Genomic DNA, 144,179 nt, shown 5'->3' on the forward strand with positions numbered 1-144,179 from the left:
TCCCTTCTGTCCTAGTGACAGTCGCTGCTGTGATAAAACGTACTGACAAGAAGCAAGTCGGGGAGCAAAAGGTTCCTGTGGATCACACTCATCCCCATTGTAAATATTCATTAGACACACAAGACCATTATCTCCCAACCCTCCTCCTTGTCCTAACTACAGACCAGCATGCAAACATTTCCCATCCAGTGTCTTTTTAAACAAACTTTATATACGTTTATGGAGAATCTGTGGTGTTCGATACATGTGCTCATTATAAATGTCCAAATCCATCTGCACGAATCTTCCCGTCCACATGTTTATCTTTCCCTTGTGGTGCAAACACTCAGAGTCCATTTTAAAGTACTCCACAGAGCATAATTAACTACAGTGCACACCATAGCATCTATTGCTCTTGTCTGCCTCTGACTTAGTACCATGGAGCAGCCTTGTTCATGCCTAGCTCTGCCCTACTCTCAAAGCCTCTGTCCTCACCCTCTATCATAATCAACTTTTAATCCCACACATGAAATAAGAGAGATCATATGGAGCAATACTTCCTATATCAACTCATATCCGCGGCAGGCAGGACAAACATGTTTAACTGTCCACAATATGAGTCCCTCAGGTTGTTTCGTGTGGTGTACAATGGGTGGAAGGGGACCTTCCATGTCCTTTATAATGCAGAGCTGTTTGCATCCAACTTATTTCTGATATAGATCAATATAGTAAGTACATTTGCCTAGGTATGAGAGCCTCAAACACCCTTAGATGTTGCCTTTGTGTCTCTGTTAGAGGAATAACAGTCTCCAAACAGACATCTGGAGGAGACAATCAGGAAGAGAAATAACAATGCATGGGTACCCCGAGCCAGAATGAGCCTTGAGAGGAGCTCAGACAGGGAGCTGTGGCAAGAGCCCATGACTTCTGGGAAGTGTGACTTGGTGATGTCCAGCCACATGTCCACGGCTGCAGCTGCTGTTTTCTCACAGGAGGAAGATAAGCCTGTGGGACATGCTCTGAGGAAACACTGACGGTGTCTGTCTGGCGGCTCATTGTTCTTTTCTCTAGTCTTTCAATTGCTATCATGTGCCTAATTGTGTTTAATAGTGCAGATGGCGCATTAGGTGTTCACGTGCTTCCCTCTAGTGGTGGCACATGTGTACAACAGGGCAGAGGACGGAGCTCCTCTGCCTATGTCTGTTTGGGTTTGTCCCTAAGTGTAACTTGGATACAGTTTCATGTCTAGAAAAAAAAATTATAGGAAACCCTGGAACTAAAAGTCTTTTCATGGGACTAGCTAACTGTGCCCATCCAGATGACTTTTCTTGACTTGTTGTGATGAAAAGGGCACTGGACTATGACACAGCCACACCTTAACCAGAAACGTAATTTCCCAACTCTCCCACTCAGCAAAACAACCGACCACGATGCCTTACAACTGTCAAAATACGGCAGAGGTGAGCACTAGATGCTCATCTCGGTTTCTATTTCCTTCTGCTCACCCTCTCTGGGATCTCCAGGCCTGTGGACTGCAGCCAGCCCAACTTCCTCCCAGTAGGACTGAGCTACCAGGAGCCTGCTGAGACAGGTCTACTCCTGCCCCCACTCAGGGCAGAGGGCAAAGCTCCCACATACTGGCAGAAGGAGTGCCTCAGACCTGTCTTCATCCTCCTTGAGAACCGTCAGTGTACTGGACCTGCTTGCACCCACCAGAACAGAACCTTGGACCCGTACCCACCAGGAAAGAAAGAGATCCCACCTGAACCCTCTGAAAGAAAGGATGGGAAGGTGACAATATAAGAACAAATTCAACGACAGAAAAACCACTATGATGCCATCAGAATCTAATGACTGTGCACCAGCAAGATCTGAACATTACAACACAGACAAAGCACAAGAGAATGAGCTATAACTTCATGAAGATGATAGAGACTCTTAAAAAAGAAATTAGAATATCCTTTAAAGAAATGGAAGAAAAAACAAACAAAAAATTTAAGAGATGGAGGAAAAGACAAACTAAAAATGGCAAGAAACAGTTCAAAGAGTGCAAGGTTTGAAAGTAGAAATAGAAACAATTTAAAAAAAAACACAGTCTGAGGGAATGCTGGAAATAGAAAAGCTGGGTAAGCAACCAGGAACTACAGATGCAACCATAACCAACAGAATACAGGACTTAGAAGAGAGAATCTCAGGCATTAAAGATTCACTGGGAGAAATAGATTCATTGGCCAAAGAAAATCTTAAATCCAAGAAATCCCTAACACAAAATATGGAGGAAATATGGGACACCGTGAAAAGGCCAAACCTAAGAATAATAGGGATAGAAGGTGAAGAAACCCAGCTCAAAGGTGCAGAAAATATATTCAACAAAATCATAGAATAAACCTTTCCCAACCTAAAGAAAGACATGCCACTGAAAGTAGAAGAAGCCTACAGAACACCAAATAGAGTGGACCACAAAAAAGTTCTCTCACCACATAATAATAAAAACCCCAAACATGGGCAGAGCTGATTGGCGATCCTCCAGGGCGGCCATGGCAGAGCCACAACCGGCACCCAGCATCCTCACGGATGAGGCCACCATCAGCTGCTGCTCCGACCTGGACCCCAGCATCAAGGACTTCCTAATGCAGCAAACGATGCTGAGAATTAAGGAATCTAAGAAGTCCCTGGATTTTTATACTAGGGTCCTTGGACTGACACTAATCCAAAAGTTTGATTTTCCTTCGACGAAATTTTCCCTCTATTTCTTGGCTTATGAGGATGAGAATGACATCCCTAAAGATAAGAGTGAAAGAACAGCATGGACGTTTTCCAGAAAGGTTGCACTTGAGTTGACACAGCTGGGGCTCTGAAGATGATGAGACCCAGAGTTACCACAACAGCAACTCAGACCGTCAGGGATTTGGTCACATTGGGATCACAGTCCCTGATGTCTACAGTGCCTGGAAACGATCTGAAGAGCTGGGAGTCAAGTTTGTGAAGACACCTGACGATGGTAAAAAGAAAGGCCTGGCATCCATTCAAGATCCTGGCGGCTACGGGATTGAGATCTGAGTCCTAACAAGACAGCAGAGGTTATTTGGCTCTGCGAGAATGCTCTTTGGGGTGTCGGTGACGGTGGGGACAAGAAACGGGATACAAGATGCGAAAGCACCGGAGGCATCGAGAATGAGGGTCCTCTGCTGCAGCTCCAGGCACTCTGAAATCCTTTCCATTATCCTGTTTCTGGTTTTTTTCTTTGTCTTTTTTTTTAAGTCTCCCCTCCTGTTTAATTAACTTAATTTTCAAGTACCAGTTTGTCTTATGACCTTGATAAAGTTGTGTGACTTGACTTCTTAGATAATAATTAGGACAATTCCCTCCGGAGACCACATCTGCTACCGCCTATCTCTCAAATACTTCTCCAGTGTGCTTTTTGTTGTTGTTGTTGTTGGTTTTGGTTTTTTGTTTTTATGAGACAGGGTTTCTCTGTATTGTTTTGGAGGCTGTTGGTCCAGCCCAGCCTCGAACTCACAGAGATCCACCTGCCTCTGCCTCCCGCGTGCTGGGATTAAAGGCGTGCGCCACCACCACCCGGCTCCAGTGTGCTTTTGATTCATCATTTAAAATTTTGTTTTAAACATTTCTTTTTCTTCTTGGGGGTTGTTACCTTCTGAGGCTTCAATTCCTCAGAAATAACTTTTCATAATGGAAAGTAAAGAAGACAGAACAGAAATGAAACTTCATATGTACTTCCAACAGCATAGTGTTTGTTTTACAAAAGAAAAGACACCCTTGAGAGCCGTTCAGGATCATGCTAACAAGGATACAGATAGAAATACTAATTTTTTGTATATATAAAGTGTACTTTATATACAAAGTTCAAAGACTAAGTTTACTTTTCTGGGAATGTGGAGAAGGAGGGGATTAGTATTACTGGGCACTTAGACAATGGGCTAGGCTGCAGCATGCTTCCTGTGAATGAACACTACAGCTACCATAAGAAAGCAAGCGTCTAGATGTACAGACAGACCTGGTTGTGTCGTCATTTTTAGCATCTGGATTATGCCTCTTCTTACATCCTGTGTTAGACTTCTACTGTGAAGCTTGCAGTGAGTGAGTGGCCGTGTGCCCTTTGCTCTTGGGCTGGACCACCACAGTGAATGAAGTGTGGGCGTCTATGACACAGGCTGTTGTAGGTGACACTGTGTGAGTGAGGCTCACATGAGCCTTCCCCGTTCCAGGGTCTTCATGTGCTCACTTAGGATAAATTATTTCAAGTGATAACTCAGCTGTCGGGAGTTAGCTCAGTGGGCTACCCTGCCGACTGACTGATGATAGATATCTAAGAGGCAATTTGAAAACTTACAGTCTAGAGGATAAGTCTATTTGAGGTCAAGCTCCATTGAAGTTTTCTGCGGGCTGTAGTGGGAGATGTCTGCATGGGTGATGTCAAGCGAGTGTTACACCGTTAAAAGCATTTTGCTTCTTTTTGGGATGAAATGGATTTATGTGAGCAGTTCAAACAAATCATTGACTGAAATAAAACTTTAACACTGTTTAAAAAAACAAACCCCAAACATACAAAATAAAGAAAGAATATTAAGAGCAGCAAAGGAAAAAGACCAAGTAACATACAAAGGCAAACCTATCAGAATCACACCTGACTTCTCCATGGAAACTTTGAAAGCCAGAAGTTCCTGGATAGATATTCTATAAACACTAAAAGACCACAGATGTCAGCCCAGACTACTATACCTAGCAAAGCTTTCAATTACTATAGGTGGAGAAAACAAGATATTCCACTACAAAACCAGATTTAAACAATACTTATCCACTAATCCAGCCCTACAGAAAGTACTAGAAGGAAAATTTCAACATAAGGAAGGTAACTATGCTCACAAAAACATAGGCAATAGATAGTCCAACTTTACCAAAGTCAAAAGAGAAAGCAGGGTAAATCCACAAACAATAACACCACCACCAACAAATCAAAAACAAAGAAGAATTAACACTGAATGGTCCTTAATCTCCCTCAATATTAATGGTCTTAATTTGCCTATAAAAAGACACAGGCTAGCAGAATGGATACAAAGACAGAATCCATCCTTCTGCTGCATACAAGAAACACACCTCAACTTCAAAGACAGACATTACCTCGGAGTAAAAGGTTGGGATAAGATTTTCCCATCAAAAGGTCCCAAGAAACAAGCTGGTGTAGCTATCCTAGTATGGAACAAATTAGATTTTAAACTAAAAGCAATCAAAAGAGATGAAGAAGGTCATTTCATATTCATCACAGGAAAAATCCATCAGGATGAAGTCACAATTCTGAGCATCTATGCCCAAATACAAAGGTGTCCATGTTCGTAAAAGAAACATTACTAAAACTCAAATCACCCATAAGACATCACACAATTATAGTGGGATACTTCAACACCCCACTCTCACCACTAGACAGGACCACCAGACAGAAACTTAACGAAGAAATAAAGGAATTAACAGAAGTTATGACCCAATTAGGTTTAACAGACGTCTATAGAACATTTCATCCAAACACAAAAGAATATACCTTCTCAGTGCCACATGGGACCTTCTCTAAAAACGACCATATACTTGGCAACATATCAAACTTCAACAGGTACAAAAAATTGGAATAATCCCCTGTATCTAATCAGACCACCATGCTTTAAAGTTAGAATTCAACAACAACACAAACTACAGAAAGCCTTGTGGAAATTGAACAATGCACAATTGCACCATTCCTGGATAAAGGAAGAAATAAAGAAAGAAATTAAAGACTTCCTGGAATTCAATGAAAATGAAGGCACAACATACCCAAACTTATGGGACACTTTGAAAGCAGTGCTAAGAGGAAAGTTCATAGCACTAAGTGCTCATATGAAGAAACTGGAGAATAGTCACATTAGAGAGTTAACAGCACAACTGAAAGCTCTAGAACAAATGGAGGGACACTCACCCACAAGGAGTAGACGCCAGGAAACAATAAAATTGAGGGCTGAAATCAACAATATAGAAACAAAGAAAACAATACAAAGAATCAATATAACAAAGAGCTGATTCTTCAAGAAAATCAACAAGATAGACAAACCTTTATCCAAACTAACCAAAAGGCACAGGGAGAAGATGCAAATTAACAAAATCAGGAATGAAAAGTGGGACATAACAATGGACACTGAGGAAATCCAGAGAATCTTCAGGTCATACTCTGAAAATCTGTGCTCCAAAAAATTGAAAAATGTAAAGGAAATGGACAATTTTCTGGATAGATATCACTTACTAAAATAAATCAAGAACAGATAAGCAATCTAAACAGACCTATAACCCCTACTGAATAGAAGCAGTCATCAAAAGTCTCCAACCAAAAAAAAAGCCCAGGTCCAGATAGCTTCAGTGCAGAATTCTACCAGAAATTCAAAGAAGAGCTAACTCCAATACACCTCAAAGTGTTCTGCACAATAGATGCAGGAGGTTCATTGCCAAACTATTTTAATGAGGCTACTATTACCTTGGTACTCAAGCCACACAAAGACAAAACTAAGAAAGAGCTACAGACCAATATCCTTCATGAACATTGATGCAAAAATCCTCAATAAAATACTAACAAATCGAACCCAAGAACACATCAGAAAAATCATCCACCATGATCAAGTAGACTTCATCCCAGGGATGCAGGGATGGTTCAACATATGAAAATCTATCAATATAATCCACCATATAAACAAAACTGCAAAAAAATCATATGATCATCTCACTTGATGTTGAAAAATCCTTTGACAAAATACAACACCCCTTCATGATGAAGGTTTTGGAGAGATCAGGGATAACAGGAACATACCTGAACATAATAAAAGCTATATAGAGTAAACCAACAGCTAACCTCAAACTAAACGGAGAGAAACTCAAAGCAATTCCACTCCCTCCATATCTCTTCAATACTGTACTTGAAGATATAGCTAGAGCAATAAAACAACAAAAGGAGATCAAGGGGATACAAATTAGAAAGGAAGAAGTCAAACTTTCTCTATTTGCAGATGATATGATAGTTTACATAACTGATAAACACCTTCAGCAAAGTGGCAGGACACAAGGTTAACTCAAAAGAATCAGTAGCCCTACTATATACAGATGAAAAATGGGCTAAGAAAGAAATCAGAGAATCATCACCCTTTACAATAACCCCAAGCAACATAAAATATCTGGGGATAATACTAACCAAACCCATGAAGACCTGTATAGCAAGAACTTTGAGTCCTTAAAGAAAGAAATTAAAGAAGATACCAGAAAATGGAAAGATCTCCCATGCTCTTGGATAGGTAGGATCAACATAGTAAAAATGGCAATCTTGCCAAAAGTAATCTACAGATTCAACACAATTCCCATGAAAATACCAACACAATTCTTCACAGACCTTAAAAGAACAATAATCAACTTTATATGGAAAAACAAAAGACCCAGGATAGCCAAAACAACCCTGTACCATAAAGGAATTTCCGGATACATCACCATCCCTGACTGCAATGGAATCGAATTGAAAACCCTGATATAAACCCACACACGTAGGAACACTTGATTTTTGACAAAGAAGCTAAAATTATACAATGGAAAAAAGAATGCATCTTCAACAAATGGTGCTGGCATAACTGGATGCAGACATGTAGAAGACTGCAGATAGATCCATGTCTATCATCATGCACAAAACTTAAGTCCAAATGGATCAAAGACCTCAATATAAATCCAGCCACACTGAACCTCATAGAAGAGAAAGTGGGAGGTACCCTTAAACGAATTGGTACAGGAGACAGCTTCCTGAACATAACACCAGTAGCACAGACACTATGATGGACAATTAATAAATGGGACCTCCTAAATCTGAGAAGCTTCTGTAAGGCAAAGGACACAGTCAGCAAGACAAAAAGGCAGCCTACAGAATGGGAAAAATATTCACTCCAAAATTTACAAAGAACTCAAGAAGCAAGTGTTCAAAACACCAAATGATCCAATTAAAAAGTGGGGTACAAAACTATATAGAGAATTCTCAATAGAGGAGTCCAAAATGGCTGAGAGACACTTGAGAAAGTGATCAACATCCTTAGCTATCAGAGAAATGCAAATCAAAATAACTCTGAGATACCATCTTACTCCTGTCAGAATGGCTAAACTCAGAAACACTAATGACAGTTTACGCTGGAGAGGATGTGGAGAAAGAGGCACACTCCTCCACTGCTGGTGGAATTGCCAATTCATACACCCACTTTGGAAATCCTTATGGAGATTCCTCAGGAAAATGAGAATCATTCTACCACAAGATCCAGCAATTCCACTCTTAGGCATATACCCAAAAGATGTATATTCATAAAACAAGGACATCTGTTCCACTATGTTCATAGCAGCATTATTTGTAATAGCCACAACCTGAAAGCAATTTAGATGTTCCTCAACTGAAGAGTAGATAGAGAAAATGTGGTACATTTACAAAAAGTAGTACCACTCATTGGAAAAAAAACAATGGAATCTTGAAATTTGCAGGCAAATGGATGTCACTAGAAGAAACCATCCTAAGTGAGATAACCCAGTCACAAAAAGACAAACATGGTATGTACTCACTCATATATAGATTTTAGATATGAAGCAGGGGAGTGCCAGCCTTCAGTCCCACTGCCAGAGAGTCTGGGAAACAGGGGGACCCTAAGAGAAATATGCATGATACCCCAGAGAAGAGGAATGGGACAGGATTTCCTGAGAGGATTGGAAGCATTGTGGGAGGTGAGAAGGAGCTGGGAGGAAGACAGGGGTTGAAGAGGAGGGGAAAGGAGGACACGGGGGAGCAAGAAGGTTGAGTTGGGGAAGGATAGAGGAGAGAAGGGTGAGAGATACAATAATAGAGGGAGACACTATGGGTTTGAGGAGAGATTTGGCACTAGTGAGATTTCCAGAAATCTACAAGGATGACACCACCTGGCAATCTAAGCAATAGTGGAGAGACTACCTTAAATGCCCTTCCCTGATAATGAGATTGATGACTACCTTATATGCCATCCTAGAACTTTCATCCTGTGGCTAATGGAAGCAGAAGCAGACACCCACAGCTAAACACTGAACTGAGCTCCTGGAAACCAGTTGCAGAGAGGGAGGAGCGATGAGCAATGGGGTCAAGACTAGGTTGGTTTAACCCACAGGAACAGCTGACCTGAACAATGGGGAGCACATGGAACCCAGATTGATAGTTGAGAGGCCAGCACGGGTCTGATCCAGACTCCCTGAATGTGGGTGTCAGTGAGGAGGTCTCGGCATTCTTTGCAGCCTCGGGCAATGTATCAGTAGTTATCCTTGGCATCCAAATGGACTTCGGAGGCCATTCCACATGGAGGGATGCTCTCTCAGCCTGGACACATGGGACAATATGACAGACTTTGGAGATCCCCCATGAAGGGCCTTACCTCCCTGGAGAGTGGAATTGGGATTGGGTGGGAAGTTGGGGAAGGATTAGGGGGTGGGGCAGGAGGGGAGTGAGAGGGAGCTGGGATTGACATGTGAAGCAAGCTTGTTTCTACTTTAAATAAAAAAACAGGTTAAAAAAACTGTCAAGGTACAAAACCTGAGGGAAGACAGAAGTTTTGTTAATTGTGTCCTCTATATTCCTACCTGCCCTGTCCTCTGAGCTCAAGTTCTGGATACTTTAAATCAAATACATACCAACATGCACAGCACTGAACAAATATTTAAATTAAATTTAATATTAAAGTGTTTTAAAATGTGATGGGGTTTCAAGCAGGAACAGCACCGTGTTGGAGACTGGACTATAGACCATGCCATGTCACATTTGTGAAAAAGAACCAAACTAGGTTTTGTACTGTGTCCTCAAAGCTGAGTGAGAATGAACTCAGAAGTAGAGAAGTAATTGATTTTGTAGAGGAGCTAGCAGTCAGAGAGAATAAATAGGAGGAGAAATCCAGGCTCCAGAAGAGAAGAAGGAAGAATGAGACAAGGCGGGAACAAGGGAGATACCCAAGGCCAGAAGCCAATCAGCCCAGCACATATCCTTTTTTCTGTTTCACTATTGGCTGTTCATCTTTTTGATAGCCCAATCAGGTGCCTTATGTAGCCAATGTGAAACAAATGCGACACATCTTCTCATAATTAAACAAATGCAGCATAAGCAAAAGTAACACATCTTTGCCTAGTTAAAATAATTTCTACAACAGGATACAATACAAGAAAAGTAAAGGCTCCGAGAATTTAAGTTAAAAGAGCAAATTGGCAATGAATGGGCTGGCAAAACCAGCAGAGACAGCTGATCCAAACAGGGGAGAGCTCTTGGACCCCAGACCAACAGCTGGGAGGCCAGCATGGGACTGATCCAGACTCCCTGAATGTGAGAGTCAGTGAGGAGGCCTGGGCAACCTATGGGGTCCTGAGCAGTGGATAAGTGTTTATCCCTCGAATACTAACAGGCATCTTGTGTCCATAACACAAAGAGGGTTGCTCTCTCTGCCTGGACTCTTAGGGGAGTGCCTGGACCCCACCCTGAGTGAAATGACAGACTCTAGATATCCCCTATGTGGAAGGAATTGGCAATAGGGTGGGAGGATGCGGGGGATGGTGGGGGTTGCAGGAGGAGGGGAGGGAGAGGGAACTGGATTTGACATGTAAAACAAGCTATTTTAAATTAAAATAATAAAAAATATATTAAAAAAGATTTAGTCAGAAGAGAGCTAAACTGAGGCCAGCATTCAAAACGAGCTAAGTCTCCACGTCATGATTTGGGAACTGGTTGGTGACCCAAAAGAAAAAGCCTGATACAGTATCCCAAGAAATATTCTGAAAAAAAAACATCTGGAATATTCTGAAAAAAAAATGCTAGTGTCATTCAATTCTGTTTCACTCTTCAAATGCTGAAAATGCGTTTCCTTCCTCCCTTCCGCTCTCCTTCCCGTCTTCCCTTTTGGTTTCTGTTTGGGCATCGTAGCAAGATGGTAAAGTGCCTTCAGTCTCATGTTTTCAATGCTGTCCACAGCTTGGGATACTATATTGAAAGTCGTGAGGACTTTAGGAATGCATGACTGGCAGAGGTAGGTCACTAGGGCGGGGTCTTTACAGGCCATGTGCCATGGTTGTGGCCAGTGTCGTGTGAGCACCAGTCAGCTCCCCCAGGCTCTCCCTGCTATACCTTTAGCATGAAGAACTGAAGTCTCTCTTCCTTCAACCAGGAGCCAAAATAGACTATTCCACTCTGAAATACTTTCCGCCATGTATTTCGACTGCCCACTATGATAAATGTAAATCCCCCTGAAACCAGGAACCCAAGCCAGTTAGGATCTCTGCTTGTATATGAAGGAATGTTCCTGCCACCATGCCGTCCCTGCCACAGTGGGATGAAAGTTCTCCGGGGCTGTCCCCAGAACAAACCTGTCTTGTCTTGATTTTGTCCAGTGCTTGCTTCACAGCAACACAGAAGCAATGGTGAGCACAAGGGATGCCGCAAACGTCCTTTCTCTTCACACACTGGCTTCCGGTGACTCCGTGATGGGGCAGTTTCCATGTCCTTCACTATCATGTTGTCATCTCTTAGACACTTCTGAGCACTTGAAGAAACTCTGTGTCCCAGAGCCGAAGTCCTTCACTTTCTAGTAGAGAGAAGGAAGTCACTGTTGCCTCTTGATAGGGAATGCCAGAAATGGAAATATAATAGAGTGGGTTGACCTTGAACCTTGGACACAAAATCCAAACATCTACTTGTTACAAGATTTCAGGATGTTTAGCAGCTACATCAAATTCATTTCAGTATGGCTAGCATCTGGGGCTGGGGCTGTTCAGTGGTGGAACACTCCCTTAGCATAGAGGAGGGCCTGGATTAGACCCCAGCAGCCTCCTCCATCACTGCTATGTTGCCTCTCACCCCCAGTTGCCTCAGCTTTGACCCCAGTGTCACTGTCTTCTGGCTGGACCACACACCTTCCCAGAGGGAGTGTATGCCTCATCTTGTTAATCATCAAGACAAGGGTTACACATATTGAGATTTCTCGGTAAAACATGCCCTATCCTAAGTGTAAGGATTTCTGTGACTTCCACTGTACACACACATACACACAAACACATACCACACAGTGCACACACACCACTCACACTGCACACACATACATACACACACAAGTCACCCACAGTGAACATACACACACCATACACACAGTGCACACACACACCTTATACACAGTGTGCACACGCCACACACACAACCATATACACAGTGCTCATACGCCACACACTCAGTGCACACACACACCTTATACCCAGTGCACACACACACACCTTATAAACAGTGCACACACACAACCATATACACAGTGCACAACACTCACCTCACACACAGTGCACACACATACATCACACACACACACACATGCACACATTGTATAATTAGTAAGGAACATATGAAGAAACAGCAGAACCTGGGACCCGAGATGTGGTGCGATGAAACCCCAAAGATGCTGCCATGTCCCTGTTCCCTGAGGAGATGCTGGTTTCAACACCCTGCACCAACAGACTGACCTCTGCAGGCCTCCGCTGCAGCCCTTGATGGCAGCCTTCTGTGGCTGGCCAAGGGGATTCCTTGCTTGATGGTACATGGTTTTAGAAATGCTTTGTTTATTTTTACTGTGACATTTGGAAGAGGGTCTGGAAGCCCTTTTAGTTTCATGGCTTTTACTTGGGAAAACACAGACTACTTCTCTTTAATTTCCAGGAGTCATGCTGAACATATTGTGCAATAACTTTATTGGAAATGAGAATGTAATGCAGATAAGCCTACTTTCCCACCCTCCCTGCTGTGCTGTTCACACGGAGTGTGTTCCCCTACTCCACTGGTGATCTGGACCCCAACACGCACTCCCTCCCTAGGGGAGTCTACATGGAGACTTGGGGGACTCCTCTTATCTGGGGAGGGTCATGTTGGGGGTGAGCTCAGGCCTGAGACCGGTCCATATTGCATGTCCTGGCCCTACACCACAGGGTGGTCCAATATAGAAGTCTCTAGTCACCAAAGACCCTTTGCCTGGGTGTCCCGTCCTCATCTGGTTCCCATTTGTTGTTCTCTGGCTGCTGTCATGTCACGCCAAAATCCTGGTTCTCTTTCTCTTATATTAGATCAAATGCCAAGCAGCCTTTGACCTACACACTGACGTCCTTGCCACATGTGACCCATCACAAGCACGGGGGCCCTCGGGTGATTCTAATCATGAGTGACAATCCTCTGGTATTTGCACTTCTGTGGAGATGGAGGCATCTATTTGTGGCAATGAAACCAACCTAGCTAGTAAATAAACAGTCTACAGAATAGGAAAGTCACTAGCTGTGTATCTGACAGAAGTTCGGTACGTGGAATATACAAGAACTCAGGTATCAAAATCCCAAGTAATTACAGACTCCAGACTCAGGATGCAATATAAGAACTGAAACAAAATTAATAAGTACTAATGAACCAATCAATTGAATAAATAAATGGGCTAATGAAATGAGCAGGAGGTTCTCAAAAGATGAAGCAGGTGCATCCAATAAATATATGAATCAATATTCAACGTTAGTGGTCCCGGGGAAACGAAAATAAAAACCACAGCCAGATTCTGTTTCACCCAAGTCAAATAACAATGAGTGCAGGCGGGGTGTGGACAAAGGGGAACTCACCACTGGGGGGATGTAAACTAGTCTAGAAACTATGGAAATCAGTGTGCAGGCTACGGAGAAAACTGAAAACAGGTCATCTTATGACAGACCTGGGAGCTTCCCTAAAACACCCCTATCCAAATCATCCAGTGTTTTTGTTGAACTCTATTCTCTTAGAAACAATGATAATATGTAGTTGCAAATTAGTGGTTTCTGTGCACACATCAGATATGTGTGCAATAACGTTTTATAAAGCAATTGAAAGTTATTACAACATGCATATGTGAGCAGAAATGTGGGATTTCTTCCCTCCCATGAAAGATACTAGAAACAATAACACACTTGACCTAAAGCCAGGAAAATTTCAAAGTTGGTTTTTTTCTATCCAATGAATTGATGCTTAAACATTTTAAATTAAGTTTATTTGAAAGTGGCAAAAGTTGAACCTCTAAGTATTTTTGTCTATGACTAGTTCAAGATGGATAGATTTTTAAAAAAACAAAGACAAAAACAAAAACAAACAAAACATCCCCTAGTATTAACTGGACAAGAGAAAAGTAACGTGAGAAGAGAAGATAAATCCTGAGACTTTGCCAGAATGTTTCAAAGGCCTTCAGATACAGACCCTCTTCTCACCTCGAATCCCCAAAGCCCACTTCTGAGGCAGCCTCCTTACTTTGTGAACGTGTGTTTCCCATGATGAGAAGTAAGGGCATGGTGAGTGTTGGCATAGACTGCAGAGAACAGACTTTAAAGTTCTGTCTTTACAAATACGGGAAAACTGACTCCATTTCTCGTAATTCACATGACACATTTTGGTTGTGGTTGTCTGTTAAATTTCCTGTTTTGGACCAGATTCAGCCAACCAAAATAAACAGCTCACAAGGAAGGTTTAGGTGGTGACTTCCCCCTCTTTTGATATTTCCAGTTGTCCATCTTTCCCTTGGAGGTACAGAAGAAAGGAGAGAAGGGGACCACACAGTCCAGTAAGTGGGTCACAGCAGTTTTAGGGCACCAAAGAAGGTGCCATCTCCGTCCAGTGAAATCTGTGCATTCTCTCGAGGTATGGCAAGCTGAATCTCGTCTCCTTCTTCCAGTCTCGCAATGCCTGGGAGGAGTGACAGCATTTTCAGTAGTTGCTAATTAGTAGGGCGCATTAAAGGAAGCTATTGTGTAATGTCAACACAAGTATTCACGCGTCACTCACAGTGATGATCCTCTAACCTGATCATAATTCTGTTAGTTTTAAAACTAAATAAAATGCAGAAACTAAGAGAAGAAATAGCAGTTGATTCCAGCAGATGTGTGTCCACTCTGCATAGACAGAGACTCCGGGGCAGATGTAAATGTCAGCTGGATCAAACCTTCTTTGAGAGACTGTCCTATCGCTGGCGGGTGTGGCTTAACTTTGCAACTAAAGGAAACTTCTATTAATATCAAAGATGTAAAATTACACATGTATATGAGACAGATAGATAGACGGACAGACAGTCCTAATTATACCCTATGGTAGCTTGAGAGAAGCCTAGCATGACGGTAGCCCATTTTTATTAGTTTCTGTTAGTTACTATTGAGTGGGAATGGATGGTATGGATGGACACATGTCTCAGCATGTGTATGAAGGTCAGAGGTCAACTTTGTGGAGCTGGTTTTCCCTTCCCATCTTTACACAGATTGTGAGACCAAACTCAGATTGCCATGTGACCTCAGTGCCTCTGCTCATTGGGCCATCTCACTAACCACTGGTTATAAGTCTAAACCAGCTACACACTGAATTAAAATGCAGCCTGGGCTACAGACTGAGACTCTGTCTCAACTAGCCAAAGACAAACAAACACCTAAAAATAAAAACCTTCTTTAATATCAACCTAACTGCGGAACAGTTTTGCTCTGAGTCAGGGCTTTTGCTTTGGACATCCTTAGAGTTTCTTCTCACAGCCTTCTACACTTTGGGTTTCCTTAAATGACTGTGGTTATCTTCATGATCAAAAGAAACAAAGTAATAAGCTCCTAGAAATGTTATCTATATCTGTTTGTGCCTAATTTATAACAATGTACTCTGTGACTTGGAATGTCTCAGCATTTTCTCTATCAGGCAACCATCACGGACAAACAGTGCCACACAGACATGCTGTACAAGATGCCTGTGTGTTTCAAAATTGACAAAGCATTAATGGACTAGTACCTTATGAGTTAAAGAAAAGAGTATGAAAAGAGATCCGAGCACATGTGTTGCATGGGTTTGTGGCTGTCCTGGATACTGAGCATAATGTAATACTGTGGCCAGGGCTATGGCAAACAGGGCAAGTTCTAGTCATGGGTGTTAACGCCGATCAGCTCCTATTTCAGAACCCAGCACGGAGTTATTGGCCACGTTAATCCCTTCCAGGCTGTAGAAATAACCTGTAACATTTTTCCCCTGTGAGAACCCTATCTGACTCACCAATTATTCATCTTCATACAAGCAAGTGTTCCTCAGTACCATGCTGGGTGTCTCAAGACCACCACTTGAGTTTGAGCGGGTTGGTGTAGGGTCATAAAACAAACTCAAAATTGAAGTAACAAGCCTGAAACTTCTTGGAGCTGGTTTTCACTTACAGAGTTGACCTATTGATACTGAGACATATCTTGTGCATGAAAAGGGTTATCCTTTAAAGAGTAAGGGACCTGTCAGAGTCCATCTGTCAGAGTCCACCCACAGGAAGGAACTTCAAGGAAACCAAATGATCTGGAATGTTTAGGGAGTGTTAGCTGATTATAACAAGTGTGAGCAACACAGTGAAGAGGATTTTCCACTGATAAATATTTGCAATATCAAAATACTGCCCAGCACTGGGTAGAGAGGCAGATTCCTTCATGAAAATTAGGGACTTCCAACAATGACAGACTTCCTCCTGGTCACTGAAGTCATTAGGGGCTGCAGATCTGGTGTGGCATAACTTCTGCAATGGAATTGTGTTCTCCTTTACTTGCAGCTGATTTATTGGGTGTTTGTTTGTAAAGGCCTTTAAGACACGTTAGAGGTATTTCACAATCCTGGGTTTCACATTGCTGTTTGCTGTAACTGTCTGATACTAAAGACATTCTTCAGGTTCTGAATAGGTTTGTGAAGACCAGTAGACATACATACACATGCGAAAGGAGGAAAACAGTTTTCTGGTAACAGTGTCTATTCATTTGAAACAAAAATAAGTAAAATGTTGCCAGTTGCAGCATGGAGAGGCTGGAACTGATACAGTCTGCCTTTCCCCTGAGCATCCGTGTCCCCGAGCTAGATGCTTCTGCTGCAATTTTGAGTTCACAACTAGTCGTGTGTACAGGCCACCTGCTTTATCGTGAGAGCTGATGCAGCCAATCTACAGTATTCTCTTCCTTGCGCTCAGAGATGACTGGGGTCATTGTTTCCATCACACGTGCACACTGCAGGGATGGCAGTGTTGTCACCTGAAGCTGAGGGACTTAGGAGCAGTCGTGGTGCTCCTGTAGCTCTCATTCTCACTGACATGGGGATGTTACAAGAGTAGAGAGAAGCAGAACTGGCAGATGGTGAAGCAGACAGATTAACTGAGCAGCCAAAGAAAGCCCAGAAGCTTCCCAGGTTTCTATATCTGACAGTGAGTAGACATCGCTCCTGCAGCTGTTCTTATAAATGATGGAAGAAAAGCCATCGTTAGAATCATCCCTCTTGTGAACTCTCTGCAGCTGCGGTTTCCTGCACAGGACCAGAACAAGAGTAGGCTCCTCAGCTCGGCTTCAGGGATTAGGGAGGGGCTTGTGAAGCCACACCTCTCCCCTAGAGACTATTGACAGTTCATGGCTTCTGGGGAAGGGGTGTTGTTGTCTTCAGTGGTGTAAGTACTAAAAACCTGCCCAAGCTCCATAACCTCCCCCCCATGCTAACTAATTCATTAATTAACCATAATTAAGCTAAGTGGGGCTAACACAGAAGACAGGAAAGCCGGAGGGGCTTGTTTAGAAGAGGAATGGACACGACAGAAGAGAAAGGTAGTTAAAGAGTGTAACAGTGGGGCCGGGCGGTGGTGGCGCACGCCTTTAATCCCAGCACTCGGGAGGCAGAGGCAGGCGGATCTCTGTGAGTTTGAGGCCTGGCTGGACCGACAGCCTCCGAAACAATACAGAGAAACCCTGTCTCGTAAAACCAAAAAAAAAAAAAAAAAAAAGAGTGTAACAGTGACATGAGAAGGACTAAAAATCATTATAGACTTTGTCACAGAATAGAAGAAAAATAAGTATCACTCCAACGTTAAACACTGTGTGACACTCATTCTTAATTTTTAAAACACTATTATTTCATTTAACTATTTTTCATGTGTTTTGGTATTTACCCTGCATGGATATCTATGCACTATGCATGTACAGTGCCCAAGGTGACCAGAAAAGGGTGTCGGGTCCCCTAGTACTAGAGATCCATACAGTTGTGAGCTGCCATGTAGGTGCTGGGAATCAAGCCTGGGTCCTCTGAAAAGTAGCAAGTGCTCTTGTCTGCTGAGTTGTCTCTTCAGCACCAGCTCCTTCTTAATTTTTATAAAGATGGCTTGACCATTAGTGACAGTATTGGTTTTCTCAATTAACACAAGCTATTGCAAAATAAACAGCATGGGCTACAGCAGAAGGTCTTTCCATTAAGACCACAAAGAACCACTTTGGGAGGGATCAGATTTCCCCCAGCACAGTCTACATTACCTTGCTAAGCAAGTCTCGGGACAGCTACATACCAGCTGAGTAGCAGGAATTGTTGGGCAGTGTTCTTGGCATGTTCTGAATGCATCGGAACAGGGTCACCAGGCTGAGCTCGTCCCCAAAGACGTGTACTTTCTTCCTCTGGATGAGATGCCCCATGGCAAAGATGGTATCTGTGTATAGAACCTGAGGAACAAGCCAAGATGCTGTCAGAGATGCAAGACTGTGAGAGCACTGGACCAGGGAGGATGGGGAAAGGTCTGACACTACCTGGCTGTAGATGAAGAAGTAACCCGTTTGCTTCACCACGATTTTATTCTCTTTTTCCTCCAAGGCGCTTCCTCTTTTGAAGCTGAGAAGCCATGGAACAAACGTATAAGATCCTGTAGTAGAGAGAATACCTCATAAGAAAGCAAACCGAGAAGAGCAGTTTCCCCTTCCACTAAATTTGAAGCAGTATTCTAAAAAATGGAAGAAGAGGAAGAAGGAGGAGGAGGAGGAGGAGGAGGAGGAGGAGGAGGAGAGAAGAAGAAGAAGAAGAAGAAGAAGAAGAAGAAGAAGAAGAAGAAGAAGAAGAAGAAGAAGAAGAAGATCTTCATTGGGCTATCCGTCATTACATATTTTAGCAAGAGCGACCTTAGTGCCTAACAGACTTTACTCCACAAGAATGTCTGGGTTTCTTTCCTTGCTTTGTATACTGGCTATTTCCTTATAAAGGTTGGTTTGGGTGGGGAGGCCTGAAAGAGGGAACTGGATGTTCCCCTGCACAGCACACTGAGAGTCTTCTTCCATTGTCTGAGTAATCAGGTGAAGAAATCAACAAAATGCGTCTGGAGGAAGTAAATCTGGCAGCAGAACACAGCTAGCAAATGGGAACGGCTACGGAGACATACCCTGTACTGGGAAGTGCTCAGAACCCGTGTACCAGGAGTGCAACGTTGACACCAAAGGGTTCTGAGTGTCTCCCTCACTGTCTGCACTTCCTATCCAGAGCGACACAAAGACACTGTGCTCCAGGCTATACTAAAGGAAGGCAGGGAGGGCAGACCGAGAAGCAGACCAGGGAACCAAGCCACAGGGCCAGAATGCAGCAGATGCTTCCTAGATCTCACACCCAGGGAGAGGGTGCAAGCACACATTTCCTAGGAAAAGCTTACTCACGCCCGAGTGTGCACAGCTGTGGTGTGCCAACATTGGCCTGAGGACAACCCTCAAAGCTAGACAATGAGAGGAGATACAATGTACACTGAAGCAAAGCAGATCAAGGCCACAGCACAGTGAGGACACAAGAGTAAGCGGCGCTGCGGTGCGAGTGTAAAGATGCCAGAGCATCCTTGTGCAGTGGGAAATACTGTCTTAGAGCATCACCTCTGTCTACCAAAAAAAGGGGGGAGGTGGCAGAGGAGGGTTCAATCAAGTGAGTCCTAAAGAGGTGAAGAGATACCGCATTCACGTTTACATCACCGTCTGTCTCACAGCTTCACCCACACTGTGAAAAAGGACGGGGTACCCCTCCTTTCTATGGCCACATGATATCCATCGCTTCATGCCCCACATCACCATTGCCCATCCCCCTGTTGATGGGCGTACAGTTGTCTTCTTGGCTGCTGTGATAGGGACTGCAGTGAACTTGGGGGAGTAGGTGTCTCTTTGATTTAGTTTTCTTTATCTATAAACCCAGAAAGGGGGATTGCTAAAACACACTGCAATTCTGCTTTTAATTTGGGGGGACTCTTTATATTTTTGTGCAATGATTGCTCTAATTTATATTTCTGACTCAAATAAAGCCTGAAGAAGACTAAAGAAGAACCACACATTTTCCGAACATGTTAAAGGAGTTACGGAACATCAAAGCAGACGCCACTGTGAATTCACACAGTGAGTGAAAGTCATTGAATTACCTCCTCAGGTAAAGCATTACCACGCATATTTGGGGCTGGGGAAGATGCTGGGGTGGCTAAGAGAAAGTGGGTAGTGAGGTGGCGGTGCTGGACATGGGCAGATAGGCACAGAGGCATCATGGGTCCTCTCCTCAGCCTATGTCTGATGTGCACTCACTCCCTGGAGTTACTTCCCAAGAGTGGTGCGGCCTCTGAGGTGGAGCGGGACAGACCAACAAACTTTTCTTCTCAAGAAAGCATTTCAAGGGTTTCCTTAAATGAAAATCCCTCCATGCTAATTAAGATAACAGGCTCAAGGAGACTGGGGGCCACAGCAATTGCAAGGAGTAAAGGCAAGCCCTCTTTACTGTTTGTATGCAACATAATCCCAGAGGAAAGTCTGTAATAAATCAGTTTTTATCTTCTTTAAATGGCATGGTGTCCCACAGTGTTTTAAAACACTGAGAACAATGTGAGGTGCACTCTCACCCTGAACTCTTAGGGAAGGGTCTAGGCCCTGCCCTATATGAAATGACAGACTATGGACACCCCCATGGAGGGCCTCACCCTCCCTGGGGGAATAAGGGGATAATGGGGGGGGTTGGGGGGAGGGCACGGGAGGAGGGGAGGGAATGGGAGAGGGACCTGGAACTGACTTGTGAAGCAACCTCGTTTCTTATCTAAATTTAAACTGGAAAAAAAAAGAAAAAAAGAATAAAGCAATCTCAATAACCCCCCCAAAAAAAACACTGAGTACTGAACAACCCGAGGAGGAGATAAATGAGGATTGTTGCTAGATGGGCATGGTGGCAAACACCTCTTAGTTCCCAAACTGAGAGTTCAAGGCCAGCCTGGTCTGCCATAGCAAGTTCCAGGACAGTGGGGCTACATAGAGAGACCCTGTCTCAAACAAACAGAAATTGCTGCTATAAAATACCAAAACTGACTGTTGAAGTTGGTTACTTTCATGGATCATTTGAAGTTCCAGGTTATAGTCCATCACTGGAGAAAAGTCACAATGGCAGGAGCTTGAAGCAACAAGTCACACTATACCCCTAGTCAAGAGAAGAGGACAATAAAGGCATACATGGTTTTTGCTTCCTTGACTGAATGTTTAAATTTCTTCATTCTTATTCAGTTCAAAGCCGCTTGTTAAGGGAGCATTACTGCTCACGCGGAGCTGTGTCTCTCCACATCATGTAGACAATCCTTCCCTGAGACACCTCCCAGGTGATTACAGGTGTTTCAAGTTGGCGATTAAAGCTAATCATCCCACACCTCTAGTGGACCTTTGGGCTCTGTGCCAGCAGGAGATGACGGTAAAAGCCAAATGATTAGGGGAGAGGAATTCTCAAGCACAAAGCTAGTTTGTAAAGATCAGGGGGAATGGTTTCATTTGACTCCAGGCTTCTAGTGTTTGTGATAAATAACTATGAAGACTAGGATTACAGAGAGGGAGGCACTCTCCAGACTGACTGCCGAGACAACAAAACAAACTTCATCAATGTGGCCAGTGTATAGATGGATAGATAGGTATATAGATATAGATAGATAAATAGACAGACAGACAGATATATAGAAAACAGATGGATAAATGGATGGATTAGATAAATAGATACATGGATAGATGGATGGTGGGTGGGTGTATGGATGGGTGAATGGGTGTGTGTTTGGATAAATATTTGGGTGGATGGATGGGTGGGTGGATGGATGAATGTGTGCATAGATGAATGGATAAATGGGTGGATAGATGGATGGATGCATAGATGGATGCATGGATGGATTGATAGGAGGATGGATTGGTGGGTGAGTAGGTGCATTGATAGATAGGTGGGTGGGTGGATGGGTGGATGGATGGATGGGTGGATGGATGGATGGATGGATGGATGGATAGGTAGATGGATGGATGGGTAGAGGGTGGGTGGATGGATGGATGGATGGATGGGTGGGTGGATGGGTTGGGGGTGGGTGGATGGATAGATGGGTAGGGGGTGGATGGGTGGGTGGACAGACAGAAAGACAGATGGAGAGATGGATGAAAAGCAACTGAACAATAAACAACTGTGTTGCCAATGCCACCACAAACAACAGAAGACTCTGGGTTGGGTGGGGCACCTTACTTTCATAAACAACAAATTATGACTTACAAACTGTCTAATTTTCATTGGGTCAAAGGACACACAAAGATATAAGGAAATCCTGAACCAACCACAAGAGGAAATAAACCTTAACAGAAACTATTGCTGAAAAAGGCCAGGCACAGAACTATTAAATGTTTATGCAACTGAAGGGAACCAGGATGGTGACATATAAGCAAACAGACACTTCCAATAACTTCCCCAAATTCTTCTTAAGAAATGAAATAGAACAGAATAGTCACCAGCTCGAGGTGTGGAACCAGAGTCACGCTGGCACCCCAGTCACAAAGCACAAGTACCTCCATGTCAAACATTAAGTGCAACACTCCTTGGCACGATGCTAAGAACACGGGCAGGACTCTTATTACTGCTGCCCAACACTGCTCTGGAATTCTAGCTCAAGCAGCTAGGAGACAAAGTGGACAGAAGAAAAGGTATCCAACTGGAAGGAGTAAAGTAGAACCGTTTATAGTCACACAAAACAGTGATCTATGGAACAGAGATCAAATCCACCAGAACTAACAAACGAACTTAACTAACTTGCTTCACACAGGGTCAGCTCCCCAAAGTCACATTTAATGTCAACCAAGGAGGAAAAACATGGAATTGAAGAACACAATTCCATCTTTAAGATCATTTGTTATACACTGAGTTTGTGTTGTTTCCCAAACCCATGTGCTAAGTCCTATGTCCCAGTGATGCTGTTGGAAGGGAGGCAGAACCTTGGAGAGTTATATGTTACAAAGGTTTAGTCCTAGGGTCTAATAGAAGTAATGACCCAACTGGGATTAACAGACATCTATAAAACATTTCATCCACATAAAAAAAAATATACCTTCTTCTCACAACCACATGGAACCTTCTCAAAAATCCACCATACTTGGCAACATATCAAACATCAGCAGCTACAAAAAAATTGGAATAACTCCATGCATCTTATCAGACCACCATGCTTTAAAATTAGAATTCAACAACAACACAAAATGCAGAAAACCTACAAAGTCATGGAAATTAAATAATGCTCAACTGCACCATTCCTGGGTCAAAGAAGAAATAAAAAAATAAATTAAAGACTTCCTCGAATTCAATGAGAATGAAGACACAACATACCCAAACCTATGGGACACTTTGAAAGCAGTGTTACGGGGGAAGTTCATAGCACTAAGTGCCCACATGAAGAAACTGGAGAATAGTTATACTAGAATTAACAGCACAGCTGAAAGCTCTAGAACACAAAGAAGCAAACTCCCCCAGGAGGAGTAGATGCCAGGAAATAATCAAATTGAGGGCTGAAATCAATAAAGTAGAAACTAGGAAAACAATACAAAGAATCAATGCAACGAAGAGTTGGTTCTTTGAGAAAACCAACAAGATAGACAAACCTTTGTCCAAACTTACCAAACAGCAGAGAGTGAACATGCAAATTAACAAAATCAGAAATGAAAAGGGGGACATAACAACAGACTCTGAGGAAATCCAGAGAATCATCAGGTCATACTTTGAAAACCTGTACTCCACAAAATTCGAAAATTTAAAGGAAATGGATGACTTCCTGGATAGCTATCACTTGCCAAAACTAAACAAGAACAGATAAGCAATTTAAATAGACCTATAACCCCTATGGAAATAGAAGCAGTCATCAAAAGTCTCCCAACCAAAAAAAGTCCAGGTCCAGATGGCTTCAGTGCAGAATTCGACTAGAAATTCAAAGAACAGCTTGTACCAATTCTTCTCAAAGTATTCCACACAATAGAAGCAGAAGGGTCTTTGCAAAACTCTTTCTATGAGGCTTCAATAACCTTAATACCCAAGCCACACAAAGACACAACTAAGAAAGAGAACTTCAGACCAATATCCCTCATGAACACTGATGCAAAAATACTCAATAAAATACTGGCAAATCGGATCCAAGAACACATCAAAACAATCATTCACCACGATCAAGTAGGTTTCATCCCAGGGATGCAGTAATGGTTCAACATACGAAATCCATCAACGTAATCCACCATATAAACAAGCTGAAAAACAAAAATCACATGATCATCTCACTAGATGCTGAAAAAGCCTTTGACAAAATCCAACACCCCTTCATGATAAAGGTCTTGGAGAGATATGGGATAACAGGGACATACTTAAACATAATAAAAGCTATATACAGTAAACCAACAGCCAACATCAAACTAAATGGACAGAAACTCAATGCAATTCCTCTGAAATCAGGAACAAAACAAGGCTTTCCACTCTCTCCATACCTTTTCAACATGGTACTTGAAGTTCTAGCCATTGCCATACGACAACAAAGGGAGATCAAGGGGATACAAATTGGGAAGGAAGAGGTCAAACTTTCACTGTTTGCAGACGATATGATAATTTACATCAATGACCCAAAGAACTCTACCAGGGAACTCTTACAGCTGATTAACACCTTCAGCAAAGTGGCAGGCTACAAGATCAACTCAAGAAAATCAGTAGCCCTACTATATACAGATGATAAAAGGGCTGAAAGAGAAATCAGAGAAACATCGCCCTTTACAATTGCCACAAACAACATAAAATACCTTGGGGTAACGCTAACCAAACAAGTGAAAGACCTGTATCATAAGAACTTTGAATCTTTAAAGAAAGAAATTAAAGAAGCCCTCAGACAATGGAAAGATCTCCCATGATCTTGGATAGGTAGACTCAATGCAGTAAAAATGGCAATCCTGCCAAAAGCAATCTACAGATTCAATGCAATCCCCATTAAAATCCCAGCACAATTCTTCACAGACCTTGAAAGAACAATAATCAATTTTGTATGGAAAAACAAAAGACCCAGGATAGCCAAAACAACCCTGTTCAACAAGGCAACATCCAGAGGCATCACCATCCCTGACCTCAAGCTCTATTATAGAGCTATAATCCTGAAAACAGCTTGGTATTGGCACAAAAATAGACAGGTAGACCAATGGAATCGAATTGAAAACCCGGATATTAACCCACACACGTATGAACATCTGATCTTTGACAAAGAAGCTAAAAATATATAATGGAATAAAGAAAGCATCTTCAACAAATGGTGCTGGCATAACTGGAGGCTGGCATGTAGAAGAATGCGGATCGATCCATGTTTATCGCCATTTAAGTCCAAATGGATCAAAGACCTCAACATAAATCCAGCCACACTGAACCTCTTAGAAGAGAAAGTGGGAGGTACCCTTGAACTAATTGGTACAGGAGACAGCTTCCTGAACATAACACCACTAGCACAGACAGTGAGATCAACAATTAATAAATGGGACCTCCTGAAACTGAGAAGCTTCTGTAAGGCAAATGACACAGTCAGCAATACAAAAAGACAACCCACAGAATGGGAAAAAATATTCACTAAACCCACATCCGAGAGAGGGTTGATCTCCAAAATTTACAAAGAACTCAAGAAGCAAGTCTCCAAAACACCAAGGGATCCAATTAAGAAGTGGGCTGCAGAACTAAATAGAGAATTTTCAATAGAGGAGTCTAAAATGGCTGAGAGGCACTTGAGAAAGTGCTCAACATCCTTAGCCATCCGGGAAATGCAAATCGAAACAACTCTGAGATACCATCTCACTCCTGTCAGAATGGCTAAAATCAAAAACACCAACGACAATTTATGATGGAGAGGATGTGGTGAAAGGGGAACACTCCTCCATTGCTGGTGGGAGTGCCAACTGGTTCAGCCACTTTGGAAATCCGTATGGAGATGCCTCAGAAAAAATGGGAATAAACCTACCACAAGACCCAGCAACTCCACTCTTAGGCATATATCCAAAAGATGCCCAGTCATACAACAAGGATGTCTGTTCCACTATGTTCATAGCAGCATTATTTGTAATAGCCAGAACTTGGAAGCAACCTAGATGTCCCTCAACCGAAGAGTGGATAGAGAAAATGTGGTACATTAACACAATGGAGTACTATTCAGCAGAAAAAAACAATGGAATCCTGAGATTTGCAGGCAAATGGATGACACTAGAAGAAACCATCCTGAGTGAGGTAACGCAGTCACAGAAAGAGAAACATGGCATGTACTCTCTCATATATGGATTTTAGACATAGATCTGGGGAGTGCCAGCCTACAATCCCATGGCCAGAGAGTCTGGGAAACAGAAACTTCATTCAGTGGCTGATGGAAGAAGAGGCACACTCCCATGACTAAGCACTGAGCTGAACTCAAGAAAACCAGTAACAGAGAGGGAGGACTGATGACCAAAGGGATTAAGACTGGGCTGGTTTAACCCCCAGAAACAGCTGACCTGACAAAGGTTAACTCTTGAATCCCAGGCATCAGCCTGGGAATCCAGCATGGGATTGATCAAGACCCCTTGAATGTGGGTATCAGTGAGGAGGCCTAGGTAATCTATTGAGCCTTGGGAAGTAGATCAGTGTACTCATGGACTTTGGACTCCCATCCAACAATGTGAGATGCACTCTCACCCTGAACTCTTGGGGGAGGGTCTAGGCCCTGCCCTGTATGAAATGACAGACTATGGACACCCCCATGGAGAGCCTCACCCTCCCTGGGCGAATGAGGGGGTAAGGGGGGGGTTGGGGGGAGGGCACGGGAGGAGGGCAGGGAAAGGGAGAGGGACCTGGAACTGACTTGTGAAGCAACTTTGTTTCTAATCTAAATTTAAACTGAAAAATAAATTTAAAAAAAGCAAAAAAAAAAAAACAAAGGTTCAGTCCTCATGAATGGTAATGGTTTAAGTTACTCTTGGCTTTCTTATCCTTTGTCCAAGGTCACAATAAAAGGGAGTGGATCGGGAGAGAGGGGAGGAGGTGGTGATGGGGGGCTGGGAGGCATAGAGCAGGGGAAACCAGTTATGTAATGTACAAGAGAAATTTTTTAAAAGAAAGAAAAAGAAAATCACAGAAAAACACAAATGCATGTTTACCCGATCACCTGGCAACTTGCCTTATACTTTTCCAGCCCCCAGTATTGTAAGAAAAGAATTCATTGTTTAAATAACCCCATCTGTGGTACCTGAACTAATATTGAATTCAAATAAATAAAATTCCTAAGAATAAGTTCATTCAGTGTACTAATATACATATATATATGAAAGGTTATAAAATATTGCTAAACACAGGAGACATAATAAATGAGAAACACATTATGTCATTAACATGGCATATTACTTGATGCTCTCTAGACAGTCAGTACAGCTTCTCTACAAATGCAATGGCTCTTTTTCTCTATGTGGAAAAGACAACCTCAAGTTCATTTATTATTGACAAGGATACTTGAGTCTCTAAAAACAGTCTTTAAAATGACACAGAATATCGAAGAGTTAACTCTTGAAATTTTTGAATTTACCAAAAAGCTACAGGAGGCAAAAATACTATTGTGCTCTGTCATGAATGTAGGCCTGCAAACCAATATAGATGTACAGAAATGAAGCCACGCTTCCAGTCCCAGCTGGGCCTTTACAAGTGTCCAAACTTGTGCAACAAATGGCGTTAGAGTAACTGAATACCTCCATGGTATGGGTGGCATTGTGCCATGGTTCACAACACACACAAACCTGGCAAAAGCAGCCCAGTGACTTAAGTGTAGATACAAATGACTTGAAAGCAACAACAATAAATAAATCATGTTTTCGTTAGCCCCCTTCTATCCATTCATTTCCCACTTCCGTGTTTAAGCCACATCCTTGCGGTTGTCAGGAAAAACCCATTGAGTGTATGTTAGCAGATGACCCTTTGCACCAACCCATAGGTCAATGTCAGCAGATAATTCTCCCCTCTTTGTCACCACCCACCTGATACTTGCACCCATGCATTTGAATAATGCTCTGACTGTGACTTCCTTTTGTTCTGTAGCTATAAAAATGTCATAGAGCTTCCTGCATTGGAACACTTTTCAGGGCAGCCTGAATCTGCTCCTGGTCCATCATCACCCATATTTGGAATATGAATTAATGTGAATTCCTTTTGAGGTGTTTTGGATCAGCAGAACATGAACACCACTGATGGTGAGCATATCGAATGCAAATCATCTCTCTCTTTGGGCTCTCTGGCATGAACAAGACTTCGTGTTTAAGACCCTAGGTGATACACTAAGCAATGAGATAAAAATACGTTATCTGTTTGGGAAAGACTCACTTGCCTCTTGCAAGGGGCAGTGGTTCCTGGCATGCAAAGTTTCTTCAAACACGGATCTGCCTGACTCCTCACTAAGATGCCAGTGCACACCACAGTTAGATAATCTTCTTGTGTGTTTATTCTTGTCCTCAGATGACCAGCCAAGACCGGCCCATGCAGGCAAAAGATCATAGAGTGCTTGCAGTATGCCAGGCCTGCATACCTGTGTCCGTAGCATAAAAGCCCAGGAAATGTAATGTTTTATGTAGATTTGGGTTTTTATTTTCTCCCTGTGACTAATGTATACAGCAAAGCTTTCCCAAGCATTGTTTTAAATGTTGTCTTTAGTTCTGAGGCTGTTCTGGCTTGAGTTCTATTGCTAGGGAATCTGTGGCTGATTTCTGAATTCTGCAAACATGAAACAGAAGGCTATAAACAATCATAGCTTTTCAGATGGTCTGGCATTTGTTTGACATTCATCACCAAGAAATGTATAGATGAAAAATAGCACAGAGACTCACTGCAAAGGCTGACCTGCACCCTCATCTGCCCTCATTTGTTTCTCCATTCCTGGTGATCAAGGGTGGTCTCAAGCTCGCAACTGCGGGCCAAGGGTTCAGAAATAGGCCCCAACAAACTCTCCCCTCTACTTCCCAGCTGTCCTTTCCCATTCTTTACCTATTAACGTATGGCGTTTTCTTCTGTTTTCTTTTCTCCTCATCAGTAGTCAAACATCAGCAAAATTAAACACGCGTATATTTTCTTCAATACAGACACTGCAGTATCCTCAGAGATTCAGTCATTGTGCTTTCTTAGTCAGTGTATGTAAAATGGATAAACAGGCAGATGAGTGGACAGTGAGGTACATATCATGGGATTTTCTTCAAGTGTGAGATGAATCAAATTACTACATTCACAGGAAAGTGGATGGAACTGAAGGTCATTGTCTGAAGTAAAAAGAAGAGCCAGAAAGACAAACCACGGCATGATTCTGGTGTGTGTGTGCGTGCGTGCGTGCGTGTGTGTTGTACGTGCAGCCATGTGTGCATGTGTGTTCATGCATGTCAAATGCAGGGGACTATGAACAAGGAGGAGGTCTATAGGAAGGGAGAGGAAACCAAGTAGGGACAGGTGTCAAGAACGCTGAAGGGAGGAGGCAGGTCAAGCAGGACAGGGAGAGCAGGGAAGGCAGTGTGAGTGTGACAGCAGAGTATCATGACAGGTGTATGAGAGTCACTGTGAAACCCATCTCTCCATTCCCTGATGAAAGTTTAACTGAAGACCCAGCATGCAGACCAGATGGTCCCTTCCTTTCTTGAACATTCTGCTCACCGATTATTTGACATTCTCAAGAGCTGCAAGATATCAATGTCCCCCCAGAATTTCACTTTTTGGGGGGCTGCTGCTGCATGCAAGAGTGGCCTGGTCACATGACTGTGAGAAACCAGACTAGACTAGGGAGGGAAAAGGTTTTGCTGGAGCAGGGAGTAGGGTTCAGTGACGCCATACAGAGCCCCGTGAGTCCCCAGATACTGGAAGGAGCAGCAAGCTGCTTCCAAAAGGTTTATCAACAGAGCCCTGGTGTCACAGACCTTCCTCTGGCTCAAACTTGTGGGTGGTGACATTTGGGAAATGGGGTGAAAAGTGGATTCTTGTGTCTGACCACTATTAGAGAAAATACTGTTTTTCTTTCTAAAATTAAAACTAGCAAAACTTCAAGGAAGCAAATATCAGATTGAAAGCATTCCAACTCTTAGGAGTAAATAATTCATCATCGAGTACTCACTGGACATTAAAAATGTGGGTAAAATTTCAGCTTGGTTTCCATCTCTTTCAGAGACCTCCAGCCAAGGATCACAGGCTGACTCATGAAGATGGTCATCTGTCACTGCAGAAGCCAACACTTCCCCGAACAATTAAAGCAAAGCTAAATTTGCTCTACTTATCTAGAGGTCAGTATTAGTGTCTCTGAGGCACACAAGTCTGTGTGCTCATTTGTCAGTCATTTTGAAAACGCTCACGTTATAGGAACCCTGGAGGGTGTCTGATGGGAACCACAGTTGAAACACTGCAATAAACTTGGAACTTACAAGCATAAGCCACACTGGATTGAACCCTAAGCAGACACAGAGCAGAACCGGTCATTACCTTTTCGTATAGTCGGCGTGTCACTGTCTGCAATCAGTTGCAGACAGTCTTGAATGACTGCAAAGCAAAAACACAACGTTTTAGTTATTGGAAGAAACAACGAGGCCAGGAGGGAGACGGGGGACACTCAGTCTGCTTCCCCAGAAGCACTGATAGTTTCTCCATGCTCTCACCATGGCACCCTTAAAGCAGTTTTGTGAAACCTGCCCGCTTGCTGGAATCTAAAGACCCCGAGTTCTTGACACCCAAGGAGAAGCTTCCATGTTTTGAGGATATAGTGAGAAGCCATCTGAGTTCTTTTGAAATATTTCTAAGAAGTATTATTTAGGTTTTTATTATATTTTTATTATTTAAAACAATTTCTAAATTTAAATACACTTTGATCATATTCTTCCCCTCCCCCAACTCCCTCCAGATCTTCTCCCTTTCCCTACCCACCAAACTTTAATTTCTTTCTCAAAAAATTAAAAACAAAAAATGAACCACACACAAACCCAACACAACAACAAAACTCCTCAAAACCAAGAAAACAAAATAAAAAACACCCAAACAGAAAACAACAAAAACAAATAAACAATAACTACAGCAAACTTTAACCAAATAAAAGAACACATAAAAAAACTGTGCAGTTGCAGGGCAGTGGTAGTACACACATTTAATCCCAGAACTTGGGAGGCAGAGGCAGGAGGATCTCTGTGAGTTTGAGGCCAGCCTGGTCTACAGAGTGAGTTCCAGAACAGCCAGGACTGCTACACAGAGAAATTCTGTCTTGAAAACAACAACAACAGCAACAACAGATAGATAGACAGACAGACAGACAGACAGACAGACAGACAGACAGACAGACAGACAGATAGAAACACCACTACCAACAACAAAAACCTGTGGAGACCATTGTATGTTGGCCAACTACTCCTGAACTTGAGGCCTGCCTGGGATGGTTGATATACCCTGTGTCACTGAATGAGAAAACTTGTCTTCCCTCTCCCAGCAGGTATAAATGGCAGTTCTTATCCTTTGCCTTAGTGGCTAGCTTTTCATTTATTCATTCGTTCATTCACTCATTCATTCATTTTTAAAAATATAATGAAACAAAATATAATATGATAAAAAACACTATCTAATCGAAGTTGGACAGGACAAACCAACAGAAGGAAAAAAAAAAAACAAGAGAAGGCACAGGAATCATTGACTCACTTGCTCACCCCCTCAGCTTCTTCAGGGCCTCGGGATGCCAGGGATGGGGCCAGACTTTAAATTCTGTCTACTCACCCTACAGCCAAAGTTGAGGGGTTTTTTTGGCAGAATATTTTGAATGGAAGAGAAAAATTAAAAAGCACCTTAAAAAGTACAATGTTAAGAGTTTTGTTGTGAAGCTGCACACGACAGTGAGACCTCCCGGAATCATCAGGTCCAACCACACAAGTCCAGTGAGCAAAGAACAACTGTTAATGGAAATGACCCCAAACGAGCGTGGGGTCTTTCTGTCGACGAGAAAGAGCACCGAGAAGCAGGGAATCCCTGTGCAAGTGCAAATCCTAGATCTAAGCATAAAATAAAAAGTACCAGGAGGCAAAGACCGGGTGATCTCTGTGCATTCCAGGCCAGCCAAGGCTGCATAGTGAGAAACCCTCCCCCCCAAGAAAAATAACAATAAAGGTTTTTAATTATATATGTTCGTTGTACAAAGTGATGCGTTCCATGGAGTAATTTTTCTTTAAGATATTATGTACTCTGACAATATTCACTCGTCATTCACCCTCTCCTGTCCCCTCCTGTGAACCCATCTCCTCTTCCCAGTCAGTTCCTCTTCTATGTATGTAAATACGCTTGTGTGTGTATGCGTGTGTGCATGTGTGCCTGCACACACGCACATGTGTGTGCTTAGATTCTAGGTTCCACATATAAGAGAAAATATGACATTCATCTTTCGGGGGTCTGGCTTATTTTTCTCAGCATGATGATCTCTACTTCTGTCAATTTTCCTGCATACGGCATGATTTTGCTCTTTATAGCTGAGTCAATGTCCACTGTATATGTCTGATTTTAAGAAAGGGATAGTTTAGAGTTTCACCATATATGAGGTCTTTAGTCTGACTGAGACAGCACTTGATGCCCATCTTCTTGATAAACACACTGGTCATGGTATGGAATGCTTGCTACCTCTCGGTGTTGAAAATGTACCCACATTTGAAACTTGAAATAGCAAAGTAACAATGGAGTAATCTTGAGCTATCAAACACAAATTGTTAAAGGGCAGTCATATAAGAATACATAAAGAAATCCTTCTCTGGCAATTGAAGATGAAAATATAACATTAAAAACTATGATTTCTTTATAACCACTTTGGTTTTTCAAGACTGGGTTTCTGTGTACCTTGGCTGTTCTGGAACCCACTCTGTAGACCAGGCTGGTCTTGAACTCACAGAGATCTTCCTACCTCTGCCTCCCCAGGGTAGATTAAAGGCCAGCACCACCTGGCTCTAACTTCTTCTTACATTTCTTGGACCACTCTGAATGCAGCAGAGATAGCAAAGCTGCTGGAAGACACTGAGCCTTAGAAAGTAGCATCCGCTGGACGGTGTCTCAACACTCATGTGGCGGAGACAAGTAAATCTATGTGAGTTTGAGGCCAGACTGGTCTACAGAGTAAGTTCCAGGACAGTTAGGGCTGTTACACAGAGAAACCCTGTCTCAAAAAAAGAAAAAATAAGAAAAAGGAAAGGAAGGAGAGGGGAGAAGGGGAGGGAGAAGAAAGGAAGGAAGGAAGGAAGGAAGGAAGGAAGGAAGGAAGGAAGGAAGGAAGGAAGGAAGGAAGCATTCCCAAACTTGAATTATTGCAGAGAACTGTTGGTTCTGGTCTGTTTCCTATCCTTGAGATGAAAGTAATCAGGCGTGTGCCGGGGGAAAGATGGACTAATCAGGTTCACTCCAGGGCACAGCTCTCCACTGAAAACATGGAGAAGCAGGACGGCAGGCTGCATAGATGGCAGGCTGAAGAGCTGTGAATAAGAGTCGCTTGCAAGAAAGGAGGGACAGTGTCTACAGCCATTGAGCCCAAACTACAGAGAATCCAGGTAAGTTATATAGAACTTTTGTTCTTAGTTTCCCCAGAAGGTGTTCCTAGGTTGTTGTTGTTAGGTAGATGCCTCACCTGGTTATGTGGGAAGCACTGGAAAAGGGAGGGTGGTAAAGACAAACCCAAATTTCTGAATTTCTAATCTTTCCATTGTTGTGGTGTGTGTGTGTGTGCACTATGTGCATGACAATTGATTGAAGCAATGTTGATGAAATCTTAGCATTTATACCCTGTATAGAGCAACCAGAGAGTAACACTGTCAGTAGTGTGAGCACTGTTGATCTTAGCAGAATCCAGTCCGACAGACAACTCAGGACACACTAAAAAGTCATTGGTAGAACATGCCCTACTAACTAAAGCTATTAAGGCTACATGCATGACCTTCCTACTGCAATTCCTCTTCCCTGACTCTTTCTTTAAGTAGGATACTGCCACAGCCCCAATGTTTGTGTCCTACAAGCATATATGTTGAAACCTACCACCAAACTGGTAGGAAGATATCATAATTTAATTCTAGCTGAACTAAAGAAAGCTCAGCTATGCCCTACACATTGGGAAAAACAATTTTATCATATAGCATGAGAAACCTAACACTTTTAGAAGAAAATGTCTCTTGAATAAAAAAATTTATTTCAAAAACTGTTCCTCAGAGAATAAACAGGCAGTTCAGAAACAGCAACTCAACTATTCACCCAAATTAATTGATTCATCAGTGGTGCTTAGTCTAGAGAAAGCCTTTGGCCTCTGGAAAACATTTTTTCTTGTATGAAATTTGAAATCTATTGTTAATTTTTTTCTAATTTGTTTAAGAACCATTCAATATGCCTCTTGTTTTATAATGCCTATAGTTGTACAGTGAAAGATTTGCTGCACAGTGAACCAAACTCAGACAACTGGAGTGTTTCCCAACAGTGTTGATATCTAGCCACACCATTATAGTCTTATGAAAACAGATACCGATAGCAACTGGTGAAATTCATTGATCGTGTTTAGTATCTCATGGGTTTAAAGAATATCTTTCCCTATTATACAACTTTGAAATTACATGAGATGTTTGGCATAGTTTCCTTCTCAGCTAAAGCTAACACTACTACTCATTAAAGCATTTCTGAGCCACAAGAAGATATTTCTCACGGTATACTTCCAGAAATCATGCCATAATGATATATAAGACAATGGTAACTGAGCCGAGAATGATCACATTTTACATCTCAAGTATATTTACTCCTAATATGTCTAAAAGAAAAAGATCACAGTTAGTGAAGAAAATAGTTTATAAAACGAAATGCCCAAAGGATCAACATAGCTGCCATCACTTAGTATTGGTGTAAGAAAAGTCAACACTCTTCAAGTCAGGACTCTTAAATATTACTTATATGGAAAGCTTGTCTCCATGTTTAAAATCTATCATCTGCAGTATAACATTCATACACTTTTTAATCTCGAGAATTTGAAACACGTGATTTGAAACATGAAGGAAGCCACTTAACGTGTTCTGTTTCTTCCTGTCTTAGAATCACACCTCTTCGAGCTGAATCTGGTTGACTGTGTATTACCTCAACAAAGCTAAGTCTAATATAAATGAAGTAATGTAATTTTGGATGGTTATGACTGGGTCACATGAAAAATTCACAAGCAGAGCTTTTCTTCTATAACACAAACTTCCCACATGTGTCCTGAGAATTTTTTTTACAATCACATGAAACACAGAGGAAAGCCAGACTTGTAAAAAACACTGCAACAGAGGAGCAGCCACTTAGCTCAGTGTTTACAAGATCGAGAGGGTGTGTTTCCATGCCTATAAACATGAACATCTCTGAAAAGTTTTCTGCTTCCTATTTCTTTCTAGTTTCCATAACCTGGGACATAGAGTACATTTTTCCAACTCTATGCAATCTTCAAGCCTAGTGAACTATTCTTGTCCATGGTCGGGACAATTACAGAAGCTGTCTGTTCCTACTGGTGAAGCGAAAGTCTATATTTGAAAATAATTACTGATTCCTCAAATAACTAACTAGTCCTGTTATTTTTGTTATTGCCAAGGAGACAGACATCACATGGTAGAGTCACAGCACACTGTCCATTGTGGAGAACTTCTGTAACTGAAAAAGCTGAATGTACAACCAATAGATAATGAAGTCAGACAATCGTTCTATCACTTACCTAATACATATTTTACAGTGTTATCAAAGCCAAATTATATTGAAATTTACAGATGCTCTGTGGCCAAGGAACTACTTTATTTGATTGATAATTCATTATTTGGAGCTGGAGAAACAGCTCAGAGGTTAAGAGTATTAACTGCTCTTCCAGAGGTCCTGAGTTCAATTCCCAGCAACCACATGATGGCTCACAACCATCTGTAATAAGAGCTGATGACTCATTATTTTAAACTTTGTGTTAACTTTGTTCAGTTCCTCCGAGTCTGGGCTTCCCTTGACTCATCTAAAATGTGTTTTCTCTCCTAGAGTCACAAAGAAATCTAGTGCAGAATGCTACACCGAAGTCTACACATTCATGTTTATTTTGCTGCTGTTCATAACAGCTAAGCTGTGGAATTCAGCCTACATGTCCATCAAAAAAACGAACACTAAAAAAATATGTATATGTATATACAATGAACTCTTAGTCAGACATAAAACAAATTATGTCATTTTTTAGGAAAATGGACGGACTGCAGATAATTAAATTAAGTGAAATAAAAATAAAATCAGGAAGATAAATATGCATGTTTGCTCACATATTTGTAATCTACATTTATGTATATGTATACATATGTATATGGCATGATATATACAACATACATATATGACACTATGACACAGTCACACAAACACATGTAACACAGAAGTAAATGGGGGATGATTATTTGGAAAGATGAAAGAGCCACATAGTGTTGTCTGACAAAACTTTTCCTAGGGAGTTGAGACACACATGTCTACTTACTCCAGATAAAGAACTCGAGACAGACCAAAGTACGGATTCCATCAAAGCCAAACTTGATGAACCATGAGGTTTTTATTGGGGTTACTCAGAAGAGCAGAGATGACTCAAAGACTGCTGCATCACCAAAGACCACTCTGGCCTTGGTCATGGCTCACAAAGCTGGGAACCTGGAACAGACTGCATGGCCTGCAGACACATGTTGGCCAGTATGCTTTCCAAGTGACTCAGTTGGTCCAAACCTCTTCCAAGCAGCTGGTCTCACCTCGGAGTCTCCTTTGCTGCTTTTCTCCCTTCTGTCTGAGGAGCACTCAGAACTTTTATTGCTTTCTCTGAGCTGGGAGGGGCTGCTGAATCTGACCTGTCTTGGGGACTTCCTGAAGTTACTTTGAATGTTTACCTTCCTGGTTTAAGTGGCTTCTGCAGGATGGAATGTTCCAATCTCAGAGGAAACTGTTACACAACACATAGAAAGGATGGTAAAGGGACAGTGTGTGTGGCGGGGGCAGGGGGCTGTCATGTATAGGGTCAAAGATTGTGGTATACTGTATGAAACTATTATAATGAAGCCCGTCACTTTATCTAGTTAATGTACATCGGTTCTTCATTTAAAATAAAAACCATGATGTTGCCTAATGAGCAGAAAGTTTCTTGCAGGGACATCATTCAGAGTTTCACGGGGAACAGCCTCTGCCAGGTGGGTTCCCTCTCTCCTCTTTTACTTTAGAGTGACCATACAATGGCATACAATTGGTGACCCACCCATTTGGACAGGGATCTAGCTCTTTGGAAACAGTATGTCCTTTCAAGGACAACACTGCTGGGATGAACTTGTACCTTCCCAAGGGAGCTTACCTATAAAAATAACAACTACATAGAGAGAGGAACATCACCAGCTGATGTGGGGTCACCATCAGTGCCATGACAGGTGCCCTGACAAAGAGCAAGGCAGGGGGAGAAAGGGCTTACTTAGCTTACAGTTAGTTCCCGCTAGATGCCATCATTTGGAGGAAATCCAGGTGGGGATTCAAGCAGCTACTACACCAAACCCACAGTCAAGAGTGGAGAGGGAACACAGGTTTTCGCTTGCTCAACTGGGCTGCTAGCTTTATTCTCCCCCAGCTCAGAGCCTCCCTCTGGGGGCACTATGCTACTCCAAATGGTCTGGGTTTACCACATAAATTAACAGCCAGGACACTCTCCCATAGATATGCCCACAGGCCAACCTGCCTTAGACAATTCCTCAAAAGTCTCTCCCCTCAGGTGTTGACTGTCACAGCTAACCTACATATCAGCCATCTAGAACTGTTAATAAGAACAACATCTTGTTTGAAATTATTAAATCGTTTTGAAAGTAGTTATTCATGGCTGAAAAGTACACAAAGGCTAAAAGCCTGAAGAGATATTGGTTGTTCAAGTAGAGGTAGGCAGTCCCTCTCCCAGCATCCTGCATGGATCTGATACTCAGAAAGTTGTCTCATGTACTTTTTCAACGCACCAACTGGTATTATAATAGCAAATTACATGTGTGATTCATTCATTTTCTCTGTATATTTCACCACAATGAATAACTCTGGAGAACAGACTCAGCGTTGAATTTGGCTGCACTGACTGCCTTGGCTTCCTGGCTCTTATTTCCCAAAACTTCAAGCTCACCCACAACAGGGTTCAGAGATTTGATTATCAGATCAGCATTTTCATTTTTAAAGACACTTTTGGAAATTGAACAGATTCCAGCTCTTGCAACACACACACCCAAAGGGTTGGGGGAGGGGGAAGGGAGACTGACCATTGAAGCAGAAGAGGGGAGAGGGGAAAAAACAGTTGAGAGAAGACTGGGTCAAAGATCACCTAGCAGCAGCCAGCTGTTCTAGGAAGGAGCCTGCCCTGGTCCAGTAGGAGACTCAAGTCCACCTAAGTGGTGGAGTTCTGCACTGCATTCCTTCACAGATATGGTGCAGCCTGCAGGTCATAGCAATGCCAGCATGCTCAGCCAACACTGGACATTTCCAACTTAACAGATACCACAACTTCCCTTCACTTGGACTGGATTTTGGAGAACAAGGAAGGGCACTCAAAATAGTATTGGCATCTTTATTTTTAATATAAGACCTTTATCCAAGAAAATCCTTGTGTTACAATATTAGGTATCAAGTCTGTGCGCGTTATCCTCAGATTTCTAAATTTTAAGACTGTTAAATGCAGTACAGCATCCCGGATGAACCCCAAACTCCCAAGTCCCATCTGGTGTTGAGCTCCTAGATGAGTACTAGCTTGGGTTTCTTCTTGTGGCCTGGTGCCACATAATTAAAGGAAAATGTACTCATAGAGGTCTTCCACCAGGCTCTGAACTATCTTTGCAAACCTGTCTAATTCAAAAGCAATTCTAACATGAGAAGACTGTATAAAACTGGATAAAAAACAAAGGAAATTGGCCCACGTTGTCCAATAATTGTTTGGAGATACGGTTATGAGTCTTGAACCATCATGATCATGTCACTCATATGATCTTTGGACCCTGGTGGCTCTGGCACCCTGGCTTTTGATTCTGAACTGTTCTTGTTTCCACTACTATTTTATTCTACTGTTAACACAGGTTAGATAAATGTTATCCACGAAATGATCAACACAGTGACGTCTTAAAGAATTTTGTCTTTCTAGTATCTAAAACAGGTATCTCCACAGTGGGCATTGAACCTGGGATAGTGTGCATGCAAGGTGAAAACCACACCACTGAACCACACCTCAGACTCAGTCTTTCCTTGATTTAAGGCCTTGTTCACTAAGCTGCTTCCTACTGGGACTGAACTCACTCTGTAGCCAGAGCAAGCCTGGGATTTGTAACCCTCCTCCTTTGGCTCCAGAGTAGCTGGGATGACAGCCCGTGCCCCAGGCCCTGTTCAAGAAGTGTTTTGTTTGGCAGCAAGCTATTTGAAAGAATTCATCATCTTTAGGCTCTAAAGATGCTTTTATATGGATTGTGGAATGAATAAAATCATAGCTGGTGAGGGCTCAAAGCACAGGCCAATGTGATGCCATGTGTAAGGAAACCGGATTATGTACCATTTTCAAATCATATTGCTTTAGTTTTTTTTTAATTAAGAATCTTTCCAAACACATTTAAAGAATTAAAAGTGAATTGTTAACTATGATAAACTATTTGGCAATTTTTTAATCCTGGATTTCCCCACATTTCTGTTTATTATACTGTAATAAAAATGACCTTATAAAATACATTAAGGTTAATAAACCGTAACTTGAGATTCAAAATAAATGAAAAAACAAAATTCACGCCAAAATACTAAGTTTTAAGATTAAGTATAAGTAATATTTGTCCCTGGAGGACTCAGAGGATTGGCGGGTGGACTGAAGGTCAGGGCTGCCCTTCTCTCCTCCTCTGTTGAGAGGAGGCTGCAGATACCAGTAGCTCAGAAACACACAGCAGTTCACGTATAAGAGCCTTGTTGAACACTTTGAAAGCGAAAGGAACACCCGAATGTGTCACAAAAAGTTACAAAAGTGCATATAATTTTCTCAATTAAAAAAAAGAGAGAAAGTATTTTTAATAAACACCGACTCGAAATCCTTGTGTTTCAGGTAACTATCATGTGTCCATAGGCAATCATTCTGGTAACTGACAACAAAACAAAATTTCCCTATTCAAAGGATACTACATAAAACAACAGTCAATACTTTAACTGACAGTGAACACACATATTTCCTGCCCTGGAGACTCATATCTGCAACCTTCCTTCCTGGGTTTATGAATGCAAGAAAAATATTTGTAAACAAAATATGGCACATATACATATATATAATATGTTGACAATATATTGTTCTCTGAATTGCACAAATTATTAATTAGTTGCCCTGACCCATTTGCAGCAGTCTGGAATATTTGGATGCATTAAATCACAAATTATAAAATATACAAATGGCAGGATTTTTTAAAATATATCTTTACAGAACCCCAATCTCTCTCTCTCTCTCTCTCTCTCTCTCTCTCTCTCTCTCTCTCTCTCTCTCTTTAGCCTGGAACTCTCTCTATATAGATCAGGCTAGTCTTGAATTCACAAAGATCTGCCTGCTTCTAGCTCCCAAGTGCTGGGATTAAAAACATACATCGTAATTCTCTGCTATTCTTTTACTCTTATAGCTCTTGAAATGAGTCTCTGCCCTCTTTAGAATGATGAAGCTGTGGTTTGTTTTCAAAACAAGTCTTCAGAAGCCAGGGAGGGTACCAGAGAGGGCTTGAATCACTGTAGCATCCTGACCCAACTATGCATTGATGTCCATTAAAATGTAAAACTACTTAGTCCATCCAAAACACATAGACAAAACATTAAGCTAGTGATAAAGCCACCTCATATAAATTCAGTCATGTATCAAGGACTCCATGTGACAAGTTCACCAGCACAAGAGTTATGGAGAATAGCTGATAACGTTTGTGTAAGACAGCAGTCAGAAGGGGAAATAAAGAAAGGGGAAAGGATGATGGTGTGAGAGGATTTACCACAACAAAAGGGATTAATGAGGTAACAGCCAGGGACACTGAGGCATGACAAAAGCCCCTCATTACTTAGGCAGCCAGGGGCAAATGCACTCTAACATTGCATTGATAAACCAGAGGAAGCAAAAGTCATGTTAATATACATGCAGCATTTCTGTACAGGGTTGAAGGAAACACAAGATTCAGTGGAAGTGTTTACATGGATGTCAAAATGTAAAAAAGTATGACAACCAACAATAAAAATTAGCGAAGATAAAAACTGAAGCTGAAACAAAAACTAGAACCATGTGGAAAATTTAATAATTAGTAAACAGGGTCCACATTCAAATAAACTGTAGAAGCTATCTGAAGCTGTAAAAGCATCAAAATGAAGGTTTAAAGGGAAATGCCAGGGAGCAGGTAGAAACCTGTCTTCCCAAAGATTTCACAATGAGGAACCCGAATAATGAATGTGTGATTCTATCCAATGCATAATTCAACAGAAACAAGAGATACACAAAGATTATGTGTCATGTATCACAGTAATAATTAAAATAATTTTAAATGAATAGTAAATAAGACTAATTACTAAGAAATCGGTGAGATCTTACTGTAAAATAAGCAGAATATAGCAGGTTGTACATCCTGTTACTGTTTGTACCAAGTATATGCACCATTACTACATGCACTGCGATTATTCCATATGCCATGATATATGGGATATTATTACATGCTCTGTAATCATGTGCTGTTATCCCATGCCTTGTGGTATATGTACTGTTATTACATACACTGTGGCATAAGTGCTATTATATATATATATATATATTGCAGTATAATGTTGTAAGTATTTCAGTTCACACTGCATACAGTAAATTTCAAATTTGTGGAAGATTTTTGGCACTGCAATGAATGCAATATTTTTGTAGCCTTTGGCATATTACTTAGCAATTTGAGAATTTCTGCTGTTTATATGGCTTTAAGTGATTTTTAACTCTGGTTATCAGGTAAAATAATTTCATATGAGTAAAAAGTAGACAACAAACAGCAAGGGTATTTAAACTGTGTTTCTACAAACACGGATCCCAACTCTGCAAAATACTAGGGAGTACAGAGAGACCACACAGAAATTGTACCGCATAGGGGAAGGTGAGCATTGAACAGTCGTTGCTATCCCTGTGTGGTGTGCACCCCCTTGGGAACGGCTTCTTGACTGAGATCCAGGTGTACATGTCACTCTGCTGTGACAGGAAGCGCTCCTCTGCTGAGCACGTTATTCACGCACTCTCGTCCTCTGTCATCTCCCACAGAAGTCCACACACCCTACTTATCGGAGGACGAGGCGTGCCGTGCAGTCTATTGCATCTGCTATAAAGCCACACAAAGCGCTTGGTACACAATAGCAGCAGCTGCAGGTGTGCACAGCCCCAGCTCCTAATTGCTGTGCCCCGGCCATACCTGCTTCCTCCGGACCCTGGAAAGCGCGTTTGTTCCTGTGGCTGACGCTGGAGTTGTGGGTTCGCGGAGCTGTGGGTACCAGGAGCTACGAAGAGAGACACCCACCCCGTTATTGGACTTGCAGCCATGGAGCAGCACTCCTGGGGCTCCCTGACAGGCAGAGGAGGGGTGAACTCACTTTGGCTTCTGCGGTGGCCCCTGGGGCGGCGGGGGCGGCTGCAACCCGGTAGCCCTGCAGCTCCATGCGCAGGCTCATCAGGTCGGCTTGCAGAGCAGCAGACCAGTACAAGGACATCACCGTGAGGCCGCTGGACAACAGGGCCAGCAGGAAAGTAGCAGCCAGCAGCCTTCCATCCCTGCAGACCCCGACCCAGGCACACTCCTTCTGCGGAGTGATGGAAACACATCCCACTTTCATTTCTTCTCCTTTCTCAGGGCAAGAAGACAGGCACGGTGGCCGGGGCTCCGCAGACTCATCCATTCCTTCGAAGGTCTGGGCCTTTGGAGTAAGTGGCCACGGGGGTGGGTCATTTCCTGTCATCTGTGTCTTTGGAGGCTCCCCTAGGAGCGCTCTCCTGACTCTTCTACATCTTTCGCTACCCTGAAGTAGGTTCTCTGGCTCCGGCCTTCCATGGATTGCTCAATCTGCCTTCCTCATTTCACTTTCAGTTTTTGTAAGATTTTTTTTCATGCCCCCTCAACACAGTCCCGCTCTTGGGAGATGTGAGGCCTCCGACAGAGCTGCGAGGGGGCGGGGCGGGGAAGCTTGGGGTTCAGACTGGCTCACTCCAGACGGAACTTTTAACGCAAGAGTTTGGGGAAGGTGCTTTCCCTTCAGCACGCCCTTGAGAACTCTGTCTGCTTGGGCCACATAGTTCTGAAGAAGGGGGAAAGGACACCGAAGGCCTGCTGGTGTAATAAAGGATAATTAATGTTCAAGTCAGATAAGCTCGGAGCTTGAGCACGGAACAGCACTTGGCTGCGGGATAACAAATTTAACAGCTCCCTAGTGGAAGATGAAATGAAGAGCCCATACAGCCGACTGAACTCTACCCACTTGTCAGCTCTCATCTTGACAGCGCAATAAAGAAGACATGCTGCAGATCTATTTAAAATTGGGGTGGATTACAGGGAAGCATGGCTCCCTTTTGCCTTCTGAGACAATGTTATAGAGCCACAAGCCTCAGTGCCCCCATGGACCCTGTCCAGGAGTTGGTGCACAGTCTCTGCGCTGATAGGACTAGAATGTCCTGAATCCATGGCTGGACTTGGTGACATGCAGGCACTGAAAGTTCATTTCCGTCTTTCCTGGTCTGGAAGGTCGGGTGGGGATCCAGCACCTCAGTGTCAATTCATCTTTCAGCGTAGGCCACTGAGCACTGGCTTAGCCTGCAAAGTCACCCTTCACCTAAACCTGACTGCCGAGTCTCATGCTACCTTCCCGAGAAACCTTAGGAAGAAAGTCCCAGGGACAAAAACACACAAAGGCAAGGACTCCAAAGGTAGGCTTCCCAGGCACTAATCCTGCCCTCCCTATGTCAATTAAAGAACCTCTGTGTGGATCGGTTTCTTCTGATGTTACATGGAATGATGAGAGCGTGCATCTCTGGGGCTCCTAAAAAGGTAGTGTAGGGAAAAGGCTCCAGCCAAAGAAACACACCCCAAGCAGAGCCAAAGAAACCCACTTTGGCCCCGCAACTAGAGCCAAAGAAATGTACCCTGCCCCTCAAACCAGTGCCAAAGAAACACACTTTGTCCCTGGAATCAGAACCAGTGAAAGAAATATTTACCCTCGTCCTAAAACTAGAGCCAAAAGGCTAAAAAGGACCAGAGAAAGAAACACACTTTGGTCCTGAAACCAGAGCCAAATCTGACCCTAACAGGTGCAGAAAACTAACCAATCCCTGAGCGGGAGATGTAGCCATTCTAAACTCAGGGATTGAAATCTGACCATTCCCCACGCTGGAAAACTCCGCCCCCTAAGAATCCCTGTGTCTGTTCAGCTGTGGCTGTTCAGGCTGCCCTGCTGTCCTCTGCTACTCTGGCAGGGGGCCGCCACTCTTCCCTCCCAATAAATCTCTTGAATGAGGTTTGGGTGAGACCTTCTTTCACCAGAGCAGAGACGACTCCCGGTGGAGAAGAGCAGAGCAGGACTTTAACACTTTTCCCTGGGGTAAACCTTCCCCTGGTGAACTGAAGTTGTTACACTCTGGGGGTGGGAGATGGAGCTGAACTGTAACAATTTCACCGGGAAGCTCTCTCCTGCAGGAATAGAGCTGATAGACTAGGGAAGCCTCTCCCTGAAGCAAGGCTGTCAGCTGCTATGCTTACTGTGACACGTGGTATACCTTGGCTTCTGAGTGCCAGAATACCTTTCTATCCAAGCTTTATCAACCAGTATTGACTCCTGAGTGCCAGAATACCTTTCCATCTGAGCTGTAACACTCAGTACTCTTTGGCTCCCGAGTGCCATTTCCATCCCTGTCCATCCCATCTGATCTGTGGAAATGCTTACAGGTAGGAGGTAGTAACTGGTCACATTCTCCGTGCTTCCATTTTTTTATTCATTCCTTTCAAAGCACAGATGGAGTGTTTTTGCTCTTATGGTCAGTTCCCAAAGTGGTGTTTTTGTGTGTGTTACATCTGCAGGGACTCCCCCACCAAGACACATTTTCCCTTTGCAAGGAGTCAAAGGGAGTCCTCTGTTGAGCTGTCATTTCCTGTCTCACTCCCAAGCAATGCTTTCTCACTGGAGTTGGGATCTTTTCTTCCTTTGTCTTCTGAGAGTTCTAAGGAACCTTTAAAGCAGTTGCAGCAATCTTTACCCCCAAATGATCTGTTCTCTACTCTCCCAAGTCGTGTGTGTGTGTGTGTGTGTGTGTGTGTGTGTGTGTGTGTGTGTGTGTGTGTTTTAGGTCTGGCATCAAACAATACTTCATGTTCCATGTTCTAGGTCACTGAGTAAAGCATTAGGCATTATGGATAACGGCCCCCGGTATACAGTGGGAATTCTCTAAAGACCTCCACATTGAAAGAGATTTACTCACTCTTGAGACTTACTGATAGGACAGGAGTGCACGAGACAGGAGGGTTATGGGTTTGAGGTTAGCCTTGGTTCCATAGTAAAAACCCTGTTTCAACATCAAGCATATGTCTCAAACATGTGCTCACATTACCTGTGTACAGAAATCACACGATGCAAAGGAGTGAAGAGCAAGAGACGGCACCTCTCTCAGTGTTTTCCTGTTTAACTATCCAGAGGCAATTACCTCACCGGGCTAAAGGTCGTCCTTTGTCTTCAGGGCTCTGTTGGGCAAAGAACTTCATAGCCAAGCTCCTCAAGAGAAAGCCCAGACCAATCTGAGTTCAGGTGATTCTGGAATAAGAATCCATCATGCGGTAGTGTCACCGAGCCTCAGTGACTGCTGCTTCTTCCAATAGTGGTTACCAGGGAGCCGCTGCTGAGCAGGCGCCATTGTTTGTACCACCTCTATGGACTTCACACCACAAAGACAGCTGTAAAGTTTGTTACATTTATAGCTCTTATCTCCCCATAACTCAAAGGTCTGTTTCCTGCAGAAGAAATGGTCTGGTGCTGGTTTAATCAGAGCCTCACTAAACAAAGAGAGCATTCTTATTTCTTGACTACCACACAGCACTGGTGTGCTTGACAGAGTACATCTTCCATCCTTAGACAGTTTTTTTTATGTGCCTTGCACATAAGGCGTGTCTCTTTGAATAGTTAGGTCTTGTTCTAATACAGTGAGTTGATATGCATCTTTTAGTTGTTGTGTTGAGAACATTTGCATTAGGTTATTAGTGAGAAGGGATTGCCATTTGCTGTGGGTTTGCTCAGGATGGTGGGACTGCTAAGGGTTTCTTCCTCTCTTTTGAGTACTGGGGGGTTTTCTGATTTGCTGTTGGCCATGATGGGCCTCAGCTCTCCTTTGTTCATGCATTGCTCTCATGAGTATGTTCTTTCCTGTGTTTTACTGAGTGAGACTGTCTTTTTCCTCCTCCCTGTATGCTATTCAGACAGACCTTTTCTGCAGCACTGGCTCCAATGTCGTGGGTCTTGATAAAGAAGAAGTGAAGGATATGAAGAAGTGAAGGATGAGTACTCAGCCTTGAATGGAACTTCTGTTTCAACACCCTCTGTCCAAACACCATACACACCATGGCCTTGGGAACAGCAGTAAGAGCCAGAGGATTGGGGGGAGTGCTGTGAAATACTGTGTCCTGGTTGTCACACTCACAATACCTGTGGTTATCTGCTCAAGATCTATTCAAGACCAAGCCAGCCAGAATCCTGGCATTGACTTGTTAGGTTGTCTCCAGGCTCCACCCCTTACTGAGGAGCTATTGGTTGTTTCTGGTGGAGGGAGAAACATTCTTTTGTGGCTGTGTAGCCACTGATTGGATCCTCATGCTCCCGTGGATGACCCACTCTAATGTACTTATAAGCGCTACTAATTAGACTTAGTGGGTTAGTAGATCATCTTCAGAGTTGGGAGGAGGGCATGAGGGAAGGACACAGGGAGCTGTAGGGGAAACCGGAGCTAAGTATAACTATATGTCATTGTACAAATGTGTCAAATTCTCAAGAATAAACAAAAATGTTTTAAAGAAAAATAGTTCATTAAGAAGGATTAAACAGCCTTTCGTTTGGTATAGAATTCTTCTTTGGGGGGACTGGATTGGTTACACAAGAGTACATTGTATGGGGTGACACCCTCTCATAGTTCTCACGCATAAACACCTGATTGCAACTATGCTTCTATTTTCTACCATCTGATTTTCACCAGAATCCAAACATACGTTAGTGCTACACTCTCCTGAATTTCTGAAACACCGAGGCAAAGTAGGCTTCATTCCTTCACAGATTATAAAAGCATATTGCCTTGGAATTCTTTTGTAACAGTATATAAAGTTAAGAATGACTTTGGAGTCATCCCGGTTGATAGTCCCGCTATCTACCGGGACCTGAATGTGCCCCTCCAAAGCTTCCTGTGGACGATCGCTCACCAGTGTAAAACTAGCAGAGGATAGACTTATGGAGACACGTGTTTTGACAGTGAGAAAGGAAATAGTGAACAGAATGAACCCAGTCAAACGTAGGCATGCATACACTAGGGCTGCCACAGAGGGGAAAGGAGCAGGAAAGTATTCAGAGAAATGATGGCTGTAAACTTACCAGTGCAACCAGTGCACTGTGGCTGGGGCCCACTGGAGGCATATGGGCCACAAGAACTCCACGCTCGTGAATGGATCCGTGCCGATTATACATGGGCAGGAGACTGAATTCCCACTCTTGTTTCACATACCTTAGTCTTTTGACACAGGACAAGGCCTCCAGAGCCCCGTTCCCCCACCCCATAGGTATCTTGACATTGGATTCCTAGCCTCTAGAACCTCAAATCAAACGAGTTTCTTTTCTTTACTGACAGCCAAGCCTTTGGCATTGTCTAATGACAAAGCATCAAGTATTGGGGCAGATGAAAACATCCTTGAGTTATCTCAGAAAAATGAGGACCTAGTGGAGCTAAGTAACTAGGATCTGCATGGCTGTACTTTTTTAAATTTATGTTTTACATTCCAATTCCAGTTCCCCCTCCCTCCTTCCCTCCCACTCCCTCCATTTCCCCCTCCTCCCATCTGCTCCAAGGAGAGGGTAAGGCCTCCCATAGGAAGTCTACTAAGCCTGTCCCATCATCTAGTTGAGGCAGGACCAAGGCACATCACCACTCTCACACCCGTGTCTAGGCTAGGTATGGCATCTCTCCATATAGAATGGTTTCACTAAGTCAGTTTGTGCATTAGTGTTAGGTCTTGGACCCACTGCCAATGGCCTCACATATTGTCCCAGTCACACCACTGTCACCTATATTAAGGGAGTCTAGTTACAGTACTTTGTAGTATTAATCTTCTCACTGTTTCACACCCATTGTCTTGTGTTACCTCCATGGACAAAGGGACTATTTTCTGTGATCTCGTAATTCCAGTGCAGGTTAGCTCACACGTGTGTTCTCTGTTTCTCACTGTCTAATCCTTTACATAAACACGTTTAGTCCCAGACTGCAATCACATGTGTATGCTCTCTTCTGCCTCTTTTTGTATGACATAAGGGAAGGCAGAAGATGACTGATGCATCTTACCAACCTTTCTAATTGTATAGTTCTTAATACCAATGCCGTGTTCACACGTGCATCAATCTGATGTCCATCACTGTACATTACTTCCTACCACTGCAAATAACGTTTCCTGAGAAGTGGGTTCCCACTCTCACTTTAGGGATAATGCTTTCCTCTTTCGTTTCTGAGAGTTTTCCTAGTTACGCTCTTTCCCAACAGCAACAGTCCAGCATTCGAGCCTCCGGTCCCCTCACCTTCTGTCCTCCATGGTTCCCAATGACCATGGTGTTCTTGGTCTCGCTGGAGTTGCCTTGACATAATTAACTAGTTGGTTTCTCTTGGTGCTATCTTAACTTTTTCTCTCAGGGGTTTTACTAGATGTTTCTATGTGTTGGTCACTATGTGTTCATCTTGTTTGGAATTCTTTGATCTTAAATATGGACATTGATATTTTTCATCAAATTTTTGAAGTTTTCAGCCATTGCCTCTTGGGATAATTTTCTGCCCCCATTTTTTTCTGGAACTTCCATTGTGCTCAGATTGTCAACAGCTCTGAATTTCTACTCACTTTCTTCCTTTTTCTGTGCACTTCAGATTGCATTGTCTCTACTAACTGATCTTTCTGAGACGCTGTTAAAATTTGCAGCGGACATTTAGTTCAGTGCAGTTGTATATTAGAACTCTGGAATTCCTATCTGACTAACAAATTCCTATCATTTTTGTGATTTCCTATTTGATGTGAAGCTGGGTTTTGTTTTTAATGGGAAGCTTTTTAAGAAAACAATGTCAGTACTTAAGCTGCTTGTGCTAATATGTCTGGCATGTATTTTCAGTATTGCTGAGCAAGCCTCTGATGAATCCTTGAAGAGGTCAGTTTCCATAGCACAGCAAACACCTGCACAGTAGCTACCATAATAGAAAGTGTGCTCACTAATGTCATGAAAAAGTTCTGGAATGATGACAGAAACAGTAAAGGGACCACAGATTGTCACTGTGGTCACCAGAGGCCTAGCTCTCTCCACATGGTTGAGCTGAAGCAGACTTTCTCAAACACACTCAATTCCTTCCGACTCCACTAAAAGCACCCTCATGAGGACACTTCTACCAAGTCTCATCAAAGTAATCTCAACTTTCTATAGTATGACTCTAAAATTTCCTTCCACCTCCATCTTCGGTCCCATTACACTTGCATATGTAGAAATCCCTGGGACTAACCCTTCCTTCTTTGTACCAGCTCATGTGAGTTCTCTGCTCAAGCTGTGGGGAGGTTAACAAAACCCTAAGAATATAACAGGATTCCATTTCTGCCAACTTGCTGAAGAGTCAGTGGGACCACACTCCATGCTGAGTCTACTTCCTACCTCTTCTGGCTTCTTTGGCTTGTGGTCTGGTCATTAGTACTCATCTCCATCTCTGCACTATCCCCCCCCCTCTGCTTCTTTTAGGACACCTTTAGATTCAAGGTTTACCCAGACAGTCTAGAATAATCCTTCCCAAGTCCTATTTTTTAAATCATACCTGCCATGACTCTGTCCTCACAACTTAGATATAAATTGCCAGGATTGGAGACTTCCAGTTTTGGGGCCATTAATAACACAACTAAAAAACTAAGGACCACTTGTTAAGTGTATCATATTTTTTTTTTCTGTAAAAGACATTACTTGACTTGAAAGGAATCCAAAAACTCATTGGAAATTGTGTGTTTTGTCTTTTCTTGGTCTTAAAGGCTGTATTAAGAGAATGTTTAGCAAGCATGCATGGCTCACGGGTGACCTGTCACTAGCTCGACAGCTTTAGTATGATCTACAAGTTACTTGTGCTGTTTTCTGTGGTCTGTGGTATCTCCCACAAGGGTTCCTCTGTAGAAGGCTTGTTGAGAGGTGATGGATCGTGAGGGTTCCAACCTCAAGAATGGACAAATCGCTCAACTCAGAGATGAACTGGTCACCAGGAGGCAAGGCCTAGTAGAGGAACATGCTTGTAGGGTCATTCTTGTCCCAGGAAACTTTAAAGCTCTTTGCCAGTGTTGTAAGGTGAGCAACCATGGACAGAGACCTCTCCAACCAAGTCAACTGTCGTTCCTCAGAATGATCTCTCTCCACTTTGTCAGAGATAAAACTTAATACGTGGTGCTTTCCTCTTTTCTGTAAGTCCATGGTTTTCAAAAAAAAAAAAAAAGGAAAGAAAGAAAAGGGAGGAAGAAAAGAACATAGCAAAAAGTTGTGTAGAGAATAAGAAGTGGAGGGGACAGGACCTAAGGACTCCCCACATAGTCAGAAGACCTGAGGCTCAATGAGGAAGGGAAATCCACGAAGCCCCCACAGCCTAGCTCAGCCTCACATTCCAACACCTTGTTTCCTGGCTCTGGTTTTTCAGTAGGGCACACTTTGTTTGCTAACATCTGCTTCTTATAATCCTGGTAGATTGGTTCTCAGGAGTGCTGAGTGGGTTTCCAGTGTCCCTTTCCAGTCTTAGTGTACAGAGGCAGCGAGCTGCCCAGTGACCTATTTTCTCAAGTCTGAAGATACAAGAATACTAAACAGGGAAATGCATGGAGCATGGTAGTTACTATCCATCTTGTAGTCTAGTAAAATTGTTTTGTAAACCCAGAACTAGTGATTTTCATTTAAAAGCATATTTATTTGAATGACTCTGCTTTAATAATAATTACCATTTACTGGGCTGTGGCCTTTGTGATCATCTTAATACCTAGATTAGCTTTGACCTGAATACTGTGGAATTCATGAGCTCTGGGACCAGATGGTGACTCAGAGACCCCTGGGAGCTCAAGAACTTTGTCCCTGAAGAAAATGTGTTTGGGAAAGTCACACCACTTCCTATACATGAGGGCCTTTTCATTCGCTGTGGAATCCTAGTTACATATCCGAGGAAAGAATTGTTTCCAAATTCATAAAAAGTTATACATGCATGTGGTGTCTGTAACTCAAGATGCTAGTCACTAAGTCACAAGATATCCAAACATTAAGCCATGGTAGACTGTTGGAATAGACACAAACTTCAATGGGGAGTCAGTTCTCACCTATCTCTAGGTCAGCTCAGTAAAAACTCCAACTGTTTACTCTGATTTCATTTGGGCAGCTGGACTAGGATTCTACAGACCAGGAGCTAAGGAAAGAACATTTTATTCCTCACCATCCTGGAAGTCCAAGACCGAGGCACCAGCACCTCATCTACATATGGTGCTCTGTTAGACTTTGAGAGGGCTAACATCCTTCCTAAGTTTTCAGAAGGCAGAGGATTGGTCAGCTCTCCCGTTTTCATTGCACTCGAGACTGCTAACTATCCTTCTTAAGTTTTCAGAAGGCAGAGGACCGGTTGGTGCTCTCTCTCTTGCTTTCAATGCACACCCAACTCAGCTGTGGCCCTCCTCCATGACCTAATTAACTCCCCCAACTCCCCCCCTCCCAGTAGCACCTAATGGAAATTGACATGTCAGTACATGGGAAAGCTTAAAGTGCAGGGTGTGATCATCCTGTCTTTGAAGATTGCAAAGACCTGCCCCCACCCTTGCTGGTGCAGTCTGTCACCTGTTCTTATGCATTTTTATAATGCTATGTCTGAGCTCACCTCAGGAAAATGCCAGTGACACTTACTTGTATTTTTAGTTTTAAGAGGCAGATACAGTGGGGGCAGGGTGGGAATCAAAGATGGGACTTAATGACGATCACTCCAAAAAAAAAAAGTCCCATCTCCTTCCCTCAGTGGGCCACTTCTGGTCTGCCTATCAACGATATCTACTAGGCTTACAGTCAGGCCAGCAGCTCTTTCTTACTACAATTGTCCCTAAGTGTACCCTCCTACCCTCCTTCCTGGTCTGTCACTGGCCCTATGGACACCCACTGATCAGTGTCCATTCCACGGGCCTTGCTTTTTCCTTGGCACATCCTACTTTTGTCTTTTCCTCTTCTTGGATCTCTCATGACTCCCTGAAAATTTAACCACGAGTTATTTCCAACATTTCTAATGTAAGACATGTGTATTTAACTGCCAGACTTGTTAGCTGTGGTTCTAGGTCTCAACCCCCATGAAACAATTTTTATAGTAATTGCTTCTCTGTACTTCCTTTCCTTGGGGGAGTTATTTGGAGGTGGGCTAAGTAACTTGTGAGGACAAGGTGTCTAGGATCCCACTAATTGGCATGCATTATAGAAACAATTCTGTTGAGCCTTGCTCTTGCAAGAGAAAAGGAATAGCAGAGTATGTAATAGAGACCTGAGTATAACCAGCATTAAGACAAAAGACTGAATGTGATGGGTATTCGAGAAAAGAGAAAAAAAACATGCTCTGGACTCACACAAGCCTGAGTCAATCTCAGAGGCACTTCCAGACACAAATACCAGGTTTGAGTCAGTGGAGCAGAATGAATCCAATTCACAAATGAGGGGGTAAGATTTGAATCAGGTTTGTGAAGGATCTGAGCCAGCAAAGGCTGCCTTCACTCTGGGATACAGCCATGGTGCTGGGGAGGGCAACCTCCATAGGAAAGGGTTGGTAGACCTGCCAACTGTAAGAATGACCAAACAGGGGCTGAAGAGATGGCTAAGTGATTAAGCACACGAGTAGCTTATCTGGAGGACCCAGATTTGATGTCCAGCATCCACATGGCAGTTCACCAACATCGGTAACTCTAGTTCCCAGGGACCTGATGCCCTCTTCTAGCCTCAGAGGACACTACACACACAAGGTCCCACAGGCACTTGCAGGTAAAACACCCAAGCACATGAAATAAGAACAGATACGTGTTTAAAAATAACAAAACAGAGAGAAATAGTGATCATAAGGTCTCAATCAACACTGTCAGCTGTCATAATTTCAGCACTGGTATGGCAGCATTGTGGAGGGCAGGAAGCATCAAGATGGTTTCCAAGTCACTAGGATGTACTTTACAACTTCCCAGCCAGTCCTCCAGCCTGGTGATTATAAGCGGCTTAGGAGAGCATGAGGTTTAGAGTGTGCTGGGCCTCTGCATGATGACAAACGTGAAACTATTTAAAGTAAATACCTAAATTCCAGTTCTTGGCAACTCCTTGGGAGTGGTCAGTAGTGAGTCCACTTTGTATTCCAATTCCAGAAATTCTAATCTCCTCCAAGATGGATATCACTTTTCAAGCTTTCATTGAGTAAGTCAGCAAATGTACTCTGGATTCACACTGAGAGACAGGGGAGGGGGGCTCTTCTGCCTGCGTACCCCAGGCTACTTTACTCACCTGTTGCACAAGTTTATGATGAAGACTTGGTGACTTGGTGTCACAAATCCATTAGCTCCCAGGCCTTGTTTCTAAGAATTCAGACAGCATCTTCTCCATCCCTATCCCTTGGTAAACCAGTTCTATCAGATCCAACTTCATTACTTTCTAGAATGTTGCAGGAAGTTAAGGAAGAACTGAGTTAAACATGAGATTTTGAAAGCAGTGATTCCAGGCTGGGGAACTGGGACAGCATATGAGTACCTGCTTCCCATCACATCTTCTCACAGCAAGAGAGTCTGCAATAGTGATTATGATGCTTCTCTAGGACGCTTTAAGGCATGCCATGAGCTTCCAATCATCCATCTTGGGTGGACCCTACTCAACACAAAAGTGCCTTTTTTAGGGAAAGCAAGTTATAGACCCATAAAGACTAACTATAAGATCATTTTAATCAACTGGAGTCATCAACTAAAACAAAAATGGGAGGAAAAAAACCATGAAAATTTCTTAGAAAAGTACTTTATGAAATCTGAAACAAGGGCAAACAGTTCAACAACATCCATGAGATTGAAGAGATGTTTGGGGCTTAGGCACTCAACAATAATTCATATGTAGAATATTTCTGATATCAGCCTAAGTCAAATGCACATAGGACTACTGTCATATTCTCGGGAGAAGGAAATGGCAAACATTTTCAGCCACACCATTAGAGTATGATTCATTACGTTCAGTGAAACTCATAGTTTTATTGAACTATTAGATATCTTAATGTCATATAATACATGAATAGAATTTTTAAAAAGACTCAATACAAACTATCTAGTATTAACCAAATTGTTCATGTATCAATTTATTGCATGTCAGTACAGAAAAAAAAAGTATACCTTAAAAGAGATGTTAAAAGAAAAAAAAAAAACATCAACCAAACAAAAAACCTCGTGTTTCCTTGTCATGGTTAGTGTACAGGTATGAGAACATTCAAATTTGAGCTACAAAATTTTATTATTATTTCAAAGAAAATATGGCAATAACAAAATTACGGCTCAGATTATGAAACTGGACTAACTTACTTCATACCGAATGTACCTAACTGTGTGGAAGATGAATTTTCAGTATATGCTGTACTGACAGAAATTGTTATAAATTATGTTGCACACACACCCGTTATATATGTATATATTGCACTTTATGTCAAAAAGTGTGGATTATACAGTCCTATCTTTAATCTACATTCTTAAAAATACAAAATATAAATGGAGGTATATCTGTGCCATTGGCAAATGCTGACCAGCAATAGGATGACTGGCGGACTCCGCCACACAAGTGAGCAGTGTTGCTGATGGGAAGGGGAGGTGCGTATGCAGTGAAGACACAAAGAGCTTTGTGTTTCCTAGTTAGCAAGCTACAACACAGACTCACTCCCGTGCTGCGTCAATCCCAACCTTACCTGAGTCATGTGGAAATACCTAAGTTCACGTGAACTATACAAAAGGGTTACTTATGACTAAGTTTTTCCTTTCAGTCTTTTTAAAGTATATAATTATCAAACACGAGAAGAAAAGGGCTTGGGGGACGATCAATAGGTTCAGGTATGTCAATGATGACCCAGAGCCGTGGTCCTCAACCTTCCTAAGGCTGTGGCCCTTTAGACAGTTCCTGACTCCCAACAATAACAAGATTTTTGCTGCTACTTCGTCAATTGTAATTTGCTACTGCTGTGAGTCACAATGTAATTATCAGTGTCTTCTCATGGTCTTAGGCGACCCCTGTGAAAGGGGTGTTTGACCCCCACTGGTCTAGATGGAAAAGTGACTTCTTTCAAGGGGTCATTTTACTAACTGCCGACGTTAGGGAGGGAAGATGTGCTAACCTAAACCATTACTAAGAGCGGCTTCCGAGAGAGTTTATATACTATCCAATCATCTCTACCAGACCTATCCCCACTGAAGCCAAATCTAACACAAGGGCAAGTGTCAGCAGGTACAAATCCTCAGCTACACACACATGCCATCACTCTGGTGATGTCAGCCAAGCCATGACCTGTCTCTGAGTCAAGTGTCTCCAGCCCACCTGCTATTTAAGCTGTTGTGCGACCAACCCATTTTGCAGTGTCTCCATGGCCAAAACCCTATTTGCAAAACATTAGACAGTTGCACCAGACGCAGGGTCATGTTGTAGCCCAGCTTTGATTTAAAACAGTGTTCTGGCATTTTCTGCTCGCTCACCTAATCAAATAAGTATTTCTGCCTCTTAATTTAGGAATAGAGTCACCAACTGCTGTCACTAGTTTCTATCCTATTGATAGCCTTCTGTCTGTAACAAATACTTTCTTCCATTACTATGCAGTATTCTCTGTAGGATCTTTTAAGGGAAAAAAAAATCTGGTTTCTTCTATTATTCTTTAAAATATAGAACTTTATAGTCTTTTTTCTAAGTAAGCTGGTCTTGTCATTTTTGGGTAATTCTTGTATTTCCAAATTCCTAGTCACTGAATAACTTAAGATTATTGACCCCTTTCTCACTGCTGTTGAAAGCGATGAGCTGGAAACTGACAGACCATAACCATTCCCACCCATGATGAGGCCAAAGTGAAGGAGTGACCTGGGCAGAAATTAAGGTTTACTGACACCAAGTGAGAAAGCTTTCAGAAATGATGCCAAGGGCGTGTCACGGCCCCTGAGGGTATCCCTACCCATCTAAAGAAACCTCTTCAAACACAAAGCCAGTAGCAAGAGACGCACGACAGCCCTAAGCATAGCTGTCTGTGCTGCAGAATGAAGGTTCCTCTAGGACACAAAGGTGGTGGTGCAGTAGTGTGTTCTTCTGCCCCTCAAGTCCCAGACAGCGGAAGTTGGACAGGAAGAGCAGCAGAGAAAACAGCAAGGAAGGGGCAGCTGTCCTATTTCATTAGAAGACTACATACAAGTCAAGGCAGGAAACTCCTCCAGACCCAGTGACTGACGGAAGCAGAACACGAATATAGTGCTCTGTACAGGTAAACACTGGTCAACTGTGCATGGCAGCTCATTTCTGAAGAAACTGAGCTCTGACTGTTGTTACTTTTTGTCCCTTCAGTGGATGAGTATTCAGGGCAGTTGTTCTACGTAGCCAAGACTGACAAGATGAAAAGCAGCCTTTAATTGTGTGGTGAATTTACACATATAAAATACACCCTCCACGATGAGTTACCAACTCTTTAAAAAACAGGACTTGGTTACAATTAATAATTTATAGAAAAGCATTATTCTTTAGAAATTATACTTGCTACACATTATTGTTTTCTAAACATTGGCATAAAATGCAGGCTAGGAATGCTACTTGGCACAAGTGTTTCTAGCCCTATGTTCATGGAAAGTTTTAAGTTAAGGTCGTTATTACTCTGCTCTAGCTGCTTGTGGAAGGTCAGTATAGAGAGCTAAGCTGTCTGCAATCGTGTGTTGGAACTGACCTAATGTGCAGTGCTCAAGCTCATCTACCTGGTGAGGACTGTGGGAAAGGACTTGGCAGGTTCCACACCTCCTGGCTGGAATGTTACCAAACGTTTTTCATGTGTCCGAGGCTCACTTTGTCAAGCACAGCTTCCCACCCACAACTCATTAATTGCTACATGTGTAACAGGTTGGCAAAAGCTTCGGAATCCTTCAGTTCCACCTGTGAAAACTGACAAACTTCCTAAGACTGTCACTTTGCACAGCCCCATTACACAGAACTGAAATACTAGGCCGCACTTGGTTTTTTTTTTTTTTTTCTTTCATTATGTAATTTACTTGCAAAAAGTTCAATAAATGATGCTTGGCTCTGTCAGGTCAGGCACATCCAAGGTACTGGGCCTTCAATCAGAAGAACAGTGCACACGACTGTGTGCACATGGGTTAAAATACCCTAACTCAACTATCTGCTAGCTCCAGCCCTTGCTGAGGCTGGTAATTTTTAGCTGGAGATTCACAAACTGACAGAGGCTAAAACTCTGTTTGCAACCCAAACCACAATTGTTAAAAGGTCAATATGTAAAAAAAGCTGCAGTAAAATGCTAACTTCCTATCCCACTAGCCATGATCCAGAAAGTACCTAACAGAAACACAGTACATCTACATTGGAAAATGGTCCTGTTTATTAGGAAAAACCCGGATCTCAGCAGCAGAGCATGGAATCTGCTCACAGGCCTCACACTCATTCCTCACAAGAAACAAAATAGAGTTTACATAAAAATAGATATAACCCAGGGAACCATATACATTTGCATGTGACCAGTATTATTTACATTTAAAATATCGCATTGCATAAGTCAAGAATGAAACACCACCATGCACTTCATCTTAATGTTTACGGTGAAAACGCAGTAGCACTGGGCTCGCTTACTGTGACGGTCCCAATGTTTACTTAAGGGATGACACCCGCAGGTTTCTTGTTTGTGTCTCCATCTGATTACAACCCAGATCTTACCACTCAACCAACAAGAGACTTTTGGAAGGACTCCATCAACGGACATCTTAAACTAAAGTTAAGGGTGTGTAACCAGGCTGGAAGTTCTGGTGGGAATATGAAATAATCTCAAGAAGCCCAGTTCTGAAAAATACATAAAGTTATAGGACCATCAGAATGGAGTGCTGAGGCCCTTAAAACTCAGAGTCACTGTGCAGACCAGCGTGAACACACACCCGGAAAGGACATCATCACTGTACACAAACCGAAACCCAAGGCATCCATCAAGAGGGTGGCATCAGATAATAGTGACATTGGATGATGTTTTTGTCATGTCTTCAGGAGAATGACTCTTGATCACTTCCTTGATGAACTGTTCGAGCGCAGTGAAGTAGCCTTGGCACTGCCATGTGTCATTGTGGGTCCCGTCTGGGAAAATGGCTAATCTCTTAGTCCGAGACGGGGAAAGCTCATAGAGCTGCTTCATCATCACGGGTGGGATCAACTGGTCAGAGAGGCCAGAGATGAAGAGAGAAGGCATCCTGCACTGCGAGACCTTTCTGTAGGACAGAAACTTATTTTTATAGCACCATAAAGGGAGGTAACGCATTGGGAAGAAGGAAAATAGTGTGCTGGCCATGTGTGGTATGCTTAGGAACGTGTTCTCCACCATGATGGCTGAAATCCTGTGAGAATTCTCAGAGGCCAAGTGGATGGCCACGGCTCCTCCCAGGGAGCGGCCAAAAAGGAAAACCTTTGTCTTATCGAGGTCCGGTCTAGTCATCACGTAGTCTAGAACAGCTTCAGAGTCCAGACACAGTCCTTCTTCACTGGGCTCTCCCTCGCTTTTCCCATACCCCCGGTAGTCAACAAGCACGAGGTTCACTTTGAGGTTCACCAGCATAAGCAGCGCGTTTGGTAACCTGTGGCCTATGTTGCCTGCATTCCCATGAAAATAAATTATAGTTGGGGAATATGGGGAATTGTCTCCAGTGTATCTTACCAAGATGAGATTCAGGCGCACTCCATCTTTGGTTCTGATGAAAATGTTTTCATGTGGAATGCCCGTGGGCATGGGAACATAGAGGCGGGAAGAGGACGGCTGTTCTGGAAAATAGAGCAAGACATCCTGGAATTTATACAGGATCCCTGCAATCGACACGAATATCAGCAGAAGTAAGACAATGCCTCCATACAGATGGAAAGTCACTATCAAGGGTAAAAGAGAGATGCGGCAGAGAGCCCAAGACCAGGACGCCAAGGCTAGTAGCCATCTTTCAATGAAGCTCCACAGCATCCAGGGTTTTTCCATGGTAGCTCCTCGTAGATATCCTAGGAGACACAGAGAGAAGTAGTGACTCAGCAAGCACCTACTTTAAAGGTAAGCCCACCATGAAACGCACCCAGTACTCCAGTAACTATGTCACTCTGCTCATGAAACGGGCCACTACAACTCCTGATCATCCCCATACCACGTCTTTCCAACCTGTAGTCACAGAACACTCATCAAACCCACAGATTGTGAAAAGGCACTTATCTGTTTCCCAATACTTCACGTATTCTCAGTGATTTGATAAAAAAAAAAAACAAACAAAGACCACCAAAATTTCAACACCACTCCCATTTTTACACGAGAGAAGATGGAGGTTTGGATCTGGCTGCTGTCCTAGCTCTACAATGAGTCAGGAGGCAGCATGCCTCTCGGAGCCCCTCCTACCCTGTTCTTTTAACCCTTCTACACTGGTCAAGCTAGTTATTTCATAAATGAGATTCTATTATTGCTTCCTATGTCTCCGTACTCAGCTCTTTTCTTTACAGATTCTATATATAGACAACCTTGAACTTCTGATCCTCCTGCCTCCACATCTCCAGTGCTAGGATTGCAGGCTGACACCATTATGTTCAGTTTTATATGGTGCTGGGAGCTAAACCCAGGGGGCTCCAGCATGCTGGGCAATTGAATTCCACCCCCCTCTTCAGTCTTCTTGCTTCGGTATTTATTCAAATGAGTCATTTTGAACATAAACAATAACATAATCCTTTTTCTTTCTCTGATTCCTAGAAATAAACAATGCTATTCAATTGTAGCAAGCTTCCTTACAGGAAAAGAAGTGCTGAAGGTCAAGTAAAAATATAATTTAAAGAAAAAAAAATACCCAAGCCTGCAGGTATTAAATCTAGCCTCAGGCAAACAGTAGGGTGCAGTGCAGGACACACTCAGCACCACTCCAGTCATGGTTTGCTCATCTTCTGCTCTCCCTGTCACCCGTCACTGCTTCCCACAGGGCTGGCTTATTCCTCTGCAGCAGTAGACTGACGGCACACAGCTAACCTCCCATACAAAGCTTAGATGCACTCTTGACTTGTAAAAGGAAACGGAAAGTAAACTGGCCCCAACTTGATATAAATAAAAAGAACGTGGAGGCAGCATGTACAGTCAGTCAGTGAGAGGACATCTGACAGCACATGTAAAAGCCCGGGTTGATCCCCAGCTCTGCAAAGTCACAGGAACAATAATGATGACAATGATTTTAATTATGAACCAAAGCCGGATTTAAAACGTATACAATAATACATATGCACTGAGACTGCATATGCATGCACATTAGAGATTGCAAAATGTCATAAGATACCATTTAGGATTTCATTTACGAAATAAGCCAAAATCCTTATCGTTCTTTTCATAGCCCTCCTAGTTATCTGACAAAGGAGTCAATGAGTAGCAAACAAAAAAGGACTCAGTGCTCATTTTAGAGACCCAGAGGGCAAAAGCACTGAAACCCTACTGCCGTTTAGCCTCTCTCAACCTCCCAACCTGCCATCTAATCCCACTCTACCTCAGTAGGAAAAAGCAAGCAGAAACCCCACTTAGAAACATGTGACTATGGAAAATGTGCCTGCAGCTGGATAATTAGTCATAGGGTGACTTAGTTTTCAAATCAAAGTTCTTATTAAAGAAAAAAGAGAGACTTGTAAGGGGAACTAGAAAGCCCAGCATACACCCATATTTGTGTCTACTTAGGCTACTCCACAGTTGCAATCCTCAGCTACCATAGCTCTGAGCCCCTTTTCCTGTGTAAGTACTGTATCCCTCTTGACAACGCTCAAGAGCAAAATGTCTAAGAACATTATCGGTTTGCTAAAACGGGCATATTCTGAGCAGTGGGTACTTGGGCCATTTGTCTGAATATATAACTGATTACCAACAAGTAATAAACCTAGAAGTTTCCAAAACATCTTCCTCAAAGTCACCTTAAAGGATAACATAATTTTGACAACAAAAATATGATAAACATAATTTACGATGGATGGTTACATCACAGTGCACAAGAATTATGAGCCCATTTTGAAGAATACCAATCAAACCTAAGCTTTTAGAACAGATTAATAAAATAAACATGTATGACTGCTTCTTTCCTACTGACAGACGGTGGCCCAGAATGACATTATATAACCCAGCCTGTTGACACCACCATCCACCTCAGCGATACCCTTAGGGGAACTCCAACATGTGAATGTCATTTTAAGAACTTTTAGTCTGCTAAATTTGGAGAGCAGTCAGCAAACCAGTCACCCTGAGCTATCCACTGAGATGCACTATCAACTACATGTAGTCCCGATGTTCTGACAATGAAAAAGCCAGATGCCAAGAGCTACGGCAGCAGTGGATGAGTGCGCCACGTCTAGTCTGCTAATCAGATAAAGGGTTAACAAGAGCTCCTCCTTTGGCATATAAAAAGCAACTGGCACTTAACCATCAGGCCCATTTCCCTGGACACCTGAGAAGAGCAGGCTACTGGCTGAGCTTCTCTGTAGCACTGTGAGCTGTTGGTGAGCTCCTTCACGGTTAGGGCTACAGGCAAGTTGAAGTGAGAGCGTCTCTGAGCTGGGTGCCACATGGAATAGCGTGTCCTCTGCTGGGTGTTGGAGCCTACGCCCATGGACTGTTAACAAGACAGTGCTTTGTGAAAAGCAGAGAACAGCTGCTCTGTGGGGGACCAACGCCCCCTCTTGTGACATCTTCCCACTATACCTGAGCTACCAATGGGAAAGATATACTTGAGGCCAACATGGTTTACTAAAAATCACCACTAAATTATGTGGCGCTTGGCTGGTGCCTTGTGTAGTACTGAAGTCTTTCAAGTCTGAAATGTCCAGCTAACTCCATGACTTGGTCATGTCACATGACTGAAGTAATCAGCTGTACCTTAAAGTATGTTCCATATGGCAAAATATTTATGAGTTATCACAAGAAAAGAGTATTTGTCAAGTGATTTTGCATGCTGGAATGCATTTTACACTGACACCTTAGCATCACAATCAGAAGTAATGGGTTTACTGAAGGGTGAGATTTTCACCAACAGACTGACGGTGCAGTAAGAAGTGGCAGACCTGTTTGTGAAGAACACAGATTCGCTAAGCAGCAACCTCTTCCATACCATTCTTCTGTGTCATTGCTGTATAGTTTTAGCCTGTGTCTAGGGGAATATCTGGTTTCATGTTTCTCAATTCTATCCTTGCCATGTTATCAGACATGACCTGATGACAACACACAAATGTCTGAAAACCATCACTACGGGGACTTACCCACTGCCAGGAAACTCCTAAGGACATGAGAAAAACCTCACTGGCCACCATATCCAGCTGACGGAAGCAGCAACCATTGTCAACAACTCCCACATCCATTATACTCAGACCCTGTCCTCTGCAGTGGACCATTCTGCAGGATGTCTAATGTCTGCTCACTGCTGGGACAGTCTGGATGTGGCCATCCCCAATATCCCTTGGAAGACACTGAGCTTCAGGAAATGGGGTCTGCTAGAAGAAAGTCAGGACAATGTGCAGGGCAGTTTTCTGTCTCACTCATACCTGCCACTGCACTCTCCCTGAACACACACAAAGCAAGGAGCACAGTGAACTCTATAAGCGAGAGCCACAAGAGGTCTCTGCATTTTAACACCAATTTTCTCAGGTTCTGTATAACAAGAATGGAAGCAAGCACTCCCCCACCCCTGGGGGTTTAATTGTCAAGACTCACAGCACACTCTAGTATGAATTAGTCCCATTAGCATGTCTATTCTTACCTACATTTCCCATCTCTCTGTTCTCCAATACCTGATGCCTCATTGGCAGTTCAAACTTACCCCGGCTAAACACATGTCCCCCTCACTTAGTGTATCATGTTAACTACAGTCAAAAAAGCCTGGCATGCTAGAACTTATGCATTACAGCATCAATGCCACCAACCACAGATGACAGAATCAAAGGGTATATGCCCTGTGACAATATTTGTGACTTACAGATGAATGAGAAGACACGGATGGCAGGGAACAGCTTTCTGAGCAGCATGCTCTGGGGTTTCTATCACACTGCTGTTAGTAAGCACTTCTCAGGAAACGGAACACAGGAAACGGTGCTACAAGAACCTTGCTTCTTGTAAGAGGACTGTTCCCGAGACACGAATGTGAAGTATCAGAATTCCAATCAAGATGATTATAAGCAATCACAGTAGTCACTTGGTGACTTCCTACATCCGAATTACGTCTCTTCAATACCCCAGTGCTCTGATGCTGCTGCCGGCCTTTAAGTCCATGGCAAGTACACTCAGCTAGGATTTAAATGTGCAGGGTTCCCATGGCCTCATAGGTTTCAGTGCTTACTCCCCAGCTTGTGGCACTGTTTCAGGACACTGTGGAACTTTCTGAGGCCTGGGGCTTGCCTGGCAGACCTAGGTCTATGAGGCATGGGTCCTGAGAGTTATAGCCAAGCTCTACTTCTGGCCCAAGAAGCAATCTGCTCTCTGATGACTGCCAGGCAGGAAGGTACTATAGCCTACCCTGCCATCTGGGCTTCAGCCACTGCCACACAGCTTCCCTGTGCCACAAGCAAGTCTAATGTATTGGGCGAAAGCCTGGAGATGAGAGATAGATAGATAGATAGATAGATAGATAGATAGAGAGAGAGAGAGAGAGAGAGACAGAGAGAGAGAGAGAGAGAGAGAGAGAGAGACAGAGAGAGAGAGAGAGAGAGAGAGAGAGAGAGAGAGAGAGAGAGAGAGAGAGAGAGAGAGATGAGGCTGAAGTGAAAAACTACTTAACACACTAAGCATGCTGGCTGGCCATACTCATGTGACCTCCTCATCCCTGAGCTCTCTTGTATGTTAAAGATACAAATGGTTTCATTGCTAAGAAAACAACCTGGAGGCTGGAGACATGGCTCGGTAGTTAAGTGTCCCTTCTGCTCATTCAATTTCCAGCACCCAGCAGGCAGCTCCCAACCACATGAAACTATCCTAGGGGATCCCATGCCCTCTTCTAGCCTCCACAGATTCCCACATACAAAGTAAATGTAGCTCGCACAGGCTCTCTCTCTCTCTCTCTCTCTCTCTCTCTCTCTCTCTCTCTCTCTCTCTCTCTCTCTCTCACACACACACACACACACACGCATAAGAAACAATATATTTAGCTATCCTATAAACTGGTGCTTTAAAAAAACAGAGTTCAGAATCAGTTACACCTACCCCTTAGGATATTGCTGTTGGCCCCTGGGGTGCTGTCACACCCATATGAACCACTGGAGATTTACCACAGCTGGCTTACTAGCCCTGACTCTAAAACAAATGGTTAGGTTCTAACATATCTTACCATGCTGACTCTAAACAAATTGTTAGGTTCTAACATATCTTACCATGCTATACCACTTAAAGATAGAGGACAATGTCACAGATAAGGACACCACTCTGAACCTTGCTGCTTAAATCTTGTATTTTTGAACACAATCAACAGCCACTTTTTGCAGTTGTATGGCCCATGACCTGCTGAGTAACGTTTGTGCTGTTTGCATGGCAGATGTATTCTCATGACTGCACCTGCCTCAGACAAGTTCATGCAGCTACAGAGACTGCGGAAATCAAAGATCACAGTCATCTGTGTCACAGCAAAGCAAACGTCAACTTTGACTGCCTGCCACCACCAGAGACATCAAGGTAAAACTTGAGCGAATCTTTTAAAAGCAGGACAAAGCATAATTTCAGAGCTAGGATTCCTTCCATTCCATTAAGCAGCTGTCTGTGCCACTTATTTTTAATCACTTAGCATAATTATTCATAGAAACACAAAGGATTCAAACTCTAAATACACAGTTGGCAAGGACAGCAGAGAGGACATTAGAGCAGTTAGGTTCTGTGAACCCTGAGGCCCCAGCTGAAATGGGTGGTTTTATGCCTCAGGTTCTTGAACGATGGCACAGACTTCTGGGGCTGCTCAGGACCCAGGGAAGGGGCCACAGGATCAGCATTACAACACCGTGGGGCTATCTACCTTTTCAGTGTCTGAAGTCTACACTCGTGCCCAAGCAAGGGTTTATGTGCTGAGCTAACAAGCAAGACCCTCCGCCCACCCCAGCCATAAGCTCGGTGAAGAAGGGAAAGCCAGATCCATGCGACAGTGTGGAAGAAGCAGTAAAAACAGCCAGCTATCTGCTGACACCTTTAAAGCTTCCATGCACGCGTGCTATCAGGGAGTTCGTGAAGCTCCTGTGCTATTACGCCTGAACACACATGTGGAGTGCAGGTTACACTGGCTCTTTCCACAGGGGCACATTTTCACTTTAATAAGCAACTGGAAGCACAGTCATTACATTTAGCAGATGTATGTGTTTACAAGACTGTTTTATTTTTATATGAATGAAGCTCAAATGTCTAATATTGAAGACTGACTACTCTGCGGTGGTGGTGATAGCAGAAAGTGTGATTTCTGGCAACTGATTGATTGGATGTGTTACCATTTGCAAGAAAATGCTGAATTCAGTGAACATACTCTAAATGACCAAAAATTACACCAGGAGTTTTAAGTTGACAGGAGTGTAACATGACACATACGAGCGGGTTCCACTGCATGAGCATCAAGACTTCTTTGACACAGGTTCTAACACCACAATCTAAGTGGCCTCTAAGCAGTGACCTCCTCAGTGTGCTGCAGCAGCAGAGAGCACTGTGCTCTTCCACCTCCATCCAGAGCGGTGCGTGGGTCTACGGTGCATGCTTTACCTAGGAGAGCTCGGATGCAGACACCTCGCCAAGCAGACAGCAAAGTGATGTGAAAACCTTAAACAATGTCATAGCCCTATTTCTATAATTTACAGGAGGTGTGCAAGAAATGCTGCTTGTCATTTGGTCACGGATTTATTACTAATTCACAAACTCCCACTTTTAACTTCACCTGGAAGAGTAACAAATATATGAATAACTGAAACTCAGCTATAAAGTATTTTTAACAATAAAATATCTATACAATCCAAACTGCTTTGAGTTTTCAATGATTACTCAAAATATAAAGCTGTCCTGAAGGCTGGAGGATGGCTCAGTGGTTAAGAGAAAACACCTTTTTTTTTTTTTTTTTTTTTTTTGGCTTTTCGAGACAGGAGACAGGGTTTCTCTGTGTGCTTTAGAGCCTGTCCTGGAACTCGCTCTGTAGACCAGACTGCCCTCGAACTCACAAAGATCGACCTGCCTCTGCCTCCCTGGGATCAAAGGTGTGCGCCACCAATGCCCAGTTGAGCAAGCACTATTCTTGCTTGCAGAGGACCTGAGTTCAGCTGGACAGCTCTCCACAGCTCTAGGAGATAGATCCAATGCCCTATTCTGAACTATGAGGGCACCAGCTTTCAGCTGTATATGCACGTGCGCGAGTACACACATACATACACACACACACACCACCAGAGAGACAGAGACCTGAAACCAGAGAGCTTTACCACTCTTTAATATAAGCATCTCCACTGCCTTCCACCATAATCTTGAGTCCTGCAAATTAAGAACAGCATTCTATTTAAATCCTTTGTGCAATATATGATATGAGCTTCTTATCCTGTAACATTTCACCTGGAAGAGTAACAAATATATGAATAACTGAAACTCAGCTATAAAGTATTTTAATTGTCAGCGTGGTAATAAACTAGACACTAAACTGGTCAGATCAATTTCTTTATCATAGACAAACTTATATTTTAATAAAGGTCAAAACTACCCCACAGATAAAATTACTTCCTGCTTATTCAAATAATTTTTAATAAAGTAGAAAAAAGTATAGTTTATACTTGTTAACAGCAAGTGTATCTTTGGAAACTACCTCTGTCAAGTTCAATGTCTAGCTGGCTGAAAACTGTCAGATTGGTGAGCACAGGACAGGTCCCTGGTGATAACCACGTCACAAAGGGACAACTTGAGAGACGCTCATTAATGACTCTGGAGGAACTCACAGATTTCAATCACATCTCAAGGAGCATAGAACTCCATTCTCCCACCGACTTCTCTCTTCTGCTGCTAAGCACTGGCGCATTCTGGCTCTTTGCCAGCTGCACAGCTGCAATGAAAACACAAATATCTGCCCTCGAGTGCTGAAGACACCACAGAACTGGCTATCCGTTTCCCTGATGGTTACCCACATGCCATCAATAATGAGCAAGCGTATTTTAATAGTCCTCGGGGACAGATGAGCAGATCTGCCTACACGGCCTCTGGAGGGGCTACGGGGTCCAGAGAGCATTAGAACACTTGCAAATCACACCAAGTCGGAACTGAGTGTCACCTCCCTGCTTCCCCCCTTGAAGCCCTAAAGGATGAGTAAATGCAGTCATCTTAGCAAAAAACTTGGATGGTAGATTATTGTCACCATGGAAGCCAATAACAATTTGTTCAGACAATTTATCAGCACGTAAGAAAACGGTAAACTGAAAGAAACCTAAATACTGGTGGCAGACTGTAAACAGGCCAAATTTTAGATACTGAGTTGAAACTTATTTTCTTACATGAAGCAGACTTCACAGAAGTATCTGGGTTCCAGGGGTCACTCTAGATGGAGGCTATTTTTGCTGTGGAAAACCAGCACCCCTGGCAAACAAACTTAGAAGAACTCATTGCTTTGGGATCTAAGACTTGTGAGACTCGGTGGCATAAAATGTAATAAGGTATTAGGAAGCTTGCCACTCACCAAACATCTTAATTACAACAACTGGGGCTTGTCCTAGATCTATTCTAAAATGGGTGTTTAAGGGCCTCAGGTTTCCCTGAGACAGACCAGCAGTCATTAGAAAGATACCACAACTGCAGGATGCGGTAAGGAGAGACTGACAGCCCAGTGCCTGAGTTTCTGTACCATGTCCCTCAGTTGGTTCGGGAGAGTCTGACCAGCAACTCTCTCATTCAGGAGACAAGCTGCCTGCAGTGTTCTGGGGAAGGCAGCCAGCCAAGCTCTACCTGTAGCTGCAAGTGTAGAAGCAGCTTGCCTTCAACTAGCTTGGTTTTTGTTGTTGTTTTTGACTATTTCCTAATACACAAAGGCAGGGTCAAGCATTTAGTTGAAATATGGCTAAGATGTGGTGATAAAACGCTGCCGCTTCAGGGACAAAGTTCAAGCATTTTATTACCTAGGGTCTCAGTAAGCATGGCGAGTCCCAGCTAAACCACAGCAACGACTCACCAGTGGTTACTATACTTGCATGTAGTAAAGTTATTAGGGTAAGGCTTCATTTTCCGGTTGGAACCCACCCAGCTCCGTCTATAGATCCTCCAGAAAGTTTCCCTTGGGCCTCTCTTCCTACTGCCACCAACAGTTCCATTCTGCAGAATGTGCCAACTTATGGGGCGGTATTCACCTGTGTGGTGGCGAGCCTGCGTACACACGCTGGGAGTTCCTTGCAGGCAGTGTGACCTTACGTTACTGGGCTTTACACTTTCCACATACTGCAAGCAAGGCCCAAGGCGTAGACAAGAGCAAGTCCAACTCAATCGGGGCTCAACCGGGTGGTGAGGTCTCAGGCAGTACAGTTAACGACACAACTCTACATCGACCACCGTCGGTTCTCAGAGAGACCAAACAGTGCTTCAGAAAAGAACACGTCTAAGCGCGCACACACCTGAGTACTAATTCATGACAGAAGACGGGCTGGATCTACAAACAACAAACAAACAAACCCAAACGTCAAACTTAAAGCCAGTGGGCTACTCTGTTACTGCTGCCTTAGTAAGCAAGCGCGGGGGGGGGGGGTTGTGAGAGCAAAAAGAGCTGCCCGGGGTTTACTGTCGTTTGACAGCTCAGCTCGAGTACACTCCCTGAAGCATCCTCGCTTCGCACCAATGGTGGCAAAAGTCTAGCCCCGGCCAAGTGACTTCAGGTGTGCGGAAACTCTCGGCTTTTAAGGCCCCGATCGCCTGCCTGCAGCCGCGCCGTTCGCAGAGCTGCACCTGTTACCGACCCGAGCCCGGGGTCTGCTGACCAACTGCTCCGGGGGAGCGGGCAGGCGGGCGGGGAAATGGAAGGGAGGGGACCGAGGCCGACGGCGGCTCCCGGATCCCAGCCGCCGGGGTCCCCGCCGCACTCACTCAGGCTCGCGGGCGGGCTGCGCAGTCGGCCGCGGGCTCGGAACCCGGCTCCGCGCAGCAGCGAGGCCCCGCGCCGCCCCCGCCGCTCCTCATCGTCCTCCTCCCGCCGAGGGGCCGCCGTCGCCACCGTCGAGCCCGGAGCTCCTGCGGCGCTGCTGGCGCAGCCTGCACTTCCGGCCCGCGCGCGGCGTCGCTGGCAAAGGCCCCCGCCGGCCCCCACATAACCCGTTCTCCGGCTTCCTCCTCGGAGTAGGAAGCCAGGATGACCCTCTAGGCCTGCGCAGAGCGCTAGGCTCCGCCCTCCCGCTACGAGGGCCGGTAGGAGTCAGAAACGGCTCCGCGTTTCCGGTGCGCTGCTCTCGGCACACGCTGCGGGGAGGTGGCAAGGAGGGGTGGCGTTCGCGAGGCAGAGAGCAGCCCTGTTGGTTTTTTGTTTGTTTGTTTGTTAACTTCACTGTAGTGGACCTGCCAAGGCAGACACACATTTTACTCTCACAGTCCTGAGGCTCAGCTCAGGGTCGTGTTCACTCCGGATTCTGCCAGATGTCTCTGCCTCTGTTTATGCTCTCCCTTTTATCCACAATAGACTTTCTCTTCCACTACACCCAGGGGCAATCGTGTCCTTCTTTTTCTTCCTTCCTTTCCTTCCTTCCTTCCTTCCTTCCTTCCTTCCTTCCTTCCTTCCTTCCTTCCTTCCTTCCTTCCTTCCTTCCTTCCTTCCTCGGGGAACAACACAAAACAAATTTGGTTTTTCCCCGTGAACCACGTCGCTAAGACTGCACACTACCGTCACGTCAGGGCTTTGAGTCGATTTCCAGTTTTTCTCGTTTCCTAAGTCGCGGTTCCCACATCACTCACGCAAAGTTTCCGCCCGTGCCTGACGTCGGGGCTCAGGAGCAGCGACTGCACCGGGACGCCAGCTTGGGGCCCCCGACGACGACGACGACAGCAGTCACCGGTGGCTTCGCAACATCACAGGCGACACGCGGGAGACCCGGGCGAGCTAAGCAGAAAGCCCCGGGCCACAAGCCGCCCCAGGGCCGCTGGTGCTGTGAATTACGGGCTCTGCACGTTAAACGGGCCCGGGGAGCCCTGGACGCCTCGGTGTTCACCAGCTCAGCCAAGAGTCACTTCCAAAGGAAGTGATCCCAGGCGCGCTCACTTTCCCCCCCCTTAACTGCTGCACCCTAGCTGGTGGGGCAGGGCGGGTCCTGGCCGCATTGCCAGTGGAAGGCAGCGTTCATGGGATGCAGGGCATTGCGTCTCTATTCCCATCCATCTTGAGTATCTACTATGTGTTATCGAGTGACAGACAGTAGGAGTTCAACAAAAACTGCTGGCTAACTTTATCCCCAGCCACCCAGCACATTTGGGAGGCCTGCAGTCCACGCACCTATGCTGCTGCGCCAGGAATCATGCATGGCTGTGAAATCACGTCTTGTTTTTCTGCACAGTGAAAACGCTACGAACACAGAACCTGAGGTTGTTGTTTTGTTTTTTTTTTTTTTTCCAAAAGCCTTTTTCCTGCAGCCCTAGACACTTTAGGAGGGAGGATGCACTTGTCTCCTGGAAGGTTTACAGCCGAGCATGCCCGGGCAGCAGCAGCCCAGTGCTCCAAATTCGGCTCAACGACGACACCCAGCGGCGCGGAAAGGAACGTCCTCAGCTACAGCCCGGGGGCCCGGGAGGCCCTGCTGCGCAGGCGCCCTGAGCCTCCGCGCTTGCCCACCTGCTCATCACTGCGCCTGCGCAGCCCACTCGCCCGCTTCCCTGCTCCGCGCCGGGTTCTCGTGTCCCCACTGCGGCTGCGCGGCAAACACCTGGCGGAAACGCCGGACCGGCTTAATGGTGGAGGCCGCTTCCGGTGGGCGTGAGGCTGAGTGTTTGGAGGGGACGGTGCAAAATCGGAGGTATGCTTGGGTGGGAGAAAGAGGGTGTCGATTCGAGGTCCTTCCCGCCCTGCAGGTCCTAGGGTCGTCACCCCGGAGCTTGTCGTGGGGTGACGCCTTCCGCGGTGCAGCTGGACCGCTGCTGACTTGTTTCCAGGTGGCTCTTGGCAGCCCCCGGGTGATGACACCCCGTTCTAATTACTTGCATTCATTCTGAGAGTGATGATTCTCTGCACCCCCCGACCCTCGCCCCCTACCTACCTCGTATTCGGAAGTATTGGGTTTTACAGGTTGCTTAGTGGGCAAGCATTACAGCAACAGGTGTCAGGGCACCACGTTGAGCACCTTCGAAAGTTTCTTCGGCGCCTGAAGCCTACGATCATAATTTGTTTTATTGCAAGTGGAAAGCGTGATCCTAACCCTCAGGATGCAAACAAAGTAATATAAAATTGGATGGTGGGTAAAAGCAGAAATTCCGGTATTTAACTTTCCTTGCAGTAGCACTAAACAAAATTTGTATGTTTTCTTTTATAGCACTTTGCAACCTTTGTTATCTGTGTTTATAGTTATTTTAAGACGTATGTGTATTCACACCGTTGCCTAAAATACACTGTTATTATAAACTCACCTGGGTCGACGCTCTGGTTTGTTGAAGACAAGTTTGAGACCATCTGCATTGTATAGATGGACATAGAAAGTGCACCTATACTCAGAGATTCAGAGCCTATTTCCTAATATACTGCATTCTGCACGCACTGTACAGAAGTTATGACTAGCATTATGCACCATCGAGTACCCACTTGAAGGAAGCAGGTGGTGCAGTTCGTTATGCAAACCAACTCCAGCAGGGGATGCAGTTAACGAAAATCACAGAAATGTCAGGAGATACAGCCCCAGGTGGGCTTATCTTGATCTCACTCACTGGGTTAGTTGGGTTCCCTCTGTCAAAAATAAGACTGAGAAGCCAAGTCTGTCTTTCCGTCCATGAGCTATGAATACTTGCTCTGAATCATTGCCAGTGCAGGCAGATCCAAACTGGCAGCCAGTTTTGCTGCTGTCAGTGTTTAACCAACCAGGTCCCCACCTCCATGCTTTCCCACAAATCACTTGTAAACGTCTAGTAATTAGTTCTACAAGCAAATCTGCATTATACTTGTCACTGATGGCACAGATTACCACTTAATGTGAGACTTGTCATTGTGGGGTATGTAAGTGGAAGGTAGGGATTTTCATAATCCCTGCTGCCTGACCAGATGCTGTTGTCAAAAGTCACTGGATGAAGCACGATTGTGATCTCCGGAACATGCATCTTGCTTGAAATCACTTTTAGAAAACTTGCTTGACTGTTGCGTAATATAAGCCACGTTAAAGTAACTGACAAAGATCCCCATAGAACCTACAGGAATATTTAAATGTCAGGCAGGTTTCATACACATATAACCATGTTAGGAACATTCTAGACACTACTCAGTTACTTCCTTGATTTTAGATGTCTTTGATGAAAGGGCGGTGGTTGTTAGGGTTAGGATTTTAGTATTCTTTTTTGGTAAAGCACTCAGCATGCTATTATATCTTGCTCACATGTAACCCTTTGTTCTTTATAGAGCGTATGCTGTCTTAAAGCAGAAGCACACTCTATTGGCCATAGCATACTCCCTGGCTTCTATGTTGGCACTGAACATTCGGTAAGTAGAAAGCATAAAGAAATTTAACAATGAATTGATATTTGGGTATCTGTGATAAAAATGGTAAATGTGAGGCTGTTATGGGGGGAGAACTTCCAGTTGGGTTTTGAATGGCAGAAGTTTTGTCTTAGCTGTCAGTGAAGGAATGAAGATAAATACAGACGTGAGTTCTGTTGGGCTGGAAGACAAGGATCACTATTGTTTGTTTTTGTCGGCTATGATTTGGATGTCAGAATGTCTAAGGAGTCAGGTTCCAGTTCACTAAGCAAGTGATTTGTTAAAAACACCATGGCAAGTAGCTTGCTTTGAGTGCTGTATAATTATCCAAGAAAGAAGAATCAAACAGACCTGCCTCGGAGACTGAGAAATAAAATTGATTTCAGCTGACTTGATTTTCATTATTAGAAATGATAGTATTTTGCGTTCTGTGCTAAATAATTAGGACATAGAATACCAGTGATTGCTAGCATTTAAAATAAATTGGTAAGCTCACCAGTGAAGAGCACTGGCTGCTCTTCCACAGGACCTGGGTTCAATTCTCAGCACCCACATGGCAGCTCGAAACTGTCTGTGATCCGGCACCCTTGCTCAAATGTGCATACATACAAAAATGTCAATGCACATAAAGAATAAATTTTAAAAAAGATAAATTGATAGTTATAGGAAATGAAACTGTGATTGGAAATGTTGGTTAGGGCGGAAGAAAAAGCGGCTACACATGGATCCGTTTATTGCATTGACCTGTTTTCCTTGAGTGAACTATAATAGTTACTGTGGTCTAAATGGACCATTGTTTTAAATATTTATAGATTGCAGCTGCTGCTTAAAGTTGCTCTCCGTTTGTTTTATCAGTTCAGAGGGTTTGCTGTTGCTTCTATGGCCACGTCACAAACTTCACAAACCGTTGCCGCTCACGTTCCCTTTGCGGATTTATGTTCCACGTTAGAACGAATACAGAAAAGTAAAGACCGTGCAGAAAAGATCAGGCACTTCAAGGAATTCTTAGATTCTTGGAGAAAATTTCATGATGCCCTCCATAAGAACAAGAAAGATGTCTCGGACTCTTTTTACCCAGCGATGAGACTTATTCTTCCTCAGCTGGAAAGAGAGAGGATGGCTTATGGGATCAAAGAAACCATGCTCGCCAAGCTTTACATCGAATTGCTGAATTTACCAAGAGAAGGCAAGGATGCCCTGAAGCTCCTGAATTATCGAACGCCCAGCGGAGCTCGCACAGATGCTGGGGACTTCGCAATGATAGCATACTTCGTGTTGAAGCCAAGGTGCTTGCAGAAAGGCAGCTTAACTGTACAGCAGGTAAATGAACTCTTAGACTTAGTCGCCAGCAATAATTCTGGCAAAAGGAAAGACCTAGTGAAAAAGAGCCTTCTTCAGTTAATAACCCAGAGTTCAGCCCTTGAGCAAAAGTGGCTGATCCGTATGATTATTAAGGACCTGAAGCTTGGTGTCAGCCAACAAACCATACTTAACGTTTTTCACAACGATGCAATTGAGTTGCACAACGTCACCACAGACCTGGAAAAGGTCTGCAGGCAGCTACACGACCCCTCTGTGGGGCTCAGTGATATCTCCATCACTCTGTTTGCTGCCTTTAAGCCGATGCTCGCCGCCGTAGCAGATGTGGAGCGCGTGGAGAAGGACATGAAGCAGCAGAGTTTCTACATCGAAACCAAGCTGGACGGGGAACGCATGCAGATGCACAAAAACGGGACGGCGTACCAGTACTTCTCCAGAAACGGCTATGACTACACCGCCCAGTTTGGCGCATCCCCACAGGAGGGCTCTCTCACCCCGTTCATCCACAACGCGTTCCGGACGGACGTGCAGGCGTGCATCCTCGATGGTGAGATGATGGCCTACAACCCGACCACACAGACGTTCATGCAAAAGGGCGTCAAATTTGACATCAAAAGGATGGTGGAAGATTCCGACCTACAGACGTGTTACTGTGTTTTTGATGTGTTGATGGTCAATGATAGGAAGCTAGGGCGTGAGACCCTGAGGAAGAGGTATGATATCCTTAATGGCACTTTTACACCCACCCAAGGCCGAATAGAAATTGTGCAGAAGAAGCTAGCTCACACGAAGAGCGAAGTCGTAGATGCATTAAACGAAGCCATAGATAAGAGAGAGGAAGGTATCATGATTAAACACCCTCTGTCCATCTACAAGCCAGACAAGAGAGGTGAAGGGTGGCTAAAAATTAAACCAGAGTATGTCAATGGATTGATGGATGAATTAGACCTCTTAATTGTGGGGGGCTACTGGGGGAAAGGGTCACGAGGTGGCATGATGTCTCACTTTTTGTGTGCGGTGGCCGGGAAGCCCCCTCATGGTGAGCGGCCATCTGTGTTCCATACTCTGTGCCGCGTTGGGTCGGGATACACCATGAAAGAACTCTATGATCTCGGCTTGAAATTGGCCAAGTACTGGAAGCCCTTTCATAAGAAATCCCCACCGAGTAGCATTTTATGTGGAACAGAGAAGCCGGAAGTCTACATTGAGCCCTGTAACTCTGTTATTGTCCAGATTAAGGCAGCAGAGATTGTCCCCAGTGACATGTACAAGACCGGCACCACCTTGCGCTTCCCACGTATCGAGAAGATCAGAGAGGACAAAGAGTGGCATGAATGCATGACTCTGGGCGACCTGGAAGAGCTGAGGGGGAGAGCATCTGGGAAACTTGCCACAAAACACCTTCACGTAGGTGACGACGATGAGCCTAGAGAAAAGAGGCGGAAGCCCGTCTCCAAAATGAAGAAAGCCATTGGAATTATTGAACACTTCAAAGCGCCTAACCTTTCTAACATCAGCAAAGTTTCCAATGTATTTGAAGATGTGGAGTTTTGTGTTATGAGTGGGTTGGATGGTTATCCCAAGTCTGACCTAGAGAACAGAATTGCAGAATTTGGTGGTTATATAGTGCAGAATCCAGGCCCAGACACGTACTGTGTGATTGCAGGGTGTGAGAACATAAGGGTGAGAAACATTATCTCTTCAGATCGATACGATGTTGTCAAGCCCGAGTGGCTTCTAGAGTGTTTTAAAACAAAAACGTGTGTGCCGTGGCAACCCCGCTTTATGATTCACATGTGCCCGTCAACAAAGCAGCATTTCGCCCGTGAATATGATTGCTATGGTGATAGCTACTTTGTTGATACAGATTTGGATCAGCTGAAAGAAGTGTTTTTAGGAATTAAGAAACCCGGTGAGCGCCAGACTCCGGAAGAGATGACCCCTGTGATCGCTGACCTAGAATACCGTTATTCCTGGGACCGCTCTCCTCTCTGTATGTTTCGACGCTGCGCCGTTTATCTGGACGTGTATGCCGTTGTTAATGACTCGAGTTCCAAAATCAAAGCAACGAGATTAGATGTGACAGCGCTTGAGCTGCGGTTTCATGGAGCCAGGGTGGTGTCCCGCTTATCTGAGGGGGTATCTCATGTAGTCGTCGGGGAAGATCAGAGCCGAGTTTCGGACTTCAAAGCTTTCAGAAGGACTCTTAAGAAAAAGTTTAAGATCCTTCAAGAACGTTGGGTGACCGATTCAGTAGACAAGGGTGAACTGCAGGAGGAAAACCCATATTTGCTTTAGAGCTAGCAATGAATGTAGGGAAAGCATTGTTGCCTAAAGACAATACTCCTCAGGTAGAAAAGAAAAGGAATGGGCCAAAACTAAATCAAAATGTTCCCTAACATGACTGATAGCCGTGGCATGCAATGACAGTTCCTAGGGGTGCTTGCGTGGTACCCATGTGGAAACTAGAGTTTTGATCCGGATGTTAGCGAAGTGTGTTCAGAAGTTTTTACAATCAGAATTTTCCAAAGTTAAAATTTTAATTGTTTTTAGCTAATGAAGGGATTACTTAAAAAAAACCCTCAGAATTGTTATGGTTAGACTTATCAAAATAAGTCTTTTTATTTGTGGGCTCAAATGCCTCCTGTAAGCATGCAGTATTTTAATAAACAGTTTTGTAAGGTTTACAGTCAAATGAATTAATAAGTAGATTTTTTTGATAATGTGGGAGAAGTAAAAAAAGAATCATCTAAACACTGGACACTTTAGATGTTAATTGGTTTTACTTAAGAAGAGCCCTTGCAGTTTTAAGTTATCTTAGATTTAACTTGTCTGAAGTAGTTAAATCTAAGATAGAAAAATGTTTGCACTCCAGCATTAACAGAGCTCCCAGAGCTTGTATTCTCTCCATGATTCCCCCAACCCAGGCGCTGTCCTTACAGTGAGCAAGCTGTGACTTCATGAGAGAGACCAGGCGCTTTGACTCTTGGAGGCGGCTTGTGTAATTAGGTTGACGTCATCGTCATGTGTGTGTCGTACCTGTGTTTGGAAACGTACTTCCACGGCAGCACTGAAATGGAGGGAGTGTGGGGACCCAGGGTAGTGGGTATAAGTTATTTGTGGTAGTTATAATTTAAATAAAATTATTAAATATTTAATGTAATACCAAAATAATCTATGTTCTTTTATCTTGAAGCGATCCGTCCTAGCTCTTTTACTCTGGTTTTATAGTGTCATTATACCCTGCGTCTTTGCATGAGGCAGGGACCCAGGACTGCCGCTGTGAGCTCCCAGGCACCACAGACTTGAGCCGACTCCCTGTGTGTACTTACAGACCAGCTTCCCAGTGTTCCTTCGGGAGCCACCAGGATCCACGCTACCAAAGGAACTGTAATGATTTAAGCCTGTGCTTCTTTGTGTTTATAGAGGCATATTCCAAAGTACAACTGTAGTTAAAGGTTCATAATTTTCCTACTAAAGGTAATGTTTGTTTATGGTATCCATGGTAAGGGGGCCATAAAGCCACCATTTAGGGTACCAATGCTAAAGCTTACTGTGCTTTTTTTTTTTTTCAGTAAGTTGTGAGACTATTTGCAGGCCACAAAAGTATACCTAATTCCTTTTCATTGCTGCATAGTACTCCACTGAATTGCACTTAATATACCTGATTGACCAAGTCAGTATGTAAGTTAGCTCCTCATATTCCTTTCACATTTTTCTTTTCTTGTCAAGTAGTGTGATGATCTCGCACCTGGTTCCAGGTGTGCCAGTTTGACTGCCTCGGAATCAACTAAAACACAAACTGCTGGGCACTCCTGTGAGGGGGTTTTAAAGCAGGAGGGCTCTCCCTAAGGTGTGGGTGACAGTCCAGAGAAATGGACATGGGAGATGGAAACTGCTTTTCCCTCACTGGAAGTTCATCTGTCCCTCGCCTGTGTTAGCACCCACTACTTCAGGAATCTCACGTAGGCTGAAGACGTCAGTCCAAGAGTCCTCCGGGCCTCCAGTGCCAGATTGGGACTGCCAAGACATCAGCTTCATGAGCCAAATGACTCCTAGATTCACAGCCTCCAGTATGAGGTGGCCATCATTGGCCTACAGGAAGCATTTCCTGTATTTCATCTAGTAAACCCCTTTTCACTACACAGATTTCTCTTGTCCATCCTGTTCCATTGGAGAACCCTAACTGGTGGTGACTCCCAATGCTGGCTCTGAGTCACACTGGCTGGTACAGTGATTCCTAATGCTGGTTCCAAGTCACACTGACTGGTACAGTGAGTCCCAGAGCTGGCTCCGAGTCACACTCTTTTCCTCAGTGACTTGCTGAGTGTTGAACAACCCTAGTGAAATGCTTTCGTTGTCCCTCTTTCCCAAGTCTCTGTTTGTGGCTGGAGTTGCTCCCAGCCAGACCTACTCTGATTTTATCGACGCGGGGTGTTCTGTCCCCTGGCTTTAACGGTCACAACAGGCTCCAGTTTGTTACACAACACCTTAGTTTGAAGTCGGATAGGCCTCTTGTGATGGTTCATAGTTTGCCAACTTGGCAGGATCTAGAATCATCCACAAGGCACACTTCTAGGAAACCCTGTGAGGGATTGTGTAGATTAACCTAGCCTCTGGGCACGCCTGTGGGAGATTTCTTTGATTCCTTAATTGGAAGTCAGAAGACCCACCCTAAATGTGGCGACCCTGATGTGAGGGGGTCCCGGGGGAAAGTGCTTGCTCTGTGCCTGCTTGCCTTGGCTTCTGGATGGAGCGCTGCCACCGCCGCCACCACCGCCACCAATCCACCTCCTCCATGTTTCCTGACACCAGAACCCTCCTCTGTGTTTTCTCTCCTCACTCCTCATCATGAGGATCTGTTTGCCTTATTTTTCCAGGCCCTGTGCCCTTGCAGGCTCGTTACCTAACGCCAGACTAGAGACCCCAAGATGGATGCCGCTGGTTGGCTTGCTTTAGTTACAATCAACCACAGATCGTTCTAGAATAAACACACTGCAACACTACACACCTGACACTGCTCTTATCCTCCCAGACTTGGTCTCTCCCCAGATGAGCTCACTAGAAGCTCCACCCTTTGCTATCTCCATGACCCAGAGCTGCCTAGGAAGAGTTCTTTGTTTACCCTGGCCGAGGGAACTATCTTTGAAAGTTGGGTTTCACACTTGTGCTTTGCCTGGGATCTGAGAACAGAGCTATGGACCCAGCAGCTCTTGGCTTGGGATTAGAATGCCTGGAAATGCCCTGGAAAGCTGTGCAGTATCATGGGGACGAACAAAGGGTCTGTGGTCTGGCGGTCCTGGGAGCTATCCCAGTTCTGGCGGATTCTGGTGTTTCAGATGACCATGGAACCGATTATTCCACCTGAGTGAGGGCAGAGTCCTAGCACCTAGTTTAACATGTGGTCTCTCCAGTTTTAATCTGCTGCTCCTACTCAGGCCCTTGGCAGTGGGGTTGATTAACCCCTATTGAGTTTATTTGGGAAGAGAAATAGAATTTCAGCAGTATGGTGTTGTGGATGGATTTTCATTGTGAGAGGAAGAGAATACAAAGGCAAGCAAACAACAACAACAACAAAACCCAGGGGAGAAACAAATCTACATGGAGATAATTTATAATGCATTCATCTGGGCTTGAAGACGCAGCTTAGGGTAGATTTAAAAGGTCTTTAGTTCTACTTTACAAAATGTAGAAAGTACTGGTTACTTGAGGCAAGTATACTTTATGTTTTAGGCTATTTACTTATGTTTTAGACTGGCTTGCAGAGGCTGCTCATATTTGATGCATGAAATTGGATTTAGCTCAGAGGTAGATTGCACCTGTGCGATTCCCACTGTTAGTACCTTCTCCACACTTACCTTGAGAAGTCACCTACCACTCATCAATGATTGGTTGATCTCCCCCTATGCCTATTATTTGATCGTTCAAAATCAGGAGTTCTTCTGAGCTCCAGGTAGTTACTAGGAAAAGAGCAACTCTCAAACTGGGGAAATCCCTTCCTTGGTTAAGGCCCTCTACTGGACTAAGAGGGAGAGACCACTGCTGCTTCGCAGGACAGAACTCTATTAAAGGGAAGGTATAATGAGCATTCTTCCCACCAGCCTGGTCCCAGAGCCGCATCAACCCCAAGTAACACACAGAGACTCTATTAGTTACAATGCTATTGGCCAATATCCAGGACTTCTCATTGGCTAGTTCTGTCTTAAGTACACACACACATATATATATATATATATATATATATATATGTCCCACCTATCTTGCTTCCCTACTGGCCAACAGTGCTTTATTTATCAACCAATAAGACAAGCATATACAGAAGGACACCCCCATCAGGAAAGCACTTGGAGAGGAATCAGAAGTGATCTGAAAAGGAACGTACGTAAGGGGAAATGGAGAGTCAGAAAGCAAGAGGGAAAACAAAAACTCTCATAATGCAAAATATTTTTTTTCTTAACTTATGTAGAAGTTGTATAACGTTAAAGAATTTGACTCTAATACTTTTCATCCCAAATGTGCTGGGCCTCAGAACACAGCAGGATCCATCAGAGCTAGCATCAGAACAGCTTTCCCGTGGGTCACAATTGTAACCCACGTGGCCAGAAGATGGCTGAGTCGGTGGGCTGCATGCTCAAGCATGGAGACCTAAGTTTGAATCCCTGTCATGCACAACATCTGGGAATGGTTGTTCATGCCTGTGATCCAAGTACTGTGAGGGACAGAAATGGGGGGGTGTGTGGGGACACCAGACCTTGTTCAGAAACCCATCCCTCCATCAGCCTGGGAGCAGGCAGCTGTGAGATAATGTTTACTGAAAACAATTCAGTGCCATAAAGCTCCTGATAGGGCTCTGATAAGGGCTCGCTCACTGAAACGCCATGACTTTGATCCCCCCCTACGGCTAGCTGCTTCTTCCTGCTCACTGCTGTTTCTCCCCGATTCTGGTGCCAGAGATTTAACCACCAGCCAGGAGGGTGAGAAGTCTGGGAGAGCTGTGAGAGGTGTGTGAGAGCTCAGTTGGAGAATTGTGTGTGGATGGCAGAAGTCTTTAAAAAGGGAAGCATTTTTTCTTGGGTGTTCTCCTAAGCCGACTTGGGGAGCATAAAGTTTTCTTAACGCAACCAACCGGTCTCTGTGTCATCTATCCCGACAACCTCGCTACATTCTCGGATGCAGGCTGCGCAGCAGGTGCGATGGGGGGGGGGGGTGTCACTACATCGTGCTGGCCCAAAAACTAGCTCCAGGAACGACAGACCCTCTCTCAAGTCAAGGTGATTCATAGGGATGTTTTTATTTATTTACAACTGTGATGGCTATTTTGGTTGCCAACTCGACTACTTCTGAAGATAACTGAAACCCAAAAGTGGTCAGGCACACCTGCCAGGGATTTTTTGCTTAATCAAGCCATGTGAAGTGGGAAGATAAACCTGTAATCTAAACCTTGGAGGTGGAAAAACTACCTTTAGTCTAGACTTTTCGAGGTGGGAAGATCCACCCTTATTCTGGACCACACCTTTTGCTGGAAAACTATATAAAAGACATGGAAGGGGAGCCCGTTCCCCATAGAGGGATATTCCCTTGGCCTAGACACACGGTGGGGTGGGGGGGCACTAGGCCCTACCCCAAATGATGTGACAGACTTGGATGATCCCCCATGGAAGTCCTCACCCTGCCTGGGGAGCAGAAGGATGGGATGGGGGTTGGTAGGGGGCATGGGAGGATGGGAGGGAGAGGGAACTGGGATTGATATGTAAAATAAGATTGTTTCTAATTTAAATTAAAAAAGAAAAGAATAAAATAAAATAAAAGACGTGGCAGAAGGAAGCTAGCTCTCTTTGCCTGTTTCCTTCACTAGCATTGGAGTCTACGTCTTCGGGATTCCAGCATATACTAAAAACCGGCTGAGACATCCAGCCTCATGGACTGAACAGCTACTGGATACTCAGACCTTCTTTTCACAGCATGTAAGTCATTGTAATAGCCCCCTTTCTATAAACATAAATTCATTCTATAGGTTCTGTTACTCTAGGGAACAATGACTAATACACCAACTTTTTAATAATATAGTTAAAAAATTCAGCATGATAAAGCAGGGTATCCAGTGTGCTTTGGCCTCTGCTCACGAATAAATGCACACTTGAACAGTAGTAGCACACACCCAATCTTGTATTCTACACAAATACAAAAATACCATTGCAATCTGTGACTTCAAAACAAACTTAAAGATTCTTTGAAAGATAAGTAGAAACAAAGGAATAACACGTCAAAATTTAATAAACAATGTATCAGAATTCAGGAATTAGGTTTAAAAAGAGATGAGTGCACGACTCCAGCCGCCCGACTGCTAACCCAGAGGAAAGCTTTTCACACGTGAATCTTTGGAGTTCCCTGTGCTCAGCTGCAGGGCACAGTGAATCATGCAGAGTTTGAAAAGAACTCGACCTCTGTGTTAGTGTTCACTGGAGGAGGGCACTGACTGGAGCCTCTTATGCCACCATCTTGACAATGGACCTTTAAAAGGCCATCTATCTACTCTTGGTCCTTGGTCACTCGGCAGGATATAAATGGTAAACCTGAGATTCTTCACAGTCTTCACGTTGAGGAATATAAGGCGTTTCCTACCAGCCTTGAGTTATTGATTAGTGTGACTCGTTTCCATGATGGGGTTTTGAAATCGACATGAGCAGTTTGGTATGGACAAATCCAGAGCCAGGAGAGAGGATCCTTGTTTGTAGATTACGTTGGATTTTTTTTCACAATCTGGCTTTAAGGACTCAGATCTAAAACATGCCTTAGAGGCACCTGTGCGAACACAGGCTTGGTTTCCAGTGTAACCAGGTTCAAAGTCAGACTTTCGGAAGTGACTGGATTGGGGGGTCTCTGACCTTATCAGTGGATTAAGGCATTATGAATTGAGAGGTGGTGGGAAACAGGAAGTGGGATGGAGGAAGTGAGTCACTGAGGGTACATTCATGAAGGGAGGGTACATCTTGGTATCTTGTGCTGCCCCTTCCATAGTTTACCCTCTCCCCTCCCCCCACCTTCCTGGTCACCATGAGACTGGCAGCTTTCTTCTGTCATTGTTTTTCTGTCCTTGCCATTGTGTTACCCGTAGACAGTGCTTTCACGGACTCAGCTTCATTAACCATTAACATCATCAGTGCAAGTATGGGCAAACAGGATCTCTGCAGTTTGAGGCCAGCCTGGTCTACATAGTGAGTCTCAGGCCTGCCAGCGCTGCAGAGAGAAGGGAATTAAGTTGATTTCTCTGAGTCCTTTTTGTTAAATGAAGTTTGTACTAAAGAGCCATTATAATCCTGTAAACTATTTTCAAAGTTAGCATATTATAGCTGTTTAAAGGTAAACCTGAACATAATTTTTTTTTTTGGTTTTTCGAGACAGGGTTTCTCTGTGGTTTGGAGGCTGTCCTGGAACTTGCTCTTGTAGACCAGGCTGTTCTCGAACTCACAGAGATTCTCCTGTCTCTGCCTCCCAAGTGCTGGAATTAAAGGCGTGCGCCACCAACGCCTGGCTAAATATTTTTTTAATTGAAAATAGATAGCAATATATTCTGAGTATGGTTTCCCCTCCTCCAGGACCTGGTGGTCCTCCTCACTTCCCCGTTTCCCCAAAGACACATTCTTCCTCTGTATCTCTCATTAGGATACAAGCAGCATCTAAATATAATAATAATAATAAACAGTATTAGTAGTCCTAATTAATAATAATGATGATGAAGATAGATAGATTGATAGATAGACAGACAGATGATAGATAGATAGAATAAAACAAACCAAAACAGGACAAAGAAGCAGAAGAAAAAGAGTCAAAGAAAGCTCAAGAAATGTGCAGATGCAGAGTCACACACTTTCGCACACACAGAAACTCCATAAAAATGCAAAACTGTATACTGTAATGTATACACAGATGACATGGAACGTGGGGTAGCCCTGACAAAGCATTATGACACAAAGAACACCCCAAAACTTTCCTTGAGTTTGTTTTGTGGTGGCCATCTGCTACTGTGCTTATATTAAATCGATACAAATGGGTTTTGGTTTCATGATTATTTTTTGAGACAGGTCTCATGTAGCCTAGGCAGGTCTCAAACTCACTACTAATCAGAGGATGGCTTTAAATGTCTGATCCTTTTGCCCGTGCTTCCCAAGGGCTGGTATTGCAGGCGTGCGTCATCACTACTGGCTTCAGTGTTGGTTGGTTTGTTTATTTATAGGCAGGCTCTCACTATGCGGCTCTGACTGCCCTAAACTACTAGGTGAGCCTTAAACTCACAGAGATCTGCCTGCCTCTGCATCCTGAGTGTTGAGTGCTGAGACTGCAGTGTGAGCATTCCACCTGGCAACAGTTGTTATACAGCTGTGACAGCTTGTTTCTCTTTGCTATGGGATAAGAGAAGTGAGCCTGAATTAACGGATTCTTAAAAACCTTACGTGCAGTTAATTGTGGTACTAGAGCCAAGGCTGCTATGTTAGACAGGGTTCTCTAGAAGAACAAAATCCGTGGGATGAATGCATTATCATAAAAGTGGATGTATTAGATTGGCTTACACTGTAGGCCTGGGAAGTCCCATGTGCCCATTTGCGTGGGCATCCCACATATCCACAGGACCAGCTGATGCTTCAGCAGTCGCCATCTGAAGCTGAAGATGTGAGGTTCCCGGAGAGTTGCTGGTCTTCAGTCCCTGTTGAGAAGCAGAAGAAACTGGAGTCTGATGTCAAGAGCAGAGGCATCAGGAGATAGACATGGTCTGTTGGCAAGAGGGGCGCACAGGCAGCTAGCACTGTTTTTTGAGGGTGCTTCCTGCTCTGAGGGAAAGAAGGGCCTCTCCCTCCAGTTACTACACCCTTACAAACACGCCCCAGAGGTTTGTAGCACAGATGTTTCCAGATCCTGCCAGGTGGCAGTCAAGATGAACCACCACAGATCTTGAATGTTTTAATTTGGGGGCTTGCTTCTTGATTGTTCTACTTGCTGATGAAGGAATACATACCTAACAGCCACCTTGGATTTAGGGTGTACCCTTCAAGAAAGCTTAATTGAGGGAATTATTCAGGTCTTCAATTTTTTTTACCCACTGTATCGTAATATTCAAGAGCTAAAATATGTGGTGCCTGCAGTACCTAAATCTATAGTTGGTATGACCAGAAAAGGTAAATTTTTCCTATGTGACTGTAACTATGGTATTTATAATAATTTATCCAGTACTTAGTGATTCTGAAACTAAAGTCCTGGTAGAAAGCAGGGTCATTTTGCTAACGTGGTCTCTGTTTAATTCTATCTCTGTTTACTTCTGTCACCATTGTCCTTTCTGCTGGAAAACTACTGTTGCTAACAGCTGTAGTGGGTGCCACTGAGCCACATAGTTGAGTTTTAAGTGAAAACAGACAATTGTTTGAATGGTTTTATGGAAGAGCATCATTTTTCCCCCAGCTTATAGTTTGGGAACCTCAAGGATTTATAAAGACATTTCCATCTAATGTTAGTAATTGTTTTTGATGTCTTTGGCTTTTTATATCAATGATTAATCAGATAATTAATGTTCCCTTAAGTGGGGCAACATGAAAGCCCCTGGGCTGAACCGAGCAGATACTTGCAAACATCAGGTCTGACACGCGGCCTCACGACTCAGCTGCTGAATCATAGAATCACTCAGCTGAACAGCCTGGGATGATGTAAGGGTCAGGCTCAACTGAGAAGCTACTGTCCATCATATATAAATTAATTTTTCTCAACCTATTTTGATAAAAAAGAAGCTACATCATCCACGATGTAGAGCTCATACACAGCGCATTAGTATTGCCTTCATATCGAGACCTGTCCCCAACACTTTCCAAGTTTCATATAAAGCTGCTTCTGCAGCTCCCAGAGCATGCTGAACAAAACAAAAATTACGCTGATGACCTGCTGTGTGACACTGTACCAGGGAAGATATGAACATCCGAGATTGCGAACCAACAACAGACCAAACTATGAGTTGCTGCCAAGGCCAACTTGGTGACCCATGTGGGTTTTATCAGTGTTACAGGGTATGGGTGAGAAGTTCTGAGCTTTTGTTGAGTGGGTGTCAGAAGTGCTGTGGACAAAAGTCTCAGTGCTCTCCTATCCCCTATCCCTTTGCTGGAGAAGATCTTTGTGTTTGTCTCTCTGGCATTGCATGTTACTATTTACAGAGTAAGACAAAGTCTCCTCAGCTTCACAGACCCACAGTAGAGGATTCGCTTAACACACAATGTCAAAACCTCATCTGCAGTTGAACCTGCCTTTTGTAGTGACTTTCACAATTTGCAGACATGAAAATAAGACACACACATACACACACGCACACTTTGGAGAAACTTACTGTGTCTAACCTGGGCTGGTCTTGAACTCATGATCCTTCTGCCTTACTCTATGGTGCCCAGTCTTGTGGCATTCCCTCCATCTGGTTGTGAACAGACCTATGATTTTCTTCTAATTAGTAGAATATGATGGAGACACTGTAATGTCACTCCTCCTGTTTTATTATATGTCTCATTATTGCTAGCAGGCTAACAATCCAAACCTCTTCCTTATTTCTCTTTCACCTTGTTGGCTGCTGTAGTTTGGATCTTGATTGTCTTTCAAAGGTACATGTAAGGGCTTTATCTCTAGAGTGGCTCTGTGGGAGGTGGTAGAAGAAATAGGGCCCAATAGGAGGTTTTTAGGTCATTGGTGCATACTGTTGAAGGAAATTATGATGCCCAAGAGCCGCCTCCTCCCGCTTCATTTCATTGGCTCCTTGGCTCAGGGCATGAGTGGGCTTGCTTCACCATGCATTCTTGAGTGCTTCTACAGACCACAGACTACCAAGCTCCCCAACAATGTAGTCATCAAAAGGCTTTAGGGACTGAAAGCATGAGCCGGGCACTTGCTCTGTGTCCTCATCGGGAACTGAGATAGGACAGAATCTGCTTTTTTGCTGTTGTGGTTGTTGGTGACTTCCTGTCCCCATCAACTATGAGGCCTGTAGGAGTTCTACAAAAGTCGGTGCGATTGTCAGCTTTCCACCACTGTATCAAACACCAAAGGCAATTAACTTGCAGAATGGAAAGACTTGTCTGCCTTGTGACTGAGAGATTGTAGTCATACCTTTGGGCATCAGCAAATCATGGCAGGAATGCATGGTGAAGCAAGCCCACTCATGCTTGTGTTCCCTGTCGTTTTCTGATGGGAGATGTCATTCTGTAAGTATGTCTTTCTTATTGGTTGATGAATAAAACACTATTGGCCAATAGGGAAACAAAATAGTCAGGACTAGGAGACAAGAAGGATTCTGGGAAGTGTAGTAAAGAGAGGTTGTCACGTGATCCCTGAAGGAGAGGACGCATGAGTCTGGTATTCTCGGTAAGATAAGACCTTGTAGAAATACATATATTAGTAGTTATGGGTTAATACTTAAGACAGAGCTAGCCAATAAGAAGTTCTAGATATTAGCCAACAGCACTGTAATTAATAGAGTCTCTGTATGTTATTTGGGGTTGATGAGACACTGGGACCAGGCTGGCGGGAAGAGTTATCGTAACAATTGTCTGCCTCAAGGTCTGTCTAACATTACCTTTCTGCTCAGCTGTTTGAGTACAGAGATAGCCCATGAGGTTTTTATGGCTCACCGTGACTTGGGTTTACTCAACCTTCATAAGCATCTTCCGATTACAATTACACTGTTGTGCTTTGAAGTCTTTTTATTAGCACCTGTAAAATTAGTTATGTCCATTGTCAAAAAAAAAAAAAAAGGATCAGCTTACCTTTTTGTAAGAGTGTATTGCCACTCAGCATCTTAAGAGCACGGACCTTAAGAGGGAAAAGCCCAGCCTTGAACTCTGATGTCTCTGTGTAGGCTGGCTGCATACCCATTTCACGCCTCAGGTCTATCGTCTAATGTGAGCATTTATTTTATTAAGTTGGTTCAAGGGAGGAAAGCACACGTGTACCTCACATGATGCCAGGCATCCTTTCATCCTTCTAGAACTCTCCACACCTGGGGAAGGTTCCGCCCGCCCCCCTCCAGACAGCAACGCTGTTGACATGTGATGAGTGGAGACAGGAGTTCTGCTAAGTGTCTCACGAGGAGCAGGGCAGCCAAGCACAGAGTAACGGTCCAGACTCGGATGTTAGTGGCCCGGACGTTTAAAAACCTGTTCTAAAACCTTCTATAATTTAATGAGAAAGACCTTCTATTACTGTGACTAACCCTTGACCATACATAACCTCAGTGGCATTTCTAGCCCAACTTCCATTCATAAAGCAAATGCCAACTCTTGCTTACTCCATTTAGAAGGCTTAGACTGTGTGTTAATTACTGCGTGCAATGCTATTTGAAGTTCTAAAGTATCGTGCAAATGACACTCTTTGAAAAAAACTTAGCTGTGTCCCAGTGCAAAGGTTCCGGTGTTCTCTCTCCCATTGTAGCCTTAGAGACCTAGGCCACACTGGCTTATTTCTTCTAAGCTGGGACACTTACATGGAGGGAAGCAAACCTTAGGATCTAAGATAATGTCAGGCCCCAGGGCATGGATGTGTATGTAAGTCGGCTCATTGAGGCCAAGGAAACCACAGGTTTGCTCATGGTGTGCCTGCACTGGAGCAGACTTCCTGCTGTGTTGTGAGGATGCAATACTGGGTGTACCGGAAGCTATACCAGTATCTGATACAAATCCAGTTGCCCAGGGATGAGATGCGAAGCACCTCGAAGCACAACCGTCCTCATGGGTCACCGGTGTGTTTTGATAAGAACACAACAAAGTGATTTGTAAAAGCTCAAAAGCAAGCTCCAAGATTCTGGGAGCAATGGGCTGGTTTTTTTCCTTGATATCGTATGAGGACCATCTACTATAGATTTAATCTTCTATTCTGATGCTATGAACTGAAGTTCTCAGATAAACATATATAAATGAGACAAGCCACACCGATTTTTAAATCTTCCACAAGGTTTGTTGGCTGCATAGAAACACGTGATCATGGAGAGGTTGGAATGTCGCCGAGAGAGATCCAAATCATCTGGGGATATGTTTATCTCCTTGATACCCATCCATTGCCCATTTCTGAGTCTCGGCTCTGCCCACCCTTGGACTGCCGGGTAAATCCTTTTGGAATGCACAAACCCCTAACTGCCACCTAGCCAAAGGCTAAGAGTAAAAACATGACAATTGAGTCATGGGACATACATATGTCCACTTTGCTGTAACCTTTACACCGCTGTTTCCACCAGTGTGTTTAAAACATGTCTTGATGCACAATGGAGCACGAAGTTAGAGTAACTCATGGCCACTTGTATTAGGTTCTACAACGAACTAACTTCCTTTTCTGTGTGAAAGAGCTGTGTTTGTACAAGACTGTATCTCTCAAGCTTCAAGAGAGCATTTTCCTTGATCCTACCATGTCATTTTTCCTGTTAGGGCATAGCCATGCTGTCTAGACACACATGTCAGCTACTTGGTGTTCTGAAATGCCCAAAGTTCTCTGCTCATGCTCTCTGGCTCAGTGTCAGTCTGGATAGAGAGTTTGTTGGTTAATGTGGGCTGGGGATCCCTGTTGAGACACAACCAGGGTTCTATGGATCGGTTTATGAGACTGTGATGTACGACCCTCTGAGATGAATCAGTCCAACATCCACACTGATGACATGCATTTCTTGGTGCCTTATTTTGAGTGTGAAATTCAGAAACAGAATAGTTATGGGGGAGAGACCAGGGACACCAGGGTCTGACCAGCAGAGTTTTCAAATCCTGAAGAACTCCTTGGAGAAGAAGCGTTCTCTCTCTTTAGTGGAGAGATGCAGGCTCTTTGGTCAAGGTCTTGCTAAAGATACAACATATTGATTGTAAAACTTATTATCATGTCTCCTGAATACGTTTACATCGATCTAAGTTTGCTACACTGGACTGAAGTCCTGCATGGATCTTTATATTTCTCCAACCACAACAAATCAGTTTGATGTCAAACAAGACTGAGAAGCCTAAATGCAGTCATATTTTTCTTTTTTAAAAAAAATACAGTAAATAGGCATCAATCATTTCTTGGAAACATTGTATGAAGGAGTATAAATACCTATTATAGAGAAACTAGGAAGACAATCATATGCAGATTATAAAAATTGCGTACCAGATGTGAAAACATTATAGAGCAGTTAAAAAGTAGCAGGGAAATTAGTCACCAAAGAGGAATGGTTCACACACCCAGACTGAAAGGTCAAGGTCTTCCACTGAATTGCTGTGGGAGAGATGGGTCATTTATACAGACTTCGGGACAATGACACACTCATCTGGAAAGTAATCTATCTGAAACACTGTTTTATAGCACAAAGCAAAATACATTTTCATTGGACAGTCTATGGCTCTCGGAGGAGGCATTGTCAGTCATGTGGTGGACTCTGGACTTCCCTCCCTCCATTTCCCTACATCCCTTTCCTTACTGCAGTGCACTTCCGCTCCTCTCTCTGGAGGTCCTTCTCTCCCCTACAACCTCTTTCTATTTTCCTTGCCTCTGTGGTGACTTCAGGATGTGGACTCATGTCAGAAGCCTTGGAGCTGGGACCCACAAACAAGGGGTAAAATGAAGCATCTGATTTTCTGGGCCTGAAAACCTCACTCGGTACATTTCCCCAGGGTCCTTGGAGCTATCCGACGTGTCATGTGACCTAATGTAGTCACAAAAAAAAAATGCTGTGGCTTCTGGATAGGCAACTATAGTGACTAACTGCCTGGTATAAAAATCTTACATTTACAATGATTTTGTTATCGAGGAACTATATCAAATTTGACTATTCAGTGTTGTAAAACCAGCTAACTAGATGAAGATAACACAAAAAGTTAATTTATTCATAGTGAAATTCCATTGGAACCGAAGGATGTCATCACGCTGAAACAGCCTAGAATGGGATGTCCCCAACTATACTCTAGGTACATGTTTATAAAGACTCGCGTGGCTTGGCAATCACATCTCCAGTGACCTGTGCAGCCTGGCATTTCTGTCTCCAGTGCCTCATCTGGCTTGGCATTTATATTTCCAGTGGCTCGCAATGCCAGACATTTATTTTGGCACGGCTTTGTTTTTAAGATCACGTTATAAATAATCTCCTCAGTGACGTATAGCCACAGAGCCACTGCTTCCCCACCTGTGTATTGTTTTAGGGACACCAAACACAACTGGACGTCTCACTATCCACCTCCTGTATAAATATAAATATAAAAGTAAGTTCTGCTGTATCAGACACAAGTGCTGGTCTGCACAGACAGTGAGACAGGGCAGTACAGAGCACTGTTCTGCCTCAGTGTTCTCTCTCTCTCTCTCTCTCTCTCTCTCTCTCTCTCTCTCTCTCTCTCTCTCTCTCTCTCTCTCTCTCTCTCTCTCTCTCTCTCTGGCCAGTGTCTGCAGGGCACCCCAAGACAGATGATGCCCACGAAGTCCTTGTCTCCCCTTACATGAATTTATTCAAAGGGATCTCTTCAGTGTGGGAAGCCCTGATGTGACATCAGTTTACATTCTTTTCAGCAGAGAAATTTAGTGGCACGGTCTTTATTGTATTGTTCTTCAGAAGGAACCAGCAAAACACCTTTCTAGACGATGTGGTCAGAACCAAGCACAAATGCTCGCCTTGGTCCTGACAGACTCATGACTCCCTGAACAGGACAATACGTTTCAGCCTTACCTGACTTGGTTGATTAGTATAAATGAGGTCACAGCATGGGCAATTGCTAGTGTCAGTTACCATCAAATGCCTGGCGGGAGAGGCAGAGATGACGTGTAGATTGTAATCAAATTCACCTCCCTGAATGCCGTGAGAATGGGAAGTCCCAGTGCTCATGATCTCCCGAGTTAGCACCACTCTTGAAAGGAAAGCCTCTATAAATGGAAAGAAGCATATGCTATGATGTTTACCACAGTGATCTCTGAAAGGGGGGGAAACCAGGAAGCTTCCCAGCATCATGAAACAGAGCGCATCTTACGATGCTCTATGCTCCGGGTGGATATCCACCCTGAGACCCATGAGGAGACTGTAGATGCAGGATGATCCAAAGTAGCTAACCCCATTCCTTCTGAACCACCACCTACTCCTCAAGGCTCAGGGTGTGCTCCAGGCTCTCAGTGTGAGATCTCATCTCCATTCACAAGGCTTCCCTCTTGCCTAGTGCTCTCATTTATACAAGGAAGGAAGAAAGCAGACAACGCCTGCTTTGATTATTTTATCCCCTGCCTGTGTGGACGGAGATGGAAACGGGAGTGCCTCCACCAGGGAGTGTCCATTCCTGGTTCTCCTTGCTCCACATACCCCCCCCCTCGTCATTCCCTTCTCTGAGCTCTTCCTGTGTCTGGGGCCTGAATCACATGATTTGATACTTACTGTTGCCCTGTTTTGAATAAACATTCTCAGTGGTTCAACATGTGAGCTCTCTCTGCTGTTCTTGCCGCCATGGCTTCCCCGTGTCTTCACTCCACCCTCAAGGATTCTGACATTCTGGATATGCAAGCCTGATTAAACTCCTTTTATAAGTGGCCTTGGTCATGGTGTTTAGTGACAGCAATAGAAAAGTGACTAAGACAGCCACCACGTGACTGTAAGATACTAACACTATGGGATACTAGCTGTCATTGATGAAAACTGTCAAGAAAAACTGCCTGTTTCCCCTAAATCTAAAACAATTATAAAGGTTGTAAAGAGTTTCTTTCCAAAGTCTGCCTCAACAAGCCTAGCTGGTGTGCAGTGCAATAGAGACTCCAGCACCCTGGAGTCTGGGATTATGTCAGCAAAATGCCATAAGTGAGCAGACTGAACAGCAGAACTTATTTTCTCACCATTAAGGGGGGGAAGAGATCCAAGATATGGGCAGTAGCAGGCTTGGTCTCATCTGAAGACTCGGCGCCTCGCAGACGTCACTAGCCCACTGTGATCTCATGTGGTCTTTTCTCTGTGTATACCTCAGTGGCATGGCTTCCCCTGTCTCAGTTTCTTCTTGTAACGGGTATCATGTTTCATTAGCATCTTCCCTAATGACCTAAGCCTCTCTTTCACACACCATCACCTAGCGCTGAGGGGCTGGGGCTGCAGGTGCATCTTAGGGAAGTATAGTTCAATCCGCAACCGGTGCTGTGATGTTTTAAATGAGAAACACACCCACATCTTGAGTATCTGAATACCTGGCCTCAGTTGCTGCTGCTGTTTGGGGGAGGTTGTTAGAAACTTCGGAATGGGTGGTCCTAGCTGGCAATAACAGGCAGGACATGAAGACGGCATGTACTCTGTGTTGCGAGTACATGAAACCAGAGACGGACACTCACAGGCAAAGGAGAGTCAAAGGCACTCTGGACATGGCTTCCCCATCACCCAAGACAGAAGGAGCTGTGGCCTCAGACTCTGCGACCACGGTAGAGTCATTCCTGCTGCCATGCCTCCTCCCCAGAATGGACTCCCTCCTCTGAAACCTGAGCCAGACAGGCCTGTCATTAAGTGACTCCTGGCAGGTATTTTGTTTCAGTACTTAGAAAAGACATTAATGCAGGCATTGGGCAAACTGCAGGAAACCCCATTCATTTAAGACCCATCTTAGTTGTGAGTTAGCTGTACATTTCACAAAGCATGGATGGTGGCTTCACTCTGTGGAGACCCAGCAGGGCTGCAGGTCTCATGCGTGCCGCTGTGGGCCTCCCTGGCCTTTGCATGTCTTCCAAGGTGTTGGCACCGTTCCCATTGGTGACTCCCAGCTTCATGCCTCAGAGGCTACCCCGTTTGCTTCTACACACTGGCATTCTTTCTGCCCTTGTCCCTCAGCTTGTTTGAGCTTCATTTGTAACATACATGTTCCCTGTTGATGAGTTCCTCTTCCTCCTCCTCCTCTTCTTCTTCTTCTTCTTCTTCTTCTTCTTCTTCTTCTTCTTCTTCTTCTTCTCCTCCTCCTCCTCCTCCTCCTCCCCCTCCTTCTCCTTCTCCTCCTCCTTCTTCTTCTTTTTTTCAGACAGGGTTTCTCTGTGAAACAGTCCTGGCTATCCTGCAACTAACTCTGTAGACCAGTCTGACCTTGAACTCAAAAAGACCACCTGCCTCTACCTCCCAAGTTCTGGGATTAAAGGTGTGCACCACCACCACCCGGCTTGATGAGTTCTTTTTTTTAATATTTTATTTATTTATTTATTTATTATGTATAAAATCTTCTGCATGCCAGCACTCATTCAAGTTGGTTGTGAGCCACCGTGTGGTTGCCAGGAATTGAACTCAGGACCTCTGGAAGAACAGTCAGTGCTCTTAACCAGTGAGCCATCTCTCCAGCCCTTGATGAGTTCTTGATGATAGTGTAAACTTTCTATGTCTCTCTTGATCCTTGGTCTTGGGACCAATCCAGATTTATCATCACCTGATTCTGGGGTAGACCAGAGATAGCAGAGGTGTCATTTGTTGGTGCTGTAATACTTTAAAATTCTAGCTAATATTTGAGAAAAATATTAATATATAAAATAACTATAAAAGGTCAGAAATTAAACAGGAAATAGCACTTCAAAATTGGAAATGTTCAAACTGGGAGTCTATACAAACATGTTGTATAGTTAAATACGTGACACTGAGTAGGCTCTAACATTTCTCTAAACATCGGAAAGATTTACAGAGGGGGATATCTCTAATTAAAGTGCTCAGTCTCTAAATAAATAGTAGATAAATTACGAAGATCTTCTGAAAACGCAGTAAGAGAGCCAAGGAAGAGTGAAAGCATGTAAATAGTGTCATGTGTGTCTACTCATGCATGGGTGCACATGCAAATGCCATGTCTGTGTGTACATGCACAGACACGCGTGTATGCCCTTTTGTGTAATGGGCTTTGCTTTTGAAACATTAAACATACTGAAGACTGAAAAAAAAACTGTAAATATTTTGCACAGGAACAGCAGAGTAGGTTAAGTGATTTTGAACCAAAGTTGACAGTTACTAACACTGTACATATTTTGCAACAGCAAGAATGGACACATATTGGAAAACCTATATTTGTCCCCTGTGAGTATGAGTATGATAGCCAAGTGGATGCGAGAGGTAAAACATGGCCGCTATTTATTTACTGATTGATTGATTTATTGTATATGCGCAGCAATGTGTGCATATGAACGGGGCCCACAGGAGGGCATGGCCTATCCCTCTCAGTCTTATTCCTTTGAGGCAGAGTCTCTCCCTGAACCCACAGCTTGCTTTCTGTTTGTTTTTGTTTGTTTCTTTGTTTGCTTCAGCTAGGAATGCATCTAGCAATCTCCCTTTATCATCCTGTCTCAATAGTCCTGGGGGTACACTGAAACCACACCATGCTTGCCCAATGAGTGCTGGGATCAGAACTCAGGCCCTTATGGCTGTGCAGCAAGCTCTGTTAACCACTGAACCACCTCCCCAGCCCCACTGTCAGCTGTAAATCGATGTGTACATCAGCCCTCTCTTCCTTGTTCAGGGTTAATAAAAGGCATTGGAATAACTTTAGTTGTGGCCGTAGACAGACTGTTCTGAACCACAAACATGCCACAAGAGGACAGCATTGCTTTCAAGCTTGGACATGTGTCATGCATGGACTGAAATCACAGGCTAATTAGACAAACAACAATCTATAAATCATTTCTACTAGTTCTTTGGAAACATACCTTTTATAATTGGGATAAACAGAATACAGATTCAGGGTAAACATTGCTCATGGCACAGTTAAGCTGGTTTTGTTTTGGTGCTGAATAATGACATCAAGACAAGTGAAATGGAATTTATCAACACTGAGCAGTCCTCAGGCAAGCCAGTGAGCTGCTTCCCCAGAGCACCCGGCCTCCAGAGGCAGCCTTCCCACATGTCACCACTGCTTCTCCCTTGTGGTGAAGGATTAACAGTCTCCTTGTGTCTATGCTGGGTTCATTTCTCTTTTATATTGTCTTTCAATAATTCAGCGATGGAGATGCAGCAGACCCAAGTCTCCTGTACCCAAGTCTCTGGTGAGGCAGTTTACTGTGGGCAGGCAGGCCTCTGCCAAAGCTATGAGAAGTGACCCAGCATCAAACCACTCACCGTGAGAAGAGGCTGCGTGGAGAATAGTGCAGACGTCTCCGGCAACACCAATGACATACAGGAACTCCTTTGGGGGACAACCCTCCCCTCCCCCACTTATGAGAACAGCGCTCTCCCTGCTACCTCCAGACTCTGCACACCAAGTTTGCTCCTTTCCCATGATTCATTCATCTTGGGGATTTTGATAGTGGCGCCTCAAGTGATTGAAGCCCAGGCATGCCACCTACCCTGCCTTTTAACCAGTGGGCATCACACTTCCTCACAGCCTTGTTCACAGGTGAATCTAGTCTTCAGTGGAGACACCCACATCTGACATCTGCTGAGCACCACTGAGCATGTGGCCACACCAAGCTGTCCCTTGACGTTACCAACAGTGCTCTGAAGCAGAGGACACCACTGTGTCTCAGAGAGGGAATCTGCGACCTGGGAAAGGCTGAGTCTGGAAAAACTTGGGGATGCCGAGATGCACACACAGATAGCCCCAACTCTGTAGTCCATGGTCTCACTAGGCCAACTAGGGCATGGAGAGAGCAGCGGCATGGGAGGGGTTGCTGGGAGTGTAAAGTCAGTGCAAGAGACAGAATGGACAGCATGTTCTTGGCCTCTTGTCCATCCTGGGTTTACCTTAAAGATGTGCTATGAAGAAATGAGAACCAGATGTATGGGTGGGACTTTTGCTAGCACAGTTCTCCTCATTTCTCTTTGTAGAGAGTAGGGAACCACAACAGGTAACCTCTTTGCTCACTTCCCAACACACGGTACCCAGAAGCTATTATTTTGCAATCAAAGAGAAACAGGGGCTGCTCTCCTGAGCAGGTGCCACCCTGCTCCTTCCTGTGTGCTGGAACAGCCAGGCTGACTGTCATTACCTGGGGTCTCAATAAAATCCAGAGTCCAGACAAGGCTGACAGCAGTGAGCAACCCTGGTCTAGGTGGGGTGGCTCAGACCATAGAGAGCCCTAGGATCTCCAACTTTTCCCCCTCAGGACTCTCATTTGGCTCCCCAGCCTTCCTAGACACAGTTTAGTGTACAAATGGGCACAAGGACAGCGGGTTCCTGTGGCAGGACAATGGCGGAGGAGACAGCGCCTTCCGGAAGTCCGGGTTATTTTGGAGAAGGCAGCCTTTCTGTGGGTCCCCACCAGTCTATCCAGTCATATGCACATGAGACTGTAATTCTCAGGTCACTGCAAGGGAGACGACCGTCTACTGGCGATGACATCAAGCTCTCTGACACGTGGCTGTATGCTGAGATGGTGGCATCCCAGACGACCCGGTAGCCGGGTGCGTGTCCCACCCACCCACCCGCGTTTTAGAGGTCTGTCACCATGACGGCGTCTTCAGGAGAATGTGTGCTGATTAAATGCTGTTGGTTTAAGAGCACCATCTTCTGTTCATCCACAGAAAACTGTGTCACCACTACCACCATGTCCACTGAGCTGCTGTCCTCTCTGTGTAGGAAGGGAGCTGGGTCTGCGTACCTGACGGCTGAGGTAGTGGGGGGCAGGACAGTAAGGGCACTGAGCTACAGAGCCGCTCTCTCACTGACAGCCCTGTCTCACCCTTATAGCCCCTGAGTATTGCTCACACACTGCGTTGATTTTTTCTTCTTTGCGAAATGCAAATCTGATCGGTTTCCAATTCCAATCAAAACCGTGTACAAACGCTCACCTCAGATACAGAGCAAGATGGAAAACAAAAGGCAAATGCCTATTGGCTGTTGTAGAATACTATTTTAAGATGGGTTACGTGCTTTTATGCTGTGGAGCATTTGTATCATGATGCAAAGATGTGTTACATTCTTTTACATTGCATTTGTTTAACTCTGAGAAGCCGTGTTACTTTCCCTGTCTAAAACACTTTATTCGTCTAATAAGGGGCTGAACAGGCAATAGCAAGGCAGGAGAAAGGATAGGCGGGACTAGAAGACAGGGAATAAGGAGAGGAAGAAGCAAGTGAAATCAAGGAGCTAGAAAAGAGGGGGCCAGCCACCTAGCCACCCGGCCACCCAGCCACCCAGCCACCCAGCCACCCAGCCACCCAGCCACCCGGCCACCCGGCCACCCGGCCACCCGGCCATACTGACAGCCGTGGAGGAAAAGGGAAAGTAAGAGATACAGAAAAAGAAAGGAAAAAGCTCAGAGACAAAGGGTAGACGGGATAATTTACGTTAAGGAAAGCCAGCTAGAAACAAGCCAAGCTAAGGCCAGGCATTTATAAGTAATAATAAGACTCTGTGTGGATTTCTTTGGGAGCTGAGTGGCAGGCCCCCCAAAGAATAAAGAGCCCAAAGAGTGAAAACAACCAACGACAGTTGCCCTCTATGGGCCTGTCCAAGCCTCTGGGTCACTTTCCCAATCCTGCTCCTGGCATCTCCCCAAGGCCCAGCACCCCAGTCATGGCACTGACAACCAGACATGCCTGCCTCACCTCAGCCAGCGGCCCCACTGACAGATGATGCCGAGATGTGCAGCAGCAGCAGCAGCAGCAGGGCGTGGCCTGTTCCCAGGTGGGAAGTGGAAGGCTTCCTTAGGAAGCTTCCTGAATGAGAATTAGAAAAGGGGGAGTGTGGGAACCCACAGTCATCCATCAGCCAGTGGCCGTGTTTCTCAGCTCGCTCACTGTCCTTCTTACAGCTTTGCTTCCCTCTGACCCTCCCGGCCCAGTGCCACAAGACCACCACTCGCCTAGTGATGCAAACCTTGTATTTCAGAGCTCGTATTTCTATTATATTCTGCTGCTGTAAAAAAAAAACCCTTTTTGAAATGACACAAACACTGTCATTATTACTACGAAATTCAATATAATTTCTTAGCATTATCAAATATGTCATATTGCCATTCACCAGGTCGTGGAAGCTGACACTTTGCCTCACATCCATTAAGGTGTTGATGCTTAGCCCAATCCTAAAAAGAGGTGAGAAAGAACTGTGGAGCCAGCAGAGTGTGAGGCAGGGTTGGCGATGGTGTTTCTGGGTATGAGCCTGTAGACCGTGCGTTTGCAATAGAACATTTAGACATCTTAGGGGTTAGAAAGAGGAGGAAAGTGCAGAAAAGAAGCCAACATGTTTGTGTAAAAACTGAATGTCAGAAAATATAATTTTTCCAGTTGTGTCACAGTTAGCATCATGGCTAGAACTGGATCACAGGGAATCCTATGTTTCTCTGATTCACATCTCTAATTTTCATATATTAATTAGCAGGACATTGCATTTTACTCTTATACTGCGTTATTATAGTGGAATGCATTCTTCATGTTGAACTATTTCTATATTGTTTATTACTTTTCACGGACACACAGACTTGATGGAGTCACACAAAAAACATTTCTTGTCTACAGCCTTTGCTTGCAAAAGGATGGGTTCTCAATCAGTTAGGAAATAAGATATCACTGTGTCACTACAGTTGCCAAGGACATTACAAGAAACGGTGTCAGCAAAGAAGCCCACAAGCTTACTGGCTCCCTGAGGGACGTGTCAGCAGCTCCCTCCACCCACATACCAGGGGCCGCACGGGACACAGTCAGGCATTCTGCTGCGTCTGTCCCAGAAAGGTGATGTTGCTAATGTGTTGTAAGAAGCCAAAGCAGGAAGCCGTTAACAAAACCGTTATTATCAGGAAAGTGTCATCTAGACATCCGAAGGCAAAAGGCCTCGAGAGAACGCCATGCCAAGTGTGCTAGCATGTGCTTCATTGTTTTGAATTTTTTTTTTAATTTTTGGTTTTTTTCCAAAGTTTCCGAGTTTCTCTGTAGCTTTGGAGGCTGTCCTGGAACTCACTTTGTAGACCTGGCTGGCCTTGAACTCACAGAGATCCACCTGCCTCTACCTCCCGAGTGCTGGGATTCATTGTTTTGAATTTTAAAGTTGTTTTTCCCCCAGGGATTTGATCCTGTTTTGGTCTTTGATCCCATTTGGATGGATAGCTATGGTGTAGCAAGTTTGGGTGCCTCCTTGGGCCTCTGCTTCTGTGTCAGGAGGGGCCCAGGGTACCGAGAGGAAGGTCAGACAGAAGGAAGAATGGGCACTATTAGGAGCCACCACGGCATCATGACTCTGCAGTTTTCAACGGGGAAGCAGCTCTGATGATAACACTGCAGTTCTGAGAGCACTGATTACAACTATTAGCCAGCTAGAACGAAGAGACATTTGGCATTTTCTTAGCTGTTTTCCCAAAATACGTTGTAAAAATAGAAAGCAAGTACAAGGACACAGTGTCTGACAGAAACAAATCAAGTTTATTGTAAGAAGTCCTGTTTGGCACTTATGTCTTCTTCCTGATGAACGCGATCGTTGGTTTATAGCCTTGAGCATTAAATGCTCAGGCAGTTGGTGAGGTGGGGAGCTTCAACCTCCCTTCAACGTTTCAGCCATAATGACTGCCTGATGTTGAGATACTGTCTGTTCCAGACACTCGGGGCCGCTGGCCCATCAGCTCTCTTAAGTGACCTCACACCGAGACTGATACTCGATGCTGAGCCCCCCTGTGCTCACCGATAGCCCCTCCCTTGGAGGGCCACTGTGGGATCTTAAGGTTTTATGTCTGCATACCTTTGTCCATCCGATGTGTCGAGGGTGAGTTAATTATAAAAAATAAAAAACATTGCATTTAGCTATCCTTTGCCTCTCTATGCCTCTGTGAGCTCTGGTAGTCATTGCTGAGAGTTTTGGGCTCTGCGTGCCTGCTGCGCCCTGACTCTCAGTCCTGTCTTCTTGAGGAGTGACTGTACCTGGGCACAGCATGACTCCAGAGCCAAACACAGGCAAATAGGTTTTTATACCGTAGACCCTGTGACCGAGCCTGTGACCGTTACTGTCCTGAAATAAACCAGCAGGGGACAGTGAATTGTCAGTGATATTTTGTGTTCACAGTGGATTACTAAGAGGAAGTTAGGGCTAAATCAACCTACCATTCCTGAAAATGAGCAACAGAAACCACTGCTTGATGACTTAGGTGGAATCATATTCAAGAACTACGAGACCTGTTTTTGACAAACCTGTGCCACCATTTGTACAGAAATTCCAGTAGAGTTTTGGGGTTTCCTCCATTGTAATAGTCCTGGGATTCAGAGAAGTCACATGGGGTAGCAATGAGAGAGGTCCTTAGCTTTTTCGAGCCAGCTCCTTTACTTCAATCCAGTATGTACTGTTTCTATTTTTTTTTTTTTTTTTTGGTTTTACGAGACAGGGTTTCTCTGTATTGTTTTGGAGGCTGTCAGACCAGCCCAGCCTCGAACTCACAGAGATCCGCCTGCCTCTGCCTCCCGAGTGCTGGGATTAAAGGCGTGCGCCACCACTGCCTGGCCGTACTGTTTCTTTTGACATTCCAAATTGTCTTCCTCTCTGAGAGCTCTGAAGCCCAGTGACTGTTCTTGGTGTTTCATGCCTGCTTCCTCTTCTGGGAAGCGAACTCAGGAATCAGGAAACCTGAACGTCCGGATGTGGGCTCAGGTAAAGCTACGAGTCTGGATTCTTCATGTCTGTACACCTTGTCCTTACGACATTGGTGGCTGAGGAGACTGGGGCTCACAGGTTCCAACTAAGAGGCTCAAACAGACTCGGCCTTCCAGCCTTGACTCTAACTCGCCAGCCGTGCTCCTTGGTGGGGGATGCTGGGTGCCGAGTGGGTGAGCTCCGCTTCCATTCTGTTGACCTGCAGTCTTGTAGAGCAGTGAGAACCGAGAGGGTGAGAGGGTGAGGCGGCTCCATAGACACTCAGGCCACGCGACTAGAGAGCGGGATGAAGGTGTAGAGGACAGAGCTGCCGCCCAGCACAGGAGTGTCCTCCGCCATGCTCTGTTTGCAGCATACAAAGAAATGGATTTCATTGTGAAACTTTCCTACCTGTACGTCATTATATTTTTCATATTTATATCTTGGCCACAGCTCTTTCCTCTCCCACTATTTGCTGACCCAAATCTTACCCTCCAATGATCCCATTTCTGCTTTTATGATATATATAATATATATACATATATAATATATCATCATCCTTCCTCTTGTTCTCCTCTCCTTCTAAACCTCTTCCCCCCATTGACCCCTTTCTATTTTCACACACACATACACACACACATACATACACACACACACATATATATATTCTCATATGAACATAGACATTCAAATTCAGATTGTACTTATAAGAGAAAGCATGCAGTATTTGTCTTTCTGAACCTGGCATGTTTTGCTGGATGCAGTGTTCCTTCTTTCCTTCCATTTTCTTACACACCTCTTAATTTCATTTTCTTTATGTTGAATAAAGTTCCGTGGTGTCTGCGTGTGACAGTTTCCTTTCCCAACCATGTATCGAGGGACATCTAGGCCGGTTCCATGTCGTGGCTGTTGTGAGTGGTGCAGCAGAAACCCGGATGGAGGGGAGCAGGGAGTTCCTAGCACGGAGTCACACAGATCACTATTATTTCATGCATGTGCTGCGTGTTAGTTGCCTTTCTTGTTGCCACGACAAAGGTATTGGTAAGGACAATGTAAACAAGGCGAGTTTACTTTGGTTTACAATTGAACTACTGTCCGTCTTGGTCAGACACGTTACACCTGCCGTCTGGAGGCAGGGATGTCTGAATGGCACCTCAGGCACTTAGAGTGTTTCCTCCCACCTCAGTCCGCCCCAGGCAGACGCTCCTTCACAGCCACGCACAGAGTTTTGTCTCCTCGTGACGCTACACCCTGTCAACTTGATGATGCTGATAACCACACATCATACACACCTTTACCCCACGTGCTCTGAGCATTCCAACTGGCTATTTTCAAATCACCGATGAAGAGGAAGCTTGATCCTGTCATGGCGCCCTCACACGGGGGGGGGGAGGGGTTGACCCATGCTGGGAGAAACACAGGCAACTATTTTGAGCTGTCCGGATTTCCAGCTCCTCAGTGGATGGATTGGTGGGTCCCTGATGCTCCGTGTTCCTGCTGTTACACGGGACATGCCCAACTGCTCCCCGATGTGTTTAATTCCCACTATCACCATGCCAGCCTGCCACAGACCCATGGCCAGGCTTCATAGAGTCTCGTGAATTCTGCAAGATACTGCCTGGAAAATTCACTCTATCTCCCTTTTTCTGCCAACCTTAGTAGCAACACATCCACTTGCCTCGAGTCCTAAGATGAGGCTGAGGCATTTCTGTTTGGATTTAAGACTGGACAGATAACCAGGTTAAAACTGACTCATAAAACGTCCCCTTAAATCCAGAGACAAATGTGACATCACATCTATAAATCGGAGAGGTTAGTTTATAAACCAGATGTTGTTAAAGTAGTATTCTGCAATGATTATATTATACAAAGAATCCTATGAATAAGGTCACTTTTAGGCTATACCTGGACTGTCCAACAACATATAAAGCATAAGTCTTAAAGTTGTTCTCGAAGGCCAGGCAGTGGTGGCGCAAACCTTTAATCCCAGCACTCAGTAGGTAGAGGCAGGCAGATTTCTGTGAGTTCAAGACCAACCTGCTCTCTGTAGAGAGCAAGTTCCAGGACAGCCTCCAAACCGCAGAGAAACCCTGACTCGAAAAACCAAAAAAAAAAAAAAAGTTGTTCTTGAAGATTTTGTCCTCAACCCCCACCCCCAAATGAGTAGATTTTGTGACTACAAGGCAGTGTGTGCCAGTGGTGACATGGATATCTTTGAAGAGGCTCAAGATATTAAATAATTCTTTTCACCTCCTGGAGTTTAGTATTGGAGAGTTCCTTGGTTATGATAAGGACAAAGATAATTTATCCTTAGAGGCCCAAGAAAGGGATTCAGAAAGATTTGGCATGTGTGTGCATGTCTCCCCCTGTGTGGATCTGTGTCTGTGAGTATATGTGTCATGTGTCTGTGTGTGTCTCTTCGTGTGTCTGCGTGTTTGTGTCTATGTGTATTTCTGTGTGTGTGTGTATTGTGTCTGTGAATATGTGTGTGCATGTGCCTGTGTGTGTCTCTCTGCCTGTGTCTGTGTGTGTTTGTGTCTGTCTGTCTGCCTGCCTGCCTGTCTGTCTGTCTGTCTGTCTGTCTCTCTCTCTCTCTCTCTCTCTCTCTCTCTCTCTCTCTGTGTGTGTTCATTGGAATTTGGGGAAGTTATCCTTGAATACTGGGACTAGGAGAGTCAAAGTGTCTCATTATCAGTTTGTTCCTTAACAGCCAGCCCATGAGCAGCATGTGGTAGAGTATCATAGCTTAGAGCCCCGGGGAATGTCAGGGTGAGGAAGTATGCTCTTCCACAGTAAACTAGGAAGGGAAATCCATTTTCTAATCTGGCCATCTTGACCCTCACCTATACTCCTTCTGGACAGAGTGGTCATGGAGGCAGGGGTTATTATTTTTATTATTTTTATTATAGGGTGTGTGCTAGCCACCACTATGCATAACTCTTGCAAGTCACTCCCAGAACTCACCGCTGGGACTCTGTCACCTCAAGTCCTTAGTCCTCCTGTCTTCGTGGATCCCATGTGTGCTGAGATTCTATTTGGGGATGAGTACTTTGGAAGCATGAAGTGCTATCTTTTCTAAGCTTTATTTATGAAATTATGCCATATCATATTCTGGGATTTCATATAAATCTGTCCTTGGCTTGGGATCTAAGATCCGAAATAGAATATATCAAAAATATGGTTCTCATTATAGAACTCAATACTCCGACAAAAAAAGCTGATAAAAAAATCTAAAAATATATTTAGTATTTTCCCTTAGTGTTCTGCTGGGGAATTACTGGCTTTTCAATCTTTGTTTTGCTATTTCATATGTTTAAAGTTTTAAAGTATTTCATGGTATCAACTACTTAACATTTTTTATAATTTAAAGGAAAACTTTTCAAATGCCACACGCATTCACATCTTATGTTTCATTCTGCCACTCTTATGGATTATAGCTACCCAAGAGTTAGTTTTCTGCTCCCTGACGGCAGGCCCAGTGTGTAGGAAACTGGGCAGTACTGGATCCTGTATGTTCTTTCTTCTGCATATGTGTTTGTGGAAAAAGCACAGTATGTGAAGACTGGTAAAGCCTACGGAGAATAATATAATAAAAATGGAGCGTTATAGTGACGTACAGGGAAATCGCAGGCGCCCCTGCTCCCTGAACTTTGAAACCATTACTGAGTAAAATAAGGATGCTTGGAACAGAAACACCACAGTGAAGTTTATGACAGTTGCGCTTATCCTCAAAATGGCTGCCGCAGGAAGGCAGCTAATTCAACGTAGTCACGGTGCACAAGTGTGTGGCCCTGTGTGTCCCAGTGGAATGAGTCAGGAGCCCAGCCTACGACATCACGGTACTCAGAATGCGCTTCAGCGTAAAGGCTGGGAAGTTCTTATTCCTGAGCATTCTGGTACTTGCATGGTGGCTCACTGATGATGGTCACTGAAACTGCGGGAAAGAGCACAGACTGGGGAATCGGGATCGGAGACATTCCTGTGAATACCATGGGGCTCTTCGTACTCTCCTAGTCTATTATTGTTGCAGCCACACTAAGGGATTTAACGATTTATGTAGTTGTTAATAAAGACGGACTGATAACATTGGCTCCATCTCACAAACTAAAGCGAGCCCTGCCCATCACCTCAGGCAACTGGCACATAGCTTTGTCTCTCCACCAGATGGCAGCATGCAATCCCGCAAAGGCAAGAATTTCGGAACAATTACAGCAACGGGGCTGCTTGGCTCTGCCCTCCATCTTTTAGCGTGGTGATAGCAGGGGTACATTACAGGGGTGAAATACGGGGAAACATCACATCAAAGGGGTGAAATAGCTTTCTATCGGGGAAACATCCATCACATTGAGGGCTGAGGGGTGGGGTGGGGGGTTTAGGCCTCTGTCTCCCACTCTTGTGTTACTGTGAGCTTTTTGGACGGGCACAACAACCTCTTTGCTGATACCATTGGACGTATTTTGTAGACAAAGATACAGAGCCGCAGGCTGGACCCGGCTGTTTTGCGGCAATGAAGCAAGTGTGGTAAGATCTGAAGAAATTAGCCGGGCATTGGTGGCACACGCCTTTAATCCCAGCACTCGGGAGGCAGAGGCAGGCGGATCTCTGTGAGTTCGAGGCCAGCCTGGTCTACAGAGTGAGTTCCACGACTCCAAAACTACACAGAGAAACCCCGCCTCGAAAACCAAACAAGCAAACAAATGCCGATGAACTTAGTAGTTATAAAGGGATTGTTCCAGATGAGCCTGATGGGAGGCAGGGCCTGATGTGGAGGATAGGAGGAGCCCGGTGCACAGGCAGCCCCTCTGAGGAGAAGCCTGCTTGTGCAGACGGCGGTGGAGAATCCATCTGCTTTGTGTCCTTGAGCGTCGCTGGCTCCCCCTAGTCTCAAGAGGGTTTCTTTGTCTCCATTCTACCTGTGCTTGAGGCTCAGCCACAGCCCCATGACCTGGGAGTGTGACAGAGCCCGCGTCCCTTTCTTCAGATCAAGTTCCGTCTCCCGCTCCTCACTGTTTACCTTTTGCATGCGGTGAAAACACTGCAGACGCTTCCTTCTAGGTTTCTTTAACACGGGATGAGAAACCGCCCCGTGATGGCCTCACTGTGCCGCAGCACCCCAGAGCCGGTTGCTCCTCTCTGCCTGTAACTTGGGTCCACCAGTCGCCTTCTCTGTGCCCGCCCCTAGCTCCTACTCTCCACCCTTTAAATAACAATGTGCAATAGCAACACTCGAACCCATGTCTTCACTCTCTGAAACCTTGTCTTCTCTCAGAGTACTCACTGTTACCCGAGGATAGCCCTCACCCCTGCCTTTCTGTGTACTTTTATCAGAACCCAGAGACAGGCCCTCTCGGCAATGGTTACTGGGCTAATGTCAATATTGGTCAAAGGAAGGGCGGCTTGCACAGCAGAAGAATGCTAGAGGTGGAGATAAATAGCAGCCGGGCCAGGAAACCAACAAACGTTCACAGTGGGCTCCCTGCGTCCCTCCTTCCTGGCTTCATTGCGCAATCTCTTGAAAGGGGAGGCTGCGCTTGATGTAACTTTGCCCATTCCCTTTCACGGGGCAGCTGTGCATGCAATGTAATGCTGCTGCCTTCCTTGCCTAGCTCCCTGCTGAGTCTAGTGCAGAACAGCAAAGTCAGCCCTAGTGGCCCCCGGTTTATTTTGCTGAGCCCAAGCACCGCTCATCCTGACTGCTCCGCAGCCGTGGTCAGTGGGGGCTGGAATGAGCTGAACTCCAGCACTGCTCCCTATTTCTCATTTCAGGGAGGGGAATGCGGAGCTGTAAAACATGTGGACTGGAGAGAGGCTGGCTCTCACTGAGCTTCAGGGAAAGGGAAGGAGCAGGGAGCTGGGACTCCAGACCTCTTCCGTGGGGAATCAATGCTTAGCACTAATAGGCTAATGGTACATGCTCTTACAGAGTCTATTGTGGATGTGAAGAAATTTAAAGACAAACTGCACGCCTCCTCTATGGCAGTCATCTGTGTATCATCTGGGTATTAGGATAGAGCCCTTTTTTGGGTCATATTCTAAGCGCTTTAGCCCTGAGCTCTGTTTCTAGACCCCCTAACTGTATCTGCGTGTATTACGTGTCTGTGTGTGCTGTGTATGTGTGCTGAGTGTGTGTGTGTGTGTGTGTGTGTGTGTGCATGTGCACACATCCCTGAGTATGTACTGAGGCCAGAAGAGAGCATTGAGTATTCTCTCAATGCTCTCTCAGCACACAGTTGCCTAACAAGTTTGCCCTTTTGGCTAGGCTGCTACACACACACACACACACACACACACACACACACACACACACACACACACACACACACATGTCACTCAGTGCCTGGCCTATAGGCATGAGCAGCCATGCCAAACTTTTCTATAAGTCTCAGGACTCTGAACTCAGTTCGACATGCTTGCACAGCAGGCATTCTTACCCATTGAACCACCCTACCCCACCCCCACCCCATCTCCCAGCTGTATTTGAATGAAGAAAAAAACCCACAGTGTCAATGTGGTGTGTAAGGGGGAGGTGTTGTTTGCTTCAGCCTGGGAGTGCTTGGGAATCAGCCATGCCCTAAGGGATTAGAACCTCCCAGGGGCAGGGGTAGAGTGGGCTCTAACACATTGCTGAAGCTTAGATACTCCTGGTAGGTACCTGACCACAAAATGTCCGGTCTTGACTTCTTAACTGCTCTCATTCCAAAATACATACAACCAATGTGACTTCTAAATGTCGTAGTTAATAGATATATGATGTCTCTGAAGTTGGATATAATTCATTTACAATCATCTAAATTGCTGCCTATCTTTGCAAAAAATGAAATTGAAGTTAAGTAGTTTCCTGTTAAACATTCTGGATTTTCTTTTAAACTTGAATTTCACCTGAATGTCCTTCTTTTTCTCCTGAAGACAAACTCTGACAGTCAACTTGTTAACGGTGACCAGTGGGATATCTGGGTGATTTACTAGTGGAGTCCTGGAGGTTTCCACCCAGATGCAAGACCTGTGAAGCTTGAAGAGATTCATTTTCCATTGTTACATACCCACAAACCTTTGGTTTGGGTTTGGCAGCAATTCCTAGACCAGCTCATGTATGGAATAGCTGGTCCTTTATGGTCCACACTATTTTGGGAGGTGGAGGAAACTTTAGAAGGTGGGTCCCTCTGATGGCTGTTTTTGGTTGTCAACTTGACTATATCTGGAATTAACTAAAGCCATGTCTGGGTACACCTGTGAAGGAATTTGTCTTAATTACCTAAATCATTTGAAATGGGAAGATGACGCACTTCTGTAGTTTTTTTTTTCTCTTACTCTTTACTCCTTTGGCTCTTTTGAAGGCTGACACCCAGGTCCCAAATAAATCACATGGGGGTTTCTTCTTTCTTATGAATGCCCAGTCTTAGCTTGACTTGTTTCTGGCCAGTTTTTCTTAACATAAATTATCCCATCTACCTTTTGCCACTGGGCTTTTATCTTTCTTTTTTTCTATATACCTTTATTTACTTCTTTCTGCTAGGTTTGCTGTGTAGCTGGGTGGCTGGCCCTTGCATCCTCCTCTCCTCCTTTTCTCACTGCTGAAGCTCCCCTCTTCCCAGATTTCCCCCCCCCATTTATTCTCTCTGCCTGTCAGCCCTGTCTATCCTTTCTCCTGCCTTGTATCTATGCACCTAGCTATCATCTGTCTGTCTGTCTGTCTATCTGTCTGTCTGTCTGTCTATCTATCTATCTATCTATCATCTATCATCTATCTACCTATTAGTCTATCTATCATCTATCTATCTATCATCTATCTGTCTGTCTGTCTATCTGTCTATCTATCTATCTATCATCTATCTATCTATCATCTATCTATCTATCCTCTATCTATCTATCTATCTATCTATCTATCTATCATCTATCATCTATCTGCCTATCTGTCATCTATTTATATATAATAATCTACCTATCACCTATCAGTTATCTATCATCTATCTACCTATCTAGCATCCTATCATCTCTTCATCTATCATCTATCCATTCTATAAATTCTGTTTCTTTAGAGAACCCTGGATGGCATAGCAAGAGGAAGTAGGTGACTGAGAGAAATGACTTTGGAGCTCATGCATGGCCCATTTCTCTCTCTCTCTGCTGCCCATCCTCCATGAATTGGAGGACCTCTTCTTCTTTGCACACCTGCCGCCATGATGTTCTGCTTGAATGTGTGTGTCCAAGCTGCTGTGGGTTGAATTCTATGAAACACAGTGGGTATTATGTCTTTTCGAGGTGCTGTTTGGTGTTTCAGCCACAGCAGCACAGAAGTAACTGATACAGGACTCCACATGCAAGAATTCTTCATCTTTACTCTTCCTGTTTCTGCAACTGCTTTGCTACATTGTTGTGTATCTTCTGAAATATACTCAGGAGACCTGTAGTAAACATATATGGAAGTGTCGATGACATGTTGATAGGCTGTGTGACTGCCTTACTTGTGTTTACATTTCAAAGGAATGGCTCCAGGTTTCTCGTGTGAGTGACTGTCCTGAGTCGTAAAGCCTAGGCTTGGGCTTTAGAGAAGATCTACATCAATCAGAGGGGACAGAGGAAGTATCTCATGAAAACACTCTGAGACCAGGGCGTGGGGTCTGGAGTTCAGTTCTACATAGGAAATACGGGACTGTTACTGGCATAATCTGCGCCTTGTAGCCCATGGGTACAACTGACATTGAGAGGTGACCAAGAGACCAGAAATGAGACAGGGTCTAAGCCGTGTCATGTACAGGCGTGAGAAGCCCAATGGGAGGTGAGCCTATACTCTTTATGGCGTCCTTGAGAGATCGTATGCTTGGGAAGTAGCTGGGTTGGCTTGTAAATCAGCAGAACAGGACGGGAGACCTTCTCTAGAGAAAAGAATTGGTCAGAAGAAGGCTAAAAGAATACAGAGAACTTTCTTGTTTGCCACTGAGAAATCTGTGGTGTGGGTGTTTATTATTCCCACTTTCCCATGTTAAGCCAAAGGATCCAAGTGTTTAAATTCCCTCCCAAATGTTGCAGCTTTGGGGAATGTGGACACTTTCAAGCTCAATCTGTCTCCCGAGAAGGCTGAAACTCACTTGGCAGTGAGGCTGCAGAACTTGTGGCTGCCAGACAGAGTGCGTGGGGTTTGCATTGTAGGAGACGGGGTGACAAGAGAGTGGTAGGCACTGGTACCCTGGATGCACGCCACAGGCTCGACTGTGGAAGATGGCGAAGCCAGTCAGTATCCATGTCATCTGGAGAGGATGGACGTCAGCGCCTTCTAAAAGCATCCTCCCAGGAGCCGAGCCAATGCAAACTTCTTCTAGTGTTCCCTCGATTGAGGGAGACAGTTCATGCAAAGCAGCCTCACTCACTATGGGATCCTCGGAGTCAAAGGCTATTACTTTTACATTAAGAGACCATAAATCCCTCATAACTCATTTTCCACTTTACATATACCGGGGTGGATTATAATGCATCCCATCATGAATTATGTATAAAGAGAGGAGTTTCTTCCTGTGTTATAACTATAGATTTCCATAATCTTGAGCTGTCTGTGCATGACTCTAAAGCAGTCTTTAAAATATTTTTTTAAAGTGGTAAAAGAAAATTGTTTGAGAAAATATCTACTTTCATATGCATTCCTTAGAATATTTTGCATCTTAAGTTAAGGAAGACTCACATTAAAGCCATCTACTGGGTTTTATAGGTAAAATGCGGCTCTGGGGAGTTTAAGGTCCCTATTCTAATGCATCTAAGGATGGCTTCATCCCCGTCACGACACTACACACCACACCCATTTCACTCCATCCCTGTGATTACTCTCCACTCTCCCCGACTCTTGCAACCCCTCCCCATGTAGCCGTAGAGTTTCTTTAATGTCCCCAGACTTCAATTCTCCCATTTCATACCTTCAGAAGGGAGGCATCTGCCTCAGTATCTTCCATTTCCTAGGAGACTTTAGCAAATGTCTTCATCTCTTTTCCTTCTCTCGGTTACTGGACATTCCTGGGAAAAGGATTCATGTAGGGCTATAGGCTCCCAACTCTCTCTTTCCTACCCACAAGCTGCTTGGCTGTCTTTATCTCAATGGTTTCCCAAGAGACGGGTAGCTATGTAGTATGCATTCCCTGCAGACCACACTGTGAATTCCCTTGCATAGGTGAGGTGGGTATCACCAGAAACATCAAACATGGATTCAGCCAACATCGTTGCTACAGACCACCCTTCCTTGCCTTTTCATTTTGAATTTGCTTGAAGATTCATTAGTTTATTTAAGCCTTATTCATGCTTTCCTTCAATTGTCTTTGACTTAGCAGACAGCTCAATGTGTTTAGTAATATCTGCAATCTCTTTTTTTGTATTTGTGTAGCGTGTGTGTGTGTGTGTGTGTGTGTGTGTGTGTGTGTGTGTGCCTATTCATGCCATGATACACATTTCGAAGTAGGACAACAGCTTGTATTTGGGGGATTGAACTTGGGTTGTTGGACTTGGCAGCATGTCTCTTTACCCTAGCCAGCCCTAGAATGGATTTTGGTAAATGGGAGACTGAGGATCCTGGTCAGGCTTTGTTTTATCTGGCACAGAAATAAGATTCTCATTACCTTCCCTTTATGTTGTGTTAAATACCATATATTTGCTTTTGGGGATATTCATCTAGTTTTATTCATTTGTCGACTATTTTTCTGTCATGTCTTTATTTCATTCTAACTACTGATAATTAAAGAAATCACCTTGATTTTCTTAATAAAACTCAAAGTATTTACATGGTGAACTTTAAAAAATCAAGTTTATATGCAGTAGGAACTCTTTCTGAATCTGAAACATATCAAACTTCCCAGAGAAAATAATTTGTGACAGTTCTGTCCAGAAATACCTAGGCTAAAGAAAGGAGGAGGAAGGAAGGCGGGTGAGGGGAACAGGTGTGATTAGGTGATTAGTGTCCATCAATCCACATGTCCTCACAAAACATATAAAAGAGAATTGACCTGTGTGTTGTTAGGGGCTGCTTACATTTGAAAAATATCAACAGTTAGGAACACCAGCAATGATTTTCTTATTAGCAGCTAAAGCACCCATCCCTCCTAATTGCCACAGAGCACACCACTTCTCTGTGCTGGGGAATCGTTGCTCTTTTAACGGACATTTAAAAATACACACTGCATATGTATAGTGTGGCAGTGAGCATCGACAATTGTGACATTTCAAAATCACCTGTGAGCAAGCTGGCAGGATGGATTCTACAGGTGGGAAGGGAGGCGAGGGAGCAGGTGTGATTGTTTTCGGCGTGCTGACTCATTCTCCGGGGAAGCTGCACAGCTATGCTCTCGCAACAAGAGGAGTCTTGCTGCCTTGCTCGTCTTCCTGGCACACAGGCTTGCCAGGAGGAGAGGAAATGCCATCTTACCTTGTTAAACTTGTGTCCGTTTATTTTAACCGCATCTTACGTGGCTCACTTGTTACCTGTTTTTCTTCTGTGAACTTTCTCCTTACAATTTCAAATTTCAAATGAAAAAAAAAAAAAAGAAACGCGTTTCAGGGGCTGAAGAGACTGCTCAGTGGTTAGGAGCCCTTGTGGCTCCTGCAGAGGAGCTGGGATAAAATCCTAGCACCCACATGGCAGCTCACAACCACCTGTAACTCCAGTTCCAGATAATCCTACACCCTCCTCTAGCCTCCTTGAGTATCAGGCATGTACGTGGTGCACAGACATGCATGCAGGCAAAACATAGAATTAAACTCCCTCTCCCTCTCCCTCTGCCTCTGCCTCTCCCTTGCCCTCGCCCTCTCCCTGCCTCCCCCTCTTACTCTCCCTCCCCCTCTCTCCCTCTCCTTCCCCTCTGTTCTCCCAGACCCACACAGCACCACTGAATGCAATGCGTACTCACCAAGGTCTTTCCATTGCACAGGGCTCTCTCTTCATTGTTTCTCCCTCTATTTGAAAGTTAAACCTTCACCAACTATAATAACATCAAGGTAACTTTCATTTGAATCAGAATAATCCAATCGCAGGCTATCTAAAAAGAGAATGAAGTTCTGCCATGTGGGATTCGCCGCCAACATTCCATTGGCGATACATTTTTACGGTGTTTGCTGTTTGAAATGTCGAAGTGAACGAGAAAAAGGAGTGGTATTCCTGAAACGTGTGTCTTGTCTCTTAACCCCCCAAGTTGTTTATTCCTTGGAAACATTAAATTCCAATATTTATCACCGGGTGTTGTATGAACTGCCAATTTATAACTCCAGTGGTTTTGTTAGTTCAGTTTATTTGTGTGTGTGTGTTATGTGTGTCTTCAAAGAGTTCTGTCTCAACTAGATACATTTAGATCCTGGGGTGCCGACACCATTTACCAAGTGGAGTTGGGATTGTGGGGCTTCCACAGAAGTCAGAAAGAAGGCCCAGGTACAGAGCACCCAGTTCAGGGTCACACACAGACAAGTCTGAGAGATAGTCATGACGGATTGTGATACTATTTCAAAGCAACACACTATCACAAACAAGTATCCACAAACTCCAGATAGTTGAGATTATCTGCTATTTCAAGGTAGATATGAGGCACTTCTTGAACTTCTACAAGGTTATTGCTCCAAATACAAAGATTTCCTGGAAGCACAGAGTTTCTGGAACAATGATCTCTGAGGACAGGACTTGCAGGATCCCTTACCAAAAATACCATCTTGTTTTGCCCTCGGATGGAAAGACTGCCCCAGGAATAGGAAATCAAGGTGATTACAGTTTAAGATTTAGTTCTTTTGTTTTTTTTTTACTTTTTATTTATTCTGTGTGTTGTTTGCATCTTGCATCTTGATGCCATTTTTCTTTCCTGTCCCTTCATGTCCACCCTCCACCCCTGCAACTCCCCAAATAAAACAAAACAAGAAAAAAAGGGAAAAAATGAAAAATCTCATCATGGAAGCTGCAGTGTGGCATAGTGAGTCACTCAGTAAACCCCTTTGTCCATATGTGTTTGCTTGCAAATGTTCATTGTAAAGAGTCATTGGTCCGGTTTGAGGCGTCTGGTTTCTGCTACAGTGTCGGTGCTGGGCCCTCACTAGAGCTCTTCCTGGATATCCTGTTGTTGCCCCCTGTGTTGTGGACATCCTGCAGCGTTGGGTCTGTGGACCAGGTCCCCTCACGTGCTTCAGCAGGTCATAGATGGGGTGGATGTTGAGGAGGGCCACGTCGTAAGCCTGGTTATGCCTGGGCAGCTGCAGGATTGATCAGTCTGATGGTGGCGCACCGCCAGAGTGGACTCGCCAGCGCTGTACCAGCTAATTGACCCCGTGCAGCAGGGAGCGGAGGGTGGGGCCAATTCTCCCTCTTCCATCCCATTGCGGATATGTTTTTATGGTGCTTGCTTTTAGAATCACTGTTACGGCCAGCTCTACTGTGCTGGCCAGTGAGGTGCTGCGGCCACTCTCCCCAGCACTGATGCTGATGAGGGGAAGGGACAGCCCTTCTGCTCCCACGGTCCCAGGGCCAGCTCCTCCACCTGTCCCGGGCATTGATGGGTGGTGGTGGGGGGAACATTAAATTCTTAAGACTTTGGTTTTCCTTTGACATGAGCAACGTGCTGCGAGATCTGATTTAAGGTGTGCGTTTGAGTGTGGGGCTCCACTGGACAGCTTTAACAGATACACGTCCTTGGAGAACGAGGTGGGAAAACTCTGGGGTGAGAGGTCAGTGGAGAGAAAAGTCCCCCTGGCTTGTTAGTAATCTCTCTCTGTAATCTAGATGGAATTTCATTCTTACAGATATTCTATAAGTGGATTTTGAGGTCTATAAATCATATTTTATCCACACATAGGACCAGATATTGCCCTGTTATGTCAAATCCCAGATAGTACAAGGGTAACGCGTTGACATGCAGGGTTCTGCTTCAGTGACTTTCTTCAGTGGTTTCCAGGATCTGCTATGTTCCATTATCCTAGGACTTCGCTGGTAACGATCATTATTTCAGAAGTTCATTTTTAGGAGACATTCTCCCCGACCATTAGATGATTGCCCTTTAATGGCACTGAAGTGTCAGTCTTTACCTCGGCCTTCATCCTTCCCGGAAGGACACATTTTATTCGTTTTATACTTACTTATTCACCCTCATTCTCTCCAAGAGGCTACAACTTTAGAGAGGGAACCAGGCCTCCCACTATTGTGTATCCCCGAACTATGAACGTGTGCCCCTGAGAACTAACCAGCAGCTGATTAGCAAACACAGAACAGGAGAGCTGAATTTCATGAGCCAACATGTTAAGGCCCGGGGGCCACAGCCCTAAACGGGGAGGCAAAGTAGACAAGTGTTAAAGGCCACACTTTTCCTGGAGGATTAAGAAGCCTTCAATCTTGTCATTAGCAAGGACTTCGTGCCCTTTCTAAGTTGAATCATGCCTTGTTCTCTATTACAGACTTTGACTGAAATTTAATTATTCATATAATTTCACCCTATTATAACACAGCTCATTTCTCATGTCAGGTATGTTAATATACTAAGTGCCCACTGTCCACTGGAACTAGGCAGGGTGCTGTGGGGACACAAAATTAATTAAAATCAAAGGACAAAATGCACAGTCTACCTTGATTACCTCTTTAGCCTTGTCTACAAATAAGGTCATCAGAGGTATTGGAGAATAGGGTTTAAACTTTTGCTGTTGTTGTTGTGGGAGTGACCTAAAAAAACTCCAAAACATGTCCTGATACAAACTAAGCTGTCCGTGCAGTCTGAAAGTAGAATACATTGATAAAGACCATCAGTCTCTTTTAAATGAATTCATAATGATTTTCTCTGAATTTCACAGAACAGTCAATGTGATCTAGATAAACTTTTGGGCAGGCTAACCCAGAGTAAGAGGGAACAAGTGGCAACTCTTCAGGCAATACTGGCATGGGTTTTCGGAATATAGAGCCTGGAGTCACAACCCCTTTGGCAGACCTCTATGTCTGAAAAATCTATACATTACAATTCTTAATATGAGCAATATTACAGTTACGCAGTAGCAATTAAAATAATGTTTAGGTTGGGGGTCACCACAACATGGGGAACTGTATTAAAGGGCTGCAGCATTAGGAGAGTTGAGGACCACTGGCTTAGGGCCTGGATCAGAGGCTTCAGGTGGATCATCTGACCTTGGGTGAGGTAAGTTCCCAATGCTTGTTTTCTCAAGTGTGTGACAAGGGCTGGTTAGGTTTATCCTGAAGCCTGCTGTGGGTTTGGTTTTCTGTCTTGGCTAAAACTCAGAAAAGAGTGCTTAGCACCCAAAAGGTATTAGCAATTTGTCTTACGGATTTTTTTTTCCTATTGAACCGAATGCCTGAGAAGTGTCCTGGCTCAGCCTCAGATGTATTCTGAGGAAAGGAAAGCCACCATCAGCAAAGAGCGATTTCACAGGAGATTTGATGAGCCGTAAATAGGTACACAGCTCAAGGGTTACTGTTACAACTCTACCCGGGGCAGAATCAAAACATTCAAAAACACCCAGTTCCCCCTAAGCTCCGGTGACACAGGTTGGCTCCCCCAGTGACAGCAGATAGAACACTTCACAGATTTGAGGTGGAATTTGAATTCCTTACACTTGAGTTTCACAGTTCACATGGGCTACTGTTAACATAATGCCGGGCATACCTGAGGGTCTTGATCAAGGCCAGCTCCCCTCATCCCGGCTACACCCAGAGAAGAGAACGTCACTTAGCTGGTGAGCTGAGATGATGGAGACCCATGTGACAATTAAGGGGTACACTGGTGATACAGGTTTTGGGGAGAGGTATATGAGCTTAAAGTATGATTTTTCTCTGTTCACAGAGAACTATACATTGTATCCTTGAGATTTACCAAGCAGTGCGTGTCACACTGTTAACAGTAGCCAACCCCATTATTATCAGTTAAGGCTTTTATTTTAACATCTTCTTTCCAGCCTCGGTTGGAGTTTCCTCTGGTCCAGGGGTCTTCACGTCTGTGTCTCTGCCTCAATGAAGAGATGTAGATAGAGCTAACGCAGTCTCTGTGGGATGAAGACCATAGGAGCAAGTTTTGACTGATTTATTGCTTCGGAGTATGTTTTCCTGCTCATCTTAGATTGATTTGGGAGTGTTTGAAAGTAGAAGTTGTCTTTGCCTTTAAGAATATTTGGTGATATTTGTGAGCTCTACGAGAGGATGGCAGAGTTCAGTTTTATTCTAGGGTAATTCTATGGTAAAAAGATGTTTTGGAGGAAGAGAGCAATTTTTAGCCCAATCATCGCTGGCCCTTAGTCATAGCTGGGTCTGCAATGGCCTGCTAATACCAGGTAGAGGGAACAGAAAACCGTAACAGCCCTCGACCTCATTAGAGAACAAGAGAGAGGAGGAAATGACGTCACTGTGGACTGTGGGATGCAGGATGAGAAGCACATGAAAGGGGAGCTGCAGGACACTGGGGTAAGGGCACAGCCCCTCAGCGGGGCAACGCCAGCAGACAGAAGCGGCTTCTGGGCTCCAGCTGTCTCCCAAGCACTCGGATTCTTTTGCCCTGTGCCGAGTGAGTGTCAGGAAGTAGAAGTCAGTGCAAAGGAAGCAACGCTGAGCTGTAGACAATTAAAGGATTGATAATATTAAGCAAGTTGAGACTTTCCTCCCAAGTACACACACAAAATGGTTTAAACATTTTAAAAAATGTACACTTTTTAAACTAGAGGTTTAGTTTTTCTAGAATTTCATGCTTGAGTTCTGTATTTTCATCATTTCTGCCCTTTCTTCTACCTGTGTCCCCCTCCCTGATCCCTTCTCAAACTCATTACCTCTTTAATTATTATTGCTCTACACACACATATACACATGCACACACACATACACACATGCACAGTGCACATATACACATACACGCACACACATATACACACATACCCACATACATTCACATGTGCACACACACATACACACATATACACATGTGCACACACATAAACACACATTCACACATACACACAGGCACACACACATATACACACATACACACACATATACACACAAATACACACATGCAAACACATGTACACACATACACGCGCGCACACACACACCTTACTGAGTCCATTCAGTGTTGTTTGTATATACATGTGTTTAGGGTTGACTACTGGGATTGTTTTGGGGGGTCAGTTCTCCTCTCAGCAGCCACTGACAGTCTGTAGTTCTTCACCTAGGGGTGAGCCTTGTGAAATGTCCCCATCCATATTGTCATGTTGACACATGTGATCATTACACAGGTCTTGCTTATACAACCACCTTGTTGGTATTTCATGTGTATGGAATCCCCTGACCAGACTGGTCCTGCCACCCTTCAGTCCTAAATAAACACACAGAAGCGTATACTAATTTTAAACTGGCAATGGCTAAGGCTTCTTATTGGCTAGCTCTCTCATAATTAACCAATTTCTATTAAACTATGTATTGTTACGAGGCTGTGGCTTACCCATAATGCTCCGGCTTGCTACTCCTACGTGACATCTTCTTGAGTTCTCAATTGGTCTAAAAACCCTGAGTCAGCCATAGAGGAAAATGCTGAGAGATCAGAGAGAAGGAGCAAGCCACTGCCACACCTTACCTCCTTAGCATCTCCATAGACAAGAGAACAAGTTCCTGTTTCTCCCTGTTTATATGTTGTTTCCACCCAGCTAGCTCACTTCCTGTCTGTCTGTACAGACCTCCAGACCTCTATGGTTAGCTAGTGGCAGGCTCTGTTCTCTGACCTCCATAGAGGCTTTATTTGTACAAGCAAGATATCACCACGCTACCACGTCTAGAAGACACTGTCTCACCTTGTTTTATGGCTCTTACAATCTTTCTGACCCATCTTCCATCATGCACCTTGAACTTTGCGTTGTCTATTTATATCACTCTGCGTTTTGGCCAGTTTGACATCTCAGTAATAGCGTCTATCTGATGCTTAAAAGAAGTTGCTTTGATAAGGCCTGAGAGCTACACTTACCTGCAGATTCCACATAGAGTATTTGAGTCACACTCAAGAAAAAGCATATGCCTATTTCTTGTTCACATTAAGAGCACTAACAAAATATGCAGTTGTTCTGACACCCAAATAGAGCAAACATTCACATACTATTGATATCACACACACAAAGGGGCTTCCGGCGGTATGGGGGGATGTTCCCAATGCGGTTGAGATGACATGACCAGACCCAGTCATGAATTGCATCTACTGTGGATTTCAGAGTGACAGTTTCCAGTGTGGCTCAAGTTCATCCAAGTGAAACGGAAATCCTCTCACCGAGTCCCATGGCTGCAATCCTCAGCCATGAACGAGGTTTCCTAACGTCATGGGATCATGCTCCGGAGAAATGAAAGACCTCCTGAATCTGTAACTCAGTCACCTGTTGTGCGTCACCACTGGCCTAAAGTGAGTCACAGCATGTAGTTTAACTATCTAGAAATGGAGGGAAGGCAGAGGGAGCAAGGGAGGTGAGGGTTGTCACTGTACCCCCTGGCAGGAGCTCCCTGCATTCTAAAGATTCCCGGGATAAGAATGGATGCTGTTGTCACTGTACCCCCGACAGGAGCTCCCTGCATTCTAAAGATTCCCGGGATAAGAATGGATGCTGTTGTCACTGTACCCCCTGACAGGAGCTCCCTGCATTCTAAAGATTTCTGAATGCACTGACATTGGTGTTGCAATCTCTCGTTGTGTATGCAGTGTGTGTGCTCATTGGAATGTGGTCGAAATAAAATGAAAACCACACACCAGCCCCGTCACTCGCTACTGTGTTCAACCTCACGGTAGATTGAAAAAAAACACACAGGTTACTCACAATGTTTACTTGACATCAGACCATACAAAGGGAATATTCTCATGCAAACAACTGGCTTCACATATATACAAGGTCTTATGAGGTTAACAGCGGTGTAAAGATCTGTCTTTAAGGTCCAGTTAGGTGATGTGTGGGAACTTGAGCTGGATGTATGTCTAGGCTGTCAGCCTTGATGTCTTCATCTGTGAAATGGGATGATGTGAGCACTTTATTCTGAGGGTCAATGTGAATCTGTGGTTAACAGAGGCGCTCATGCCACTGAGTGTAGGAGAAACAAGATGGGCCTTGCTGTTGGTGTGGATCATGTTGTAGTGTGCTGCCTGGGTTGAAAGTGTCATATTTAGGGTGGGCCCTTCCCACCAACCAAGGCAATCGAGGCAATCCCTCATAGACATGCCCACAGGCTAACCTGACCGTGGCTAGCACTCCTTCAGATTCTCCTCCCCGGTGATCCCAGAGGGTGTCAACTTGACTCTAAAACTGACACCCACTCTGCTATCAATAGTGTGACTGCCTTTTGATGGCCTCTTTCTCCATATCAGCTGGAGTTCAAACTGTACTGAAGACCCTAATGCCTTTCTTACCAACAGCCACGAAAAGCGGGAGGCTCTTGCTATCTGCCTGAAGCTTCATTCAGTGCTCCTCCTTGGATAGTGATCTATGCCCTGGTGGATGATATGATGTCACTTCCTGCCTTGCTTCCTCATGCAGAGATGAAGTGGATAATTTGGGGTCCTGGCATGAGTCACCTTATTCTGGGGTCCGGTCTTGTCTCTGTTGTTGTTACTCTCTTGCCTTCCATGCACACTGTTATCTAAACTCGCTGGAGAACAACTTGTACAATTACATAAAGCTTCTCCCACGAGGTATTTTTCCAAGGTCGTGTTTAGAATATCTGTGCAATTTTATTATGGGAACTTCTGATGGACTTTGAGCCAATCCCTGTTTTAATGTCTCCTGCTGCTGGGTGATACCTACTATGGTTCTCTGAAGTTCAGAAAATCCCTGACATTTTCCATCCACTTGACTCAACCTAAATCACTATGAACACAAAAATGAAGAATTCGCCTTGACTTAGAAGCCTCGTGGCCCAGTTAGGTCAGACAGACAACGGTAGTCAATGTCTGCCCCTGTGCATTGGTTAGGTCTGTAGTAGACAGCCTTTGCAGCTATTTGAGGAAAGAACAGAACAAGGAGGAAGGTTTTAAACAGTGAATAGGAATTGTCCCAGTATCACAGAAAAGTGATGGAACATTCGTGACAGATGATGTGTGCAAAGGTATTGCCAAGGAGAGCATGTGCCCAGAGAAGCAAGAGTCATGCCTGAATGGTGGGGCATGAAAGAGAGAGAGATAGTGAGTTTGAGAGAGAGACCACAGAGAGAGAGAGAGAGACAGACAGACATACATACAGAGAGAGTAGGGAGAGGAAAAGGGAGGGAGGGAGAGAGAAAGAGAGAGAGAGAGAGAAAGAGAGAGAGAGAGAAAGAGAGAGAGAGAGAGGGAGGGAGGGAAGGCGGGAGAGAGGGAGAGAGGGAGGGAGGGAAGGAGGGAGGGAGGGAGGGAGAGAGGGAGGGAGGGAGAGAGGGAGGGAGAGAGGGAGAGAGGGAGAGAGGGAGAGAGGGAGAGAGGGAGAGACTAACAGCATGAAGAAACCCTTTTCCTCACAGAGTCCACATCAGCCGGGAAGAGAATTCATATAAACTAATCACTCTATGTCTGTGGCTAGAGTCCTGAGAAGCTGCTAATAAGGCCACTTAAATGGTTGACAGGATCGAGTCTGCTGTGTGGGAGAACCCTGATTGCCCCCAAACCTGATCCTGACAGGTGAGCCCATCCCTCTTGTCACAGAAGACAAGAGGAGTCAGAACCCCAGGAGCAGAACTGGTGTGAATTTTTATTCTAATTTAAGGATTGAGGAGTCAAAGATCATTGAGGATGGAATGACTTCCTACAAGACATCATTCCATACATTCTCTAGATCTTACTGAGTTATGGAATGTGCAAGCAGACCCAATGACCGAAGTTATAAAGTTGAAGAATAATGTGTCTGTGAATGACTACAGTATGAAGCAGAAAAATGGGAAATATGTTGTCTCCTTAGTTCTTGAGTGTGATGCTTAGTATTCATCAACTTGGAGGATCTAGGCCCACCTTGGCAAACAGCCCTCTGACATGCTGGTGACCCGTGAAGGATTGTATACATTAGGTTATCTGAGATACAAAGATCCACCTTACCTGTAAATAGCATCATTCCCTGGGCTGGGATCCAGGACTGAAACTAAGAAGGCTAGTTGAATGTCAGCATTCACAGCTCTCTGCTTCCTGACTGAGAATGCCATGTGACCATCTGCCTCAAGTCCCTACCTCCATGACATCTTTTATAATACACTGTTCTCTTGAGCTATTGGCTGTAATAAACCTTTTCCAGCTTATGTTGGGATATTTTAATCACGGGAATAAGAGAAATAGTTAACACACCATGTCTTCCCCATTTTTAAAATGAAGGTTGTAGGTAATTTCATTTTGTCCAGATATTTTACAAGAATTTAGGCACTGACATTTGCCATAGGCTTTGCCCAGATTTGGATGAAACTGGATGCATTCTCTACCTTTGGCTCACCTCTCCAAATCTGTCTGTCCCCTCGTACCTGTTCCCTTCATGGGCGATTTCATCTGTTGTTGTTGTTGTTGTATAGTAGCAAGGCCACACTCCCAGCTTCATCCCTTACTGGCCCTCACCTGGTGTTCACTGAAGTGAAACCTCTTCACCTTGTGGAAACATGGAGGAGGATGCTGGTTTTGACTGCTACATGAGCGATGCTGATGTTTGTGTCCATTGGAAAGTACCCAAAGAATGCACGGAGCTACCTTAAGCGTGGCAAAATGATAGAATTCATAGTAGCACATCTCTTGATAGGCGCTTTATCCATCGTTTATGCATGAATACACCAGACGGTACATTCAACCCATGCTACATCTAACCATAGACCTAACACCCTAACCTGAGTTGTATCAATTAAGAAACCCCCACCCTTATGAACTGAGCTGTATTTGCAAAGTCAGGCTGAGTTTTCAGATTGGTAGATAGGACTAGTCCACGAGTAAGTTTCCTTCAAAACTCAAATAATCAGTGATTGGATTCCAACTCATACCTTTGTAAGCCATTGCTAACCCTACATTTAACACAGGTAACCCGGTGTTCTTAAAAAGATTGGCTTTCCCACCCCCCCTCCCTGCATGCTACAGTGACTGATCTACAAGCTTTGCACGCAATTTAAAAAATTTCCTAGGGTCCAAAAGAAACTCTCCATGGCCAGAAAGGAACACAGGCATGCTGTTCTGAGCCTGACCCACCAGTGGAGCTCTGGGCATGGCCCATTAACATTCTTACTTGATTTTAATTGAAAGGATGCTGTCCCTGCCATTTTCTTCCTACACGGCACAAGCGTCATGCTGACCAACATTGATCTTCTTGGAAAATATCACAAATGTACGATGATTAATATATTCTGCCTTGTTATTTCAGAAGGACGGCTGGATTGCTCTGCCAGGAGGCAGGTTACCCAGGTAGTTCACTTTCTGCCTCTCTGTTTCCATGGCTCTGTCTTCCTTTCTCTTTGAACCTGCTGTGCTCATTAGCATAGAGGCTGCCCAGGCAGGAGGGCATTAGGGCAAGGACGTTTTCTTCTGCCAGCATCCAGGCAGCAGACTGGACAAATGAGAACCCTGAAAGCAGGATCTGTGGAAGCAGACAGTGTTTTGTGAGTTTGTCTGCTCTTCACCTGCATCCGTTTTAGACTCACTAGCTGAATCGTGAGTCGGGTTTTTTTTTTTTGTCATTGTTGTGTTGTTGTTTTGCAGGTTATGGTTTCTTAGAAAATCAGAACACATTGGAAAGATTTTGGAACTTCGATTGCATACGTAGCTTCTTCTACCAATATCCCAATTTTATAACATCTGAATACTCACCTAGGTTTTTATTATTTCTTGATAAATGATATGAAGTAACTGGAGCGAAGGAAGTTGATAATATCCCTTTCATGGAAACTAAGATGAGTTCATCCGAAAATTTATTATGTTGGCTGTGCTGTTTTGGCCTCTTATGTAAAAGATGCGCCGCCGGTTAACCTGGGGTGAGCCTGTGATGGGACACATAAGTTATCATAGACATTAAACCGTGTGGGCAACAAGTTAATATCTGTTTAAAGTTTGCTATAATTAAGCCAAGAGGAAATTCAGACTTGAAAAATTCCATGTTATGCATGAGAAACTATTGACTCTCAGTTAAACTTCATTTGTAGAAATCAGCTTATCGGTGGGCTCTTCCCTGGGGAGGGCCACCTCTCCTCCCAGCTTTGCTCAGTCGCCTGTAGTTCTTTGTATAGGACCAATGCCTCTTGGACTTTCCCCCTGTGCAGTTTGTCATGTTTGTTGGTGTCTTCCTTGTCCAGCCCATTTTTGGGCAATCATGTTGGTGAGACTTTATGGGTACAGCTCCTGATATTACAGGGGACATAATCTCTCAGCAAAGTCACTGGCTCTGACAGTCTTTCCGCCCCCTCCTCTACAGCATTCCCTGAGCCTTTAGATGTGGGAGTGTTTTGTAGCTGTACCCACTGGGACTGGGCTCTACAACTTTGCATATTGATTGGCTGTGATTTTCTGCAGTGGTCGTCTCAGGTCGTTGCAAAGAGAAGCTTCCCTGATGAAATGTGTGAAGACTACACTTATGTATGGGTATAAGGACAAATGTTTCTAGTGTGTTGTTAGACATTATTCTGATTTAGTAAATTAGTGGCTGTAGATTCTCCTCCAAAGACCATGGCTTCACTAACACTGAGTCGTTAGCTAGGTTTCCAGTACCAGGCATGGTTTCCTTTTTCTTGAGCAGGTCTTAAGCTCAGTGAGAGAGACATTAGTTACCACCAAGGTTTGTGTGCCACTGTTGTTTGCCTTTCTCCTTTGGAAGCTTGCATGGTAGCTTCTGGCACTAGGGAAGGTAGTCATCAGGGAGGCGTAATTTATTTCAGTCCGGAAAACATACAGATAAGTAACATTATAGGAACTCAAAAGGTTATATTTGGGGATATATATGCATGAAATAGCAATTGAGGCCACAAAAAGCACAAAAGTAAGTAGCTGAGCAAAGCCAAGTGGTGGTAGCACACACCTTTAGTCCCAGCACTCAGAAGGCAGAGGCAGGTGGATCTCTATGAGTTCTAGGCCAGCCTGGTCTACACAGTGAGTTCTAGGACAGCCAAGAGTACACAAGAAAAATCATGTCTAGAAAAATCCCCCAATAAACATATAAATAATTAGGCAAGCAAGCAAGCAAACAAATAAATAAACCCAAAGTCTGTGAATGAATCTCAGCTTTTGGCAAGAGGTAGACAGAGAACAGCTTCCTGTTCATTTCAATGAACAGTGTGATTCAGGTCAGTGAAGGCTCAAAACACCACTGAGTCAGTTTTATTCATGTATGATAGTAATGGAATAAAAATTAAAAAACACACAGATATAATCTTCTACTACTAACTCATTTTCAGATATAAAAAGGGTTGTGTTGCCAACCCTACCTGCCCGGGGTGTATTTTGAAAATTTTCAATTTTTGAGTCGACTCAGACGACTATCAGTCAATTTTGGATGTTGTTTTTGTTAGCTATCACATTCTTATTCCTGGGTCTCCTGCTTTGTGTATGTGCAAGTGTTCACATGTGTGCATGTGTCCACATTCGTGTTGGTATGAGTACACATGGAAATCAGAGGTTGTCCTCATTATTGTTCCTCAGGCACCACCCACTTTCAATCTATCTATCTATCTATCTATTATCTATCTATCTATCTATCTATCTATCTATCTATCTACCATCTATCATCCATCCATCTATCTGTCTCTGTCTATCTATCTATCTGTCTGTCTAAATATCTATAATCTATCTATCATCTATCCATCATCTATCTGTCTGTTTGTCTATCTATCATCTATCTATCTATCTATCTATCTATCTATCTATCTATCTCTCATCTATCATCTATCATCCATCCATCATCTATCTGTCTATCTATCTATCTATCTATCTATCTATCTATCTATCTATCTATCTATCATCTATCATCCATTCATCATCTGTCTGTCTGTCTGTCTGTCTATCCACCCATCTATCTATCACTCACCTACCCATTGCTCCCTCCCCATTTTGTTTCCCTTCTCCCTCTCCATCTCTCTGCCTCCCCCTTTCTGTATCCTTCCTCCTCCCCAGAGTTACACGCCAAGGGAATCTTTTTTCATTTACTGTAAACCACATAAGAGTTTGTTACACCTCTACTGCTGACATTTTAATTTAAAAAGTTCATTTTCCCCTGACTCCCACCTTACCTCTCATGTGACTGCACTTGACAGGGTAGCATTTGCTTCCTGTGATTGTGCTTGAGCACGGCCCATCTAGGGGCATGCATTCTTTGACCGGAAGCCTTGCTATCCACTTCCCAAGGTTATAGGTGCTGTCAGTCCCCGTGGATTTGCAGGAATAACTGAGAGAGTCCACAGAGAAATTTGAAAAGTTAAGTGGAGACAGTTTGCATTGGATCCCTTGGGTAAGCATCTCCAGTCTTTAGACAGGGAAATCTCTCTTCTCTGGAACCATCGGTGCATTCAGATACCCAGTTCTTTTTATTCGAAAAAGGCGGGTGATGTATGGGAAACTCTTGTTTACTGTAACGTGAAGTCTAAGAAAAGAATAAGAAAAACATTCTTTGCTTTGTTTTCATGCTCACGAAGGCTAGAAATTTGATTGTGTCCCCTGGAAGCATGCTTTTTTAAGTAGCTTAGATGACTCCTATCAGAAGAATTCTACTTAGAAGCGCTTAGACTGTAATTAGCATCTGGGTCTAGTTGGGGGGTGGTAATCAAATTTTCTAAACTAGTGCTGAAAAGTGAGATGCCCCTAGACCTGGGCAGGCACCAGCTGGCACCCATTGGGCAGCCAGCCTTCTGGCTCCAGAACTGCTCCAAACATTGAACTCAGAACCCGCAGCTCTGTTTGCTGAAATGGCCACATATTAGATGATTTTTTTAAAAGATCTTTCTCTTCCTTTGGATGTATATCTGCAAGGGCTTTCTTTTTACCATGGAGACCTGAGGGTGGCCTTTTAAAGGTTTTTCATTTTTATGTAGAAACAAAGACCAGAATCAGAAATGAAAACAACAACAACAACAAAATCTCACCTTATTTTACATCAGGCAAGGTTTCCGTTTTCTTATGTGATCTTATGCGAGCTCTCCAATAACAAGTTCTCTGCTCTATTATGTGCTCTGAAGCGCCTTAATGAACATTAATTAATTAATTAATTAATTAACAATGCCTCTGTTCCCACCCAAATGGGAAGTCTTCTACCGAAACAAGACTCAGTCCTTGGAAGGCGTTTCAGGAAGCCACGGACAGCAGTGCATCCTCTTTCCTCCATCTGCTAGGTTCCCCCTCCCCTCCCATCCCATCTGAAGGTATCTTTCACAGGCTTCTGCTCTCAGGTGAGCATGAACAGCGGAGGATGTGCCCGTCTTCCAGGAACCTCTCTGATCTGAATATCTGGACACGCCTCAAAGAAGAAGAAAGGCATGAAGTGTGGGAGAGAAACGGCAACCCTGTGGGGAAACAGCAAAGCGGTGTGCAGCGGGACTCAGAAAATCAGCCAAGCCATGCCTGTGGTGTTTATTCCTAGACTCCATGTCCCGACCTGCAGGACACTCCATGTGGGTCTGGTAGACACCTAGGAGAAAGATGGGGGGGCAGGGAATACAAGAATGGACACCAAGACAGGATTCTGATCAAGGCGACAACTTTATTCATCTCAAAGGGATTTATATAGGGGAAGGGAGGAGGGAAGGGAATGGGGGATGTGCTGCAGCTTCAGTGAGCCTAAGGGAGCAAAGGCCAGTGGGGTGGGTAGTTCATCCTGTTTCCTGTGGTAACCTAACTGCAGATTCTAACTTTGTCTTTCACATTCCACCTTCTATTGTTTAAGCCTAAGCCCTAGATAAGCCGCAGGTCTGTTTCTGGAATTTGGCAGGAAGCAGGGTGGTGTATGAGGGTTGAGCAACCTAACTGTAGAATGCTATCAGCTGTTCCTGTGAGCCCGGGTTCTATTCATAGGGAAACACCAGAGGGAACAGACTCTTAAGAAAGACTGACAATATTTACAAGAGGTTTTAAATAACAATGATCGCTCCCAACAACTCCTGACTCAGAGCAAAGGTCTTCATCTAGGGGTTCCAATAACCCCTAGTACTCACTTTCTGAGGGAAATACCACTTTTTTTGTGGCCATATCTCTAAACTTGTTTATGATCCCTGTGTGAAAATAAACTTGCAGGATTCTTTTGCTTGTTTGTTTTGGTTTTTGCTTCTTAGATAGTGTTTCTCCGTGTAACAGTTTAGTTAATTAGTTTATTAACTAAACACCATGAAGGCCTTCTTTGAGTCATGATGGTATGCAAATTATTGAACTTAAAACTGTACTGCCAATTTGTGGGCGAGGAGCCCATGCTTTATGGGTTCTGTTTTGTCTCAGAGTTCTCTAACTTGAGAGTAGGCAATGAGCGGAGATGGCAGAGCCCAGTTCAGATGCTCTCCTTGGCCCTCAGGAACACATTTGACCATTTTGCTAGCTGCAGAGTTCTGGCATCCTGGCTTTGAAGGGATGAGCACAATCCAAGGGAATCTCTGCCTGGAAGCAGCTTCCCAGCATCCCCGGGACACATCAGCAGTGGCTTCCGATACCCGGGGACTCATTTGAAAATTTAAAGCAGCTGCTCGTGATGCATTGTTCCCAAGGAAGGCAGAATGACGGAACATTCTCGAGTGACAGCGCTGGGGAAGGTCTTGTGAGCTCTTCTGACAGCCTGACAAGCCCAGAGAAGTCATGCCTCTTCATAACACACATTGAACTCTCTGCCAGAGTGCCACCAGGGCCTGTCTGTCTCTTTATCAGGGACATCTCAGGAAGGTAGCCTGCCAGGAGCCGACTGTCTAACTTTGGGTACAGTAGAACCCCAGGACTGCTCAGCCACATGCTGGAAAGTCTGTGTCACTGTGTAATTCACCTGGTATTGGATTTGTGTCACTTTAATAGAGCTCTCACATGGAAAATCAGTGGTCTTAGTCACGGTTGCCGTGTAACTTTCAAACTCGTAAGTTTTCTAGTCTTCCCCTCTGAGTCGTTTGTTATAGTTTTGAAGCCGGGTTTCTGCTTCACTCCTTTTGTCTGGATAAGCCATTTCTCCCAACTCTGCCTCACTTCTTACCATTGAACCTATACGAGAAGTGTTTTAAGTTTCTTAATGAGATGCTTGAGCACTGAGAAATGAATTAATTGACATACTAGATGGGGACACTGATACGGTGACCCCAGTGCTTGTGGGAGTTTTCCACACTGCTGTTCTCCTACATGTTTGCTCCAATTCCACAGGAACCCATAGTGCACCACTGCTAACATCAACAGCAAACATGATGAGCGTGTCCCATGGCACCCTAGTAGAGTCACCAGAATGCTACAAAAGCGGGAAGAGATACACTTTATCTCCTGCAAATGAATGCAGTGGGGTTTTAGCAGGGGGGCCACTGTAAGGACAAGGGTAGAGGGAGAATGATTCTTTTATTTTCAGTTTATTTAAAGGTAGAAGGAAAAACAGATAACCTCAGGAAGGCAGACTTCAGAGGTGTAAATGTAGGAACTGAGCAATGATAGTTAATGTCTCACTTTGACGCATCTTAGAAACAATGGCTAACAGATAACGCAACCCCCGTGTGGGATAGGGAACCATTAAACCAGAACCTGCCAGTGTCCAAAATCACACCTTGAATGCACTGGTTCTCAAAACAGGACCAGTTCAGCCCAAGGAAGCCCAACTGATGAGCTGGAACACAATGTGTGTCAATCATGACGCCCTTGGCCTCACTCTTTCCCAGTCACTGTCGCAGGTTTCTAATCAGGGCCATTGTTGGTAGAATTTGTAACATAATTTCATGAGGTATTTATGGGAGATCTGCAAGATCTTAGGGACTTTATTTAGACCCCGCTACGACTAGGGAGTCTGAGCAGGTGAATAGCACAATTGTATTTCTTCCCGAGTTTTCTTTTTGCCTTTGCTTGCCACACACCACTCACAAGGCATTGCTTCAGGTACACCACGTAAGTGTGCTCGATATGCGTGGGCCTTCAGTGCATAAGGAGAACCACTAGTTTAGTTGAGAGACTACTATACAGAATAATGTGATTACTGTTGTGTGTACCCCACACATTGAGGCATACTGGACTATACATTTCCATACTGGGAGTTCCCATGTGAATCTGTCTTGGTAACTTCTCCCGACTCCCTTTGTCTGGGTGCATGGTATCCACAGGAGGAGTGTCGAACTTTGGGACAGAGTGCCTGGCCCTTGGGTTCTCACTGTTTCCAGAATCCACGTACAGTTCTTTTGCTCTCTGTACGTGGAGTGACACATGACAACCATTGAGGGTCTGTATGAGCACCTCTGTGTCAGGATGGTATAGGAAACAGGTGGAACCTCCTAGGGGTTTTGATTTATTTCAACCTCTTTGTACAAGTTTTAAAAATCAGCATAGAATTTAATCACTAGGAGAGAAGGCTTGTGCCATTTCTTATTTTAGCACAGCTAACACAAGCACACACACACGCAGCACACATTCACACATGCACACACACATACAGACGCAGACACACAGAGACATGCAGATACACACATACATGTACACATACACAGATGCACACACACAAACACACATATCACACACATATACACATTTCACCTGGGCGCGGGTAACACATGACAAACAGAATAACTATTTACAGACATCTCTGGGCTGTGATGGGTTATATCCTGAGAAACCCATCACAAAGGTGCAAATAAGTAAGCAGAAAATGTGTTTATTACACCTTATAGAAAACACATCCCAGCTTGGCAGCAAAGTGCCCTGAAGAGCATCTGGTTTCCATGGTGACCACAAGGCTGACTGGGGGCTCCTGCCTGGAACACAAGAGGCTCTCATACTTCCTATGGCAACCGAAGGAAAAGGTCTGAACTCAAAAACTTCGGGTGGATTCCACTCCTTGAACATGGCTGTTCCACCCCTGCAAATGAAAAATTATGAATTTGAATCATTTATTTAACTACTTATGACTAGCAAGCAAAAAATATGTATTTTAAAGTAAAAATACATCTATGCCATGTTACGTGATTTTTTACACACACACACACACACTGTAGATGCTGAATTGAAAAATTTTAATGTCTACCTGAATTACAACCTCAGAAACGTAAAATACAGTGGTGGGAAAGACCGAAAACAAAATTATCCTTTATGTTTAAAATAGGTTGTTACAACTATAACATGTAACCACAGAATTAGAAGAGAGACACATTCATCCCTGGGTATTGCAATGCATGTGTGTGTGTGAGTGCGTGTGTGTGCACAGAGATGCATGTGTGTGTGCTCATGCATGTGTATGCATGCACCTGTGTGTGTACATGCATGCAAATGCATGAGTGTGTGCTCGCACAGAAATGCATGTGTGCACATGCATGTGTGTGCATGTGAATGTGTGTGTCTGTGCGTGCACATGCATGTGTGTGTGTGCACAGAGATGCATGTGTGTGTCCGTGGGCACATGCATTTTTGTGAGCATGTGGTACATATTTGTGTACTCACACGCATGTGCACATGCATGCCTGTGGTGCTGGGCTTGCCAGAATGAGTGGGCTCTCCCTCTCATCGACACTCTTTACTTGCAGTTCATGCATGTGCTCTATAGAATAAGAGTCACTAGAGTTACTGAACCCTCACATTCTCTAGCTGTCAGTCACTCCATCCTCTCTCCATGGGAAAAGGAGGTCATGCTCCTTAACTTGCTCTGCCAAGCACCTTTGACTTAACTCTGTGTCAAGCGTCTTTCACTCAGAATGCCAATTTCTCCTGACATCTGAGGGCTAGTCTTTGCTCTAGTTCTCATTTGGGGGACTTACCTCTTACACACTACTCTAAGGCATTTCCCAGTGGACAACTATTTTGAAAGGGTGTTTCTTGTTTTTTAATAAATTTTATTTAAATCAGAAACAATCTTATTTTACATATCAATCCCAGTTCTCTCTCCCTCCCATCCTCCCAGGCCCTCCAGCAGAAACTCCCATCCCATCCCCCATCCACTCCTCAGGGAGGGTGAGGCCTTCCATGAGGGATCATCAAAATCTGTCAAGCCATCTGGGGCTGGGCCTAGGCCCTCCCCTGTGTATCTAAGCTAAGAGAGTATCCCTCCATGGGGATAGGCTCCCGAAGTCCATCCTAGTTCCACTGCCCAGTGCTCATAGCTGATACTCACATTCAGGGGGCCTGGTTTGGTCCTGTGTTGGTTCCCCAGCTGTTAGACTGGGGTCCATGAGTTCCCACTTGCTCAGGTCAGCTGTTTCTGTGGGTTTTTCCAGCATGGTCTTGACCCCTTTGTTCGTCACTCCTTCCTCTCTGCAACTGGATTCCAACTCAGTGTTTAGCTGTGGGTGTCTGCTTCTGCTTCCATCAGCTACTGGATGAAGGCTCTAGGACGGCATATAAGGTAGTCATCAATTTAAGGTAGCCTCTCCACTATTGCTTATAATCCTAGTTGAGGTCATCCTTGTGGATCTCTGTACAATTCCCCAGTGTCAGATTTCTCTGTAAACCTATAGTGACTCCCTCTATTGATGTCTCTTTTCTTGCTCTCCTCTATTCCTCTCCCCACTCGATCTTCCTGATCCCTCATGATCTCCTCCCCCCTCCTCTTCTCCCTTTCTCTTTCTCCGACATCCCATGCTCCCAATTTACTCAAGGGGCTCTTGTCCCTTGAAAGGGTGTTTCTAAGTTTCATTTTGGAATAAGAGAATTACTGAGCCAATTCCTATACCTTTTTGGTGAGATCTTTGTATTGAATAATCAGCCTCAAGCAAAACGAGGTGCTGCACGAACAATGTTAAGCTTTGTAAGTGTGCAATGTGTGTGTTAGGAACACACTCATCCTGTTGCCCTCTCCCATCCTCCTGCCTTCTACAGATCCTCATCTTCTTCCCAACTTGTCCATCTCCTTTCAAGTCTGTGTGGGCATGGGCATGTGCGTTTGTGCATGTGTGTTCAAGCCTGTGTGTGTGAGTGTGTGAGTGTGTGAGTGTGTGAGTGTGTGAGTGTGTGTGTGTATGTGCAGCTGCTGTAGCCACATGATTACACTAGCCCGGTCATGTCTACAGTACAGAATTACAGAGCACTCCCCCCTCCCTCCAGCTCTTACATTCTTTCTTCCCCGATTTTTTTTTGCAATATTCCCTGAATGTTGGAGTGAGTGACACAGATATTGCACTCATTCTCACCATATGACCAGTTATGAGTCTCCGTATTAGCCGCCATCTGCAAAACGAAGCTATGTTGACCAGGGCAGATAGCAGGGCTGGTCTAAGGGCCTAAGTATAAATATTTAGCAGGCATTTTGGCTGCTTATTTATTTAGTTTAATATCAGTAGTAGGTCTTGCCTTAGGGTTTGTGACATACCCTATCAGAAGTGCTTCTTTGCAATAGTATTTCTTCCTGTGGGTCTCAAATGCAGTCAGAAAATGGATAGCATATGCTCACAGAGCTCTACTTGCCTCTACTGGGGTTAACATTCTTTTGAGTGTTGAGATTAGCATCCGTCTTGATGGTTTATACAACTTTATTTCCTAAATATCTCTAAGAGATTGAGCTAATGGACTCATCGCACTTAAATGAACCTTGATTGTGTACAAAGTCTTAGAGAGACAACCAGGACTAGAACTCAGGGCTCTCATCTCCTCTACTCACTCACTGTGATTTGTTACCAAAATGAATATTGTCAACACCTAAACGCACACTGAAAATCTGGGAGAGTCAGCAATCCCCTTACCCTCCAAGATGACTTTTAGCACAGACATGGGTGACTTGTTCATTTTCTTCATTCAGTCTTCAAAATCACATACATGATTATGGAATATATTTGATCAAGTTTCCTCTATTATTAGCCTTAAACAGGGTACATATTAACCGTGGCCTATATACTTTGTGATGTCAATTAGAGAACAGTCTCCCACTTATAAGAGAATTCATGAAACATGTAGCAGAGCCTGGTGCCTGGGGAAGCTGCCGCCTCTCATCATTGATGGGAGCCCATGGTGGAGTGCTGGCTTGCCTGACGTCATTGCCCACTCAGTTGAAGTTTGGAGGGTGAAGCGGAGCTGCTGTCTTCCATTTGATTTAGTTGGATAGGACTGACCTCATCTGTGGAAGCAATTTTGAAAGAGTATGGAATTTGGAACCAAGCAGAACCAAGTCCCAGATTCCAATAATTAAAAAAAATTACATGTGTGTGTCTGCGTATGTGTGTCTGTGTGTGTGCATGCAATATATATGTGCATGTGTAGTGTGCATGCATGTGTGTGTGTGTGTGTTTACATCATATGCAGGCACTCACAGAGGCCAAAAGAGGGTGTTGGATGCCCTAGATTTATGGCAGTTGTGAGTTGTCTGGCAAAGGTGCTAGAAATCTGACTCTGGTCCTAGCAAACACTGGCCAGGGCTCCTAACTGCTGAGCTACCTCTCCAGCTGCAATTTCCAGCTTCTTTACTTCAAACCTGAGTAACTTTTAATCACTGTAGAATGTAGAGAGTGATACTTGTGCAAATCAGCTTTAATAAACACTAAGTGCTTAACGTATGATAATGTCACTCTGAGCTGTCTGCGGGGCAGACGCCACTGTGATATCAGACATACAGGGAAGACACCACTGTGATATCAGATGTACAAAGGGAGTAGAAGGAATAGGAATGTGAAGCAGGACCAGAGGCAGACAGGCAGCAATGTAAAGCTAGAGGCGAGCAAGGTTACAAGAGGGCAGTCAGAGCCTCCACCATCACCACCACTGCCACAAAAGCTCTGGGAAGGACATAGCTGTGGGGACTCTCCCTCCTGGCAAAGGCTGCCACCTGGACACTCGTCACACCCACATGCTGGCTCCCTCCCTAGTTGACAGCGCTCAGAGGAGTCACAGTGTCCACAGAAATCAGCTGCATCTGGTTGTCAGTGTTCCCTACTTAGGCTGTCTGGAAGGAGATCTGCCGCCACAGGCCAGGAGGCACAGTAAAGACTCCCGGCCAGCTCCAGGTGACATTAGCCAGAAAGAAAAGGTCGGGCTTTGCAGATAAAGAAAAGGATTCTGTGTTATTAGTTTCATCACACAACAAGGCTGCTCATCAATAAAGCTATTGTAGTCAGCAAAGCAACACAGGGGAAGACGTTCTAGAGTGCTGACAGTTTGCAAAGAAAGCCAGTGAGAGAAGGAAGGGTATGAACTAAGCTGGTGAGTCAATGCAGTTGTATCAGACAAAACCGAGGCAGCCTGCACACAGGAGCTGGTCCTGCCCTGGCTTCTCAAAGCAATGGCCTCCTTGGGAGAATAACCGCTAAAGTAGAGAACTGTACATCCTGATCTGCTCTAAGAGCAAGGCACCTGGAGTTCAGGAAGCAAAGGAACAAAGCCCACCTGCCTATACTGTCCCACAGGGAATGGAGGTGCACATCCCCAAGCCCACCTTCCTGTTGACTGTACTAATTTTGATATCCATTGTGCTTTTATATGCATGACGTAAGCAGGCAGGTCCTCTTCTGGGCACAATCACTCTGGCGCATACGTGTGTGTGTGTGTGTGTGTGTGTGTGTATGTGTGTGTGTGTGTGTGTGTGAGCGCGTGGGTGCGTACATGCGTGTGTGTGTGTGTGTGTGTGTGTGTGTGTGTGTAGGGAGGGCATTACCGATCCTTCAAATGTCCTTCACCACAGCGTCCCTTTTCATCCTGCCTTCCTTGCCTCTTGGTGGGGGATTTGAGAAATAGACCTCTGGACACTCAATAGTAGTGAAAGCGAGGCAGTTATTTTTGTAACTTTGCAAACTGGGGCATCAGCCCAGAATGGCAGGTGTGCAGATGGCACACGGAGAGCTGGTCTCAAAGCTGGGACCCAGCAAGCCCCTCCCTGCCTTTCCTCAGTTGGGCAAGCAACCAGAGGGGAAGTACCAGCCTCCCGAGACACCTGCCTCTTATCTTTCTCTCTGCTATTTACCTTCTATCAACAAATACTACCTGCAGGTCCATTCCTGAATTTTACATCCTGCTTATTCAAAGGGTATCAGATGCACACCTTTGCTGGCAAGCCTGGTTGTGAGCCCTCTGTTTGGATATCTGGGGGGATTGCTAGACTAGGCAGCTCTAGCACACGTCCTGCATTTCTTGTTTTTCTGTCTGCACCTAGGCTGTCTTGAGGTCCCTTGAAAACGAACAACTAGATTGTATTTCTTACAGGTCACATGATATGTCATGCCTTCCTTTCATTGAAGGCCATCTCACCGGTGGGATCTGTAGGTTTTTTGTTTGTTTGTTTTTGTCGTGGTGCCATTTTAAGTCTTAATATTTTTACTTAACTGTTTCTCACAGAATCCACAGCTCATTCTTCTGGGCTTCTGATAACTGCACCAAACTGATCTTGTCTGCCTTTGACTGTCAAGGACTGTCTGCCTACCTGTTGGTATCTCTCACGATTCCATGCTGTGTTTGCCAACAGAACCCTGGGCTGTGGCATCTTACATCTTTCCTGACGTGTACTTACCGTAGGGTTTCTTTTGATGTGGACACCACTTGGTTTGGATTCCAGCGTGTTGTTGCTGTAGTTACCAGTGTTGGGCTTGTGGTTTTGGACACCAGTCGCTTGGGTTGCTCTGATCATATTTAGTTTTGTACTGCAGCAGCCTTTGTAAGCATGGTTATGGGGGGTTATTATAGCACGTGAGTGTATAAACTGCCATTTGCTATTATAGATTGCAAACTTAGTCAACCAATGTTTGGCACGGGACTTTCCGAAGCTGCCCTTCATCTTAGATTGTGGAATATTCTTGACCACCCTCTTTTCTTCCAGCCATATCCTTAGGTTGTGGTCCTACCAAGTCTCCCATAGACTGATGGGAACAAATAAGGCTGTATTAATATTTATGATCACAAACAACTTGTCTAATACTTTCAGAATTGGTGAAGTTTTTTTTTCTTGACATATTCTTCAAACAAACAAAAATACCTGCTTTTTAATGTGGGAGTTTGAATTACCATGACCAGTACCAGAAGTATATTTGAGGCAAGTGACTTTCTTGTTTTCTCCCTAGCTTTCCCACCCTTTCTTTCTACCTTGCCAATGAATGAAAACTTGTCTTGCCCAGCGCCTGGCACTTAGCTGTGACTGTGGCAGCAGCCATCACAAAGGTGCTGGGACAATTTCCCGTGTGTTAGGACCTTCAACCTTTGTGGTTGAGTTGCACGCCCAGTGTTCACTGAGAAACCCTGGCCAGCACTTTGTGTCTCCTGACCACACAGATGCCCCCACTAACACTGGTTTAAAAGCTGCTTTGCTGCCGGGCGGTGGTGGCGCACGCCTTTAATCCCAGCACTCGGGAGGCAGAGGCAGGTGAATCTCTGTGAGTTCGAAGCCAGGCCTCCAAAACAATATAGAGAAACCCTGTCTTGTAAAAAAAAAAAAACAAACAAAAAAAAAGCTGCTTTGCTTTTCTGATCTTCAGCTTGAAGCTTGAACATTTGTTTATCGTGTTACATAGATTTAATGACAAATAACTGAAAATACAGTTGTGTGTATATTATAGATTCTAATTACACATCTCCTCAGCTCTCAAGGTTTTGAGACAATTTCTATTGCTGACATTTACCGATATTTTTGATAGCCACAATGATGAAGGTCTCATATTGAAAAGGATGGGTTTGGACCAGTTTGAGAGTTCAATTTTCCTGTGTGATGAGTTCACACTGTCCGTGTTCTTGCTAGACCTCACAGTCCATCTTTTAAATCATGGCATTCTTAATGGGATGAAGTTTGTCATTATGGATCTTATTTGTATTTATTCAACTGGTTTTTTCAAGTGCTTCTTAACTAATTATCTGTTTGCTTTTTTTTAAAAAAGATTTGCACTAACATTTAGATGGAAAAGTATAAATTCCTTTAGAGTCAGAATTATCAGAAGTCAAATATATAATGGATGTTTCTGGTGACTTTGGTAACATAAACAATTGAACCTTCTAAGTGGCTCTAATGTGAAGATTATTTTGTTAGGAATTTTGTTGCAATAGTGTAAAGGAAGTTAGCGACATGTAGATGAGTTCTTCTTATTATTCTAACAATGCTGGATGCATAATGACTATGTTAATCAAGAGAACCGTGACCTCAGAGAGTTCCTTGGAGGACATGATTTGTTATTTGCCCTTATCTCTGCCAGGAGACAGATGCACAGCGCCAATCCACCGGCAGTGGGATTAGCATCAAAGTGGTTTTTGTCCTTGTGTACAGTCAAGTTCTAAATATCTCAAGAAAAAATGAGTTTTCATCAGAACTGTATCACAGAAAGAGAATCTGCTATCCACAGGCAGACATGCCTGCTGTCCTTCCTGCTGGAGACTCTTAAATGATAGTGACAGCTTAGAGTTCTGTGCCTGGTCACCAGGACCCGAGGCTTCCTTCATCCTCCAAGAAGCTTCCTGCTTCCTTCTTTTTGTTAAGGCCCCCACATCATACCACACACACAGGTATTAGTAATGAATTGGGAGATCCAACACTAGGGACCAGCTCTGAGTCCTCAGTACCCAGAGCAAATGAGATTCTTCCATTGTGATTTTGTTCAGAACACATGGAAATTTCGGTGGACATAGTACAGCAAATCGTAGAAAGAACTTGCAAAGACACTAATGTGCAATGAGAAATAAGATCTTTGTAGCATGTGAATGTATAGACATTTAATGTCTCTCTCTCGGTGTGCGTGCGTGCGTGTGTGTGTGTGTGTGTGTGTGTGTGTGTGTGTGTGTGTGTGTTAAACCCTGAATGAAGTCCTATCACCACTCTCCCGAGCCATCAGGGTGAAGACTTAACCTGCAGGAGTTAATCACTGGAGTCCTCTGCCTGGCTCCTCCCCCTGGCCTCCATGGATGCTGCTGTTCACCTTTCCTGATGCCTTGGTTGCACTGGGGACTGTGAGCTACTCACACCCTAGATGGCGTGCTCATGCCAAACCACTCTGCCTTTGTGGGCATCATCTCTGAGCCTCTCCCATTCCTCTTTGCCATTTTCCTGCTCCCTACAGATGGATTAAGGGCCCTTCGCAGAGACGGTGCCTTGCCTCTCCCAGGACATCCCAGAATACTTCCTTGCTCAGCCACTGAGTCCCTCAGATTGTCGTGCACAGCTCCCGTTGCTCATCCATATATAATTATCTCTTAGATGCAAAGGCTGTATTTTCTTTGATTATGTCTTCTGCTCTAATTTTAGTTCCTAGCAGCAATATTTGTAGAATTAATGCATTATTTATCCGTGAGTGAACGCACAGAGAAGTAACTTGGACGTAGAAATCCCTGGTTCTGTGTCTGGGAGGATGAAAGTAAGATAAAGACAGGGCAAGCGGGCGTCAAAACAGGCCCTGTGAAAGAAAAACAGTTCAGTTCAGGCTAGGCTGAGTACCAGTAGTTGGTGGGATTTTAAACAGATAATTAATACCATTTAAAAGTATTTATTTGGGATCTATAGGACAAGGAAGAGGCACGGAGTCACACCGGGTTCCTCATTAGATTTCAAGCTCTAGGGCCTGGACTCAAGACAGTCGCCATCATGGGAACCCTTAAGGAGGTGGTGATGGACTTCTCAGCCCTGTCCTTGGGAGCCAGAGAGCCAGAGAAGTTAAACTCAACTCCCCTGTAGCGCCACGCTGTAACTGCCATGGGGAAGCAAGAGTTCCCAACATTGGCTGTCTGCGTCTCCTTCATGGGTGACTTGGGAGCACTCTGATATATGAAAATTAAGTTTATATTTTGTAAATATTTAACAGCGCAAATACAGTTTTTTAAGGTCTTTTCTATGATTTAATGCTCACCTGGGACTATTTTTTGTTTTTGTTTTTGTTTTTAATTGTGATTGTATATTTTGTGCATCAGATTATATCCATGATGGCTTTTAGATGCCACCACCTGCATTTTGCAGAGGGAAGCAACTGTCTTGTCTCCCAGAGGCTTGCTTCACACGTCCCCATTAGCATCCACCAGGACAGCCTCCAGGGCAAGACGAACACTCAGGTTCTGCTGAATGCCAGAAGGCTAGAAAAGAGTGCTGTGTCTGTGGATGTCAGTTCATTACTTGTGGAGTACAGTGTGTCGTGCAGGGCAGGCAATGCTCTGCTTGTCACGTATGTTTATCACGGACCCATGTTGATTATCATCAACTGACACAGGAGACCAGGGCCATTGATGGAAATTACCACTTGCTTTGCAGTACCTGAAGAAATGTGGAACACTAGCAGTTTTTGTCACTGTGGCCTGTGATGTGAGCTCTGCAATTCAGCCCATTTCCCTGCACTTGCGGCTTGCCCCCTTGCCACCAGGGCTGTCCCCCTGTCACCAGGGCTGTCCGCCTGTCACCAGGGCTGTCCCCCCTGTCACTAGGGCTGTCCCCCCTGTCACTAGGGCTGTCCCCTATCACCAGCGCTGCATTCCACATGCTATCTCTGAGTTTCACTTCCTGTTCCTTTGCTGCATTTGTAGGTGCTCTGTAGAGAAGTAGGGCCAATGGAATGATCGTGTTTACAAAGGGAACTTACCAGGATGGTGTACACATTGGTGTTGGGGTAGTCCATGGTCTTCTGATGGTGCTGTCCCTATATATATGTTATCTTGTTGGTTAATGAATAAAACAATGTTGGGCCAATGGCCAATGAGGCAGGAAGATAGACAGGACTAGGAGTGGAAGAGAAGTTTGGGAAAGGCAGGCAAGGGAGTCCACCAGAAGAGTCATAATGCTGCCGGAGGAGTAATACCATGCGGGGCATTACTGGGTAAGCTATGGTTTCGTGGCAATACATAGATTGATAGAAATGGGTTAATCATTAGGGCAGAACTAGCCAATAAGAAGCCCCAGTCATTGGTCACACAGTTCCATAATTAATACATGCCTCTGTGTGTTCATTTGGGGCTGACGCGGCTGTGAGGCCAGGCTGGTGGAAAGAACCAGCCCATATCAGTCCTCTGTGTGCTCGAGAGGTTGAAAACTGATACTCAGGTCTACAAAGCTGGATGTCCCCCACAATCTCAAGGGGTCCCAGGAGAGCTGCTGCTATTCAGCCTACTTGGAAAGGCAAGAAAGTAGCCTCTGATGTCAGTATGGGAGTCAGCAGCAGCAGCAAGGGGGAAGGTAACACCCTCACCAGCAAGGAGTGAAGGCAGAAGGACAGGCAAAAGTGGCCCTGCTCTTCATATCTGAGCCATTGCTAGAAGGTTCTGACCCTCTGGGAAAAGATATTCCCTTCTCTGTTAATCCTTATGTGAATAACCCTCTGTCTTGTTAGGGTTTCTATTACTGGGGAGAGACACGATGGCCATGGCAACTCTTATGAAGGAACACATTTAATTGGGTCTCGCTTACACTTCAGAGGTTTAGTCCATTTTCACCATGTCAGGAAGCATGGCTGCACACAGGCAGACATGGAGCTGGAGAGGCGTCTGAGAGTTCTGCATCTTCTGCAGGCAACAGGAAGAGAGAGACTCCCTGGACCTGACTTGAACTTCTGAAACCGCATCTTCTGCAGGCAACAGGAAGAGAGAGAGACTCCCTGGACCTGACTTGAACATCTGAAACCTCAGAGCTCAACACCCAGTGACACAATTCCTCCAACAGGACCACGCCTCTGAATGCCATTCCCTAAGCTTTCAAATATGAGTCTGCAAGGGGCCATTCTTATTGGAAGCACCACACCTTTATAGAACCAGCCAGAGCTGTGACCCCTGTTTGATTTTAGATCTAATGAAATTTGATTATAGAGCTAATGAAGTTGATGACCAGAATTAACCCACATTTAATATTATTTTTTTTGCAGGAAACTTTCACCAACCCCAGCATAAAATCACAAGTGTTCAATACTTCCTGTGATGCTCCCAAATACTCCCATCCAGGCCAGAGAGGGAGCGTCTCCTCTAGATGCTTCACCCTCCTACTGCTGTTGTTTGTGAGCCAACTAAGTGACAGGAAGTGATTTACTGTCCATACATGCTATTCCTTAGCACTTAAGTTTTCAGTGATGTAATAGATTTCTTTTTGAATTTTGAAAGTAGCAACATAAACAAAAAAGCATTTCCTGTACTTCTGCTATAATAAAAACACTTGCTAGTCTCGAAGCTTGAAGTAGGAACACTCAAGTGGTTTTCTGCCATCGTTACTTCATACGAATAGCTGTATGAAGATTCATGGCATCATCATCCACAGAGTGTGCTTAATAATGTCGATATCAAAAGAGTGGTGCGAGGGACTGGAGAGATGGCTCAGGGACTGGGAGCACGTGCTGCTCTTGCAGAGACCCTGCATCCCCAGTTCCAGGGGATTCAACGCACTCTCGTGGCCTCTGTGAGCAGGCATGTATTACTACACATGCATGTATGCAGGCAAACACTCTTGTGCATTAAGTAAAGCAATCAATGTTAAAAGAAAGGTTTCCAAAGGCGAACAAATATATAGAAGGGTCATACAGAGAGTGACCAGTCGAATGATACCTATGCCAGTGTCTTGAGGTTCCATTGCTGCCTCTGAGAATAAGCTAAATTCACGATAATTCCACTACTATTCATGTTATATGGAATGTGGTTATTATTTTAAAAAATACAGTGATTTTTACACCATTGATGTAAATATTTAGCAGTGATATTTCGGATTTCTAATTCGTGTTCTTGAATGTGTAGCTAGTAAGTGACTATAGCATGAACAATATCAGTTACAACCATACATTTGGTGATTATATCTTTTTTGGGTAATGACTGACGCACACAATTGAAAGACATCAGGTGAGCTGGTATTCCCCTGTCCCTCTCTGTCACCTCCTTTGTAACTCTAACCTGTGTAGTCAGCTCAAGCCGAGGTAGAGAGACCCATGATATTAAACTTGATCTCCCTCTCTCTCCCTCCCTCCCTCTCTCTCTCTCTGTCTCTGTCTGTCTCTGTCTCTGTCTCTGTCTCTCTGTCTCTCTGTCTCTCTGTCTCTCTGTCTCTCTCTCTCTCTGTCTCTCTCTCTCTCTCTCTCTTTCTCTCTAACCAAAGAATTAGGCGGCTTGTTTCAACTCTGCATTTGTTTAGCACATTTGCAAAAAGAAGTTCACATGAAACATTAGGAGCCAA

The 144,179-nt window shown here is 44.3% G+C and overlaps 3 protein-coding genes, 2 long non-coding RNA genes and 1 pseudogene across 9 annotated transcripts; 3 read left to right on the forward strand and 3 right to left on the reverse strand.

The window, feature by feature from the left end:
* The first annotated feature begins 2,516 nt into the window (after nucleotides 1-2,516).
* On the forward strand, nucleotides 2,517-3,051 carry LOC101833859 (annotated as a pseudogene).
* A 10,998-nt stretch (nucleotides 3,052-14,049) lies between these two features.
* Tnfsf13b (TNF superfamily member 13b) lies at nucleotides 14,050-43,307 on the reverse strand. Of its 2 annotated transcripts, XM_005077357.4 has the most exons (6): nucleotides 42,764-43,307; nucleotides 42,586-42,670; nucleotides 30,617-30,673; nucleotides 18,616-18,728; nucleotides 18,381-18,531; nucleotides 14,050-14,752 (listed from the first exon to the last, which is right to left on the reverse strand). In XM_005077357.4, the coding sequence occupies exons 1-6, from the start codon at nucleotides 43,124-43,126 to the stop codon at nucleotides 14,640-14,642; spliced, it is 882 nt and encodes a 293-aa protein (XP_005077414.4). In that variant the 5' UTR covers nucleotides 43,127-43,307; the 3' UTR covers nucleotides 14,050-14,639. The 2 variants fall into 2 exon arrangements, with proteins under 2 accessions (XP_005077414.4, XP_005077413.2); XM_005077356.4 differs by lacking the exon at nucleotides 30,617-30,673.
* A 163-nt stretch (nucleotides 43,308-43,470) lies between these two features.
* On the forward strand, nucleotides 43,471-47,211 carry LOC121135139. Its single transcript, XR_005872328.1, has 2 exons — nucleotides 43,471-44,087; nucleotides 46,621-47,211. It is a non-coding gene; the product is annotated as an uncharacterized LOC121135139 (long non-coding RNA).
* Nucleotides 47,212-58,019: 10,808 nt separating this feature from the next.
* Nucleotides 58,020-70,864, reverse strand: Abhd13 (abhydrolase domain containing 13). Of its 3 annotated transcripts, none has more exons than XM_021231365.2 (2): nucleotides 70,587-70,864; nucleotides 58,020-59,680 (listed from the first exon to the last, which is right to left on the reverse strand). In XM_021231365.2, the coding sequence occupies exon 2, from the start codon at nucleotides 59,658-59,660 to the stop codon at nucleotides 58,647-58,649; it is 1,014 nt and encodes a 337-aa protein (XP_021087024.1). In that variant the 5' UTR covers nucleotides 59,661-59,680; nucleotides 70,587-70,864; the 3' UTR covers nucleotides 58,020-58,646. The 3 variants fall into 3 exon arrangements, with proteins under 3 accessions (XP_021087024.1, XP_005077415.1, XP_021087025.1); XM_005077358.4 differs by lacking the exon at nucleotides 70,587-70,864 and adding an exon at nucleotides 69,729-69,990; XM_021231366.2 differs by lacking the exon at nucleotides 70,587-70,864 and adding an exon at nucleotides 69,002-69,688.
* A 370-nt stretch (nucleotides 70,865-71,234) lies between these two features.
* Nucleotides 71,235-77,782, forward strand: Lig4 (DNA ligase 4). Of its 2 annotated transcripts, none has more exons than XM_040733417.1 (3): nucleotides 71,235-71,638; nucleotides 73,222-73,302; nucleotides 74,155-77,782. In XM_040733417.1, the coding sequence occupies exon 3, from the start codon at nucleotides 74,179-74,181 to the stop codon at nucleotides 76,915-76,917; it is 2,739 nt and encodes a 912-aa protein (XP_040589351.1). In that variant the 5' UTR covers nucleotides 71,235-71,638; nucleotides 73,222-73,302; nucleotides 74,155-74,178; the 3' UTR covers nucleotides 76,918-77,782. The 2 variants fall into 2 exon arrangements, with proteins under 2 accessions (XP_040589351.1, XP_040589350.1); XM_040733416.1 differs by lacking the exon at nucleotides 71,235-71,638 and adding an exon at nucleotides 71,664-72,073.
* A 23,105-nt stretch (nucleotides 77,783-100,887) lies between these two features.
* LOC121135106 lies at nucleotides 100,888-103,115 on the reverse strand. The gene is made up of 2 exons (XR_005872291.1): nucleotides 102,898-103,115; nucleotides 100,888-102,464 (listed from the first exon to the last, which is right to left on the reverse strand). It is a non-coding gene; the product is annotated as an uncharacterized LOC121135106 (long non-coding RNA).
* Nucleotides 103,116-144,179: the final 41,064 nt, after the last annotated feature.

Source organism: Mesocricetus auratus, unplaced genomic scaffold (genome assembly GCF_017639785.1).
Source record: "Mesocricetus auratus isolate SY011 unplaced genomic scaffold, BCM_Maur_2.0 Super-Scaffold_100031, whole genome shotgun sequence".
Classification (NCBI taxonomy): domain Eukaryota; kingdom Metazoa; phylum Chordata; class Mammalia; order Rodentia; family Cricetidae; genus Mesocricetus; species Mesocricetus auratus.

Coding starts and splice junctions, on each gene's coding strand:
- Lig4 (XM_040733416.1), top strand. Junction 73,303..74,154: donor ATGTTGGCACTGAACATTCG/GTAAGTAGAAAG, acceptor TTGTTTTATCAG/TTCAGAGGGTTTGCTGTTGC.
- Tnfsf13b (XM_005077357.4), bottom strand. CDS start 43,126: ATGACAGGAAATGACCCACCCCCGTGGCCACTTACTCCAAAGGCCCAG. Junction 42,671..42,763: donor GGGCCACCGCAGAAGCCAAA/GTGAGTTCACCC, acceptor CTCTCTTCGTAG/CTCCTGGTACCCACAGCTCC. Junction 18,532..18,615: donor ACTTCTTCATCTACAGCCAG/GTAGTGTCAGAC, acceptor CTTGTTCCTCAG/GTTCTATACACAGATACCAT.
- Abhd13 (XM_021231365.2), bottom strand. CDS start 59,660: ATGGAAAAACCCTGGATGCTGTGGAGCTTCATTGAAAGATGGCTACTA.